The 114,697-nt window shown below is 28.9% G+C and overlaps 2 protein-coding genes across 7 annotated transcripts; one reads left to right on the top strand and one right to left on the bottom strand.

Annotated features, from left to right (window-relative positions):
* The first annotated feature begins 860 nt into the window (after window positions 1–860).
* Window positions 861–91,823, top strand: LOC107443319 (uncharacterized). 6 transcript variants are annotated; one of them, XM_087157157.1, is made up of 7 exons: window positions 861–1,049; window positions 13,378–13,494; window positions 14,227–14,343; window positions 34,343–34,459; window positions 86,016–86,132; window positions 87,451–87,582; window positions 89,592–91,823. In XM_087157157.1, the coding sequence occupies exons 1-7, from the start codon at window positions 1,001–1,003 to the stop codon at window positions 91,154–91,156; spliced, it is 2,214 nt and encodes a 737-aa protein (XP_087013283.1). In that variant the 5' UTR covers window positions 861–1,000; the 3' UTR covers window positions 91,157–91,823. The 6 variants fall into 6 exon arrangements, with proteins under 6 accessions (XP_087013283.1, XP_087013286.1, XP_087013284.1 ...); XM_087157160.1 differs by lacking the exon at window positions 13,378–13,494 and having other exon boundaries at window positions 863–1,049; XM_087157158.1 differs by lacking the exons at window positions 86,016–86,132; window positions 87,451–87,582; window positions 89,592–91,823 and adding exons at window positions 35,789–35,920; window positions 37,924–39,784 and having other exon boundaries at window positions 879–1,049.
* Window positions 91,824–104,668: 12,845 nt separating this feature from the next.
* Window positions 104,669–112,361, bottom strand: ATPsynE (ATP synthase, subunit E). The gene is made up of 4 exons (XM_016057134.4): window positions 112,204–112,361; window positions 109,834–109,888; window positions 107,490–107,591; window positions 104,669–104,820 (listed from the first exon to the last, which is right to left on the bottom strand). Exons 1-4 carry the CDS (start codon window positions 112,258–112,260, stop codon window positions 104,765–104,767), a joined length of 270 nt encoding a protein of 89 aa, XP_015912620.1. The 5' UTR covers window positions 112,261–112,361; the 3' UTR covers window positions 104,669–104,764.
* Between the last annotated feature and the right edge of the window lie 2,336 nt (window positions 112,362–114,697).

The raw sequence follows: 114,697 nt of genomic DNA, 5'->3' as shown, positions 1-114,697 counted from the left end.
TTGCGAGAGCAAATATTCACGTGTACATAACTTCGACAGGACAAAACTTCAAGTAGAAAAATTCTGAAATTAATAGTTAACATTAAATTATAAATGATTCACGCATTAATTTAAATGGAAAAAAATTTCTATTATGTAATATTAATAAATTCAAATTCAATAATTATATTAGAATAATCCCGATAAGTAACTAACATTAAACGTTATTTATCATTTATTATTGAATTTAAACAATGATTATGATATCTCTGTCTTTAATACGGTTAAAATATATTAAATAAAGTAAAATTATTCATTGCATATTTCATCCTGTTCTTTTTCGTTCTTTTCCCTTCCATTCTTGCATTTCTTTATTCGCCTTTTTGCTGACAAATTTGGCTTCTATATAAGTATTACTTGAATTTTTATATGTAATCAAATGCCAAATTATAAGCTGATTAGTTTCATTCTACATATTGCAAATAGTTTTTCAATTAACTAGTTTTGATAGCTATTATTAATTTCTTCTATTTAAGATTAAATAATAAATTACACAGTCAAATACAAATACTTATACTCATTAAATAAAATATATTAAAATCAAATTCAATAGTAAGTAATTAATTTAAATTAAATGAACTTTCACTTTGAAAGGATTTTTAATTTTTTATTCAAAGTTAATTTTTTTGATTTCCATGATTTATTAATTTAATTATTTTACTATTTTTCTCGTGTTTAATTTTCAAAAAGAAAACAGAATGAATGTGATTTTACAAGTAAGCAGGTATTGTTGTTTTGGAATGCAGCAATAGAAAAGGTAGATAAGAAACTATTCGTTTGAGAGTTAGTAAGGTGTGGTTATTCAAGGAAGTGAACAATTCGTTGTCGACATTGATGAATGGGCAACATATGTGCACTTCAGATTGAACTGCTCTGAAATGTACAGGGGTTAACCGTATGAGTGCAAGGCTCTCCTCAAGAAAAGAAATATAGTTTAGTGTATTCAGAGGCGCGTGAGTAAATGTTTAAAACTGAAAGTATGGTAAGTTATACTATTGGAAATAATGATGGTAAGTACTTATACCCATTCTATATGTATTAGAGTTATTATGAAATACTAATAAATAATTTTTAATTTGAAAATTTATTTTCGTTATATTTAATTATTGTCCGGTGTAGCCCAGGTAGGACTAGTAACGCATTCATTCTCTGTTTCACTCTCGGCTACCGCGATTTTTCTAATTTTGTTTTTCACTTTTATTTTCCTTTTTTTTTCTTAAGATACTTTACTATTTTTTTTCAGGTTATTTTTGTTTTCCTTACTCACGTCTGGCGAATCTTGAGAATAGGCCCCTATTTTAGAGGGTAGACGGAAAAAAAGGTCCCGGAAATAAAGGTACGGAAAAAAAGGTCCCGGAAAAAAAGGTACCTGGAAAAAAAGGTACGGAAAAAAGGGTCCCTGGAAAAAAAGGTCCCGGAAAAAAAGGTCCCGGAAAAAAAGGTCCCGGTAAAAAAGGTACCTCCATAGGGAAAATCTGTAGGGATATTTCCCCTCTCGCTTTCTGGGCAACATGAATGCTTCTCGCTGTTTCAATGAATATTCTTTTTATCTGTAATAATTCAGATTAGATCATTGAGGTAACGAGAAGGGTAAGGGGGGGGGGGCACTTATAGGCTGGTTGTATTACGCTTTTTTCTTTAATTTTATTTCACTTATTTATTCTTCTTTGATTATTTTTTAAAGCAGGAAGATACAATTTAAGTTTTTCAATAATATTTTACTTTTTTTAAAAAATTTTTTAAGCAAAAAATGTGTTATTTTCTATTTTAAATTATATTTTGTGAAGAAGTTGCTAATGTGAGGCTTAAAGTAGCCAATCGGGGAAGTTGGGAGGATTTATGTGTTGGATGGTTATTCGTGATTGGAGGTGTAAGTATTGGTGCCTTTTAATTAGAGTAGCGGTATTTCTTTTTTTTATAAGCTGGGTATGTTTAATTTCTCTTTTTGTTTTATTTTTTTAGGGCAAGATTTAATATAAAATATGCTTTTTTTTTTTTCATTTTAAATGATATTTTTTGAAAAGGGTGTTGATATTTATATGAGCCGATTAAGGAAGGTGGGTGGATTTCTGTGTTGGATGTTTATTCTTTAATTGTGGAGAAAGGAAAGTATTGCTCTTTTTTAATTAGAGTCACGGTATTTCTTTTCTTAGAAGCTGGATGTATTTAATTTATTTATTTATTTTATTTTTCTAAGGGGAAGATGCATTTTAATATGTTTAATGTAAAAGATGTTATTTTTTTATTTTAAATGATAAATTGGAAAGAGGGTATAGATATTCATATTAGCCGATTGAGGAAGGTAGGAGGACTTTTGTGTCGGATGCATTTTTTCTTTCTTTTTATAAGATTTTAAATTGTTATAAGAGGTTTCGTCTTTTATTTATTTATTTATAGGTTTTTTTATTTCTTATAAGAGATACGTTTATCTCTATTAACTTATTTTATTGTCGAAAATTCTGATTCGGATGGTTGGTGTCATGGAAATATTTTAAGTTCATATTAATTGATATTTAGTTTTGCTAATTGAGGTAAAGGAGAAAGAACATTTAAGCACAATGTTACTTTTTTCCCCTTCCTTTATATGATAAAAAGACTATTTAAAATTTTTTTGTTGTTTCTGTTACAGAATGTGTGTTATTCTTTATTTAACTAATAGTTTATAGAAGTAGTTGACACGACGCTAACGTTATGAATAGTTTTCTTGCCGTTTCATAATTTTGATTCAGATTCGTTAATTAGTGCAAGTAGGAGGAGGAGGGATTTGATGCAAGAAATTTTTTTCATTTCTAAGAAGGAGTTTCTTAAACTAGATATTTTTTTGTTAAATATATTTCTTTTCTTAATTAAACAAGGATTTTTTTAAAACATATGTCAGTTTTTAAGTAATTAGTGGAGATACAATTCTCTGAAAATTGTTTTCACCCTATTTTAACAGTTATGATTCATTTATTTTGGTAAAATAAGGAGTCTTTTACCAGATAGGTAGTCTTTTAAAGGATTATTTTAATACTGAATTTTATTAAGAATATTTTTTTGTTAATACATTTCATTTTAACACGGTTAAGATTTAATTTAAGATTTCGGCATAAAAAAAAATTTAATTTCAAAGAACTTATTCAAACACGCGTTATTTTGCGCTGATAAATTACATTAAATAGCCTGTAACACATTTCTCAGCTATTTTTAGGAAATATATAAGTAAATTTCGCTTTGTTTAAAATCTATTATTTATTATTATTTCTGTTAAGAAATAATAATAAATAATAGACATTTCTGTTCTGTTATGTCTATTTTTATTCAGTTTTAAATATTTTTTTTTATTTCATTAAAGACGGTTTTTTTTAAAATTCTTTTTAAAAACAGCATTCATGAAACTACATTTTTTAATAAAAAATCACTTTCTCTATGCACTTTCATTATCAGAGAAATGTTTTTAAAAGGACGATTCTGTTATAATGGTCTAAAACAGGGGTTTCCAACTTACATGAGGCCGCGGGCCACAATTAAAAATTCAAATCAAATGGTGGGGCCACAACTTTATTAAAATTTTATGAAGGACTTTTTCATGTTTGAAAGAACATTAAATATTATTGTTAGATTTTTAATAAGTTGTACAAAACAAAAGTATTGAATTGCAAATTAAAATAAGAAGTAGATTTTTAGAAATATTTAATTCTTATTAATAATATTTTTAAAAATATTAAATAAATAATAAAAATTCGGGCTACAATAACTTAGGTTTTTATTAAAACTTACATAGTAGCACACAAAATATTCAATGAGAAAATTGAGATTTGTCTGCTACAACCACCAGAGAATAGATATTTACATTTAAAATTTACAAATGTGTGTGCAAATATTTTCGTCCAAAATGAGTGGTCTCAAAAAGTTAAATCGGATAATTTCTTCGAGAAAAGTTCTGATACGCACATGCTAAATTATATTAACAAAATACAAAAAGAAATGAAATAAAATAGAGCTACATACATGATTATTTTTGCATTTGAATAAATATTTTCCTGGGTGTAAAACCTGAGAAATAAATTTTTTTGCACAATTGGTATGTTAAATTTCACAGATACGAAGAAATTAGGTTTTTATTAACGAGAAAAGCATTTTAAACCCATATTGATTCTTTACGAAAATTGTCCGCAAAAAAATGACAACTAGTAAAGTTTAGTCCGCGGGCCGGATGCGGCCCCCGGGCTGCCAGTTGGAAACCCCTGGTCTAAAACAAATATCATTTTAACAAAGTGAATAATATATATTATAAATCAATGATTATCAAATTCAATAAGGTATGTTACAGATTGAATCATGTTAGATGCACTGAAGTGTGCCTTTACCAAAAAACAAGCATTTGTGGCTATATTAAAATTTTTGCAAACAAAAGGAAATTGGTGTTATAAAAAAGGAAAGATGTTTATGTACTTTTTTGTGAGTCTACTGCTAGAATCAGTGCATTTCATTAATCTTGTAAATTTCTGAAGATAGCAATTACTGTGACGTATGTGTACATTAGTGTACTGCAAATGGATGTCCTTGAGGTTTCTTGAATACACCTACAAGAATAAGAGGGGGTTTCACTCTAACAACCCTTTCAACCTTTTTCTAAGAATGTTTCAGCCATTCTTTGTATTTCAGTTTTTCATTCTTTGTCATTCTTTGTATTTCAGTTTCCAGCAAATCAAAGCTGGAGTGCATATCGCACATAGAAAAAAGAGGAGCTATGAAACTCTTCAAAAAAGGTTGAAAACACTTTGCGTTAAGTTTTTAAACCAAAATCTAGACATCCCAGAATTTTTAAGTTCAATAGCTAATAATCTAAGAAAGAAAAACATGTAAATTTAAAAACAAACTAAATTTAAAACCCCTAAAAACTCAAAATTGTCAACATACAAAATTTTCATTCATTTCCAATTTCATATTAAAATCTGTATTCATTACTTTAGTTTATTAATTTTTTTGAATAGCTAAAAATGATACTACATGGCAGTTTTAAATAAAGCAAATTTTATATTTAAATATTCCTAAATGTAAGTTTTTAATTTTCTTTAACATCTAAAAGACATACCATTTAAAAAATTTATAAGATATTTTAACGATGATATGTAATACCTTTTTTGCAGAGTTTCATAGCAATGAACTATTTATGTTTTTGTATATTGTATATTTGTGAATTTGTATATTTTAAACATCGAAATCGTCATTATTTTACAAAAAAATAAAAAATTTTCCTCTAATGTATTCCAATCAAGTTATTTTTTAATTTTCTTGTGTTTTCAAAAAATAATGTCATAAAAAATGATGTTTATAAATATATTGTTGTAAGCAGAAACAAAGTTCTCCATATACGTCTAAGCTGAAGTTTTTAGAAGAATAGTTAAAAAAGTTGTCAACTACGTCATAAAAGGTTTGTGATATATTTTATTTTAAATTGAAAAAACTGATCTACTTATAAAACACATCTTATTTAAATCAACTTTATAAATATTAAAATAATTTAAATCCAATGAAAATGTAATAAAAATAATTACATATTTCAGGCAATATTACTGTATTATAAATTACTTTCTAGCAAATGCATGATGGATGCACAATTTTTGTTCAAACTAATTGGAAATTGAATATAAATGAATCATAAAAAAATAAAGAAAAATACATGAAAAAAAAAACAAATCTAGCATACTAATTTTTTTTATTTACTTATTAAAAAAGCAATCCTACTTTAATGAATGGTTTCTTTTTTTCTGGAAATTTCATAATTACAAGTTAAAATATGTAAAAGACCAGATATTGTAATACATATATACATTAAATGACTAATATATATTTAAGTATTAAAATAACATTCGATTCATTACGAAACAATGATATTTTTAAAAAAACCAGCTGACTTAAATCATGATTAAATCAATGAAATCCTGCTAAAAATATTCAATAAGGTTTGCTTCTGATAAGTTTCCAGCATTTTGATTCTAATTTGCTCTTAAATATAGTACATTGAATAAATGTTAATTGTGAATGTAAATAAATGTGAAAAAAAATTCATTAATTATAATACTACGTTGTAATGCAACGTTAAATAACCTTTTACGCTTCAATTAGTAAATTAATTACTAAAGATGTAAAGTAATTAAAATGATAGTTGTTACTGTTTAGATAATTTTTTAAGTTGTTCTTATTGCCAATTAAATAAATAACAATTATTATCTATTTAAAGAGAGAAATAAGCGAATAACACCACCAATCAAATGCTCAAGAGCCGCACCGGGTTCGAATGCCAGAGCCGTCGGGTCAATATGAAGATGCACTCAGTTCGCACTGATCACAGTACTAATATAAAATATCCTCTGTGGAAGACAGACTATGGGTTAGAGTTCACTTGCCGTCAGTCTAACCGTGGATGGTTTTCGTGATTTACACTATATTTAACGCGCATGCTTTTAAGTTCCATTGAAAAGTCCCCACGAAGGCAAATTTCTCCCAATGCTTGATCTAGGAGTTCTCTTTGTCTTCTGGGTTGAGTTCACTTTTATAAGACTACGTAATTGAACATTAGTAGCCTCTTAAAAGCAATTAAGACATTACAAATATTTATAATTTTTAACAAATTTTAAAAAATAATCGAAAATAATTTTTAGATTTATTCACTAAAATAATGAAAATAAAAAGTCACTAACAGAGAAAAAATCTTTAAGAGAAATGGCACCGAAAATTGAAGTTTTTAAAACCCAAAATATAAAAAAGAAAAATATGCTCTCGAATTCGATAGCAAATGATATTTAAACATTAACCAGATAGTGGATATAGAATGCTCTGCCTTGTTTATTGCAATATCTTTTTAGATAAATTATAATTTTGTCATATTTTAGGGTTTAAATTATAAATTCAATAGTTAGGGGATATTATGTTTTAATAAATCAAAAACTTTAAAAAAAATTTAAATCAAAAACTTTTTCTAAACTTCATTTTTTTCCCCAATATTGTAAACAAGAGGTGGCAAACAGTGGGTCAAGTAAGACCGTCAATGCATAAACCGATTCCCGAACATGCCATTGGTTAACTGAAACGGTTCTGTGCTATGTTATCAATTGTAACTTATTACAAAATAAAAAAAGCGAAAAAATGAAAGAAAATGACACCTGTCAAAAAATTTCTATTAGAAGCGTTATGAGGGAAACACATTAATTGTACTCCCCCTCCCCTATAAGTTTCATGTAGCCTGATAACACTTTTTCAATAGATAAGAGTCAAGATTCCCGGTAGAATCATGATCTTAGAAAATAAATAAACAATTTTATTGAACATTTTCATATTTAATTAACTTTTTAAGAATAAATGCATAAATAAGAAACAAAAGTTGGATAAAAAGCTCTTTGAACACGCGCGACGCGCAAAAAAACCTGCACGGAACAGCAAAAAGCGCTTCAATCCAATCTTCTCATTTAAAATATTTTTTGCCCTACAGAATTTTCCCTACACAGGTACCTTTTTTACCGGGACCTTTTTTTCCGGGGACCTTTTTTTCCGTACCTTTTTTTCCGGTACCTTTTTTTCCAGGTACCTTTTTTTCCGGGACCTTTTTTTCCGTACCTTTTTTTCCGGTACCTTTTTTTCCTAGAATCATTTTAGAGCGCATGAAATATTTGCTTTAAACAGAGAATGAAAATGGCAATGAAAGTTTACAGTTTTCGAGAACTTAAAAATAAGAGCGCCCATTCTAAAGGCTTGCAAGACATGAATGACTTCGTGTCGTGAATTTTTGAGACCTAGTAACACAGTACAGTCCATGGCTGTATTATTAGACGCACTTATAAGATTCCATGTAAAATAACAATTTTCCGGGGGATACTGTACAGCTGTATTGTTTTTACTCGGATGAAACCGGTTTGCATTTGTTTGCGCATCTGTATCAATTGGTTGACATTATAATGCAATACGTTAAAAATAAATACAGATAGGAAGTATATAAGTATATAAAAAATCTCCTCAATAAAAACAAATTACTTGTGATGTCTAAAGATAAAAGTATTGCATATAAACTCGCGGAAAGCATGTACTTATTAAAGCACTACAGTGCATTTAATAATTCGGTCTAATTATTAAAATATACTAATATAATACCTGTTATAATAAATATTTACATAAAATATTTATATATCGTCTAAAAATATATAAATATTTTATATATCGTCTAATTTGTCCTATCGTCAAAATGATATTATATATCGTTTAATTTAACCAATACTAACGTAACTAACTATACTAACACTAACGTAAACAAGTGCAAGTTACATCCACGTAAAAGCAATAAAGCTGTATAGTATCATGTGATAATTAAGATTTTACATGGAATGTTTTAGTGCCTCTAATAGTTTGGCCAGGGACTATATATTAAAGTAAAATACTGAACGTGATATTTAAATAAGTTATACCGTCATTCGGGGCTACTTTGTGCAGAATTTCGCAGTTTTTGAACTTTGACATGTAAAAAAACTGTGTTAATTCAAACTTTAGTAAAATTTATCGATATTATATTCATAACTGGACTCAGACGAGTGAATTTGATCAATATTGGCATTATTTGTATGTAATATTTACGAATACTAAGTCAAAACATACCTTGCACAAAGTAGCCCCCAAATGGGGCTACTTTGTGCAGCGATAGGAATTCAGTTTAATAATCATGTTTTTAGTAAAATATTGATATAAAATTGTTAAAAAAGTTAATTGTTGACATTTTTAAAGACAAAAACATCAAGATATGTAAGGATATTAGTTTGAAAATAATTTTCAGCGTTAAAAAACCATTTTTTTTGAAGAATTTTTTCTTAAAAAGAATGTTTATTTCAAAACATTTGAGTTTAAACAAAAGGAAACCATATACATTTTTAAACATTGAAATGGATGAAATTTTAAAAATAATAATTATTCATAACCATATTCATTAACATTTATAATATTGTTAAATTTGAACATAACATCCTTGAATGAACATGACAGAACTTGCTCCCCAGTTTCTGTCAAAATCACCTGATGTCCTATAAAATATATTTTTATGTGTTAAATCGTTTGATTAATTCATTAGAAAAATCTTTGTAGAAGAAAAATAATAGTTTACCAGGAAATTTCGCGTGTTTCTTGTGAATTTTATTCGAGATAGTATTTCTGTGGATTTTGTACTTCCGAGAAGCTTCTGCAATCGACATACCACCAGCAACTGCTTGCAAACATTGTTGCAGCTTTTCTAAAGTGTAATCACGGTAGTTTCTTGTTCCAGTTATTTTTTTTATAACGTCTGACCATTTTTCTGTCGAAAGAAAAACCGAATGAAACTTTGCACAAAGTAGCCCCAAAGTGCATTTTTTTTTTCATTTTCCGTTTATTTGTTATTAATTTTCAAAATTTTTTAACGCTAACATGATATAATTGTTTATTAATATATAAATAAAAATTTTTGCAAGCATGCGATAGCTTTGCAATTTCGTATGCATGAATGTTTTGAACAGATATGCAAATGATTAAAATTTGGTGTCCAATGAACGAATAGCTTTATCTCTGGCGCATCGGAACTGCGCATCCAGGAGACGTAATAAGGAGCAGTTCTTCTACGGTTGTTAAAATTTTCGGTTTGATTGTGATTCAGATTACCTTTCAACAACTTAAAAAATGCCTTGCTGCAGGATTCGCGCTCGTTACGAGCAACTTTCAGAGTTTGACAGAGGTCGTATCATTGGATTGAAAGAGGTCGGTTAGACAAATCGGAGAATCGCTCGTCATTTGAGTCGAAGCGATGCGACGATTCAAAGATGCGTGGAGTAGAAAATGGCAGAGTTCAGCATCAGGATGGTAGTGGTCGACCTAGGGCTACAACAGAGCGTGAGGACAAAGTGATTGTCCGAGCAGCTGTCACAGCGCCTTCTTCCCTTAGGAAAATTTGCCATAGGTTTGCCATAAAAAAATGCCATAGGATATTCCTATGGGGTTTTGCCTATGGCAAAAATTTTGCCATATACGTATGGCAGAATTTTGCCATACATGTATGGCAAATTTTTGCCATAGGCAAAACCCCATAGGAATATTCTATGGCATTTTCTTGAATGGCAAAATTTTGCCATAGGCAAAACCCCATAGGAATATCCTATGGCATTTTTTTGTATGGCAAAGTTTTGCCATAAGTGTATGGCAAAATTTTGCCATAAGCAAAACCCCATAGGAATATCCTATGGCATTTTTTATATGGAAAATTTTTGCCATAAAACTAAGAAGTATGCCATAAAACTAGCCATAAAACTAAGAACTTATGAAGAAATATTTTTCCATAGGTTATGGTATACCTTTGCCATACAGCTATGGCAACATTTCTCGTTGATATTTTACCATACGTCAAAAAATAATTACTTACAAGAATCTTTCGCAATGGATATTAAAAATGCAAAACTTAATAATTGTAGAATAAATATATATCCAGAAAGCTTTTTTTTAAATTTCTTTGATAAACTTCTCCTGTTTTACTTGCAGAATTCTTTTTGTATGCGGTTCGTATTCAAATAAATTTCAAACAGTTAGTACTAACCGCTAGAAAATGGGTCCGGTGGACGGAGCGAGTGGGGAAAATATTGGTTATGTTGATTAGGAACAAAATATATTGAGTACAGGCAACTAATATTTGTTAAAGCTGTAAAAACAAGAAAATAGAAAGTGGGTCCGGAGGTCGGAGCGAGTATAAAAAACGTTAATTTGATTGATTGGTATCATAATTAGTTAGATAAGCCTCAGATATTAGAGGAACCTAAAAGAACGCGAAGCAAAATAACGCTCTGATGGTCGGAGCGAGTATGAAAATTCTTTAAATTTTGATATGTGATACTAAACTAAAAATTAAACAGACTACTAAAAACATAAAATACTATTAAAACTCAAAAGATAAAGAGTGGGGCCGGTGGTCGAAGCGAAATTAGTTTAAAATAGATCAAACGGAACAAAAGCTGAATATGTAACGGTGCAACCAGTGGTGGCATGTGAACAAAATTTTATCCATAAAAAAGATGGTATTAGACTATGAAAAGCTAAGAATAGAAAACAGGCTAAATTAGTTGATCTCCTACTAGTGAGGGATAAAAAAACTCAGAAAATTTATGTTGAGTTGTGTTAAGCACATTTAGAAAAGAGAACACAATATAGAAACATTGGTAAATACAAAACATGTTTAAGACATGATTAAAATTGGTGAAATTAATAATTGTTATTGACAAATTTACACTTGGTCAGGGATAGTAAATAAAAATTAATTGGGTATAGGAAATCACTATGACGAAAAAGTTGTAAACTTAAGGAAAGATTAAATTGTTAGAAGCATTTTTGGTTATAGCAGCAGGTGATATGGTTGTTCAGGTGATACTGTTCAGTTGATGATATTGAAGCAAAACAATTGTCAACCAGTAATCCAGCAAATCTAGTTAAGTGATGACCCTAAGCTATGTATAATCATGTAACAGAACATTGTACAAATATATGTGGATACTTAAGAAATATTAGTTGTACAATAGTAAAACACAGAGACATGATAAAAAACAATTTAATGGCAAGCAAAAATTAAACACAAAAAATAAATATAAAGCCCTAACATATGTAAGATAATGTAAAAAAGCATTGCAAGAACCTAAGTGGAATTAAAATAAAAGACTAATGAGAATGTAAACACTGATAAAAGTACCAGACAGCCGGAAATTAAAAAACTTAATAAGTTCAGATAGATAATCGCATAGGCGTTTGCAATAAATTGTTTTTGACCAAGAATGAGATCGAAAAAATATTAAAATAAGTAGCCAAAGTTTGCGAAAGATTCCACTTGTAGTGGATGACACGTTAATATGGCGGTCTGATACTCTAAGCCTAAATCAATGGAACATCTGATTTTAAACACTGAAAAATGGAAAAATTGGCCACCCGGAGGCCGGAAAAGACTCACCATGAATGCCTTGTGGGTTTACATGTTGAATTTAATTAACTTCGGGGTGAAATAATGGATATTTATTTCTTTTAGAAGATGTTTTTGAGGACTCCATAGAAGTTGTTGTTTCGTTGGTGGAGATCTAGATCAACTTTTCTCTATGGTATACTGCCATACAAATCTTTAAGGTTACCATTGGCCTATGGTATACTGCCATACAAATTTCTGTGGTGCCATAGGCCAATGGTGACGTGCCATACAAATCCTTATGGTTACCATTATTCTATGATATACTGCCATACAAATATTTATGGTAGCCATAGGCTTTTGGGGTTTTGCCATACAAATCTCTATGGTAACCATAGGCGTATGGTATCTTGCCATATAAATTTCTATGGTAGCCGTAGGCTTATGGGGTTGTGCCATACAAATCTCTATGGTAGCCATAGGCTTATGGTGTTGTGCCATACAAATCTCTATGGTAACCATAGGCGTATGGTATCTTGCCATACAAATTTCTATGGTAGCCATAGGTTGCCATAGATTACCATAGGCTTCTCTATGGCAAATTTTCTTAAGGGTTATCTCTATCAACCATCAGACGCTCAACCCAAACACCAGCACCCTGGCACCCTGGGCTGGTTTTTCAGCAAGACAATGCCAGACCGCACGTGTCGCTATGAACTGTCTGCAAGCTAGTCAAACTCTTCCTTGGCCTGCCAGATCACCAGATCTCTCTCCCATCGAGCATGTCTGGGAAATGATGGGAAGGCGATTTCATCTGGCACGGAATGTTGATGACCTCGTTCGACAATTGGATCGAATTTGGCAGGAAATACCGCTAGAGACCATCCGGAAGCTTTATCGGTCTATGCCACGCCGTGTGGCAACTTGTATCCAGGCTAGAGGCTGGTCAACACCTTATTGAACTTGTTACTGTAACCCTGCAATAAATTATTCAATTGTTCTGAAATTTTAATCATTTACTATTCTGTAAATTGTCTTCCTATCCACCAATTTTCGTTTCAATTGGAAAACTCCTTCTAGGTGCATCAATTTTTTTGTTATATCTTACATTTTAATACTATGAAACCGGTGATACCTGATTGCGCTAATGGTTTTCTGAAATATGGTGGATTGCGCTGCTAACATCTTATCCCCCTTTAATAAAGGTTGGTGGACTGCGCTTAAGGCACCCCTTATGACCATCCCTCCTACTTTATTCATGCAGTATGTCCCCTATGAAACATTGTGAAGTTTTATTTCAGAGTTTAAAATTTAAATCAGCGAAAATATGTTGTCTTTCAAATATCAGTTTCCTGAAATTGTTTTTAAATAATTCATATTCAGTATAAATTAATAGATTTCTTTATTGTTAGCTCCTGCTGGGGGTCAGCCTGGGCCATCAACCTTTTCTGGACCTTCTACGTTTGCTGGTACTCAACCTACAACTGCCCCTCCCATATATATGACACCTTTTCCCTACATGCCTTTTTGTAAGTGTTAAATTATCACCTTATTTTCCTTTCTTACTTAGTAAATTTTTAAAAAATTAAAAAAAAATTTTATTATTTCTTCAAATAAATGTAATTACATTTCAAAAGAGAATAAACAAGTGTATGTTTTACTGATTGTAATGCCAATTACTTAGTCTTATAAAAGACAATAATTAAAACTTAAGACGTTGTCATTTTGCTAAGTAAAGCATTATTTTTATTCTGTAATAAAAAGGAAATGAAAAATAATAAAAATTAAATTGATTGGTTAAAAATAAGTAAGCATCTTATCAACTAAATATAACACTAAGTTAGTATGATTTTATTCTGAGTTTAATTTTTTTATCAAGTCAATTAAAAACTATTAAAATCTTAAACTAACATTTTTAAAACGTATTATCCATCTTACGTTTTATATCTGACTGTTATTTGATAACGTAAAAGAAGTTTCATTAAATGTAGACTTTATATTTAGCTTCTGAAATATGTAAAGCTAAATTTTTCTTTGTGTCTTTTTGTGTACGTTTATTAACTCTTATTTGCCCGGTAATATATTTAGACTTTAGTTTATGTAAGTTTTTACATTTTAATACTGCGAAACATTGTGAAGTATTATTTGAGAGTTTAAAGTTTATATCCGAGAAAATATGTTGTCTTTTAAATATCAGTTTCCTGAAATTGTTTTTAAATAATTCATATTCAGTATAAATTAATAGATTTCTTTATTGTTAGCTCCTGCTGGGGGTCAGCCTGGGCCATCAACCTTTTCTGGACCTTCCATGTGTGCTGGTACTCTACCTACAAATGCCCCTCCCTTATTTATGCCACCTTTTCCCTACATGCCTTTTTGTAAGTGTTAAATTATCACCTTATTTTCCTTTCTTACTTAGTGAATTAAAAAAAAAAAGTTAAAAAGTTTTTTTATTATTTATTTAAATAAATGTAATTACACTGCAATAGAAAATAAATAAGTGTATGCTTTACTGATTGTAATACCAATTATTTAGTCTTATAAAAGACAATAATTAAAACTTAAGATGCATGTTATTTTGCTAAGTAAAGCATTATTTTTATTCTGTCAGAATACATTACGAAAAAGCTGTCAATAAACAAAGTCAATTGAAAATAATGAAAATAAGTAAGCATTTTGACAAATTTCAAAATATAAGATTGTTGAATATTTTGAATTTATCCATTTACTATGGTGCCAAAATGATAAAGGATATGACTTCTTGCGACATTTTTCTTTTTTAACATCAATAAATTTGATTTGCAATAATTTATAACTAGAAACTTGAATTATTGTGATATCAATGTATAATTAAATTCAGTTGTTTGACAATTGTATATTTAGAATTTATATCTAGTTTTATACTTCTACGTTTATACCTTTATAATATATACCCTTATGTGGGGTTACAATTTATTATAGTTACATTTAAAGTATAGCAAACATGTATATGAATGTAAATTGCCATAATTTTCAGTATGCAAATTAGATTTTTTGAAACCTTTCTGAAGTTAAAAGTAGGAGTATTAGTTAATTTTCAGATTCCTCTAAATTATAAAATATACTGAAATGTAAGAATTATAGAGTACTTTAAATTAACCCTTAAATGTTTCGTTTCAGAATATCATGATGTCTGGTATTACAAGCTAGAGCGATTTCCTTTTTTGTTATCAGATGTTATTTCACTTTATTTATGAAGGGGTCTTAAAACTGTGTGCATGGCTTACTTGCATCACTACAAACAATTTTTTTATCCTTCTTACATATAGGTTTTGAGTTTAATGTAAATTTTTATGGAAAAAACTCTTTCTCCATTTAAGTATATATGTTTTTATTTGGAAATGTATGGTTTATAATTTAGATAATTGCTTGCTCTATAGTGTTAAATGTAAGGTTGATTTTAAATGAAGTCTCAGTAACTTTTTATTTATTTTTTTCTTAAATTTATTAGGATGGAAAACTGTTTTCACCTTTTTATTATTTTTAGAAATTAATTATATTTGTCCTCAATTTTAAATGAGCCAGTTCAAACATTTCAACTATTTAAGTTGCAAGATAAATGTAAAGGCTACAAAGCCAGTATTATGTAGCAAAACATCTACATTAACCAATTCCTTTTCCTTCTTTCTTTTCATTAAAAAAAAATCAGGGCCTGGTTTCTTACCTAATGCTCTTCCTGGAGTTATTCCTTTTATCATGCCACCTGTTCCTCCACAACAACAGCAGCCAGCTCCACAAGTTGCTCATCTAGCGAATGCTCCTCAATCTCAACAAGCCTCCGGTAAAATTAAATATTTAATTTAGAACGTAAAAGAACATTTTACATTTTATAAAAAATATACTTTTTTATTGCTATTTATGTGAGATGCTTATATTTATCTATAAATTTTGTTTGTTAGCTAAAAAGAAAAAGTGATTTTCATTTGAAAAACTAAATTAATATACTGTATACATTTCTTGTGTAGAAAAAGTGCATGTGTGATATTCTTTGAGTTGATGTTTAAGTTTGTGAAAATAAATAATTTTTAAATTAACCTTAATTATATATATATTTTTTTATTTTAGGGAATGATACTTTAAAACTTTATATTCTAAAATTTAACTTTAATTAAGTGACATTTATTTTTCCTGTTCATGATTTTAATATTTAAATTATTCATTTCTGTGTAATTGAAATAAAGTATTTCCAAATCATTTATACATTTAAAATAACAATTGAGCAGGATTCATACGCGCTGAGAGTTTTCTGGAAAACAAGAGTCGAAAAAAATTAGGTAATTACCAGGGCAAAGCGTAAATTTACCTTAAAACCAGTCACTTTTATAAACAATAACTTAGTATTTTTTTTTGTTCTATTCTTAAAAACGTTACTCAGTTAATTAAATTTGATTTAATTTCCATTAAATGCAGATTATTTGTTTAATATTTTTATTAATTTAGTTTTTATTATTTTATATATATATTTTTCTTTTTTGGAAAGACTTAGTTGTTAAAAAGTTGTTCTTTTATTTGATTTTTAAGTTCTCACTTTATTTTTCATTTTCTAACAGCTTTGTTTAAAAGCAAAAAAAAAAAAAAAAAAAAAAAAAACGCGTAAAATAGTAACTGAATCGCATTATACATAGCCTGAGTATTGTAAACAATACTTGATTTCTTCTTAACCAGTAACATGTAGATTAAATATATGACTTGGGTTCGTGATAAATTACGTATGCATTATGTTCTTTGAACTGTTTTCATTCGAATCTTTAATTCAAAACTGAAGTTGAAAATTGTATTTTACAGATGGAGTCTGTAAAGAAAAGAGATCTGAAAGCTGGACTCTCAGAACTTCAAAAACAGAATCGACTGAAAGAGCTGATTTAATAAACAATTTTTCTGAATCTCCTTCCCTGCAGCGCATTGCAGTAGTGTCGATTGCAATTGGGCTATGGACGTTGCCTGATATAAGAAATGAAATGGCGTATTATTTCTTACATGCAGATATCGAAAATGCAGTTAAGTTAAAGAGAAGAATATTAGACAAACTGTCAAATAGCTCTTTGCCCTCATCGCTGAAGACCGAAATCTCATACGTCATTCGACCCATTATGTTGCAGTTGTGGAAAGCGCTTCGTAGTTATGGTAGACTGACAGGATATCAAGAAAATCTCAGGGAGTATTACATAAAACATGGTACAATTTATTGGACAGTTGAGGGGACAGTTGACATAGTGAAATCCTTTACGGAAATATTCGATAATGGAAACTTAGATAGTGGCCAGATAGCCTGCTCTCACTGTTTAGGGGAATATGCTACAAATTTGTGGGAGAAAATTCCAGAAGAATTGAGAAACCAATTTAGAATCGCTTTAGCTATGTACGATTATGATTTGATAATATATTGGACATGTGTCCTCGAGAATAATTTAGGGAGTTTTCTAACTAGACTCATAGATCATGACGAAATATACGATGATAAGCTTAGTATTGATGTAAATATGATTGCTTGTTCGATTCAAATTGGTAACATAGTCGCCCTAAAGTATTTTTGGAAGAAATTGTCGGAGCAGGAGAAAAACGATCATTTGGGTAAGTGGCTTTTACAAGCTACTCAACAATGTATGGAATTTAAAAATGATTCAGCTTATCAGTATTCGTCAGAATTTTTTGATGTTTTATGTTTTTTATTATCTCATGTCAATCGTATAACTCAAATGACCGAATTTTTTCGGAATCATTCTCACGCATTAGTGTTTTTGTTCGAAAGTTGGCCATACCAAAGAATATTCTTGTCCACTATTTTAGAACTATTGGATGATCTTCAAGAACACATTTATTCACGTATAATGCGTAATATAAGTTCTAAGATGAGTAAAAGTGGAAATGAAATGAAATGATTTTTAAAGAAATATGGAGTGCCAGTCCATTAAGACTAAGACGATCATTTCTGAAAAATAAATGTCTTTGCTACGAAGTGTTGTTGCATTTGCTGCAATTAGAAAATCTAAACATGGCTGTTAGAATATTAAATGATGCTTCCGAAGAAGAGATTAAACTATATATATGCTTTATGTTTTTTCGGCCTGAATTTAAGCGTGCTATTTATTCAAACAATCTGAATTCACTCCACATGTTATTATCAAAATCCACCTTGCCACCAGAATGTTATCCCTATAAGAGGAATGTTTTAGAGCAAAAAGAGCTTGATAGACTGATGAAATCGTGGTTTATTGGATATGGAGATTGGCATATTTGTGCTGAGTGGATATACGAGGGTAACATCCAAGCAGCTGCATCTTTCTTTAGATGGGCTTATCAATCTGTGTCAATTGAAACATTAATACATTTCTTAACTTAACATTGAAACTTATTATTTTTGTCCAACTATGAACATGTGGCCGAGTTTATGAATTGTTTTTTTCGAGACGAGAGAGGAAATTCAACAATTTAAAGCAGACTTTTTACGAGAAAGTGACAATAATTTTTTCAAGCAATTAATAGCAATGCCGTTCATTGTATCAAAAAGAGAAGTCGATGAGTTACGAAAATTTATGAACTACAACTTGTCTTCTACTAAAAACATTGCGGAATTTCGACTTATTTGTCGTAGTTGTATAGAGTATGCACTGAGTAAAGGTTTTCTTTTTTAAGTGCCACCTTGCTTTTGAATGCATCTTTTGATAATATCATTGAAGTGAGGCTGTACAAAAACGAAATTATACTATCTGAGAAAAGAATTAAAAAGTTTCTGGTCTTAAATCAATCACTAACATATGTAGACTGGAATCATGCGAAAGAAATTCTAAGGTGGTCGTTACCTCTAACCCTAAATACAGTCACAAAAATAAAGTCACTAATTCTGGAGAAAAAGACTAGTCACTCTTTCCAAAATGAATTGAATCCACAAATTTCATGATTTACAGGAGAATGTTGTTGAGAAAGATAGCAGATGATAGTTGAACATCTTTTTTTTGTGATCAAAAACGAAGGCAAATGAAATCATATTCTCTGTCAATTGACAAATCATGTTCAATGCGCAATCACTGTCAAACGATTAATTGTCTTATAATAAATAGGTGACTCCATTTTTTAGTGTTAGTTGCTTAATGTTAACGAAACAATATTCGTTATATATTATTTATCACAACTTCTTTTAATGTTAATGAAACAATATTCGTAATATATTACTTATCACAACTTCTATAGTTAATTTAACTGTCACAACTTTATTATTTTTATTTTCATTATACCTGAAAAAAAATCAAAAATTTTAAGTGATTTATTTTTCCTCACTATTCCCAAAGAACAGTCCCTAGGAAGATATATATACTGTCCCTGGCCAAATTATAAGATGCACTGAAATATTCTATTTAAAACTTAATTATCAGGTGATATTATACAGCTTTATTGTTTTTACGCTGCTGAAACCGGTTTGCACTAGTTTACGTTCGTGTATCAATGGGTTATATAAATTCGATGATTGGAAAAATTAGATGGTATATAATATAAATATAGAATACTTATTATATCAGGTATTATATTAGTATATTATAATAATTAGACAAAATTATTAGATACAATGTAGTCTTTTAATAATGACATGTTTTGCACGTGTTTATATGCTATACTTTTATATTTAAACATACATGTAAAGGTTTTTTTCCAAGGTCACTTTTTATATACTTCCTACTTGTATTTATTTTTAACGCATTGCATTGCAATGCTAACCAATTGATTCACGAACGTAAACAAGTGCAAGTTACATCCACGTAAATACAATAAGGCTGTGTAGTATCAACTGATAATTAAGATTTTATATAGAATCTTATACTGCGTCTAATAATCTGGCAAGGGACTGTATATATATTACAGACCTGAAAAAAATCTACCGAAGCACTGGAAACAATCGTTTATTTTTCCTTTAATTAGAACAGAAGGAAAAAATGATTTAGCAAAGTGGTTTAGGGATGTTAACTGTAAACTAAATTTTGTTTTTAATAATATTAAAGATAATGTATAATTTAGATTTCAAAAAATGTAGTGTGAGAAAAATAATACATAAGATTGGGCTGGAAATAAAAATCAAATATTTTGAAATAAAATAACTGTGGAAAATTGCGAATTTGGGAAACTAAACTGCTGTAATAAGACGAATTAAATAAAATCGATCAGTGTGGCTCAGAGAATAGAGCACTCATCTCCCAATGAGATGACCCAAGTTCGCGTCCCAGCGACGGCTGGTTGATACGAATTCTGCTCCCGTATTACACCAACCACATTGCTGATATAAAATATACTCAGTGGCAGACGGATCAGAACTCCTTTCTCATCGTGCTATCCTGGCGAGGTTTTCGCAGTTTTCCTCTCCATGTAATTAAAAGTATCATAACCAATTTGTGAACATTAAGGTATTAGAAGCGAAGTATTTAAAGTAGTTTTTCAAACATAATTATATATTTATTTATAGATTAGGCTGCGCTCTTTAGTATATTCCATGCTCCTCTCCATAATACTACAAATTTACAATTATAACGACCGATGCATGAAGTGCCATTTGCTCTTCCAAATGCACATCGAATTATTTTAACAGCCGTTAGAACATCTAAACTGAACCACACATTTAAAAATAATGGCCAAATTTCTTTTCTTTTTTTCGATTCCCAGGAAATCACTAAAAGAAAGGTGTTTAGCTTTTTTGAGTTTTAAAAACTAACATTATTTCTGTAAGAGTGAGTCTATGAATAAAAAAAGCGTGGTGGAAATAATCGAACTACTATTACTTTTGGCTTTACCACTCAATAAACGTGAAAAATCATGAATTCAATAGGAATAAAGAAATAGTGACAGAACAACCTATTGATACTTAGGCTGTCCAGAGTGTGTTTATGGGTATTAAAAAGTGTGAATTGTTGAATATTTTCCATTATTACGAATTGGAAATGTTTGTGGAACCACCTATGACTTTCCTGCATGCATTCGTGATTTTTGCAAATTTCTTTTTAAAGGATTCGATAAATTCATCGATCCTGAGACTCTAATTAGAAAATTGAATTTTTTTTTCTTTTTGTAATATAGCTTATTTTAGAAATTAAACATGTGGAATTCATGTACTTCTCAATTTTTTAACGATCAATTAGAATTAAAATGAAAGTAACATTTATAACGAAATAAATTTTTTAAAAAAATATTATCGTTTGCAGTTTTAAAGTTTTTGTATTCGTAATTTTATATTTTGCATTCAGATTTGTCAGGATCTGACAGAATTTCGGTCCACATAATTTTAATTTCCTTAACGGTCAAGCTCAGTTTTCGAGATAATTCTTCTCCTGAATATATCTGTCAAAACAAATAAAATAATAAGCTTAGATATAAACTGTTCTTTTTGTAGAAAAATAATAATCATGCATAAATATCCTAATAAGTGCAACTAGACCACATAAAGTGAAAAAAAAAACGTAATTAAAAGACAAAAACACGTAACTAACCTCAATACAACTTGTAAAATATTGATTTTAAGAACATAAAACCCGATGTGACTTTGAAGTCCCAAGGCATTATGAACGTTTAATTGAAGTTAAGTATTTGATACTTATTTTGCATCTAGTTCAATATGTTAATGAATCACTTTAAAAAAACAGAAAAGGCTATTTTGCAAAATCCTTCTTGATGGAAAGCTGAAAATTAAAGAGCAAAGCTTGATTTAAAAATGGCGTCCGGAAGCGAAATAACAGCAACTAAATAATTCCATAATTGATGTTCAACTTCAAATAATCGTTTGCTCCAAACAAGCTATGATAATTGGAAATTTATTCTGTAAGAAAAAACAAATCCCGGTGAGATATTTTGTTCCGTTTCAATGTTATAATAATGCTTTAAAATTAAAAAAAAAGAAAAAAGAAGAAAAAAAAAACTGCAATATTTCTTTTGATCGATGGTACTGTAAAATAATTTTAAAAGAAGGTTACAACAGGGTGAAAATATTAATTTCATGATAAAAAATACTATTTATATACTCAGAACATTGCAAAATGATAGGAAAAATAAATAAAACCACAGAACACTTGGCATTAGTTTTAGCTGAATAACACTAAGGTTATGATAAACAGCTTTAAACTGAACTAATTTAATAAAGAAGGAATTGCCGACTCAGGCAGGAATCGGCAAAAGTAGGTAAAGTTGGAGATAAACAGCTAATTTTTATGTTTACTTCTAGTATCAGTTCTAGCTGAGAAAAAGTTTATTAGTAGTATTTTTATTATGAAATTAATATTCACACACATGCACTTTTTTTTAAAATCATGGCATTCTCCAATTGATCACAATAAATGTAAGAGTACGTTCCGGCAAAAAAAGGACCACCTTGAATAATTTTTTGATGCAATGCTCGGGTCTTTACGCTTTATGACTCAATCTTAATGGTTCGATGGGTTAACCTCAAATATGCTAGTTAATTAATGCAGACGATATTTTAAGTTACGAAATCACTCACAAAAACGTACTTTCTTTAATAAATATATCTTTTTTTTATGACTGATTCGGATTTCCTACCCCCCGAATCTGTCTTAAAAAAGGTATATATTCGAAAGAAAAAATACGTTTTTGTGAGTGATTTCGTAACTTAAAATAACGCCTGCACTCATTAGCCAGCATATTTGAGGTTAACCCATCGAACCATTAAGATTGAGTCATAAAGCGTAAAGGTCCGAGCATTACATCAAAAAATTATTCATGATGTCCCGTTTAATTTTTTTTCCATTTATTTATTTACTTTTTATTTATTGCATTATGCAATTTCTGAGCATGTGCAGTACCGCTGAGGAGCGGAAAATAAGGTTAACGTTACCATCAACGTAACGCAAAAAATCTTTTTTATTATTTGTTGCCCTTCTCGATGGATTTACGTAATTAGATTAAACAAAACTCTCATTTAGTAGTTTATATAAAGACTACCGCTATTCAATATCATCTGACACAATGCTGTTGCTCAAGGCGTTTCATGATTATTTAAAAAAAATTTCACAATCAAGCTGCTTTTTCCTAGAGGACGTAAAAAATCTACCATAAAAATGTACAGTATTGGTACAGTAGTAATCGATTCCGTAATGAATAAATACATATTTTGCTTTTTAGTTCATAACTTATTTTTTATTTAAATTAGTACCTATTACTGAAATTAATTAAGCATCATTACATCAATAATAGCTTGCCATTTTTTACGCTCTTTCAATAAATCATTTTTCCAATAATTTTCCTTTTAAGACACATCTTAACATTTTACTTCAATTAGTAACTATTATCAAAATTAATAATCATTGACATCATAAATAATATTGATGTTTCGTTATATTTATTCTCAGCGAATTAGTTCCATTTCTCCGTTAATTTTGCTTTTCAGTGGGAAACTTATTTTCTTTATTTAAATTACCGTCGATTTCAAGCTAATTATTTTATAGTAATGCGTTTTAAAAGCATAACAATAAGCAAAATAAACACGTTATTTCAGATAGATAAGTGTAAGGTTATACTATCAGTCCACTTCAGGGGCTCTAGATAAGTGCAGAAATTCAAATTCGGTGACTTACTCCGCCTATGCTGTCCAGTTCAAGTTGATTTTTCAAATAACCTGGCATAGCGACTGAAAATAATTAAAATTACAAAACGAGCAATAAATAACTTTTTTTAGTCAAATAATCTGTCAAATATCACTGATGCTGTCTTTAAAATATCTGACTAAACTGAATTGCCTATAGTTTAGTTTAAAATCAATTTCGCTAAGCCAATGCGAAAAATTCCAGTTTTTAAATGTCTCAAATTTTAAAAATAGAGTTGAAAAATCAAAAATCGGGTTTCGTAATTCGTTTACAATTCTAATAATTTAGCTTCAAGTTAAAGATCGTATTTTTAGAGCTTACAGTATATCCTCAATCTGGTATGCAGTCAATAAAAAAAATATTGAATGTGTCTGATTTCTCTTTTCAATCTGATATATACAAGCAAATTTATACCGGGCAGTGGCACTGAACCTTAAGAAAATATCTGTGTTAGATATACCGGGCAGTGGCACTTAACTAGACCTAGTATATATTTCGGACGTTTACCAAAGGTCTAGTCGTACTAGGTCAAGTTAAGTGCCACTGCCTGGTATACATTTGCCCCGTATACCCTACACTGATGTTTTTTTAAGGTCAAGTATCATTGCCCGGTATATATTTGCCCGATACTCCAAACACTGATGTTTCTTCTAATCTATCGTCAGTAAGTATTAAATATCGAATAAATGCAATTATATCCGCGAATAAATCAATATCAAATCGGATGTAACAGATATTTCGTACATTCACCAAAGCGATTATGTGATTGTCAACATTCACCGGTGAAAGTCAACAACCACCGATTTCGGTCATTCACAGTAACATGCACATCATTCACATAATAATCTCATCAGGGCGTTTATTTCATACTTTGCCGGTAACACACATACACACACACACATATATATATATATATATATATATATATATATATATATATATATATATATATATATATATATATATATATATATATATATATATATATATATATATATATATATATATATATATATATATATATATATATATATATATATATATATATATATATATATATATATATATATATATATATATATATATATATATATATATATATGGAGGGGGATATTGAGTGGAACTTATTTCTGTTTTAGGAGGTGTTTTATAAAAGCGTTTATTTTCGAGAGAGATTTTTTAAATATATTTTTTATAGAAGGAGCAAAAACGATTTCTGGCATCATGAAACTTTTTCCTGCTTTTTCTTAACAGATACGATTCAGATTTGTGAATTCAGGTAAAAAGGAGAGGATATTGAGTACGACGTATTTCTTAAGGAAGGGTTTAATGTAAAATGTCTTTGTTTATATATAAAATATACGCTATTTTTAATTAATTTTTTGAAAAGGGGCTGAAACTATTTCGTGCATTATAAAAAATTTTCTCCCTATTTTAACACATATGATTCTTATTCTCTAATTGAGGTAAAGGTAATGGGTCAGACTTTCATGGTCAAACCTTCTCCGACAAAACTTCGCGAGGGCAAAGATTCGCGTGAACATAACTTCGACAGGACAAAACTTCAAGTAGAAAGAATCTGAAATTAATAGTAAACATTAAATTATAAATGATTCACGCATTAATTTAAATGGAAAAAAATTTCTATTATGTAATATTAATAAATTCAAATTCATAATTATATTAGATAAGTAACTAACATTAAACGTTATTTATCATTTATTATTGAATTTGAACAATAACTATGATATCTCTGTCTTTAATACGGTTAAAATATAAAATAAAGCGAAATTATTTATTGGATATTTCATCCTGTTCTTTTTCGTCCTTTTCCCTTCCATTCTTGTATTTCTTTATTCCCCTTTTTGCTAACAAATTTGTCTTCTATATAAATATTACTTGAATTTTTATTTGTAATCAAATGTCAAATTATAAGCAGCTTAGTTTTATTCTACATATTGCAAATAGTTTTTCAATTAACTAGTTTTGATAGCTATTATTAATTTCTTTCTATTTAAGATTAAATAATAAATTACGCAGTCAAATACAAATACTTATACTCATTAAATAAAATATATTAAAATCAAACTCAATAGTAAGTAATTAATTTAAATTAAATGAACTTTCACTTTGAAGGGATTCTTAATTTCTTATTCAAAGTTAATTTTCTCGATTTCCACGATTTATTAATTAAATTATTTTACTATTTTTATCGTGTTTAATTTTTAAAAGAAACAGAATGAATGTGATTTTACAAGAAAGCAGGGACCGATCAAGACAAATTCAGGTCCAGGGCCCACAAAATTTTCCGGGCCCCTAATAAATTATTTTAAAATTAAATTTCTGAACAGTAGTCTTAACAATAAAAAGAATCTATTAAACTGCATGATTCAAGAGAAACATTCTAAAAAATTTTGAAAGCAGATAGTTGAAGATTATTTTTTTAAGATAAAGTTTATGCATCTAAATATTAAATCAAAATACAAAATGTTGCGTGAAAATAAAAATGGTTTGGTGACCACAGACAAGTGAAATCAGTGATTTTTGCTAAAAGTCACTAATTAGCTGAATTATTTTGAAGATTGTAACCTTCCATTTACAGCTTTACGTTTGTTAAGAATAAGCTTTTAGTTCTTGTTGACACTAATCATTTATAAGAGACTTTGCGAACATGCATTCTCGTTGCATTTCATTTGCTTAAGCCGTTGGAGTAAAAATGGCACTAATTAAAATTCAGCCAGCCGTACTTTCGAACTTGAAAAGTGCAATGTTTATACGAGTTTGGTTTATCACAATATAAAGAAAATTTGAAATAAAAAATGCCTTTTTTTGTTGATAAAAACCGTTTCTTTTAGTATTTAAAAGAAAAAGTAATATTGTGAACTTTTTACTAATTTTCAAGGCCCCCAGAAAATGTGGGCCCTAGGCCCGTGCCTAGGCGATAATCAGGCCCTGCAAGTATGCAGGTATTGTTGTTTTGGAATGCAGCAATAGAAAAGGTAGATAAGAAACTATTCGTTTGAGAGTTAGTAAGGTGTGGTTATTCAAGGAAGTGAACAATTCGTAGTCGACATTGATGAATGGGCAACATATGTGCACTTCAGATTGAACTGCTCTGAAATGTACGGGGGTTAACACTATGAGTGCAAAACTCTTCTCAAGAAGAGAAATATAGTTTAGTGTGTTCAGAGGCACGTGAGTAAATGTTTAAAACTGTAAGTATGGTAAGTTATGCTAATGGAAATGATGATGGTAAGTACTTATACCCATTCTATATATAGTTGAATTATTATGAAATACTAATAAATAATTTTTAATTTGAAAATTTATTTTCGGTAATAAAATTTACTGAATTGGAATGCGAATTAGATAAGAATTTCCTTGCTAACTTTGGAAGGAAAAAAAAAATTTGTAAATTTTTTTTTTACTTTTCTTTTTTTTTCTTCCTATAAATCGTAAATGTTGTTTCTCACAATGAGGTGACCAAGTTCGAGTCCCAGCTGCTGCTGTTTGACGCGATTCCTGGTCCTTGATCGCACCAACCACAGTGCTGATATAAAATAATCTCAGTGGTAGACGGATCAGAATCCCTTTCTCATCGTGCTATCAAGGCTAGATTTTCACGGTTTTCCTCTCCATGTAACGCACATGTGGATTAGTTACAAAGTTAGAAGGCTATGGAGTTCAGCAATGACAGGCGTAGGCTCAGATTTAAATTGGCTGTTCAACATCGATTATAAAATAAATTCATTATGAATTAGATTAAATCGTCTTATGTTTCCGATCATGTACGTGCCTTTATATATACATACACACTATTTTTAAGATTTTTTTTTGAAAAACATGCTTATTTGGAAAATATTAGAATACATTTCTTATTAAGAGCTACGATTATTACATATTTTAGCACATTTTAAAGCCTTCCAAATGACTTTTTTACATTTGCTGTATAGAGAACTAAATTCCTAAAACAATCTTTCCAATTCTGAAATATCAGTCGTGTGTCGTTTTTTAATAAATCTTTTGTTAAACTTCCGATGCAGTTGTTTTATATTTCCAGTACTTGGGAAGAGAGTTCGACATTTAAATTAAATATTTATTTCAAATTAAATAGCTTATGCTGGTCTGTAAGTATTCAATTGTTTTTTGTTTGTTCTTTTCTCAAAATTTTTGAATCTTTTTACCCACGATTTATATTGGACGAGTAAAAAAGCAGTACACAAATTTTAAAATTAATAGAGAGCGTTCCCCGTTTCAACTGACTACTTTCAATGCAAGTCAAGGAGTCAGCTAATAGAGAAGAATTAGTCTCCTGTTTTTTGCTATCATTTCTTAACATTGTGTTATTCTTATAGTGAACTCTTGGATATAGAGAACGAAATGTTTGCTCCCTTGCCTTGCTATACACATATAATATTATTTTTTGAGGATATAATGAACCAAAAGAAGAGAGGAAATTGGATATTATGAACTGTTTTCTGTCTTCGAATGATTTTTTTTTTCATTTGTTGGCAATTTTGAAATTTCTATATAATATACATATAGGGGAGAGAGGGGCACATATGAACAAATTTTTTTATTTCTACATTTTTCAAAAAATATCATCAATTTCTCACAGTGAAGAAGTCCATATGTTTAAATATTCTTTTCTTTGTCTTATGGAATTTTTTGAGATTTCTCAATAAAATATTTCTTTACTTTATGATATTTTAGAAAAATGACTTTAATTGTTCACATGTGCCCCTATTGGGGGCACATATGAACAAGATTAAATACACAAAGCAATCATCATATTTCAAGGAAAAAAAATCTTCAATATAACAGGTATAGATACGCATTATACTGAAGGGGTTGTAGCTTACTATCTGAATTTAAATTGTACAACAGTACTGTCAATAAGAAAATAATTTTTCAGCTGTACAATAATTTTTCCGCAGTTGGGTTTTTCGCAACTTCATGTTCCTCAGGAGTTGTAATGGACCTTTTTCTTTCTTCTCTAATACTCTGTCATGATTTTATTTTCATTTTTTCTATCTTTTCATTTGTAGCTTTAGCAATTCTATCTTTCTCAGGTGTATCAGTTAATAAGCGTGATGCGCGATCAACCATTTAATTAAAAAAAAATTTTTTTTAAAGAAAAAATTTATAAATTAATTATGGAAAATAAAATAATAATAATTTTAAATACATGCATATTTTTTAAACTTTTAATATTATGAGGATAAAAATTTTAATACTATGTAGGGGCACATGTGAACTGTTCACATCTGCCCCAGATGTTTTGTTCACAAGTGCCCCATCATCCTTCCTAAACCTAACTTGAAAAATAAAGAATTTTTAATTGAGTAAAAAAAAAATAGTTGTCATAAACTTACGTGAATGCTCATATAATGGTCTGCAATAGTTAATTTTAGTTTATTAGTTGATTTATACTATGCTTTCACTTGAAGAAGCGAGTGATTATAATATATACAACACCAGCTGATACAAAGAAATTGTCAGAATAGAAAAACAAAATGTCTCATTGTTCTGAAAGTTTTGCAGAGAGGTAGAACTAGTACTGCCATCAATTGAAAATTTTTCGAGATTTTTTATTTGAAATTATATTGGTAAAACATACCATGTTTACATGTGCCCCCTCTTCACATGTGCCACCCTCTCCCCTACAGATTTTTAAAACCACCTATAGAGTGGAATGCAGCCATAAGCATTTTTTCTTGTTTGCTTCTTCTATCTCAGTTTCCATACCTAAATTTTTTGACGGCGAGACGAAGAGTAATAAGAAATAAAAGTTAGCACATTTTTTGTTACTACATGTTGTTTTTTTAATACTTTTTTCATTTCTTTTTATAAGTCATTTATTTAAGTAATGCGTAATAAAAGGGAGCAGTTCGAAAAAATTAGTTAAAATTGTTTGTAGTATGGATATAGTGGACTCCCGGTTATAGTGAACTGAAATTTCGTTCCCTTGAAGGTTCACTATAGAGGGGTTTGATTGTATATTTATATATTATGTATAACAATATGTCCCATGTATCCTAATAACGGAGATTAATTAGCAGAATGAATTATAATTATACTAATAAGTTTAAAAAACAAATACGTATATTTTGTTAGTGATGTATACCAGGTATTTATTAGAAATATATTTCTTAAAATATAAGTACACTAATACCTATATATAATAAGAAAATGTGGCGTAACTATCACTAATAATATTAAATACCAATTCAGTAGTATGTAAGACTTGTTAACTCGATTCTATCTCGAGGTACCTTTAGTTAGACGAACGTTGACATAGTCGATTGAAACATACCCTACAAAACTTTAACATTATATTAATTTCAACATCTTGAAATCGATGTTGTTATATGTGTTTAAATCCAGCTAGTTACAAAAGCCCTTAATAATTTTTCTATATTACCAATTCCCAGAAAGGTATAGGTTATCTTTTTAATTAATTTCATCAAATGAGTAATTTTCGAATAGTTAAACTAATATCATAAAAAATTTCTTCAGAACTTTACTAAGTTAGGACTTAGAATAACTTTTCTAGACAAATTTGATTTGATTCCGGGTTCAAAATAAGCAGGTGATCAGATAAAAAAGATTTTACTTGCATTAATTTCAATATCATGTAGTTAATTGCAACAACAAGTAAGTTAACAAGAACCGTATTTATCTCATGTATTTGGACAGGCCTGTCCATCCCAGGATTTTCCAACCTGAAGGTGGGGTAGAGGGTCTTAACAATAGATATTATCCATCAATGTGTCAAAGGGGAAAATGTATTGTTATGAATCGATCTTTGAAGTGGGGACTCTTGAATTTTAACAAATGTCCATCGTCAAACATTTGGCGAATGAAACATCTCTTTAGCAACCCCTAAAGATTAAACCACCACGTGTTGTCAATATAGTACTTTTAGCAATCAAAATGGAGATATTTTTTCAAAATTTGGAAAAATAAATCCTGGAACATGAAAAGTACCTCGATTATTTTCATGAGGAATTGAAGAACAAGACAGCTTTGTCTTGTATCAGAAAAGAAAACTGGTGTAGAGTATAAAACAGCGATTTTTTTGTTAATTACTTGAAGATTCATTACACTATCGCTTCGTTTAACAACTCCTATGCATCCATCTCAATCGTTTTATTTTTGTTTCCTCCTAAAAATCGATTAAAAAAATATTTTGTTTTTAAAATTCTCGTTACTCTTTCAAGCACATTTTGTTAAGATTTAATTTTATTTGTTAAAAATTTATAAATATAACTTTCTATCATATAACTGTTAAAATTAAAAAAATGTTTAAATTTCTTTTAAACCGTTTATATTTTTAAAAGTTTCGATAAAGATATTAACTTTTAACAGCATCAAATCAGTGTTTTATTAAAATGTTTCAGTTTTTGTAGCTTTTGACATGAAGTCAAGTATTAGTACTCGCGTCCAAAATTAAAATTGACCTCTATGATTTCATTTACGCGAATATATATATATATATATATATATATATATATATATATATATATATATATATATATATATATATATATATATATATATATATATATATATATATATATATATATATATATATATATATATATATATATATATATATATATATATATATATAGGGTCATGGGTTCTTGCCATCAGACTAACCTTGAGAGGTTCTCGTGGTTTTCTACTCCATATAAAGCTAATGAGAGTAAGTTTGATCAAAAAGTTTTCCAAGATAGCTAGTTTGATCCAGGAGCTCTTTTGTTTTGTGTTGGGCTCTAAATTGTTAAGTTACGAAGTTGAATATTAGTAGGCGTATACCCAAAAGTGCGACGCCTGTTCAACGACGGTTATAAAAAAAATGAAATATGTTTAGATTAAAGTGTAAGCAAAAACATTCTGCTACATTTAACTTACCCATATTGAGACAACCACCTTGATATTTAGAATCACTAAATCTGTTATTTAGATCACCCTAAGAATTTCACTTACCTGGTTCTTCCACTAAGCTCTTCAATAGTGTCAGTATTCACGTTTCAGATTTGTGCACGATTTCGTACTGTTGTTCCGTACTAACTGTTTTTTTATTTATTCAATTCGAACAAGGAAAGGCAATTCTGCATAATTTAAGATACAATTTTCGTTAGTAGTACAATTTTCTAAATTCAGAAAAATGAAATTTTGTGTGATAAATATTTTTTTAAGATGTCAAATGTATCTTACGTATGTACGATGTATCTTACGTATATCAATATACGACTACTCATTTTATGCTTGCCACCTGCAATTTCCAGTTGATCCAACTACACGAAATTACCACAAAGACCTAGTTAATAATTGGTATTCAAAAATGTATTCATTAACCTATTTGTTAAAAATATCTTAAATTTAAAAAAAAGTATACAAATTTGCGTTTCTAATATTTTACGATAATTTTTACATTTATTTTAAGCTAAGGAATAAAGGTTTTTTTTTTCCCTAAAATGTTAAATTTTTATTCTTTATTTATTTTTTTGCTTGTCTGTTGATAAGAAACATTATTTTTTTGAGCTATTTGGTCTATTTGATTTAAATTAATAAATATGGAATAACATTAATTAAATATTAACTTTTTATTATATTTGTTATTTTCTTTTTATGATGATTTGATATTTGTGTTAAAAATATATATTTTTTGAAAACTAGTATTGCTTAATTGAGTTATGCAATCTTTTTGATGCTTATCTTTCATATAATGAATTTTTAATTCACGCTAATATATATATTTTTTATTTTTATTTAAACGACTTAAAACTCCTCATGCACCACAAAGTATAGCATGAGGCTTACAGTTGTAAGTAGAAAACAAAAGGAGAAAAATTTACAAATTTACATTAAAAACAAAATTCCGCAAGGCCGCAAGACTTTCAATACTTTTGACCAGTTCTGATAAGACGCTAATATATTGGGATTTAATTGTTTATGGTGTCTTTGTTTTCTAAAAACTTATGTTGATTAAATATGATTTAGCTTCAATTATACACAGATTATTTATACATTTTAATTTTTTTTTTTTGGCTACAACTTCCTGCTTATAATTATTATAATTTTTTTTTATTTTTTATAATAGTAAATTTCCCCAGTTAATTCCCCACAGTCTTATTTTCCCTTTCAGTTGTGTTTATGATTTTGGCTCTAATGCTTCAAGTCCGTATTAAAGTTGGCATAATTTAAATTACGTGAATTTTTAAATGAAAATATTTTATCAAGTCTTTCTTAGGACGCCCGGTGGCTGAGTGGTAGCACTTCGCGCTCTCATGCCACAGGCCCTGGGTTCGATCCTCGGGCCGGGCAAGGTTGATTCAGCCTTCCATACCTTCAGTGGGTTGATAAATGAGTACCAAACATGCTTGGGAACTAAACATTGGGTGTTCCGCGTTCGGCTGACCATCTAACCAGAACATCTGCTCCTGCACCCCAGCGCCCAAGGTTAAGAAAACTGAGATGGGTACAGCAGGCCCTGGTCCTCTATGGGCTGTTGCGCCACTGTTAGTTTACTTTTAGTCTTTTTTAGATTTGCAATTTTATTTATAATTCTAATTTGCAATTTTATTAAATAAAAATTTTGTTAATTTTTTATATATTTTTTTTTAATTTTACATGAATCTACCTGTAAAAGTCAGGAATATAATTTCATTTTGAGTTCAAACTCTGTTGAAATTTAGAAAAGCTTTTAATGTGCATAAGTATTACAACATTTATTTTTTTAATTTTGTTTGAAGTTTGTGTGCAAGTGTTAAAAAGTGTTTGGAAAATAATTAATGTTTTTTAAGTTAGTTATTTTTTAATCATGATGTAGTTAAGATTTATATTTTAAATGTTATGAAAGTTATGAAAAGTAATTATAAATATTTCATTTACATTTTGTTAAATAATTTAAAATGAAGTTTGATTTACGTACTAATGTGCTATTTTTTGGCACATAGGGCACTCAAAAAGTTTTTTTACTAAATTAACTTAAGATGCATAATATTTTGCTAAGTAAAGCATTATTTTTATTCTGTCAGAATATATTAAAAAAAGCTGATGTTAAAAAGTTTTTTTTTATTATTTATTTAAATAAATGTAATTACATTGCAATAAACAAGGGTATGTTTTAATGATTGTAATACCAATTATTTAGTCTTATAAAAGACAATAATTAAAACTGATGCATGTTATTTTGCTAAGTAAAGCATTATTTTTATTCTGTCAGAATATATTAAAAAAAGCTGTCAATAAACGAAGTCAATTAAAAATAATAAAAATGAAATTGATTGGTTAAAAATATGTAAGCATCTTATCAACTAAATATAACTCTAAGTTAGTATGATTTCATTCTGAGTTTACTTTTTTTATCAAGTCAATTAAGAACTGTTAAAATTTTAAACTAACATTATTAAAACTTATTATCAATCCTACGTTTTATATCTGACTGTTATTTGATAACGTAAAAGAAGTCTCATTCAATGTAGACTTTATATTTAGCTTCTGAAATATGTAAAGCTAAATTTTTCTTTGTGTCGTTTTGTGTATTTTTATTAGCTCTTATTTGCCCGGTAATATATTTAGACTTTAATTTATGTAAGTTTTTACATTTTAAAACTATGAAACATTGTGGAGTATTATTTGAGAGTTTAAAATTTAAATCCGCGAAAATATCCGTCTTTCAAATATCAGTTTCCTGAAATTGTTTTTAAATAATTCATATTCAGTATAAATTAATAGATTTCTTTATTGTTAGCTCCTGCTGGGGGTCAGCCTGGGCCATCAACCTCTTCTGCACCTTCCACGTTTGCTGGTACTCAACCTACAAATGCCCCTCCCTTGTATATGCCACCTTTTCCCTGGATGCCTTTTTGTAAGTGTTAAATTATCACCTTATTTTCCTGTCTTACTTAGTAAATTTAAAAAATGTTAAAAAGTTTTTTTTATTATTTATTTAAATAAATGTAATTACACTGCAATAGAAAATAAATAAGTGTATGCTTTACTGATTTTAATACCAATTATTTAGTCTTATAAAAGACAATAATTAAAACTTAAGATGCATGTTATTTTGCTAAGTAAAGCATTATTTTTATTCTGTCAGAATATAAAGAAAAGCTGTCAATAAACAAAGTCAATTGAAAATAATAAAAATGAAATTGATTGGTTAAAAATAAGTAAGCATTTTGACAAATTTCAAAATATAAGATTGTTGAATATTTTGAATTTATCCATTTACTTTGGTGCAAAAATGATAAGGAATATGACTTCTTGTGACATTTTTCTTTTTTAACAGCAATAAATTTGATTTGGAATAATTTATAACTAGAAACTTGAATTATTGTGATATCAATGTATAATTAAATTCAGTTGGTTGACAATTGTATATTTAGAATTTATATCCAGTTTTATACTTCTGCATTTATACCTTTGTAATATATACCCTTATGTCGGGTTACAATTTATTATAGTTACATTTAGAGTATAGCAAACATGTATATGAATGTAAATTGCCATAATTTTCAGTATGCAAGTTAAGAGTTTTTGAAACTTTTTTGAAGTTAAAAGTAGGAGAGTTAGTTAATTTTCAGATTCATCTAAATTATAAAATATACTGAAATGTACGAATTATAGAATACTTTAAATTAACCCTAAAATGTTTCGTTTCAGAATATCATGATCTCTGGTATTACTAGCTAGAGCGATTTCCATTTTTGTTATCAAATGTTATTTCACTTTATTTATGAAGGGGTCTTAAAACTGCGTGCATGGCTTACTTGCATCACTACAAACAATTTTTTTATCCTTCTTACATATAGGTTTTGAATTTAATGTAAATTTTTATGGAAAAAACTCCTTCTCAATTTAAGTAAATATGAGTTTTTATTTGGAAATGTATAGTTTATAATTTAGATAATTGCTTGTTCTATAGTGTTAAATGTAAGGTTGATTTCAAATGAAGTCTCTGTAACTTTTTATTTATTTTCCTCTTAAATTTATTAGGATGGAAAATTGTTTTCATCTTTTTATTATTTTTAGAAATTAATTATATTTGTCCTCAATTTTAAATGAGCCAGTTCAAACATTTCAACTTTTTAAGTTGCAAGATAAATGTAAAGGCTACAAAGCCAGTATTATGTAGCAAAACATCTACATTAACCAATTCCTTTTTCTTCTTTCTTTTCATTAAAAAAAAAATCAGGGCCTGGTTTCTTACCTAATGCTCTTCCTGGAGTTATTCCTTTTATCATGCCACCTGTTCCTCCACAACAACAGCAGCCAGCTCCACAAGTTGCTCATCTAGCGAATGCTCCTCAATCTCAACAAGCCTCCGGTAAAACTAAATATTTAATTTAGAACGTAAAAGAACATTTTACATTTTATAAAAAATATACTTTTTTATTTCTATTTATGTGAGATGCTTATATTTATCTATAAATTTTGCTTGTTAGCTAAAAAGAAAAAGTGATTTTCATTTGAAAAACTAAATTAATATACTGTATACATTTCTCGTGTAGAAAAAGTGTATGTGTGATATTCTTTGAGTTGATGTTTAAGTTTGTGAAAATAAATAATTTTTAAATTAACCTTAATTATATATATATTTTTTTATTTTAGGGAATGATACTTTAAAACTTTATATTCTAAAATTTAACTTTAATTAAGTGACATTTATTTTTCCTGTTTATGATTTTAATATTTAAATTAATTATAAATATTAAAATTCTGTGCAATTAATTATTCATTTCTGTGTAATTAATTATAAATATTAGTTATTAATATTAGTTATATAATATTCGTCATTTTTAAGGAAGTTGTAAAAACAATCTACAAATTCAAAATAAACTAGTTGAAACTAGATGATTAGCTCTTAAAGAACTTTTTTTTCTGTTTATTTTTGGATCTTCCTTGGTTCAAAAATTCATCACAGAAGTTTTAATGAAGTCAAGTTTTATACAACTGCAAATAATTCTTAGTTTTACGCTCTTTATAATATAATGCTGTTAAATTTATATATTTTTATTTCATGCATGTTCATAATACCCAGAAAAAATTCAAGGCTGTGTTTCTCATAATATGTCTGCATTAGGAAAAAAATTAATATATACTATGAATTCTTCAATTTTCCACTTGTCTGCAGTACAGACTATGTTGATTGTTAATGTTTGAAATCATTAAGCATTTTCAATGAGAAAAACTTTTATGATGCTGTCCATAAGAAAGTTTTAATAAAATATTTCCAAATTATTTATACATTTAAAACAACAATTGAGCAGGATTCATACGCACTGAGAGTTTTCTGGAAAACAAGAGTCAAAAAAAATTAGGTATTTACCAGGGCAAAACGTAAATTTACGTTTAAACCAGTCACTTTTATAAATAGAAACTTAGCATTTTTTTTCTGTTCTATTCTTAAAAACGTTAGTCAGTTAATTAAACTTGATTTAATTTCCATTAAATGCAGATTATTTGTTTAATATTTTTATTAATTTAGTTTTTATTATTTTATATATATATATGTAATACAAAAAGTAAATACTTTTGTATTAATAAAAGAATTAAATCTCTTTCGTTTTCATAAAATGTCTTTATTAAAGAATAAGCGTAGAGAGATTCTATTTTGGGAATTCAAGGCTGAAAACATACCATTGAAATATAAATAGATTTATATTTCAAAGGAAGAGTTATTTTTAGAATTGTTCCCTTTTACAATTCCAAATAAGGAAGCAGAAATGATTTGTCTTAATGCGTAAGGATACAAGGAATGTACGAAATGTGCCTCTTTACTTCAAATCTATGTTGGTATAAAACGTAAGAACGCATAGTTTTGCGTGTCCTTTTCATCTTGATGTGATCCTGATAAGCTGTTCCGGGATTGTCCGGAGTCTTGTCCACTCCCCCTCCTTTGCAGGAGTGGGAACGTGAATTGTTAGCAATACCAGCCTACATTTAATAAACCTGTTTAGGACGTATGATGGCTTAAGACTGCAATTATTTCAAGCTAAAGACAACACTGATAACAGGGTTTGAGCCCTGTTATTACATATATATATATATATTTTAGGATGTTAAAAAGTTGTTCTTTTACTTGATTTTTAAGTTCTCACTTTATTTTTCATTTTCTAACAGTTTTGTTTAAAAGGAAAAAAATCGTAAAAATCGCAATATACATAACCTGAGAATTGTAAACAATACTTGATTTCTTCTTAACCAGTAACATTTAACCAGTAAATATATGACTTAGGTTCGTGATAAATTACGTATGCATTATGTTCTTTGAACTGTTTTCATTGGAATCTTTAATTCAAAACTGAAGTTAAAAATTGTATTTTACAGATGGAGTCTGTAAAGAGAAGAGATCTGAAAGCTGGACACTCCAAACTTCAAAAACAGAATCGACTAAAAGAGCTGATTTAATAAACAATTTTTCTGAACCTCCTTCACTGCAGCGCATTGCAGTAGTGTCGATTGCAATTGGACTATGGACGACGCCTGATATAAGGAATGAAATGGCGTATTATTTCTTACATGCAGATATCGAAAATATAGAAAAGTTACAGAGAAGAATATTAGACAAACTGTCCAATAGCTCTTTGCCCTCATCGCTGAAGACCGAAATCTCATACGTTATTCGACCCATTATGTTGCAGTTGTGGAAAGCGCTTCGTAGTTATGGTAGACTGACAGGATATCAAGAAAATCTCAGGGAGTATTACATAAAACATGGTACAATTTATTGGACAGTTGAGGGGACAGTTGACATAGTGAAATCCCTTACGGAAATATTCGATAATGGAAGTTTAGATAGTGGCCATTTGTATAAGATAGCCTGCTCTCACTGTTTAGAGGAATATGTCAAAAATTTGTGGGAGAAAATTCCAGAAGAAGTGAGAAACCGATTTAGAATCGCTTCAGGTAATGATTGCGAGGATGATTTGATAATATATTGGACATGTGTCCTCGAGAATGATTTAGGGAGTTTTCTAACTAGACTCATTGATCCTGATAAAATATACGATGATAAGCTTAGTATTGATGTAAATATGATTGCTTATTCGATTCAAATTGGTAGCATAGTCGCCATTAAGTTTTTTTGGAAGAAATTGTCGGAGCAGGAGAAAAACGATCATTTGAGTAAGTGGCTTTTGCAAGCTACTCAACAATGTGTGGAATTCAAAAATGATTCAGCTTATCAGTATTCGTCAGAATTTTTTGATGTTTTATGTTTTTTATTATCTCATGTCAATCGTATAACTCAAATGACCGAATTTTTTCGGAATCATTCTCGCGTATTAGTGTTTTTGTTCGAAAGTTGGCCATATCAAAGAATATTCTTGTCCACTATTTTTGAACTATTGGATAATCTTCAAGAAGACATTTATTCACGTATAATGCGTAATATAAGTTCTAACATGAGTAAAAGTGGAAATGAAATGATGATTTTTAAAGAAATATGGAGTGCCAGTCCATTAAGACTAAGACGATCATTTCTGAAAAATAAATGTCTTTGCTACAAAGTGTTATTGCATTTGCTGCAATTAGAAAATCTAAACATGGCTGTTAGGATATTAAATTATGCTTCCGACGAAGAGATTAAACTATATATCTGCTTAATGTTTTTTCGGCCTGAATTTAGACGTGCTATTTATTCAAATAATCTCAATTCACTCCACATGTTATTATCAAAATCCACCTTGCCACCAGAATGTTATCCCTATAAGAGGAATGTTTTAGAGCAAAAAGAGCTTGATAGACTGATGAAATCGTGGTTTATTGGATATGGAGATTGGCATATTTGTGCTGAGTGGATATACGAGGGTAACATCCAAGCAGCTACATCTTTCTTCAGATGGGCTTATCAATCTGTGTCAATTGAAACATTAAAACATTTCTTAACTTAACATTGAAACTTATTATTTTTGTCCAACTATGAGCATGGGGACCAGTTTATGAATTGTTTTTTCCGAGACGAGAGAGGAAATTCAACAATTTAAAGCAGACTTTTTGCGAGAAAATGACAATAATTTTTTCAAGCAATTAATAGCAATGCTGTTCATTGTATCAAAAAGAGAAGGCGATGTGTTACGAAAATTTATAAACTACAACTTGTCTTCTATTAAAAACATTGCAGAATTTCGACTTATTTGCCGTAGTTGTATAGAGTATGCACTGAGTAAAGGTTTTTTTGAAAATGCCACCTTGCTTTTGAATGCATCTTTTGATAATATCATTGAAGTCAGGCCCGGACTGGGATCTAAAATCGGCCCGGGCATTTTGGAGACATCGGCCCTCTAACTCACATAAACACCGCGTGCACGAAGCGTACGCGGCTCCTAATGTATCATTCTTAGTCATTTTTTACTTATAAATTCTCATGAACGTAAGTTAATTTATCGAAGTAAGAAAGTAGATAAAAATTGCTTACTAATCCTTTATAGAATATATTTCAGTTTAAAATACATGGTTCTTATGAGGTAATAGGTTGATAAAATCAAAAAGAAGGTGAAAGATGAAGAGTAAATAAAAATATTTATTATACTACACATACATGAATGATTTATATAAAAAAATTTAAAAATAGATTTGATGCTTCTTCGAAAGTCACTAAATTAAAATTAAATTTAACTTTTGAAGAGGCTCTTTATTTTCTGCCACTTGATCGATTATGTCGTCGCTATCTAATTTCATTAATAGATCTTTTTCTATCTGCCATTACCATGACAGCATTCAAATTATCAGAAGATAAAGTACTCCTCATTCTATTTTTAATTATTTTTAATGATCTTTCACAAACCACCTGACTTTTTGACAATGCTAGTAAAAATTTTAATGCTAGACTAATTAAATTGTAAGAATTGGTCAATCAATTGAATCTCTGTTGTAACATCTTGTGGCAACAAATAACACAATTTTTGAACGCACTGCGTGTCTCACATTTTAGACTTACTTCTTCTGTTTCCAAAGAAAAGTCGTATTTCATTTGAATGATCTTCTGTGATTATTTTATTATCTCCTAAGTCTGAATTTTTCAGTTTTTCCCAATGTAAAGCTAAATTTCTTAGTTCAATCCGAAAACTTTCACCTATAGCTGTTTCGTCAAATTTTAGCAAGAGTTTGCTTAGCTCATTTAGTTCGCCAGATTGAAGCTTGTTAAGACGTTTTTCAGGAAAACGTTTCGGATCTAGATAGGAAAAATCGGCGTACAATTTTCCATTTGCCAGAAATCGGCGTTCCATTGACGCTACAACTGTGCTGAAAATAATGTTATGGACGTTTATCTTAAATGCAGTGGTTTCATCATCAAAAACTGTTTCATTCGACGCTGTCTCACCCGGCATCAATTTTCTTTTCTTCAATCTTTTTTATGGAAACTTTGTTTGAATTTCAGTTTCTTCAAGCTCCTTATTTGAGCAAATAATGAAATCATCTGTAACTTATTGTACAGTCAGCAAAAAAAAAAAGATATCACCCTGAATAACTTTTGTTCTAATGATCGGATTTTCATGATCTAAGTGTCGATCTTAATGGTTCCCGGGGGTGACCTCAAATATGCTAATTAATTAGTGCTAACTATTAATTAAGTTACGAAATCAGACACAAAAACGTACTTTCTCTGAATAAACATGTTTTTTTTTTTACATATTTGGATTTCTAAGCCTCAAAATATAGGGGGTAGCCGCAATCTGGGAAATATGGTCCCCATAGTTTGGTCAGGAGAGCGATCCAAAGTTCGTACCCGTTAATGTTAATTTCACTTTTTACGTTTTTAGTCATATTTTCAGAACTAATAAAGCAATTTGAAGAAAATTGCTCCCACTCATAAAACTCATTTACCCAAAGATAATTTCATGAAAAAAATAATTTTTAATAATTATTAATTATTTTTTATTATTTAATTAAATTGTGGATGAAAAAATTTTGAATTATAAGGTATGAATTTTTTTATACCATAATAATCTACATAGTTTTCAATAGAAAAATCTAAAGTTTCAACTGTTTTTATTGATTAGAAGCTGAAAAAAATTAAAATTAATTATTTTTGAAAAAATAATTTGGCGACACTAAAAAAATGATTAAATGGGGTGATTAATATTAAAATGTGATAAACTTGCGAGGAACTTGACTTCTCGCGCGTAGTGTAAAATTTCATTCATATTTTTTTCGCTAATAATCGTTTGCTAATCTTTTTATTTTTATTTCTTTCAAACTATAAAATACGATGTTTCTTTTTAGTCATTTAATAATTTATTTGTAATTTAGTAAAGAAATTATAAATAAAACATTTTGAATAAAAAACACTTCATTCAACGAATGTCTAGTTTTATAAAGGCGTGCTTCTGATAGAATATGATTATGCACCTGATTGTGCTTACTTAATGTGATTATTTTTTAATTTTCGATTTTCTTTTTCAATAACTGATACAATTTCAATAATATACATACGTATGCATAGATTTGGAATAATATATTTATCAATTTCTTGAATATATATTTTATAATTATTAATACGAATGCGTAGTCAACATTTTTAATCATCTTAAAACTTCGCCCGGTGGCTGAGCGGTAGCGCTTCGCGCTGTCGTTCCTCGGGCCGGGCAAGGCTGACTCAGCCTTTCATCCCTTCAGTGGGTCGATAAATAAGTACCAAGCATGATTGGGAACTAAACACTGGGGGTTCCGCGTTCGGCTGACCACCTGACCGGAACATCTGCTCCTGCACCCCAGAGCCCTAGGTCCAGAAAACTGAGATGGGCACAGTAGGCCTTGGCCCTCCATGGGCTGTCGTGCAGCTGAGTTTAGAGTAGAGTTTTTTAAAACTTCTTTACATCTTATATATCGCCTTAATCTTAAAATAAATTTGTAAATTACCTGTCTGTGCGTGTTTCGCAGAATTATTTTTCTAACTTTTTTATTGAATTTTAATGCAATTTTTTTTAAATTCTATTATGTATATTTTTTCCAATAATATAATAATCAATCGTTTAAGTACTTTAATTTATGTTTTTCTTTAAAATAAAATTACTTTTTAAATTATTGCTAAGTTCTTATTGAAAGAAAACTTAGAATTATTGCCAGCTATCTGAGAATTAAATCTTGTTAAGAAATTAAAAATATTCTACTGATCACACACAATATCATTCGAAGCAGAACAGCTGACTATTTACTAAAAATACTATTGTTTACGAAAAATGAAGATAAATTATTAATTTTTTTTTTTATTGCTTCTTATTTATTCGAGTAATGAAAAGTAAATGCGTATGTGCGCACAGGGGAAAAGTTTAACAGATTGTTTTGTTTTTTAAATGAACAAAAAACTATGGGTATGCAATTTTAATTAAACATTCAAAGAAAATCTTGTGCGCTAACCTTTTTAAGTTACCCTTTTGTCTTAAAAAGTTGAAAATATTTGCTTTAAAAGTTGTTTGTATGATTTCTCAACTTTTGCACAGTTCAAAAAAATATTGCTGTATCAGGAAAATGTTCGATATGCCTTGTTTTGTTAAACAACTACTAAAATAAAAAATTGTAAAAAGATTTGAAAAACGTGCTTTTTTTAGAATCATCATCTCAAAAATTGTTCTTTTACTCCATTTGACTTTCTTCTTCTTAAATAACTTATAATCATAGTTTTAACTCACGTTTTGAAGAAATTATGTATACAAATTTCTCCTAATATTTCGTAATAAAAAAACAAGAATATTAATGATTTATTTATACAGTGAAACCTGCCAAGTTGACCACACTTGTAAGTTTTACATCTGAATAAGTTGACCTCAATTATCAAGAACGGAAATTTTCCTACATAATAAAGAAGCAAAACCTTTGTAACTTGACCACCTGTCTATCTTGTATGTTGACCACTGAAATAAGTTAATTTTGTCTAGGAGTATTATGAAATTCTATTCTAAAACCCTCATAAGTTGACCAGAAAAAAAAAATTCAGAAAATTTTCTGTCATTTTGCAATGTATGTTAATATTTAACTTGTTCAGTGAAATAGTGTAAAAAGCTAATCTAAACCCTTTTGTGAGTTGACCATCTGGGGAAACTGTAGGGAGTCAGCTTTTGACCATTTCGTTCATTCATTCTTTGAAAACAGGTGTGTTAGTTGAAAAGTTGCTCTTCCAGTTGCAATAGTGAGCAAATAGGCTTATATGTGTAGTAATAACAGAATAAATTTTGAAGTGTTAAAATTTTGTTTTGTTAAAGTTTTCAATGTTCTCGTGTTCTGATATTTTAAGAAATTTTTTTTATTAAACACTTCACATGCATAACTAACAAAATAATTTTTTTTAAAAAAGTTAGTTAAATATTAAAATTATTTCTGTGTAACAAATTGAAGTTCGTTTAGGTTTAAACACATTTCTTGAGATATTCATTTGGCCATTTGCTAAATCAAATTTTTAAGTCAAGTAAAAAAAAAATTTAAATGTATAGCAACATGTAGGAAACGAAAAAGTAAACAATGTCCCACCCCTTCTATAAGTTGACCACTTGTCTACGTTGGCCACTAAAACAATGCACATGAAGTGGTCAACTAACACAAATTTTACTGTAATTGTTTCATTGAACCAGAGTAGTTAATTGTTTTCGTAATAATCGGCCTTACAACTATTTAACTTAGATTCTTTGGACTAGGCGTCACTTCATGCATGTCTTTCGAGATTGAAATTTCAAAGATAAAATGTAAAAATTACAAGAATGCGTAAGCTGGTTTCAACTAACAAAAAAAAAGGGACAAAATCGTTGGCAAAAGAAGTTATATCATGAAAAGAGTGTCAGAGTTGAAAAAGTATTGTAAAAACTGTAACAATTGTTACTCTTGTTTAATTAAGGGTATTATAAACCTAATTTTCTTTTAATCATGTTTTTTAAAGAACTAACGAAAGGAGTGTGTAAATAACATCAACTCGTAATTTTCTTCGTGTTTTTCTTGTTTTTATTTATATTTACAACTATTTAATTACTATAAAATTTTGCGATTATGCATCAGAATAGCTATCTTTTTTCAGGTCCACCTTTGCTTGATCACTTTTTTTTTCCTTTCCTGAGAAGCTCTTCATAAATTTATGATAACTTATGAAAATTTGGTTTTAATTCAAAACTGTCATACAAATTACATTAAAACAGCTTTAAAAAAATAAATAATGTCAGGCAAAAAGTCAAAGATTCTATAATCTTGGAGAATCAAAAATAATTTATTAATTTATTTAAATTTCCTTTTTAAAGGAGATTTAAAAAAAAAAAAAAAAAAAAAGCCCAGAAAGCAACGCGAAAAATTATGGTTGCTTAGCAACGAGAAGCACTATCTTTTCCCATCTTGTCATTCATTCAGTTTCTTTATGGTTGTTATAAATTATTTCCCCTTCTATGGCGAGGTAATTTGGCATATTTTTAAACCATCGCCAGATATATAAATCCTTATTGCGACCTAATTTACAACCCATTCTTTTCGAAATTTTGTCTACCCCCCCTATTTTAAGGGTCAGGATTCCAAATATGTAAAAAAAAATGCATGTTTATTCAGAGAAAGTACGTTTTTGTGTCTGATTTCGTAACTTAATTAATAGTTAGCACTAATTAATTAGCATATTTGAGGTCACCCCCAGGAACCATTAAGATTGACACTTAAATCGTGAAAATCCGATCATTAGAACAAAAGTTATTCAGGGTGATATCTTTTTTTTTTTTTGCGGACTGTACACCTTCAAAATCTCTCACTATTTTTTTTATGTTCTGAACACGTTTGTGATACCATTCCAAAAGCCTTTAAGATGTCTAAACCAGAGGTTTGCAAATATTGGGAGAGCGTTGTAGTTAATTCAAATATTCTTGAGAATATTTTGACGGTGATTACTGTTTCATATTTGCAAAATGATTCCAAAAATATTTCTGCCTTTGCACGGATATCTGGCTTGAAATTTGAATTTTGTTGTATAGTTTCTAAACTTGTAATCAATGTGACATATAACGGCTTAATAGTAAAATCTGAGTTTGAAAATTAACCAAACATTTTCTTTAATGCAGAATATTTGGACCACCAACGTGTTTCTTCAATAGTTGCGAGCCTTTTTTTTTATTTCCGTGCTCGTTACTTTGTTCCCAGATGTTCATGCGTTGGTATGATTCACGGAAAAATATTGCGACGCTATTTAGTAGGCTGAAAAACTATGCACTTTCAATTAGTGTCTTCGTGGTATCTCCTAAAATTAAATTTCAGACATGTGCATAACACCACGCATGAATTTGACCAAGGGACTCTTTGGAAAGCCATGAAGAAAATCCTTTATATTCACCTTACATATTTGCAGCCCAGTCAGTTGAATTACCGATGCACTTTGTTATATCTATATTACAAGACTTTAAAACTGAATCCACTAAAGAAAGCACATTCTGTCCAGTTGAAGATTTGCATACACTCTACAACAGCAAGAAGTCTCTCATATACACGATGTTTCATATATTTTTTAAATAGAAACCTATATCTTATTTGGCATCATTGAAGAGAGTTTTTGAAAAGAAATAACTTTTACTTAAAATATTTTTTAATATCTCCTACTATTTTCAAGATAATAGATAAGAAAAAATACATATTAAATAGATTTTGACATATTCACTAAAAAAAAATTTTTTTCGTCATAATGTCTTTTACCTTCATTAAAACACATTTGTGCTTTTCTTCCCATGTTTTATAAAAATTGAAGCGATTTTGATAATTTAAGTGAATTATTTTTCATAAAAATGATAAATTGAAGTAAATAATCAGAATTTTTTCGTATCTATTATCTTGAGAACAGTAAGAGATATAAAAAAAATTTCAAGTAAAAGTTGCTTCTTTTCGAAAACCCTCTCCAATGATGCCAAATAAAATATAGGTTTCCATTTAAAAAATCAAAACTGTGTTCAAATTCCGGTACTTCCGGAAATTAACAATATCACTATTGAATTCCTTGGGGTCGATTTAGTTATTAGATTTTTTTATTTCAAATCGATTATTTGCTCCATTCTCGAAAAAAATGGGTAGCACGCATGATCTGAATCACCCTGTATATTAAAACAATATTATTACCACATATATCATATATATGTTATTTAATATTATTATTATTTGCGCAATATTGTTTGAATTCATGCAATGTATAAAAAAAAATTTGTCGCTGCTGGCTCGGTACAATCGGCCCTCAGGCCAGACCGACCCACCGGGAATTTGCCCGGTCTGCCTACTGGCCAGTCCGGGCCTGATTGAAGTGAGGCTGTACAAAAACGAAATTATACTATCTGAGAAAAGAATTAAAAAGTTTCTGGTCTTAAATCAATCACTAACATATGTAGAGTGGAATCATGCGAAAGAAATTCTAATGTGGTCGTCACCTCTAACCCTAAATACAGTCACAAAAATAAAGTCACTAATTCTGGAGCAAAAGACTAGTCACTCTTTCCAAGATGAATTGAATCCACAGATTTCATCTCTCCTTCCAAACGAATGCAAATCAAATCATATTCTTTGTCAATTGACAAATCATGTTCGATGCGCAATCACTGTCAAACGATTAATTGTCTTATAATAAATAGGTGACTCCATTTTTTAGTGTTAGTTGTTTAATGTAAATGAAACAATATCCGCTATATATTATTTATAACAACTTCTATAATTAATTTAATTGTAACAACTTTATAATTTTTATTTTCATTATACCTGAAGAAATTAAAAATTTTCCGTGGTTTATTTTTCCTCACTATTCCCAAAAAACAGTCACTAGGAAGATATATATACACTGTCCCTGGCCAAATTATAAGATGCACTAAAATATTCTATTTAAAACTTAATTATCAGGTGATATTATACAGCTTTATTGTTTTTAAGCTGCTGAAACCGGTTTGCACTAGTTTACGTTCGTGTATCAATGGGTAATATAAATTCGATGATTGGAAAAATTAGATGGTATATAATATAAATATAGAATACTTATTATATCAGGTATTATATTAGAATATTGTAATAATTAGACAAAATTATTAGATATATTGTAGTTTTTTAATAATGACATGTTTTGCACGTGTTTATATGCTGTACTTTTATATTTGAACATACATGTAAAGGGTTTTTTCCAAGGTCATTTTTTATATACTTCCTACTTGTATTTATTTTTAACGCATAGCATTGCAATGCGTTTTACGTAATTAGATTAAACAAAACTCTTATTTAGTAGTTTTTCCTATCAAAATAAAGACTACCGCTATTCAATATGATCTGACACAATGCTGTTGCTCAAGGCGTTTCGTGATTTTTAAAATTTTGAACAATCAAGCCGCTTTCTCCTAGAGGACGTAAGAAATCTATTACAAAAATGTACAGTCCGCAAAAAAAAAAACGAATCACCCTGAATAACTTTCGTTCTAATGATCGGATTTTCACGAACTAAGTGTCAATCTTAATGGTTCCTGGGGGTGACCTCAAATATGCTAATTAATTAGTGCTAACTATTAATTAAGTTACGAAATCAGACACAAAAACGTACTTTCTCTGAATAAACATGCATTTTTTTTTACATATTTGGATTTCTTATCTTCAAAATATAGGGGGTAGCCGCAATCTGGGAAATGTGGTCCCCATAGTTTGGTCAGGAGAGCGATTCAAAGTTCGTACCCCTTAATGTTAATTTCGCTTTTTGCGTTTTCAGTCATATTTTCAAAACTAATGAAGCAATTCAAAAAAAATTTCACCCACTCATAAAACTCATTTACCCAAAGATAATTTCATGCAAAAAATAATTTTTAATAATTATTTATTATTTTTTATTATTTAATTAAAGTGAGGATGAAAAAATATTGAATTATAAGGTATGAATTTTTTTATACCATATTAATCTACATATTTTTCAATTGAAAAATCTAAAGTTTCAACTGTTTTTATTTATTAGAAGCTGAGAAAAATGAAAATTAATTATTTTTAAAAAAATAATTTGGCGACAATAAAGAAATAACTAATTGGGGCGATTAATATTAAAATGTGATAAACTTGGGAGGAACTTGACTTCGCGCGCGTAGCGTAAAATTTCATTCATATTTTTTTCGCTAATAATCGTTTGCTAATCTTTTTATTTTTATTTCTTTCACACTATAAAATACGATGTTTCTTTTTTAGTCATTTAATAATTTATTTGCAATTTAGTAAAGAATTTTGAATAAAAAACACTTTATTCAACAAATGTCTAGTTTTAAAAAAGCGTGCTTCTGATAGAATACACCAGATTGTGCTTATTTAATGTGATTATTTTTTATTTTTTTTATTTTGTTTTTCAATAACTGATACAATTTCAATAATATACATACGTATGCATAGATTTGGAATAATATATTTATCAATTTCTTGAATATATATTTTATAAATATTAATAAAAATACGTAGTCAACATTTTTAAACATCTCTCACAACATCGCAAATTTCTCAACATCTTATAGGGTAAACTAAACAATGAAGGAACACTTAAGCTTAGCTTGCCTTTAAAAAAAATTCATAAAAATTTAAAAATTTGTAATTTTAGCTAAATGATGGTTTCGACATATTTGTTATTAAATGCAAATTATGTAAAAAAAGTTAGATAACTTACATAATATTGTTTTAAGCTTTTGGTGGTTTAAATAATAAGTAGTAAGATGACCAAGTGAAGGAACAGTTCTTACCAGTGAATAAGCACTAAATTTTCCAGAGAATGAACACTTAATTTTGATAATGTTTGATGCTCGTTAGGAATCCATAGGCCGCACAAATGTCTAAAAACAAGATTTTTCTTGGAATTACGACATATAACCACAGTTAATGTGGAAAATTTTACTTTTTTTTCAGTCATGGAATGGAAAGTAAAATATGTTTTAATACATAATTTTAAAAAAATGTTTTTCATTTTTTTCTCACAGTTTAATAGTCCGTTCTAAATTATGAATGTTTATCATTGTGTAATCTGATGATGTTTTTATTATTATTATAATTCGATCATTTTTTTGTTTAATCTTTTCCTCATATTTTTCAAGCTTTTTTTAAAATCTTTTTAAGTATTTTTTTTCTCTTCGTCATGAGTAATTTATTTCTTTTTCTTTTGATTTAACCTTCCTCTTTTTTCCAAATTTTTGGCCAATGTAAATGTATCTTCGAAATTTCTTTTGATTTTCCAGTTCCATTTCAAGAATTCCTCACTGGATAATAAATGAGAAAAAGGAGTTTCGAAGTTTGAGTAAAACCCATCTCTCATTGACTTATATCTAGTAGTTACTTATGAAACCAATCGTTTTTGCAACTAACAATGCCTCAAGAGGATTTATCTCAAAATCGGTTTTCAAGATACTTTCATTATTAATGTTAGTTGTCTCAGCTTCAGAGCCAAAATTTGATTATACAATTGTTCTTTTTGAAATAAATTCTTCAATATTGAGAAAAGCGGAGGCTATTGGATATTTGGGAGATTAAACTTTTCTGTCAATGTTCCTTTAAAAATTTGCAACATAACTTGTGAGATTTCCTTCTCAAGCTTCTGAAGAAATAGTGCATCGTTACTCTCGAAGCATGTATTTTGTTGATAAGTTGTCTTGCTCATTAACTCTTGGTGTCTGTTTTGCATGCATTTGTTACAGTCAACGTTTCCTACCTCGAATGAAAAAATATCGCATTTCATAAAAGCATTTTAACTTCATCAGTTGATGCCTCAAAATCTTATTTAAAAATGGATGTAAAATTTTCTAGACATATTGTTTTACAATTCTTTTGTTTTCAAGATCTAACGAGATTTCTAAGAATTACGTGGAAAACTAAACCAGAAAATTTGTTTTGAGGAACAAAACTTGCTCAGTTTCAAATTGATATGAGATTCAGACCTATCCAGAAGAAGCAAAATTAGGAATTTGATTGCATTTTTAATTAGCCATGGGTAAAAACATTTGCAATATATTTGTAAAATGTTGCTGCGGTCATCGTTTCATTTCATGAATAGCTTTTTCCAATGAAATATGTAGCAGGGATTGATTCTGTAATATCTCTACGAATTCTTCTGTAAGGAAAAACTACCAATGGAGGTACTTTTTCTTTCCTAGGTACTTTAGAATATAAATCCTTATAATTTTTAAGGCCGCAGATTTTTCCCGTTTAAGGGCAGTATTCAACTCTTGTTTTATTCGCATTGTAAATGCAATCACTTTATAAAAGGATGCCAGGGCTACTTCCCTCCTAAAGATTCTCTGAAGTTCTTAAAACCAGTATTTCGAATATTATTCTCTAAGGGAAGTTTTGCCTTTTGAAATTATCTTTGCATTGCACTGAGTTATCGGTGGATGTCACCTTAAAAAAACTTCACCCATTTTTCACCTAGATAATTGTCTTTAAATGGATTTTTCCTACCAATTCCCGTTAGGACATTAAAGACGGCAATAGGATAATAATTTAGCTAATTATTGGCACAAAATCCTGCAAAGATTCCATTCAAGCTTTTATTATATTCAGTTGTTATATTTAGTTAATAAACATAGTTTATTAAGGAGTCTAAGGTATGATGTAATAACTAATCACTACATTTATAAAGATAAATAATAAATTAATTATTATTATAATTCTTTAAATAAATTTAGCAATTAAATTTGCATATTTAAATGAAATAGTTATAGGAACTATTCATACAACATTTAACTGAATTTTAGGAGTCCTCTATGTCGCTGAACTACTAATTATCCAAGTAATATCATATTTCACACATACTATTCATTCACTGGGAAATCTATTCTCAGTGAAGGAACATGCCTGTTCCTTCACTGGTTAGAAGTTGTTTTTTTTTTATTTTTAACATAATTTTGATTTATAATATGACAAAAGGTACAAGAAAACTAAAATTTTTCTTTTATTTTCATTAACTTGAAAAAATCCCAGTAAAGAAACACTTGTTTATACATTGGTTTTTCATCGTTCTGTAATCCAGTTAATAAACACCCCCTAATCTCAGTACTTGCTTATGTTATGATGCTTAAAATAAATGAAACGTAACTTCAATGACCATATTTTGAATTCTTTTTTTCACAATGAGAAAAAAAAGCATTATTATATGCAATTAATTGTAGTTTAAACGGATAACAACAAACACTGACCTTATAATTTTGTCAAAGAAACAAGGCGTTGAACAGATACTAACAAATTCAGAACTTTTTCCAGAGAAATCTCAAAGACCAGGTAACTAAATGCATTGTTAGATGACTTCCTATTGTTAGGTAGTAAGCTACTGTTACCAATCAATCTAAATTGAAACGTTTAAAATCTTATTTCTAAGAAATATCTATGAAATGCTCCTTCATTTGTTGGTTTACCCTATATCATCCTTATCTTAAAAGAAATTTCCGGAAGTGTATCGCAGAATTATTTTACCAACTATTTAATTAAATTTTAATATTTTAAAAATCTTATTCTTTACCATTTTACGTTTATTATTTCTTCATTAATATATTAATAAATTTTTTTATAACTTTAATTTAGATTTTTTTTAATTTAGGTTTCCTTTTTAAATTATAGTCAAGTTTTTTTTTAAAGAATTATTGTCTGCTAGCTAAGAATAAAACCTTGTTAAGAAATTAAAAACATTCAGCTGTTTAAAATTATTTAATGCAAAACAGCTGATTATTTACTTAGCATACTATTTTTTTTGAAAAAGAATATAAATTATTGATTGTCTTTTTTTTTGTTTCTCGTGACTTCAACTTAGATTATCTATAATAGTGTTGATGTTTTACAAGTCACTACAAAGAGGATAAAGATACCGAACAGCTATGGAATACGTAGCCAATTTTTTTAGTCTCTTAAAATATCTCAGTATCTTAAATGTCGTCCTACTATCTTGGTTGTGAAATTAAATTCTTAATTATCGGACCACGTGTGATTCACTAATTATTTCATTACATCTCTTACTCTTTATGATACCAAGTAGATTTTTTTTCTGATAATATACTAAACTATTTTGTTTAATTTTTTACTTTAGCATGATTTCCAAGATATTATTGTAGTATAATTTATTATCCGGAAAATGCCTTATTTTGTTAAAATACTAAAAATTGAAATTTGTAAGGATTCCCAAGCTGTGCCAATTTTAGAGTCATCTGATTTTTAAAGAAAGTGCTATAAAAAATACACAATTTCCGAACTTATTTTAATAAAAAAATTTTTTAAGAAAAACGTGGCAAGTAGGCTAACATACTTTTTACAGAAACTGTGAAAACTAATTTTTCCTATATTTCGTCAAAAGAGGATAAGAATGATATTGCTCCAAGGGACCTACTCAATAATTTTGCTATTTCCAGAATGAAATCTGTTTGATCGAAACATATTATTCCTTGAAAATTAAAACGAGGGAAAAATTAACTTTTATTATTTATCTAAGCTTACTCCATTTATTTAATGATAGCGGTATTAAGGTTAAGGATATGCGTTGGAAGCTCCGTTTATTATTATACTATAAATGCATTAAATCATGTAGCTTGAATAATTTATTTTAAGTAAATTATTTAATAATTTTAAGCAAATAAGGGTGCAAAATTAAACTCTATCGAAATACTCCGAAAGTATACCCTGAAATATGTGTAGAATAAACTTTGGAATCGATATATAAAAAATACCTTTTCAAACAACTTCGAGTAGGACGGAAACGCTATTTTTTTAAAAAGTTGTCCTTGTAACTATTTAATTTCGATTCCTGGTACTAGGGGACATTCCATTTTCACATTCGACTTTTGAAATTTCAATTGTAAACGGAATTTTTTTATGACCTTAAATTAAAATGTTAAGGCTTGCAGCAAAAAAAAAAAAATTTTTTTTTACTGCATTGATTTTTTTACTAAGTAGTGAATTATTATTTTTTCAATCTAAGAACCTGTGCCTATAACATATGTAAAACTTATTTTAATATCGAGTGAAATAATTTAATATGTTGTGTAACTAAATGGATAATCCCAAGAAACTGAATCGAAAATATAAAAACTTCATTGATTTAAAAAAATAATAGATGATAATAAAAATAGACATGTTTTGAGCGTCCAATAATAAAAGTCACAAGTTATCCAAGCCTGACAAGTCTTGAGAATGGGCGATTATATTTGAAATCTCGAAACATGTCGACTTTTACTTCCCTCTTCATATGTTTTGAAGCCATTTGAGTTTTTATCGTCAATTATACTGCTTTACATTTGGATCTTGATCATTATTTTGATAAGGATTTTACACTCGTTAAAGTAAACATATGCATTTTAATATTTTATCAGGATTCATGTGATCTTTAAAAACGTAAGAACATCAATATTGTAAAAGTTATATTTAACTTAAAAATTAACATTTTGACACCAGATATTTTGAGTTAATGAAATTAAATATTTTATCTTTTAAGTTTTTGTGCCCCCATTTCAGTATCTTAAGGATCTTACGAGCTCTGTTTAAAAAGAGAGCATCAGATATATATAAGAAAACAAAAATAACCATAGTAGCAGTATTTGGTGGTAAATGTAGCTTATCGTAAATGAAGAATATGCTGTGCGACATTTTATGGTGAATTTGCGAACGTATAAGTTTCAGAATGTATCGAAAGATGAGGATGCTATTTGCTAATCATCTTTATCCAAAGAAAACGATGTAACCTAAATATCTAGTAGAATGAGGCGATTTTTTAAACAATGAATCCTACAATATGCAACATATTATTTCAATATCTTATTCTTAAACATAACATATTTCAATCTTTTTAAAATGCCACTAAACATTCAGCAATTCCTTGAGTTATAGAAAAAAGAAATATCGTAAATTATAGAAAACCTTGTGAATGTGCATTAGAATTATTATACAATCTACATTTTATTTTTCAAGCACTTTTTTTTTCTTCAGACTTTCTTGCCTAGAAGACTCGATTAAAGCTGTAAAAATGATTATCCCTAAAATTTTGTATATAGCTATAATAAGTTATGTTCATTTGATTTTAGTTTAAAATCCTCGAATAAATATAGTAAAAACAGTGTAATCTAAATAATATCAGATAAAAAGTTCATGTATTTAAATTCTAAAAACTATCATAAATAATTTATAAATCGATTCAAATTTACTTTTCAAAGCAGATTAAAATAATTTTTTTTTTTTGCTTTTTGGACAGAAATCCCCTAAAAAAATTGTTTATTGCCAAGAAACTTCGAGATATTTTCTATTAACAATAAATTAAACCTCTCCGAGCAATCACTGAGCATTATTTCAATTTTTTTACTATCAAAACTTGGTTGCGTAGCAACCTAGTAAAACTAAGCACTCCTCTTTTGAATTAGTCAATGGGTTATCTTAAAATATTTATTTGCGCAGGCGACTTTTTTTGGCGGTTCTCTGGACTATCGCCAAATATATAAACCTTTATTGCGGCCCAATTTACCACCCAATTTTTTTAAAATTTTGTCTACCCCCCCTAATTCAAGTGTCTAGATTCCAAATATGCAAAAAAAAATATATGTTTATTCAGAGAAAGTACGTTTTTGTGTCTGATTTCGTAACTTAATTAATAGTTAGCACTAATTAATTAACATATTTGAGGTCACCCCCAGAAACCATTAAGATTGACACTTAGTTCGTGAAAATCCGATCATTAGAACGAAAGTTATTCAGGGTGATTCGTTTTTTTTTTTGCGGACTGTACAGTATTGGGATAGTAGTAATCGATTCCAAATTTACTCATAAAATTCTTACTTTTGCAAGAGAATGTTTAGTAGTGTAAACTAACCAGTGAAGGAACACTTAAGCTTCGCTTGCCTTTTAAAAAATCATATTAATTTCAAAATTCGTAATTTCAGTTAAATGACAGTGTCAACATATTTGTTACTAATTGCAAATTATGCAAAAAAATTGCAGAGAACTTACATAATATTGTTTTAAAGTTTTGGAGGTTCAAATAACAAGTAGTAAGAAGACCCAGTGAAGGAACAGCTCTTACCAGTGAAGGAACACAAAATTGCCCAGTGAAGGAACACTTAATTTTGGTTATTTTTTAATGCTCTTTATGAATTTTTTAGCCATACAAATACAGTCGGACATCTATTTAACAAACTTCCATTCTACGAATTTCCCTATTTTACGAATTTTTTCGAGAAACCAAGAGCATTTTGGAAATTTTTTTGTAAAATAACTTCCATATAGCGAAGTGAATTTTCTATTTAACGAACTTTTCATTGAGATCCAATTTCCCTATTTTCCAAAATATTTCTTAACATTTTAAACTTGTTAAAGCAATTTATGGGGGAAATGACATTAAATTAATTTTCGAAGCCACTGCTTTATGAAATGTATTACTGTTTTGTCTAAAAATTATCTTAGAGAAAGCAGTAAATTCCCTTTCCCTTTTTGTTTGCACTTCAAACGAAAAACTCACTTCAAATTAACGGATTTCATCCGTAGCAATTTAACTTAACGCAAGTGGTAATGTATGTTTAAAATTACTTTTATAATAAATGCAACTATATTTTTATACATAAATTTAGACTTTTTTTAGTTGAAAATGTATATAGCATGATAGTGTAACACTGGATAATGTTTTGCTCTATTCTTGCTTTCCATGCAGATTTCTTTTATGGTTGAGATTTATATGATAAATAGTAGATACTAGTTTACAAGATAAAAGTGTATCAATTGCTATTTTAATTATGTCTAGTGTTTAAGAATTTAAAACCTGTTTTGTGTTGTTTAAGTATTTTAAGAGGTGATTTTCTATTTAACGAATTTTCCATATAACGAGCTTATTATTGGTATTAAGTGATTTTGTTAAATAGAGGTCCGACTAAAAACAAGACTATTTGTGAAATTATGAGATACAAGTACTTGTAAAATGCTAACTTTTTTCTGTAATCATGAACTAGAAATTAAAGTGATGTTAAATACAAAATAAATTTAAAAAAATCGTTCTTTCTTATAATTTGACAGTCAAATCTAAATCATTGTGTCATCCGATGCTGTTTATTATCATTATTATTTTATCACCTTTTTGTTTACTCTTTTTCCTCTTATTTCTTGAAGCTTTTTTTCTTTTTTAAGTATTTTTTCTTTCTTTTTCTTTTCCATGTTCTCTTGTTTTAATGTGTTTTAGATCTTTCAGCCTCTTGAAATTTTTGCCATTTCTCTGAAGTTAGTGCAAAAGGTAATTTATTCGCTTTTCTTCTTATTTGACCTTTCTTTTTATCATCAATATTTGGCCAATGTAAATGGCTCTTCCAAACTTCTTCTGATTTTTCAGCAACATTTCTAGAATGCCTTTCTCGAAAATAAACGGGGGAAAGGTGTCTTGAAGTTTGAGGCAAATCCATCTCTTGTTGACTTATATCTAGAGGATCTTTAGAAGTACTGATTTTACTTACAGAATCATTTCTTTTTTCAACTAAGAGAATCAGCATGAGGACTCATTTCAAATTCGATATCTAATATGCATTCATTATCAATACTAGCTTCAGTTCCTAAGTTTGACTTTAGCAAGTGGTCTACTTTTAATACGTGCTTCTTCCATATTGGAAAAAGTACAGGCTCTTGGACATTTTCGATATTAGACTCTTCCGTCAATGCTGTGTTAAAAATTTACAACATATCTTGAGGGATTTCCCTCTCAAGCTTCTGAAGAAATTGAGTATCGTTTCTGTTTAACTTTGTTTTTTGTTGAGGAACTTACTTCTAAATTCTAACATTGTAAAGTAGTTTCTATAAATTATATAATCACGTTGCTATCCTATAATGATAGCTTATTAGGAGTTCTTGGTGCAAAAGCCAGCGAAAAAATGTTCTATTTTTATGATTATATTTAATTAGTTTTCGATTTGTAAACATAGTTTATTAAGTTGCCTAACATTTGATGTAACTACACACCCCGTTAATAAATATAAATTATAATTTTTTCATAAATTAAGCTATTAAATTAACATTTTGAACTGAAATTATTTCAGGAATTATTCATACAATTTTTAACAAAATTTCGGTTGTCCTCTATATAGCAGAATTACTTATCCTAGAATCATGTAAAATCATATATCACACATTACTGTTCATTCACTGGAAGTATTCCCAGTGTAGGAATATGCCTGTTTCTTCACTGGTTAGAAGCTGGTTTTTGTCTTTTAAACAGAATTTTGATGTATAATATGACTAAAAGTACAAGAAAATTACGAAATTTCTTTTATTTTCATTAACTGAGAAATGAACCCAGTTAAGAAACATTTGTTCCTTCACTGGTTTTTCATCGTTTGGTGATCCAGTGAAGGAACATGCCTGTTCCTTCACTGGTTGGAAGTTGTTTTTTGTCTTTTAAACAGAATTTTGATGTATAATATGACTAAAAGTACAAGAAAATTAAAAAATTTCTTTTATTTTCATTAACTAGGTGAAAAACCCAGTAAAGGAACACTTGTTCCTTCACTGGTTTTTCATCGTTTGGTGATCCAGTGAATAAACACCCCCTTATCTCAGTACTTGATTATGCTATGGTGCTTTAAAAAAAATAAAACGTAACTTCAATAACTATATTTTGAATTCTCTTTTTCACAGTAAGAAAAATAAGACTACTACATGCAATTAATTCCACTTCAAACATATAAGTACAAACACTCACCTTATAATTTTTTCAACGAAACAAGGTGTTGCAGAGATAATAACAAATTCAAAAATTTTTTCAGAGAAATCTATTTGACCAGGTAATCCAAAATATTGCTAGATGACTTCCTATTGTTTGGCAGTAAGCTATTGTTACCAATCAATCTAAAGAAAAACTTTCAAATTCTTATTTTTAATGAATATATATGAAATGTTCCTTCACTGGGTAGTGTTCCTTCACTGGTTGGTTTACCCTACCTATTAAAACTGCGCCAATTACCATGATGCCAGTAGTGCCTGTAACCAAATTAAATCATTTTTGTTAATAATAGAATAGCGACTTTTTACTGTTCTCCATAATGAAGAAATACATATTTTCCATTGGTTTTGCTTTTTAGTTTATAATTTATTTTTTATTGCAATTAACACCTATTAAATTAAAATTAATTAAGCATCATTAAGATCAATAATAGCTTACCGTTTTTTTTACGCTCTTTTAAACGAAATAACATCATTTTTCCATTAATTTTCCTTTTAGGACACATCTTATTATTTTACTTCAATTAGTAACTATTACCAAAATTAATAATCATTGACATCATAAATAATATTGATGTTTCTTTATATTCATTCTCAACGAATTAGTAGGACTTTTCAGTAAGAAACTTATTTTTTTTATTTAAATTACTGTTGATTTCAAACTAATCATTTTTATAGTAATGCGTTTCAAAAGCATAACAATAAACAAAATAAACACGTTTTTTTTTAGATAAGTGTAGAAATTCAAATTTGGTGAAGTAGTTCGCCTATGCTGTCAAGTTCACCTTGATCTTTCAAATAACCTGGCATAGAGACTGAAAATAATTAAAATTACAAAACGATCAATAAACAACATTTTTTGTAAAGAACAATAATCTAGCAAACATCACTGATGTCCTTAAAATACCTGACTAAACCGAATTGTCTATCGTTTAAATTGAAATAATTTCCGCTAAGCCAATGCAAAAATTTCATTTTTTTAAATGTCTCTAATTTTAAAAATATAGTTGAAAAATCAAAAATCGGGCTTTGTAATTCGTTTACAATTCTAATAATTTAGCTTCAAGCTAAATATCGCATTTTTAGAGCTTACAGTATCAACAAAACGGTCAATCCGGTCATTGTCAAACAACCATATATGGCAGTACTTTTACTTGGTACAAGTAAAAAGTACGCACTTTTACTTGTACTTCGTTACTTTTTAAATTTAGTACTTTTGCTTGTACTTTCGTTCCTTTTTAATGGAAAAAGTGCAAGTATTTGTAACGGAAATGTCGAATGAAATCGTTACTTTTTTCTAAAACTCGATAAGCCTTCCTAAAAATAAAAAAAATATTAATTAAAAAAAAATGCTTATGTTTTTTTAATTTATAAAATTAATGTGCAATATATATGCATTCACAGCTAACTTCATGTTTAAATACATTCTGTTTCAACTTATACTGCACATTCAATTATTTTTTACTGGCTCAAAAATCACAAAGCTATCTTAAACCCCGCGTGTTGCTTTGTTTATGTTTGTGCTTTTAAAACGCGTTTCTATAGAGTAAAAAAAATTTAAATCAATGGTAATTTAAATAAATAAAAATAATAAACTAAAATAATAAACTTTTTTATGCAAATCCATAAAAAGTTTGATATTAAAATTATATTTGATTTTAAAATTATATTATACGATTATATTATGAAATTATATTATAATATTCTTCCAAATTTAAAAATAAATTAATGTCCATAACTTTCAAAATTAAAAATAATTAAATAAATAACAGCAATTTTGCAAAAACATTAAAGAACACAAGAATATTATTCAATAAAATTTTAGGTTACTTTGAGTTTTCGATTTCCTAGAAATGTACTTTTAAATCGTTACTTTTTTTGTTTAGTACTCGTACTTTTTACTCGTTACTTTTTAAAATAAGAACTTTTTACTGGTTGCTTTTTTAAAAAATACTTGTACTTTTCGTTACTTTTTAAAAGTAACGTTGCCATGTATGCAAACAACTTACAGTCAATAAAAAAAATATTGAATGTGTCTAATTTCTCTTTTCAATCTGATGTATATTTCTGGAGATATATGCATATTTACTGTTTCCAAACTGTCTAAGTGATGTATATATCTCCTAAGTGGACAACCACTCAAGTAATGCGTCGAAAGTGGTCAGCATTATATTGTTTTTCTTATATAAATTATCCCATGAGTGATATGAGATGATTTGATAGTATAAATTATAAATTAACCTATGAGTGCTTTCTTTTAAATTATGTCAAAATTAGTCAAGTGTTGAATTTATAAAATAGAATTAACGTGTTCTTTTTAACTTTTAAGAAGTATTATGCATTAAACATTTCAGTGAAACTCAAATATAAAAGAAAATACAGTTTTCATTGAAAAGGTTTCAAAACAGTCACGACAGCTTTATATATTTTATATTTAAATGGCACAATGGTTGCATTTATTTTTAATTATACCGTCACCGATTCTCCAACAGAAAAGTTTCGAATGAAGAAAAACAAAAGGACTGTCTGGTGTATCTGTCCTTGATTTCAAAGCGATCCGCTAACATAGAAGTGACCTTTACCTTCAGGTCTGGAATTTGTTTTCCTAACATCCTTCATTTGTTTCCTAAAATTTAAATAGTTTGAGAAACACAATTATTAAAGGATGAACTTCAAACAAACAATCGAACATTTAAACTAACTCTATTATTGCATGTAAAAATGTGTCTTAAAAATATCATTTTTTTAATTTAAATTTGTATTTAACAATCGTCAATGGCAAACAGCTCATCTGCTTTTAAAAAAAATCACAGAATTCAAAAAAATATTTGAATTTGAAGAAACTTTTAACTGGAGATAACCAATTTTTCAAAAGATCTTCTGTTATCTTCTAAAAACGCAAATGAAAATTTTTCTAGGATTCTTTTAAATTTTTAAAATATCACAATAAATTTTCTGCAGCATAAATATGATTCAAAGTTCTTTTTAATTTCTCCAAGCACCCCAAACCATTATACTTCCTTCCACGATTTTTTTTTCTTTAATTTATTGGCACCCCACTTTTAAGGCATTCATCTAAGTGACACTTCTTTTCGCAACCCCAAATGATATAAATGAATTTCGATTGAAAAAGCTAACTCAAGTAAAATTATTCATTGATGAATTTTCCTTATTATTATAATGGATTTTGTCAGGTATATATCAGTCCTTTCGACGCCTTCGGTGAAGTATGATACAGTAAAATTTTCATTTTTTCCCTCACTATCATTTGCATTATAAAACTCAAGTTTTTTTAAAAATATCCATAATCATCAATCGTATCGTGAATTGACACATTTGCTTACATGATATTAAGAAACTCTAACAATCGGGGCCCCTCTCATTTTTGTTCATTCGTACTTCGTACTTTTCATTTGCGTCGCACTAGAGCTGCACAATGGGCCATTGGCGATAGTCTAGGAAACATTTCTGAGGATGAACCGGAGACAACATGCATACGTCACATACCGTTTTACAGGTATGACACATTCGCACGTCATCCATCCGCAGATAGTAATTTTGACTTGATCCAGAACACGATCAATCTCCGATCCAGTACCCCCAGAGGTTATACGTTATAGGAACTTGGAGGACTTTGTGACCCTGACAAATTTACTGTCAACCAGTCACCTTTTCGTACACGGGGATTGAACTCACAACCTTTCGAACATGGGCCCCACACCCTACCAACCATGGCTAACCCGCCTTGATTGGCGATTTGTAAATAAATGAATATATATGTAAGTAAACCATAACCAATCTCAAAAAGATAAACAAAAGTTGCTTTAACACGAAGGGGATGTCATTAAAAGCAAAGACCGCTAAGTATATCATGATAACCAGAAAGGCGATTTAGGCACAACTGAACGAAAATTATCGAAAAAATTATAAAAAGATAAGGATTATTTTAGTTTCACTAATTGTGGGTCTGTATATGTCTTTCAGTTTAGTGCATGTTTTCGTAATCGATAATTACCGATTTATTGATTATTTACTTTTTTCCCGTAGGAAGAAAGGACATTCAGCTAATGATTCAATTATATTTATTATTGGAAGTGGAGAACAATCTTAATACACTGATATAATATAATAAATGCTGAAAATGAAAAGTATTACATAAGAACTCAATTAAAGAACAAAACGTAATTGTGTAACACAAATGGGTTTTTACAGACTAAAATCTTTTCAGTAAAAAAAGTTTCGTGTTAAGGCGGGTTCCTTAAAATTTAAAGGTCAGCATAAGCAGAGGTCATAGTTGCTTCGGAAAAGTTTTTGTATTTGTTCACATTTTAACTGTTGTATAACAAGGAGGAAACGAGGTTACTTCTTGAGAATGATGAAACGCTCATTCATATATCACCCATTCAAGCACTTAATTAGTGTGGAAAACCAAATTGAGAATATGTGCTTGATCTCATGAAATGCTAGCACATTTTTTTAAAGATATAACTAGAATTTAATTAACAATGCGACAAAAATTTAAGAAACAGGACTACTCTGAATAACTTTTGATATAATGATCGAAACTTCATTTTCTAGGACTCAATCTTTACGGTTCCAGGGGGTGACCTCAAATATGTTAATTAGTTAGAGTAGACGATATTTTAAGTTACGAAAACAGGCACTAAGATATACTTTCTCAGAATAAACATTCCGTTTTTTTCCGGATAGATTTGAATTTTGATCCCCAAAGTATAGGGGGCAGCCATATTCTGGGAAATATGATCCCAATAACTTGATCAGCAAAGATTCACGTGAACATAACTTCGACAGGACAAAACTTCAAGTAGAAAGAATCTGAAATTAATAGTTAACATTAAATTATAAATGATTCACGCATTAATTTTAATGGAAAAAAATTTCTATTATGTAATATTAATAAATTCAAATTCATAATTATATTAGAATAATCCCGATAAGTAACTAACATTAAACGTTATTTATCATTTATTATTGAATTTGAACAATAACTATGATATCTCTATCTTTAATACGGTTAAAATATAAAATAAAGCGAAATTATTTATTGGATATTTCATCCTGTTCTTTTTCGTCCTTTTCCCTTCCATTCTTGCATTTCTTTATTCCCCTTTTTGCTAACAAATTTGGCTTCTATATAAATATTACTTGAATTTTTATTTGTAATCAAATGACAAATTATAAGCAGCTTAGTTTTATTCTACATATTGCAAATAGTTTTTCAATTAGCTAGTTTTGATAGCTATTATTAATTTTTTTCTATTTAAGATTAAATAATAAATTACGCAGTCAAATACAAATACTTATACTCATTAAATAAAATATATTAAAATCAAACTCAATAGTAAGTAATTAATTTAAATTAAATGAACTTTCACTTTGAAGGGATTCTTAATTTCTTTTTCAAAGTTAATTTTCTCGATTTCCACGACTTATTAATTAAATTATTTTACTATTTTTTTCGTGTTTAATTTTTAAAAGAAACAGAATGAATGTGATTTTACAAGAAAGCAGGGACCGATCAAGACAAATTCAGGTCCAAGGCCCACAAAATTTTCCGGGCCCCTAATAAATTATTTTAAAATTAAATTTCTGAACAGTAGTCTTAACAATAAAAAGAATCTATTAAACTGCATGATTCAAGAGAAACATTCTAAAAAATTTTGAAAGCAGACAGTTGAAGATTATTTTTTTAAGATAAAGTTTATGCATCTAAATATTAAATCAAAATACAAAATGTTTCGTGAAAATAAAAATGGTTTGGTGACCACAAACAAGTGAAATCAGTGATTTTTGCTAAAAGTCACTAATTAGCTGAATTATTTTGCAGATTGTAACCTTCCATTTACAGCTTTACATTTGTTAAGAATAAGCTTTTAGTTCTTGTTGACATTATAAGAGACTTTGCTAACATGCATTCTCGTTGTATTTGCTCAAGCCGTTGGAGTAAAAATGGCACTAATTAAAATTCAGCCAGCCGTACTTTCGAACTTGAAAGGTGCAATGTTTACACGAGTTTGGTTTATCACAATATAAAGAAAATTTGAAATAAAAAATGCCTTTTTTTTGATAAAAACCGTTTCTTTTAGTATTTAAAAGAAAAAGTAATATTGTGAACTTTTTACTAATTTTCAAGGCCCCCAGAAAATGTGGGCCCTAGGCCCGTGCCTAGGCGATAATCAGGCCCTGCAAGTATGCAGGTATTGTTGTTTTGGAATGCAGCAATAGAAAAGGTAGATAAGAAACTATTCGTTTGAGAGTTAGTAAGGTGTGGTTATTCAAGGAAGTGAACAATTCGTAGTCGACATTGATGAATGGGCAACATATGTGCACTTCAGATTGAACTGCTCTGAAATGTACGGGGGTTAACCCTGTGAGTGCAAAGCTCTTCTCAAGAAAAGAAATATAGTTTAGTGTGTTCAGAGGCACGTGAGTAAATGTTTAAAACTGTAAGTATGGTAAGTTATGCTAATGGAAATGATGATGGTAAGTACTTATACCCATTCTATATATAGTTGAATTATTATGAAATACTAATAAATAATTTTTTATTTAAAAATTTATTTTCGGTAATAAAATTTACTGAATTGTAATGCGAATTAGATAAGAATTTCCTTGCTAACTTTGGAAGAAAAAAAAAACATTTTTTGTAAATTTTTTTTTTACTTTTCTTTTTTTTTTTTTCTTCCTATAAATCGGAAATGTTGTTTCTCACAATGAGGTGACCAAGTTCGAGTCCCAGCTGCTGCTGTTTGACACGATTCCTGGTCCTTGATCGCACCAACCACAGTGCTGATATAAAATAATCTCAGTGGTAGACGGATCATAATCTCTTTCTCATCGTGCTATCAAGGCGAGATTCTCACGGTTTTCCTCTCCATGTAACGCACATGTGGGTTAGTTACAAAGTTAGAAGGCTATGGAGTTCAGCAATGATAGGCGTAGGCTCAGAATTAAATTGGCTGTTCAACATCGATTATAAAATAAATTAATTATCAATTAGATTAAATCGTCTTATGTTTCCGATCATGTACAGTCCGCAAAAAAAAAAACGAATCACCCTGAATAACTTTCGTTCTAATGATCGGATTTTCACGAACTAAGTGTCAATCTTAATGGTTCCTGGGGGTGACCTCAAATATGTTAATTAATTAGTGCTAACTATTAATTAAGTTACGAAATCAGACACAAAAACGTACTTTCTCTGAATAAACATATAATTTTTTTTACATATTTGGAATCTAGACCCTTGAATTAGTGGGGGTAGACAAAATTTTAAAAAAATTGGGTGGTAAATTGGGCCGCAATAAAGGTTTATATATTTGGCGATAGTCCAGAAAACCGCCAAAAAAAGTCGCCTGCGCAAATAAATATTTTAAGATAACCCATTGACTAATTCAAAAGAGGATGTTACGAATTAATTCTTTTTGGCGACGTCAATTCGTCGCCAATCAAATTATTTTTTTTTGTTAGTTGTTCTCGATGCACTCATGCCTGAAGGAGCATTTCTTGAAAGCTCCTATTTCTTATATATTTTGTTGTTTTGTTTCAGTCTAATTATTATTTGTTTCATTGTTAAGTTTATTAATAAATATAGAAGCTCATATTAATTGTTTTCTTACTGACCAGGGCATCAAATGGTAGAGATACACGCATATACCGAAACTCGAAATAGATTTTCTATCATTTTTTGGTGCCGAAACCCGGGAATTTTGGATTTTAATTTGTGCTTCATTCTGGATTAATTATTTTCTTGAAATTTTAGAAAACTTGAACTTACAGGTACTGTACTTTTATATATTTACTATCTCGAAAATGGAAACTATTGATAAACTTAAAGCAAAACGAAAGATTGCTAGAACTAATTGTACTAAGTTAATTACGAAAATTGACACATTTGAACAGAATCTCAATTTTGAAGATGAAATTCATCAGAAACAATTATCAGAATATTTACTAGATCTCGAAGAAAAACGAACTGAGCTAAAAAACCTTAATGAATCAATTGAGGAACTAATCACGGATAATGATGTTTTTGAAACAGAAATTAAAAATTCTATGGAATATGATGAGAACATAGGTGACTCCAAAATGAAAATTAAACTGTTGTTAACAAATTTTAAAATAAAAGAATCAGTTGGCACTAATAATGTTAATGTTCCAAATGTTAATGTTTCGAATGTTAATGATAGTAAAAATATTCCGATTTCTATTAATTTGCCTAAACTTAACATTCCAACTTTTAATGGTGATTCAACTACATTTTTAGAATTTTTTAATAGTTTCAGTAGTGCTATAGATTCTAATGAATCATTAAGTAATGTTAACAAATTTATTTATTTAAAATCTTTTCTTTCTGGGGATGCTTATAAAACGGTAGCAGGTTTCGCTTTAACAGAAGAAAATTATAAATCGTGTTTGACCTTGCTAAAAGATAGATATGGAAAATCGGAACATTTAATTAATTGTTTTGTAAATAAACTCTTGGAAATCGAACCAGTTAAATCTTCTTCAAATATTCAGGGACTTAGGCATTTGTATGATGAAAGTGAAATCAGTATAAGAAATTTACAGTCTATGGGTGTAGCATCAGATAATTTTGGTCATTTATTAATTCCGATTTTATTAAAACAATTGCCTCATAACTTAATAGTAGAATATCATCGTAAAAGAGATCATAATAAATCGGGCGATATTAGTGAATTAATGAAATTCATAAAATTTGAAATTGAATCTCGAGAAGCAGCTAATGCAGTTTCTGTAATTTCTATGACAACTCACGAACCAGCTAGATCAAAAAACGAAACTAGATATCCTAAAAACAGAAATATTCCTACATCAGCCGCTTTAAATACAATTGTTAAAAATTCTTGCATTTTTTGTAATTCATACTCGCATACAGGGTTAAAATGCAAAACGTTTACTGATGAGCAGAAACGTTTTAAATTAAAAAAGGAAGGACGCTGTTACAAATGTTTTTATAAAAACCATTTGCTAAATCAGTGTAAAGTTAAAATCAAACCTTGTGAAATATGTCAAAGTTTTCAACATAATTTATTGTTTTGCCCAAAGTTAAAAAGTAACAATTTATTACAAACTTCTCCCCCAGATAACACCGAAACTATTCAAATTCAAGAGAATCAAGCGGTTATGTCTTCTGTTTTCAAACCTAATCAATCATTAAATAATACTACTTTATTGCAAACTGCTAAAGTTCATGTCGAAAATGGATTTAAAAAACTAATAGCTCGAATACTTTTTGATTCTGCTTCTCAAAAATCTTTTATTCGAAAAGATTTGGCTAAAGCATTAAACGCGAAAAGTTTAAGAAAAGAAAAACTTTTTGTTTACACATTTTCAAATCGAAATCCTTCGGAAAAGGAATACGAATGTGTTAATATCACATTACGCAGTAGGTTTCCCCCCTACTCAAGTATAAATATTGAAGCATTAATTACCGAGGAAATATGCGCTGCTCAATTATATTCAGAATTTGATCCCCAATTAATAGAAACTTTACTTTCTCAAGGATTTAAAATCGCTGATTCATGGGATGATAAGAAACCCATTCAAATATTGTTAGGTGCTGATTTCTTATATTCTACTGTAAAGGGTGAGTTATTGAAAATAGGCAATAAATTATTCCTTCAGCCGACGTTGTTTGGAGATTCTTTAGTAGGTCAGGTGCCAGATGGTCCTTTTAAGGGTGCGGCTTCTTGTTTTAACATTTGTTGCACTTTAGCAGATACAACTGTAAATGATTTGTCATGTTTATGGAATATTGAATCATTTCTCACTACTAAAGAGTTAGGAAATAAAATGAACTCGGATCATCTAATTAATTTTGAAAACAAGTTGCGGTTTGAAAATGGAAGATATGAGGCGCCGCTTTTATGGAAATCTGAGACAGCTCGTGAAAATTTATGCGATAATTTTGAGATCGCTGAAAAAAGATTTTGTTTACTAGAAAGAAGATTTAACGCTGACGAATCTTTATTTGAAAGATATAATGAAGTTATGAAACAACAATTAAAAGAAGGGATTATCGAAACTTGTAAGTCTAATTGTTTTGTGGGCTATACAATGCCGCATAGGGATGTTTTTAAAGAAAATGCTTCCAGTACAAAAACAAGAATAGTTTATGATGCCAGTAGTAAACGCGGAAATAATTTAAGTCTTAACGAATGTCTTATATCCGGCGATAATTTATATGCTAATCTTGTAGATATAATTTTAAAATTTAGGGAACATAAAATCGGATTTTGCGGAGATATTGCTCGAGCTTTTTTACAAATACAAGTTTCGGAATTTGATAGAAAATATTTATGTTTTATCTATTATAAGGATTGCGATAAAACTCAACCCCCTACAATGTTTCATTTTAATAGACACTGTTTTGGAGTCACCTGTTCACCTTTTGTTTTGGCAGCAACTATCAAAACTCATATTAAAGCTTATAAAAATTCGCATCCTCTTGCATATGAAATGCTGAATAATTTCCTCTATGTTGATGACCTGTTTTATGGAAGTTCTTCTGTAGAAGAAGCCTTTCAGTTATCAACAGATGCTGTTTCTATTTTAAAGGATGCAAATATGACAATGAGAAAATTTGACACAAACTCGAAAGAACTTAAAAATTTGTGGAAAAACTCTAATTCCGAAATAGGAATTAATGAAGACCCTGATTCTCATTTAAAAGTTTTAGGACTTAAATGGAATAATGAAAGTGATATTCTCGAACTTGATTTAAGGTCTTTATTGTCAAATTTAAATGCAAATAAATGCACTAAACGGAATGTTCTTCATATTACTGCCAAAATATTTGATCCATCTGGATTTATTTCCCCCATTTTGATTCGTGTTAAATGCATTTTACAAGAATTATGGCAACTTGGAATCGATTGGGACGATGAGTTTAGTGGTGAATTAAAGGACAAATGGATAATATGGTGCGATGAGATTAATGAACTTCAGAACTTGAATATTCCTCGATATTATTTTCCCGATTTAAATTTAGTAGACAAAGACGTGCAACTGCACGTGTTTTCCGATGCTTCACTGAAGTCTTTTGGAGCTGTAGCATACTTCAGGTACAAAACATCTAGAAGTACTTTTAATACTAGTTTTGTAATTTCTAAGTCCAGAGTAGCACCCCTTAAGAAATTAACTCTACCCAGATTGGAGTTAATGGGAGCTATCATAGCCGCAAGAATGGTGAAACATCTCAAGGAACTATTTAAAAATCTTGATAAAATATCTTTGTGGTGTGACTCGACGATTGTGCTGCACTGGATTAAAGGCTCAGCGACCAAATGGAAGCAATTTGTGTCCAATAGGGTCACAGAAATCCAAGCAATCACAGATCCTAGTGTTTGGAGACATTGCACAGGCAAGGATAACCCAGCAGATCTCTTAACCAGGGGAATTTCTTGCAAGGACCTGATTTCTTCAAGAAAATGGTTTCATGGCCCCGCATGGTTAAGTAACTCAGAAGACACATGGTCATGTAATCAAGAGTCTGAAATTGAAGCTGACATTGTAGAGTTGGAATCCGAATCCAGAACGAAAGTTTTGGTTTCCTCAACAATTGTTTCTGCCAAGTTAATAGATCCTGATAGATATAGCAGTTTAAGAAAACTATTAAGAGTAACTGCTTGGGTACTCCGTTTCGTCCACCTGTTAAAAACAAAACTTCAACCGAAAGGTCCCCTTACTTCCGATGAACTTAACAGAGCGGAACTATTTTGGATAAAATTTGTTCAAAATGAAGCGTTCCACGAAGATAAAAATAACTTGATTGCAAAGAAACCTCTTTCCAAAGACTCAAAACTGCTTTGCTTAAATCCTTTTCTTGATCAAGAAGGTGTCTTACGTGTCACTGGACGCTTAGGCAAGTCTGATTTATCAATGAATGAAAAACATCCTGTGATACTTCCAGCTAAATTCAAATTAACAGAGCTGTTAATTTGGGATTCCCATGAAAGAGTCTTCCATTCTAGTGTCTCTCACACGTTAGTGCAAGTGAGAGAAAAATACTGGATTTTAAAGGCTAGACAAGCAGTGAAATCGCTACTCAGGAAATGCGTAATTTGTAGAAGATTCAATTCTTCTCCTGGAGACCAAGTTGTAGCACCGCTGCCAGCTGAACGAGTGGAGCAATCTTCTCCGTTTTCCGTCATTGGGGTGGACTTTGCTGGTCCTCTCTTTGTTAAAAACAATGAAAGTAAACAATACATCCTGTTGATTACATGTGCGGTGACAAGAAGTGTTCATCTTGAGCTAGTGGGAAATTTATCAACAGATACTTTTCTCCTAGCCTTTCGCCGTTTCATTGCTCGACGTGGTTTACCATCGATAGTGTTTTCTGATAATGCGCGTACCTTTAAACGTGCTGAATTGGAAATAAAATTGATGTGGTCAATTTTGAATGATACAAAGATTAAAGAATTTTGTGCCTATAATTGTATTAAATGGAAATACATCGTCGAGAGAGCTGCCTGGTGGGGCGGTTTTTACGAACGCATGGTTAGATCTGTAAAAGTTGCTCTTCGGAAAACCCTAGGTAAATCCTCCCTAACTATTGAACAATTGATAACTGTTCTTTTCGAAATTGAGGCAATGATAAATTCTCGCCCAATAACTTATGTTGGAAGAGATGCGGAAGAGCCAAATGCCTTAACACCGGCTCACTTTCTTTTAGGTAAAAGAATAACATCTTTACCCCCGGTAAGACTTCACCTTGATACAAACCTCTCTTCTAGGAAAAACCTAATTAGAGCTTACAATTATAGAGAAAAATTAATGAGAAATTTTTGGTCTCGTTGGAAGAATGAATATCTTCTAAATTTAAGATTGATTAATTCAAATTTAGTTAAGGGTAATATCCCTCCATTTAAGATTAACGATATTGTTTTGATTAAAGAAGATCATTTGCCTAGAAATTTTTGGAAATTAGGTAGAATAATTGAATTATTTCCTGGAAGAGATGGCAAGGTGAGGGCTTGCAAGGTAAAAACTGAATCTTCAGTTCTTAAACGCCCTGTACAATTATTGTACAATTTAGAAATTGCAAACTGAAGTTCAAATTTATTAATATTATTATTTAAAATAATTAATTGGCATATCATAATGTTATTGATGTTTAAAAAAAAAAAATATGTAAATAAATATCTAGAATTGCATTTCAATTTTATAATATTTAGTTAATGCAAATGCTTTAACTAATAATTTCTTGATTTACTGTATTAAATGTTGTTCGTTAAACAATATTTTTCTTGATAACTTTCATTGAATTTTACTGGTTATATTTCTGAACTGAATATGCAGTGAAATTTAGATTTTTGATTACTTTATTATTCTTATATATATTCTTATTCTCGTATTTGTATATGAAAAAAGTGTTTTATAAGTGTTTAATTATCTTGAATGTTTAATATTGTTCTCCAGAATTATTGTATGAAAATTTATTTTACCAAAAAATTTTTTAATTTTTTTTATAATAGTTTTATGTTTTTAATTAGAGCATAAAATAAAATTTGTTTTGTTGTATTTTTGAATTTAGCTCTAAAATTTGAATGTTGATGTTACAAAACTTTTTGAATATTTGTAATTGAAAATTCTTTAATCGAACTTCTCTTTTTTTTTATGGTATATTGTATTTTTAACAATTTTGATGAACCCCCATGGTTCATGGGGGGGCTGTGTGTTACGAATTAATTCTTTTTGGCGACGTCAATTCGTCGCCAATCAAATTATTTTTTTTTGTTAGTTGTTCTCGATGCACTCATGCCTGAAGGAGCATTTCTTGAAAGCTCCTATTTCTTATATATTTTGTTTTGTTTCAGTCTAATTATTATTTGTTTCATTGTTAAGTTTATTAATAAATATAGAAGCTCATATTAATTGTTTTCTTACTGACCAGGGCATCAAATGGTAGAGATACACGCATATACCGAAACTCGAAATAGATTTTCTATCAGAGGAGTGCTTAATTTTACTAGGTTGCTACGCAACCAAACTCTAATAGTAAAAAAATTGAAATAATGTTCAGTGATTGCTCGGAGGGGTTTAATTTATTGTTAATAGAAAATATCTCGAAGTTTCCAGGCCTTAAACAATTTTTTTTAGGGGATTTCTGTCCAAAAATCAAAAAAAATATTATTTTAATCTCCTTTGAAAAGTAAATTTGAATCGATTTATAAATTATTTATGATAGTTTTTAGAATTTAAATACATGAACTTTTTATCTGATATTATTTAGATTACACTGTTTTTACTATATTTATTCGAGGATTTTATACTAAAATAAAATGAGCATAACTTATTATAGCTATATACAAAATTTTAGGGATAATCATTTTTACAGTTTTAATCGAGTCTTCTAAGCAAGAAAGTTTGAGGAAAAAAAAAGTGCTTGAAAAATAAAATGTAGATTGTATAATAATTCTAATGCACATTCACAAGGCTTTCTATAATATACGATATTTCTTTTTTCTATAACTCAAGGAATTGCTGAATGTTTAGTGGCATTTTAAAAAGATTGAAATATGTTATGTTTAAGAATAAGATATTGAAATAATATGTTGCAAATTGTAGGATTCATTGCTTAAGAAATCGCTTCATTCTACTAGATATTTAGGTTACATCGTTTCCTTTGGATAAAGATGATTAGCAAATAGCATCCTCATGTTTCGATACATTCTGAAACTTATACGTTCGCAAATTCACCATAAAATGTCGCACAGCATATTCTTCAATTACGATAAGCTACATTTACCACCAAATACTGCTACTATGGTTATTTTTGCTTTCTTATATATATCTGATGATCTCTTTTTAAACAGAGCTCGTAAGATCCTTAAGATACTGAAATGGGGGCACAAAAACTTAAGAGATAAAATATTTAATTTCATTAACTCAAAATATCTGGTGTCAAAATGTTAATTTTTAAGTTAAATATAACTTTTACAATATTGATGTTCTTACATTTTTAAAGACCATATGAATCCTGATAAAATATTAAAATGCATATGTTTACTTTAACTAGTGTAAAATCCTTATCAAAATAATGATCAAGACCCAAATGTAAAACAGTATAATTGACGATAAAAACTCAACTGGCTTCAAAACATATGAAGAGGGAAGTAAAAGTCGACATGTTTCGAGTTTTCAAATATAATCGCCCATTCTCAAGACTTGTCAGGCTTGGATAACTTGTGACTTTTATTATTGGACGCTCAAAACATGTCTATTTTTATTATCATCTATTATTTTCTTAAATCAATGAAGTTTTTATATTTTCGATTCAGTTTCTTGGGATTATCCATTTAGTTACACAACATATTAAATTATTTCACTCGATATTAAAATAAGTTTTACATATGTTATAGGCACAGGTTCTTAGATTGAAAAAATAATAATTCACTACTTTGTAAAATAATTAATGCAGTAAAAAAAAATTTTTTTTTGTTGCTGCAAGCCTTAACATTTTAGTTTAAGGTCATAAAAAAATTCCGTTTACAATTGAAATTTCAAAAGTCGAATGTGAAAATGGAATGTCCCCTAGTACCAGGAATCGAAATTAAATAGTAACAAGGACAACTTTTTTAAACAAGTTAGCGTTTCCGTCCTACTCGAAGTTGTTTGAAAAGGTAATTTTTATATATCGATTCCAAAGTTTATTCTACATATATTTCAGGGTATAATTTCGGAGTATTTCGATCGAGTTTATTTTTACACCCTTATTTGCTTAAAATTATTAAATAATTTACTTAAAATAAATTATTCAAGCTACATGATTTAATGCATTTATAGTATAATAATAAACGGAGCTTCCGACGCATATCCTTAACCTTAATACCGCTATCATTAAATAAATGGAATAAGCTTAGATAAATAATAAAAGTTAATTTTTCCCTCGTGTAATTTTCAAGGAATAATATGTTTCGATCAAACAGATTTCATTCTGGAAATAGCGAAATTATTGAGTAGGTCTCTTGGAGCAATATCATTCTTATCCTCTTTTGACGAAATATAGGAAAAATTAGTTTTCACAGTTTCTGTAAAAAGTATGTTAGCCTACTTGCCACGTTTTTTATAAAATTTTTTTTTATTAAAATAAGGTCGGAAATTGTGTATTGTGTGCACAGCTTCGGAATCCTTACAAATTTCAATTTTTAGTATTTCCTGATTAACAAAATAAGGCATTTTCCTGATAACAAATTATACTACAATAATATCTTGGAAATCATGCTAAAGTAAAAAATTAAACTAAATAGTTTAGTGTATTATCAGAAAAAAAATCTACTTGGTATTATAAAGAGTAAAAGATATAATGAAATAATTAGTGAATCAGACGTGGTCAGAAAATTAAAAATTTAATTTCACAACTAAGATAGTAGGACGACATTTAAGATACTGAGATATTTTAAGACACTAAAAAAATTGGCTACGTATTCCACAGCTTTTTATGTTCGGTATCTTTATCCTCTTTGTAGTGACTTATAAAACATCAACACTATTTTAGATAATCTAAGTTGAAGTCACAAGAAACAAAAAAAAAAGACAATCAATAATTTATATTCTTTTTTCAAAAAAATAGTATGCTAAGTAAATAATCAGCTGTTTTGCATTAAATAATTTTAAACAGCTGAATGTTTTTAATTTCTTAACAAGGTTTTATTCTTAGCTAGCAGACAATAATTCTTTAAAAAAAACTTGACTATAATTTGAAAAGGAAACCTAAATTAAAGAAAATCTAAATTAAAGTTCTAAAAAATTATTAGTATATTAATGAAGAAATAATAAACGTAAAATGGAAAAGAATAAGAATTTTAAAATGTTAAAATTTTATTAAATAGTTGGTAAAATAGTTCTGCGATACACTTCCGGAAATTTCTTTTAAGATTAGGATGATATAGGGTAAACCAACAAATGAAGGAGCATTTCATAGATATTTCTTAGAAATAAGATTTTAAACGTTTTAATTTAGATTGATTGGTAACAGTAGCTTACTACCTAACAATAGGAAGTCATCTAACAATGAATTTAGTTACCTGGTCTTTGAGTCTTCTCTGGAAAAAGTTTTGAATTTGTTAGTATCTGTTCAACGCCTTGTTTCTTTGACAAAATTATAAGGTCAGTGTTTGTTGTTATCCGTTTAAACTACAATTAATTGCATATAATAATGCTTTTTCTTTTCATTGTGAAAAAAAGAATTCAAAATATGGTCATTGAATTTACGTTTTATTTATTTTAAGCATCATAACATAAGCAAGTACTGAGATTAGGGGGTGTTTATTAACTGGATTACAGAACGATGAAAAACCAATGTATAAACAAGTGTTTCTTTACTGGGATTTTTTCAAGTTAATGAAAATAAAAGAAAAATTTTAGTTTTCTTGTACCTTTTGTCATATTATAAATCAAAATTATGTTAAAAATAAAAAAAAAAACAACTTCTAACCAGTGAAGGAACAGGCATGTTCCTTCACTGAGAATAGATTTCCCAGTGAATGAATAGTATGTGTGAAATATGATATTACTTGGATAATTAGTAGTTCAGCGACATAGAGGACTCCTAAAATTCAGTTAAATGTTGTATGAATAGTTCCTATAACTATTTCATTTAAATATGCAAATTTAATTGCTAAATTTATTTAAAGAATTATAATAATAATTAATTTATTATTTATCTTTATAAATGTAGTGATTAGTTATTACATCATACCTTAGACTCCTTAATAAACTATGTTTATTAACTAAATATAACAACTGAATATAATAAAAGCTTGAATGGAATCTTTGCAGGATTTTGTGCCAATAATTAGCTAAATTATTATCCTATTGCCGTCTTTAATGTCCTAACGGGAATTGGTAGGAAAAATCCATTTAAAGACAATTATCTAGGTGAAAAATGGGTGAAGTTTTTTTAAGGTGACATCCACCGATAACTCAGTGCAATGCAAAGATAATTTCAAAAGGCAAAACTTCCCTTAGAGAATAATATTCGAAATACTGGTTTTAAGAACTTCAGAGAATCTTTAGGAGGGAAGTAGCCCTGGCATCCTTTTATAAAGTGATTGCATTTACAATGCGAATAAAACAAGAGTTGAATACTGCCCTTAAACGGGAAAAATCTGCGGCCTTAAAAATTATAAGGATTTATATTCTAAAGTACCTAGGAAAGAAAAAGTACCTCCATTGGTAGTTTTTCCTTACAGAAGAATTCGTAGAGATATTACAGAATCAATCCCTGCTACATATTTCATTGGAAAAAGCTATTCATGAAATGAAACGATGACCGCAGCAACATTTTACAAATATATTGCAAATGTTTTTACCCATGGCTAATTAAAAATGCAATCAAATTCCTAATTTTGCTTCTTCTGGATAGGTCTGAATCTCATATCAATTTGAAACTGAGCAAGTTTTGTTCCTCAAAACAAATTTTCTGGTTTAGTTTTCCACGTAATTCTTAGAAATCTCGTTAGATCTTGAAAACAAAAGAATTGTAAAACAATATGTCTAAAAAATTTTACATCCATTTTTAAATAAGATTTTGAGGCATCAACTGATGAAGTTAAAATGCTTTTATGAAATGCGATATTTTTTCATTCGAGGTAGGAAACGTTGACTGTAACAAATGCATGCAAAACAGACACCAAGAGTTAATGAGCAAGACAACTTATCAACAAAATACATGCTTCGAGAGTAACGATGCACTATTTCTTCAGAAGCTTGAGAAGGAAATCTCACAAGTTATGTTGCAAATTTTTAAAGGAACATTGACAGAAAAGTTTAATCTCCCAAATATCCAATAGCCTCCGCTTTTCTCAATATTGAAGAATTTATTTCAAAAAGAACAATTGTATAATCAAATTTTGGCTCTGAAGCTGAGACAACTAACATTAATAATGAAAGTATCTTGAAAACCGATTTTGAGATAAATCCTCTTGAGGCATTGTTAGTTGCAAAAACGATTGGTTTCATAAGTAACTACTAGATATAAGTCAATGAGAGATGGGTTTTACTCAAACTTCGAAACTCCTTTTTCTCATTTATTATCCAGTGAGGAATTCTTGAAATGGAACTGGAAAATCAAAAGAAATTTCGAAGATACATTTACATTGGCCAAAAATTTGGAAAAAAGAGGAAGGTTAAATCAAAAGAAAAAGAAATAAATTACTCATGACGAAGAGAAAAAAAATACTTAAAAAGATTTTAAAAAAAGCTTGAAAAATATGAGGAAAAGATTAAACAAAAAAATGATCGAATTATAATAATAATAAAAACATCATCAGATTACACAATGATAAACATTCATAATTTAGAACGGACTATTAAACTGTGAGAAAAAAATGAAAAACATTTTTTTAAAATTATGTATTAAAACATATTTTACTTTCCATTCCATGACTGAAAAAAAAGTAAAATTTTCCACATTAACTGTGGTTATATGTCGTAATTCCAAGAAAAATCTTGTTTTTAGACATTTGTGCGGCCTATGGATTCCTAACGAGCATCAAACATTATCAAAATTAAGTGTTCATTCTCTGGAAAATTTAGTGCTTATTCACTGGTAAGAACTGTTCCTTCACTTGGTCATCTTACTACTTATTATTTAAACCACCAAAAGCTTAAAACAATATTATGTAAGTTATCTAACTTTTTTTACATAATTTGCATTTAATAACAAATATGTCGAAACCATCATTTAGCTAAAATTACAAATTTTTAAATTTTTATGAATTTTTTTTAAAGGCAAGCTAAGCTTAAGTGTTCCTTCATTGTTTAGTTTACCCTATAAGATGTTGAGAAATTTGCGATGTTGTGAGAGATGTTTAAAAATGTTGACTACGTATTTTTATTAATATTTATAAAATATATATTCAAGAAATTGATAAATATATTATTCCAAATCTATGCATACGTATGTATATTATTGAAATTGTATCAGTTATTGAAAAACAAAATAAAAAAAATAAAAAATAATCACATTAAATAAGCACAATCTGGTGTATTCTATCAGAAGCACGCTTTTTTAAAACTAGACATTTGTTGAATAAAGTGTTTTTTATTCAAAATTCTTTACTAAATTGCAAATAAATTATTAAATGACTAAAAAAGAAACATCGTATTTTATAGTGTGAAAGAAATAAAAATAAAAAGATTAGCAAACGATTATTAGCGAAAAAAATATGAATGAAATTTTACGCTACGCGCGCGAAGTCAAGTTCCTCCCAAGTTTATCACATTTTAATATTAATCGCCCCAATTAGTTATTTCTTTATTGTCGCCAAATTATTTTTTTAAAAATAATTAATTTTCATTTTTCTCAGCTTCTAATAAATAAAAACAGTTGAAACTTTAGATTTTTCAATTGAAAAATATGTAGATTAATATGGTATAAAAAAATTCATACCTTATAATTCAATATTTTTTCATCCTCACTTTAATTAAATAATAAAAAATAATAAATAATTATTAAAAATTATTTTTTGCATGAAATTATCTTTGGGTAAATGAGTTTTATGAGTGGGTGAAATTTTTTTTGAATTGCTTCATTAGTTTTGAAAATATGACTGAAAACGCAAAAAGCGAAATTAACATTAAGGGGTACGAACTTTGAATCGCTCTCCTGACCAAACTATGGGGACCACATTTCCCAGATTGCGGCTACCCCCTATATTTTGAAGATAAGAAATCCAAATATGTAAAAAAAAATGCATGTTTATTCAGAGAAAGTACGTTTTTGTGTCTGATTTCGTAACTTAATTAATAGTTAGCACTAATTAATTAGCATATTTGAGGTCACCCCCAGGAACCATTAAGATTGACACTTAGTTCGTGAAAATCCGATCATTAGAACGAAAGTTATTCAGGGTGATTCGTTTTTTTTTTTGCGGACTGTACGTGCCTTTATATATACATACACACTATTTTTAAGATTTTTTTTTGAAAAACATGCTTATTTGGAAAATATTAGAATACATTTCTTATTAAGAGCTACGATTATTACATATTTTAGCACATTTTAAAGCCTTCCAAATGACTTTTTTACATTTGCTGTATAGAGAACTAAATGCCTAAAACAATCTTTCCAATTCTGAAATATCAGTCGTGTGTCGTTTTTTAATAAATCTTTTGTTAAACTTCCGATGCAGTTGTTTTATATTTCCAGTACTTGGGAAGAGAGTTCGACATTTAAATTAAATATTTATTTCAAATGAAATAGCTTATGCTGGTCTGTAAGTATTCAATTGTTTTTTGTTTGTTCTTTTCTCAAAATTTTTGAATCTTTTTACCCACGATTTATATTGGACGAGTAAAAAAGCAGTACACAAATTTTAAAATTAATAGAGAGCGTTCCCCGTTTCAACTGACTACTTTCAATGCAAGTCAAGGAGTCAGCTAATAGAGAAGAATTAGTCTCCTGTTTTTTGCTATCATTTCTTAACATTGTGTTATTCTTATAGTGAACTCTTGGATATAGAGAACGAAATGTTTGCTCCCTTGCCTTGCTATACACATATAATATTATTTTTTGAGGATATAATGAACCAAAAGAAGAGAGGAAATTGGATATTATGAACTGTTTTCTGTCTTCGAATGATTTTTTTTTTCATTTGTTGGCAATTTTGAAATTTCTATATAATATACATATAGGGGAGAGAGGGGCACATATGAACAAATTTTTTTATTTCTACATTTTTCAAAAAATATCATCAATTTCTCACAGTGAAGAAGTCCATATGTTTAAATATTCTTTTCTTTGTCTTATGGAATTTTTTGAGATTTTTCAATAAAATATTTCTTTACTTTATGATATTTTAGAAAAATGACTTTGATTGTTCACATGTGCCCCTATTGGGGGCACATGTGAACATGCTGGGGGCACATATGAACAAGATTAAATACACAAAGCAATCATAATATTTGAAAGAAAAAAAATCTTCAATATAACAGGTATAGATACGCATTATACTGAAGGGGTTGTAGCTTACTATGTGAATTTAAATTGTACAACAGTACTGTCAATGAGAAAATAATTTTTCAGCTGTACAATAATTTTTCCGCAGTTGGGTTTTTCGCAACTTCATGTTCCTCAGGAGTTGTAATGGACCTTTTTCTTTCTTCTCTAATACTCTGTCATGATTTTTTTTTTGTTTCATTTTTTCTATCTTTTCATTTGTAGCTTTAGCAATTCTATCTTTCTCAGGTGTATCAGTTAATAAGCGTGATGCGCGATCAACCATTTAATTAAAAAAAACATTTTTTTTAAAGAAAAAATTTATAAATTAATTATGGAAAATTAAATATTAATAATTTTAAATGCATGCATATTTTTTAAACTTTTAATATTATGAGGATAAAAATTTTAATACTGTGTGGGGGCACATGTGAACTGTTCACATCTGCCCCAGATGTTTTGTTCACAAGTGCCCCATCATCCTTCCTAAACCTAACTTAAAAAATAAAGAATTTTTAATTGAGTAAAAAATAAAAATAGTTGTCATAAACTTACGTGAATGCTCAAATAATGGTCTGCAATAGTTAATTTTAGTTTATTAGTTTATTATACTATGCTTTCACTTGAAGAAGCGAGTGATTATAATACATAAAACACCAGCTGATACAAAGAAATTGTCAGAATAGAAAAACAAAATGTCTCATTGTTCTGAAAGTTTTGCAGAGAGGTAGAACTAGTACTGCCATCAATTGAAAATTTTTCGAGATTTTTTATATGAAATTATATTGGTAAAACATACCATGTTCACATGTGCCCCCTCTTCACGTGTGCCCCCCTCTCCCCTACCGATTTTTAAAACCATCGGAATGCAGCCATAAGCATTTTTTCTTGTTTGCTTCTTCTATCTCAGTTTCCATACCTAAATTTTTTGACGGCGAGACGAAGAGTAATAAGAAATAAAAGTTAGCACATTTTTTGTTACTACATGTTGTTTTTCTAATGCTTTTTTCATTTCTTTTTATAAGTCATTTATTTAAGTAATGTGTAATAAAAGGGAGCAGTTCGAAAAAATTAGTTAAAATTGTTTGTAGTATGGATATAGTGGACTCCCGGTTATAGTGAACTGAAATTTCGTTCCCTTGAAGGCTCACTATATAGGGGTTTGACTGTATATTTATATATTATGTATAACAATATGTCCCATGTATCCCAATAACGGGGATTAATTAACAGAATGAATTATAATTATACTAATAAGTTTAGAAAACAAATACGTATATATTGTTAGTGATGTATACCAGGTATTTATTAGAAATATATTTCTTAAAATATAAGTACACTAATACCTATATATAATAAGAAAATGTGGCGTAACTATCACTAATAATATTAAATACCAATTCAGTAGTATGTAAGACTTGTTAACTCGATTCTATCTCGAAGTACCTTTAGTTAGACGAACGTTGACATAGTCGATTGAAACACACCCTACAAAACTTTAACATTATATTAATTTCAACATCTTGAAATCGATGTTGTTATATGTGTTTAAATCCAGCTAGTTACAAAAGCCCTTAATAATTTTTCTATATTACCAATTCCCAGAAAGGTATAGGTTATCTTTTTAATTAATTTCATCAAATGAGTAATTTTCGAATAGTTAAACTAATATCATAAGAAATTTCTTCAGAACTTCTCTAAGTTAGGACTTAGAATAACTTTTCTAGACAAATTTGATTTAATTCCGGGTTCAAAATAAGCAGGTGATCAGATAAAAAAGATTTTACTTGCATTAATTTCAATATCATGTAGTTAATTGCAACAACAAGTAAGTTAACAAGAACCGTATTTATCTCATGTATTTGGACAGGCCTGTCCATCCCAGGATTTTCCAACCTGAAGGTGGGGTAGAGGGTCATAACAATAGATATTATCCATCAATGTGTCAAAGGGGAAAATGTATTGTTATGAATAGATCATTGAAGTGGGGACTCTTGAATTTTAACAAATGTCCATCGTCAAACATTTGGCGAATGAAACATCTCTTTAGCAACCCCTAAAGATTATACCACCACGTGTTGTCAATATAGTACTTTTAGCAATCAAAATGGAGATATTTTTTCAAAATTTGGAAAAATAAATCCTGGAGCATGAAAAGTACCTCGATTATTTTCATGAGGAATTGAAGAACAAGACAGCTTTGTCTTGTATCAGAAAAGAAAACGGGTGTAGAGTATAAAACAGCGATTTTTTTGTTAATTACTTGAAGATTCATTACACTATCGCTTCGTTTAACAACTCCTATGCATCCATCTCAATTATTTTATTTTTGTTTCCTCCTAAAAATCGACTAAAAAAATATTTTGTTTTTAAAATTCTCGTTACTCTTTCAAGCACATTTTGTTAAGATTTAATTTTATTTGTTAAAAATTTATAAATATAACTTTCTATCATATAACTGTTAAAATTAAAAAATGTTTAAATTTCTTTTAAACCGTTTATATCGTATTTTTAAAAGTTTCGATAAAGATATTAACTTTTAACAGCATCAAATCAGTGTTTTATTAAAATGTTTCAGTTCTTGTTGCTTTTGACATGAAGTCAAGTGTTAGTACTCGCGTCCAAAATTAAAATTTCGAGAAAAAGAAGAAGAAGAAAAAGAATGGTTCAATAGGAATTATTCAACGTAAAAGAAGTTTAAGGAATGGCGAAGAAGTGCAAATAGCAGTAATAACTGTTCGAACAAATTAAAATTGCCCTCTATGATTTCATTTACGCGAATATATATATATATATATATATATATATAGGGTCATGGGTTCTTGCCATCAGACTAACCTAGAGAGGTTCTCGTGGTTTTCTACTCCATATAAAGCTAATGAGCGTAAATTTGATCAAAAAGTTTTCCAAGATAGCTAGTTTGATCCAGGAGCTCTTTTGTTTTGTGTTGGGCTCTAAATTGCTAAGTTACGGAGTTGAAAATTAGTGGGCGTATACCCAAAAGTGCGACGCCTGTTCAACGACGGTTATAAAAAAAAATGAAATATATTTAGATTAAAGTGTAAGCAAAAACATTCTGCTACATTTAACTTACCCATATTGAGACAACCACCTTGATATTTAGAATCACTAAATCTGTTATTTAGATCACCCTAAGAATTTCACTTACCTGGTTCTTCCACTAAGCTCTTCAATAGTGTCAGTATTCACGTTTCAGATTTGTGCATAATTTCGTACTGTTGTTCCGTACTAACTGTTTTTATTTATTCAATTCGAACAAGGAAAGGCAATTCTGCATAATTTAAGATACAATTTTCGTTAGTAGTACAATTTTCTAAATTCAGAAAAATGAAATTTTGTGTGATAAATATTTTTTTAAGATGTCAAATGTATCTTACGTATGTACGATGTATCTTACGTATGAACGATGTATCTTACGTATATCAATATACGACTGCTCATTTTATGCTTGCCACCTGCAATTTCCAGTTGATCCAACTACACGAAATTACCACTGCACTATACCACAAAGACCTAGTTAATAATTGGTATTCAAAAATGTATTCATTAACCTATTTGTTAAAAAATCTTAATCTTAATCTGTTAAAAAATCTTAAATTAAAAAAAAAGTATACAAATTTGCGTTTCTAATATTTTACGATAATTTTTACATTTATTTTAAGCTAAGGAATAAAGGTTGTTTTTTTTTCCCCTAAAATGTTAAATTTTCATCCTTTATTTATTTTTTTGCTTGTCTGTTGATAAGAAACATTATTTTTTTAGTTATTTGGTCTATTTGATTTAAATTAATAAATATGGAATAACATTAATTAAATATTAACTTTTTATTATATTTGTTATTTTCGTTTTATGATGATTTGGTATTTGTGTTAAAAATATATATTTTTTAAAAACTAGTATTGCTTAATTGAGTTATGCAATCTTTTTGATGCTTATCTTTCATATAATGAATTTTTAATTCACGCTAATATATTGGGATTTAATTGTTTATGGTGTCTTTGTTTTCTAAAAACTTATGTTGATTAAATATGATTTAGCTTCAATTATACACAGATTATTTATACATTTTAATTTTTTTTTTTTGGCTACAACTTCCTGCTTATAATTATTATAATTTTTTTTTATTTTTTATAATAGTAAATTTCCCCAGTTAATTCCCCACAGTCTTATTTTCCCTTTCAGTTGTGTTTATGATTTTGGCTCTAATGCTTCAAGTCCGTATTAAAGTTGGCATAACTTAAATTACGTGAATTTTTAAATTAAAATATTTTATCTTAGGACGCCCGGTTGCTGAGTGGTAGCACTTCGCGCTCTCATGCCACAGGCCATGGGTTCGATCCTCGGGCCGGGCATGGTTGATTCAGCCTTCCATACCTTCAGTGGGTTGATAAATGAGTACCAAACATGCTTGGGAACTACACACTGGGTGTTCCGCGTTCGGCTGACCATCTAACCAGAACATCTGCTCCTGCACCCCAGCGCCCAAGGTTAAGAAAACTGAGATGGGCACAGCAGGCCCTGGCCCTCTATGGGCTGTTGCGCCACTGTTAGTTTAGTCTTTTTTAGATTTGCAATTTTATTTATAATTCTAATTTACAATTTTATTAAATAAAAATTTTGTTAATTTTTTATATATTTTTTTTAATTTTACATGAATCTACCTGTAAAAGTCAGGAATATAATTTTATTTTGAGTTCAAACTCTGTTAAAATTTAGAAAAGCTTTTAATGTGCATAAGTATTACAACATTTATTATTTTTTTATTTTGTTCAAGTGTTAAAAAGTGTTCGGAAAATAATTAATGTTTTTTAAGTTAGTTATTTTTTAATCATTATGTAGTTAATATTTATATTTTAAATGTTATGAAAGTTATGATAAGTAATTATAAATATTTCATTTGCATTTTGTTAAATAAGTTAAAATGAAGTTTGATTTACGTACTAATGTGCTATTTTTTGGCACATAGGGCACTCAAAAAGTTTTTTTATTAAATTAACTTAAGATGCATAATATTTTGCTAAGTAAAGCATTATTTTTATTCTGTCAGAATATATTAAAAAAAAGCTGATGTTAAAAAGTTTTTTTTATTATTTATTTAAATAAATGTAATTACATTGCAATAAACAAGTGTATGTTTTAATGATTGTAATACCAATTATTTAATCTTATAAAAGACAATAATTAAAACTTAAGATGCATGTTATTTTGCTAAGTAAAGCATTATTTTTATTCTGTCAGAATATATTAAAAAATGCTGTCAATAAACAAAGTCAATTAAAAATAATAAAAATGAAATTGATTGGTTAAAAATATGTAAGCATCTTATCAACTAGATATAACTCTAAGTTAGTATTATTTCATTCTGAGTTTAGTTTTTTTATCAAGTCAATTAAAAACTGTTAAAATTTTAAACTAACATTATTAAAACTTATTATCATTCCTACGTTTTATATCTGACTGTTATTTGATAACGTAAAAGAAGTTTCATTCAATGTAGACTTCATATTTAGTTTCTGAAATATGTAAAGCTAAATTTTTCTTTGTGTCGTTTTGTGTATTTTTATGAGCTCTTATTTGCCCGGTAATATATTTAGACTTTAATTTATGTAAGTTTTTACATTTTAAAACTATGAAACATTGTGGAGTATTATTTGAGAGTTGAAAATTTAAATCCGCGAAAATATGTTGTCTTTCAAATATCCGTTTCCTGAAATTGTTTTTAAATAACTCATATTCAGTATAAAGTAATAGATATTTTTAATGTTAGCTCCTGCTGGTAGTCAGCCTGGGCCATCAACCTCTTCTGCACCTTCTACGTTTGCTGGTACTCAACCTACAAATGCCCCTCCCATATATATGACACCTTTTCCCTGGATGCCTTTTTGTAAGTGTTAAATTATCACCTTATTTTCCTGTCTTACTTAGTAAATTTAAAAAATGTTAAAAAGTTTTTTTTATTATTTATTTAAATAAATGTAATTACATTGCAATAAGCAAGTGTATGTTTTAATGATTGTAATACCAATTATTTAGTCTTATAAAAGACAATAATTAAAACTTAAGATGCATGTTATTTTGCTAAGTAAAGCATTATTTTTATTCTGTCAGAATATATTAAAGAAAAGCTGTCAATAAACAAAGTCAATTGAAAATAATAAAAATGAAATTGATTGGTTAAAAATAAGTAAGCATTATGACAAATTTCAAAATATAAGATTGTTGAATATTTTGAATTTATCCATTTACTTTGGTGCAAAAATGATAAGGAATATGACTTCTTGTGACATTTTTCTTTTTTAACAGCAATAAATTTGATTTGGAATAATTTATAACTGGAAACTTGAATTATTGTGATATCAATGTAATTCAGTTGGTTGACAATTGTACATTTAGAATTTATATCCAGTTTTATACTTCTGCATTTATACCTTTATAATATATACCCTTATGTGGGGTTACAATTTATTATAGTTACATTTAGAGTATAGCAAACATGTATATGAATGTAAATTGCCATAATTTTCAGTATGCAAGTTAAGAGTTTTTGAAACCTTTTTGAAGTTAAAAGTAGGAGAGTTAGTTAATTTTCAGATTCATCTAAATTATAAAATTTACTGAAATGTAAGAATTATAGAATACTTTAAATTAACCCTAAAATGTTTCGTTTCAGAATATCATGATCTCTGGTATTACTAGCTAGAGCGATTTCCATTTTTGTTATCAGATGTAATTTCACTTTATTTATGATGGGGTCTTAAAACTGCGTGCATGGCTTACTTGCATCACTACAAACAATTTTTTTTATCCTTCTTACATATAGGTTTTGAGTTTAATATAAATTTTTATGGAAAAAACTCCTTCTCAATTTAAGTAAATATGAGTTTTTATTTGGAAATGTATAGTTTATAATTTAGATAATTGCTTATTCTATAGTGTTAAATGTAAGGTTGATTTTAAGTGAAGTCTCTGTAACTTTTTATTTATTTTCCTCTTAAATTTATTTGGATGGAAAATTGTTTTCATCTTTTTATTTTTTTTAGAAATTAATTATATTTGTCCTCAATTTTAAATGAGCCAGTTCAAACATTTCAACTATTTAAGTTGCAAGATAAATGTAAAGGCTACAAAGCCAGTATTATGTAGCAAAACATCTACATTAACCAATTCCTTTTTCTTCTTTCTTTTCATTAAAAAAAAATCAGTGCCTGGTTTCTTACCTAATGCTCTTCCTGGAGTTATTCCTTTTATCATGCCACCTGTTCCTCCACAACAACAGCAGCCAGGTCCACAAGTTGCTCATCTAGCGAATGCTCCTCAATCTCAACAAGCCTCCGGTAAAACTAAATATTTAATTTAGAACGTAAAAGAACATTTTACATTTTATAAAAAATATACTTTTTTATTGCTATTTATGTGAGATGCTTATATTTATCTATAAATTTTGTTTGTTAGCTAAAAAGAAAAAGTGATTTTCATTTGAAAAACTAAATTAATATACTGTATACATTTCTCGTGTAGAAAAAGTGTATGTGTGATATTGAGTTGATGTTTAAGTTTGTGAAAATAAATAATTTTTAAATTAACCTTAATTATATATATATTTTTTTATTTTAGGGAATGATACTTTAAAACTTTATATTCTAAAATTTAACTTTAATTAAGTGACATTTATTTTTCCTGTTTATGATTTTAATATTTAAATTAATTATAAATATTAAAATTGTGTGTAATTAATTATTCATTTCTGTGTAATTAATTATAAATATTAGTTATTAATATTAGTTATATAATATTCGTCATTTTTAAAGAAGTTGTAAAGACAATCTACAAATTCAAAATAAACTAGTTGAAACTAGATGACTAGCTCTTAAAGAACTTTTTTTTCTGTTTATTTTTGGATCTTCCTTGGTTCAAAAATTCATCACAGAAGTTTTAATGAAGTCAAGTTTTATACAACTGCAAATAATTCTTAGTTTTACGCTCTTTATAATATAATGCTGTTAAATTTATATATTTTTATTTCATGCATGTTCATAATACCCAGAAAAAATTCAAGGCTGTGTTTCTCATAATATGTCTGCACTAGGAAAAAAATTAATATATACTATGAATTCTTCAATTTTCCACTTGTCTGCAGTACAGACTATGTTGATTGTTAATGTTTGAAATCATTAAGCATTTTCAATGAGAAAAACTTTTATGATGCTGTCCATAAGAAAGTTTTAATAAAATATTTCCAAATTATTTATACATTTAAAACAACAATTGAGCAGGATTCATACGCACTGAGAGTTTTCTGGAAAACAAGAGTCAAAAAAAATTAGGTATTTACCAGGGCAAAACGTAAATTTACGTTTAAACCAGTCACTTTTATAAATAGAAACTTAGCATTTTTTTTTTGTTCTATTCTTAAAAACGTTAGTCAGTTAATTAAACTTGATTTAATTTCCATTAAATGCAGATTATTTGTTTAATATTTTTATTAATTTAGTTTTTATTATTTTATATATATATATGTAATACAAAAAGTAAATACTTTTGTATTAATAAAAGAATTAAATCTCTTTCGTTTTCATAAAATGTCTTTATTAAAGAATAAGCGTAGAGAGATTCTATTTTGGGAATTCAAGGCAGAAAACATACCATTGAAATATAAATAGATTTATATTTCAAAGGAAGAGTTATTTTTAGAATTGTTCCCTTTTACAATTCCATATAAGGAAGCAGAAATGATTTGCCTTAATGCGTAAGGATACAAGGAATGTACGAAATGTGCCTCTTTACTTCAAATCTATGTTGGTATAAAACGTAAGAACGCATAGTTTTGCGTGTCCTTTTCATCTTGATGTGATCCTGATAAGCTGTTCCGGGATTGTCCGGAGTCTTGTCCACTCCCCCTCCTTTGCAGGAGTGGGAACGTGAATTGTTAGCAATACCAGCCTACATTTAATAAACCTGTTTAGGACGTATGATGGCTTAAGACTGCAATTATTTCAAGCTAAAGACAACACTGATAACAGGGTTTGAGCCCTGTTATTACATATATATATATATATTTTAGGATGTTAAAAAGTTGTTCTTTTACTTGATTTTTAAGTTCTCACTTTATTTTTCATTTTCTAACAGTTTTGTTTAAAAGGAAAAAAATCGTAAAATAGTAACTGAATCGCAATATACATAACCTGAGAATTGTAAACAATACTTGATTTCTTCTTAACCAGTAACATTTAACCAGTAAATATATGACTTAGGTTCGTGATAAATTACGTATGCATTATGTTCTTTGAACTGTTTTCATTGGAATCTTTAATTCAAAACTGAAGTTAAAAATTGTATTTTACAGATGAAGTCTGTAAAGAGAAGAGATCTGAAAGCTGGACACTCCAAACTTCAAAAACAGAATCGACTAAAAGAGCTGATTTAATAAACAATTTTTCTGAACCTCCTTCACTGCAGCGCATTGCAGTAGTGTCGATTGCAATTGGACTATGGACGACGCCTGATATAAGGAATGAAATGGCGTATTATTTCTTACATGCAGATATCGAAAATATAGAAAAGTTACAGAGAAGAATATTAGACAAACTGTCCAATAGCTCTTTGCCCTCATCGCTGAAGACCGAAATCTCATACGTTATTCGACCCATTATGTTGCAGTTGTGGAAAGCGCTTCGTAGTTATGGTAGACTGACAGGATATCAAGAAAATCTCAGGGAGTATTACATAAAACATGGTACAATTTATTGGACAGTTGAGGGGACAGTTGACATAGTGAAATCCCTTACGGAAATATTCGATAATGGAAGTTTAGATAGTGGCCATTTGTATAAGATAGCCTGCTCTCACTGTTTAGAGGAATATGTCAAAAATTTGTGGGAGAAAATTCCAGAAGAAGTGAGAAACCTATTTAGAATCGCTTCAGGTAATGATTGCGAGGATGATTTGATAATATATTGGACATGTGTCCTCGAGAATGATTTAGGGAGTTTTCTAACTAGACTCATTGATCCTGATAAAATATACGATGATAAGCTTAGTATTGATGTAAATATGATTGCTTATTCGATTCAAATTGGTAGCATAGTCGCCATAAAGTTTTTTTGGAAGAAATTGTCGGAGCAGGAGAAAAACGATCATTTGAGTAAGTGGCTTTTACAAGCTACTCAACAATGTATGGAATTTAAAAATGATTCAGCTTATCAGTATTCGTCAGAATTTTTTGATGTTTTATGTTTTTTATTATCTCATGTCAATCGTATAACTCAAATGACCGAATTTTTTCGGAATCATTCTCGCGTATTAGTGTTTTTGTTCGAAAGTTGGCCATATCAAAGAATATTCTTGTCCACTATTTTTGAACTATTGGATAATCTTCAAGAAAACATTTATTCACGTATAATGCGTAATATAAGTTCTAACATGAGTAAAAGTGGAAATGAAATGATGATTTTTAAAGAAATATGGAGTGCCAGTCCATTAAGACTAAGACGATCATTTCTGAAAAATAAATGTCTTTGCTACAAAGTGTTATTGCATTTGCTGCAATTAGAAAATCTAAACATGGCTGTTAGGATATTAAATGATGCTTCCGACGAAGAGATTAAACTATATATCTGCTTAATGTTTTTTCGGCCTGAATTTAGACGTGCTATTTATTCAAACAATCTGAATTCACTCCACATGTTATTATCAAAATCTACCTTGCCACCAGAATGTTATCCCTATAAGAGGAATGTTTTAGAGCAAAAAGAGCTTGATAGACTGATGAAATCGTGGTTTATTGGATATGGAGATTGGCATATTTGTGCTGAGTGGATATGCGAGGGTAACATCCAAGCAGCTGCATCTTTCTTTAGATGGGCTTATCAATCTGTGTCAATTGAAACATTAAAACATTTCTTAACTTAACATTGAAACTTATTATTTTTGTCAAACTATGAACATGGGGACCAGTTTATGAATTGTTTTTTCGAGACGAGAGAGGAAATTCAACAATTTAAAGCAGACTTTTTGCGAGAAAGTGATAATGATTTTTTCAAGCAATTAATAGCAATGCCGTTCATTGTATCAAAAAGAGAAGGCGATGAGTTACGAAAATTTATGAACTACAACTTGTCTTCTATTAAAAACATTGCAGAATTTCGACTTATTTGTCGTACTTGTATAGAGTATGCACTGAGTAAAGGTTGTTTTGAAAATGCCACCTTGCTTTTGAATGCATCTTTTGATAATATCATTGAAGTGAGGCTGTACAAAAACGAATTTATACTATCTGAGAAAAGAATTAAAAAGTTTCTGGTCTTAAATCAATCACTAACATATGTAGACCGGAATTATGCGAAAGAAATTCTAATGTGGTCGTCACCTCTAACCCTTAATGCAGTCACAAAAATAAAGTCACTAATTCTGGAGCAAAAGACTAGTCACTCTTTCCAAGATTAATTGAATCCACCCACAGATTTCATCTCTCCTTCCAAACGAATGCAAATCAAATCATATTCTTTGTCAATTGACAAATCATGTTCAATGCGCAATCACTGTCAAACGATTGTCTTATAATAAATAGTTGACTCCATTTTTTAGTGTTAGTTGTTTAATGTTAATGAAACAATATCCGTTATATATTATTTATCACAACTTCCATAATTAATTTAATTGTAACAACTTTATAATTTTTATTTTCATTATACCTGAAGAAAAATCAAAAATTTTACGTGATTTATTTTTCCTCACTATTCCCAAAGAACAGTCACTAGGAAGATATATATATACTGTCCTTGGCCAAATTATAAGATGCACTGAAATATTCTATTTAAAACTTAATTATCAGGTGATATTATACAGCTTTATTGTTTTTACGCTGCTAAAACCGGTTTGCACTAGTTTACGTTCGTGTATCAATGGGTAATATAAATTCGATGATTGGAAAAATTAGATGGTATATAATATGAATATAGAATACTTATTATATCAGGTATTATATTAGAATATTATAATAATTAGACAAAATTATTAGATATATTGTAGTTTTTTAATAATGACATGTTTTGCACGTGTTTATATGCTGTACTTTTATATTTAAACATACATGTAAAGGGTTTTTTCCAAGGTCATTTTTTATATACTTCCTACTTGTATTTATTTTTAACGCATAGCATTGCAATGCGTTTTACGTAATTAGATTAAACAAAACTCTTATTTAGTAGTTTTTCCTATCAAAATAAAGACTACCGCTATTCAATATCATCTGACACAATGCTGTTGCTCAAGGCGTTTCATGATATTTAAAATTTTGAACAATCAAGCTGCTTTCTCCTAGAGGACGTAAGAAATCTATTACAAAAATGTACAGTATTGGGACAGTAGTAATCGATTCCAAATTTACTCATAAAATTCTTACTTAAGCAAGAGAATGTTTAGTACCTATTAAAACTGCGCCAATTACCATGATGCCAGTAGTGCCTGTAACCAAATTAAATCATTTTTGTTAATAATAGAATAGCGACTTTTTACTGTTCTCCGTAATGAATAAATACATATTTTCCATAATTAATTTTGCTTTTTAGTTTATAATTTATTTTTTATTGCAATTAGCACCTATTACTAAAATTAATTGAACATCATTAAGATCAATAATAGCTTGCCGTTTTTTTACGCTCTTTTAAACGAAATAATATCATTTTTCCATTAATTTTCCTTTTAGAACACATCTTATTATTTTACTTCAATCAGTAACTATTACCAAAATTAATAATCATTAACATCATAAATAATATTGATGTTTCTTTATATTCATTCTCAACGAATTAGTAGGACTTTTCAGTAAGAAGCTTATTTTTTTATTTAAATTACTGTTGATTTCACACTAATTATTTTCATAGTAATGCGTTTCAAAAGCATAACAATAAACAAAATAAACACGTTATTTCAGTTAAGTGTAGAAATTCAAATTTGGTGAAGTAGTTCGCCTATGCTGTCAAGTTCACGTTGATCTTTCAAATAACCTGGCATAGAGACTGAAAATAATTAAAATTACAAAACGATCAATAAACAACATTTTTTGAAAAGAACAATAATCTAGCAAACATCACTGATGTTGTCCTTAAAATACCTGACTAAACTGAATTGCCTATCGTTTAAATTAAAATAATTTCCGCTATATCAATGCAAAAATTTCATTTTTTAAATGTCTCTAGTTTTAAATATATAGTTGAAAAATCGGGCTTCGCAATTTGTTTACAATTCTAATAATTTAGCTTCTAATAAGTTAACTATCGTATTTTCAGAACTTACAGTGTACCCTCAATTCGGTATGCAGTCCATGCAAAAAATATCATTTCTCTTTTCGATCTCATGTATATTTTTCGAGATATATGCAAATTTGACTGCTTCCAAACTGTCTAAGTAATGTATAATATATATATCGCCTTTCTAAGTTGACAACCACTAAAGTAATGAGCCGAAAGAGCTTACGAGGTCTTTATATTGTTTTTCTTTGATATTATAAATTATCTCACGAGTGATATGATAATATAAATTATAAATAAACCTATGAGTACTTTCTTTTAAATTATGTCAAAATTAGTCAAGTGTTGAATTTATAAAATAGAATTAACGTATTCTTTTTAACTTTTAAGAAGTATTATGCATTAAACATTTCAGTGAAACTCAAATATAAAAGAAAATAAAAGGTTTTAAAACAGTCACGACAACTTTATTATTTTATATTTAAATTGCACAATGGTTGCATTTATTTTTAATTATATCGTCACCGATTCTCCAACAGAAAAGTTTCGAATGAAGAAAAACAAAAGGACTGTCTGGTGTATCTGTCCTTGATTTCAAAGCAATCCGCTAACATAAAAGTGACCTTTACCTTCAGGTCTGGAATTTGTTTTCCTAACATCCTTTATTTGTTTCCTAATATTTAAATAGTTTGAGAAACACAATTATTAAAGGATGACTTCAAACTAACAATAGAACATTTAAACTAACTCTATTATTCCATGTAAAAATGTGTCTTAAAAATATCATTTTTTTAAATTTAAATTTGTATTTAACAATCGTCAATGGCAAACAGCTCATCTGCTTTTAAAAAAATCACAGAATTCAAAAAGATATTTGAATTTGAAGAAATTTTTAACTGGAGATAACCAATTATTCAAAAGATCTTCTGTTATCTTCTAAAAACGCAAATGAAAATTTTTCTAGGATTCTCTTAAATTTTTAAAATATTACAATAAATTTTCTGCAGCATAAATATGATTCAAAGTTCTTTTTTATTTCTCCAAGCACCCCAAACCATTATACTTCCTTCCACGATTTTTTTTCTCTTTAATTTATTGGCGTCCCACTTTTAAGGCATTCATCTAAGTGACACTTCCTTTCGCAACCCCAAATGATATAAATGAATTTTGATTGAAAAAGCTAACTCAAGTAAAATTATTCACTGATGATTATTGATGATCCTTATGATTCATTGATGATCCTTATTATTATAATGAATTTTGTCAGGTATATATCAGTCCTTTCGACGCCTTCAGTGAAGTATGATACAGTAAAATTTTCATTTTTTCCCTCACTATCATTTGCATTATAAAACTAAAGTTTTTTTTTAAAATATCCATAATCATCAATCGTATCGTGAATTGACACATTTGCTTACATGATATTAAGAAATTCTAACAATCGGGGCCCCTCTCATTTTTGTTCATTCGTACTTTTCATTTGCGTCGCACTAGAGCTGCACAATGGGCCATTGGCGATAGTCTAGGAAACATTTCTGAGGATGAACCGGAGACAACATGCATACGTCACATACCGTTTTACAGGTATGACACATTCACACGTCATCCATCCGCAGATAGTAATTTTGACTTGATCCAGAACACGATCAATCTCCGATCCAGTACCCCCAGAGGTTATACGTTATAGGAACTTGGAGGACTTTGTGACCCTGACAAATTTACTGTCAACCAGTCACCTTTTCGTACACGGGGATTGAACTCACAACCTTTCGAACATGGGCCCCACACCCTACCAACCATGGCTAACCCGCCTTGATTGGCGATTTGTAAATAAATGAATATATATGTAAGTAAACCATAACCAATCTCAAAAAGATAGACAAAAGTTGCTCTAACAAGAAGGGGATGTCATTATAAGCAAAGACCGCTAATTATATCATGATAACCAGAAAGGGGATTTAGGCACAACTGAACGAAAATTATCGAAAAAATTATAAAAAGATAAGGATTATTTTAGTTTCACTAATTGTGGGTCTGTATATGTCTTTCAGTTTAGTGCATGTTTTCGTAATCGATAATTACTGATTTATTGATTATTTACTTTTTTCCCCAAACGAAGAAAGGGCATTCAGCTAATGATTCAATTATATTTATTATTGGAAGTGGAGAACAATCTTAATTCACTGATATAATATAATAAATGCTGAAAATGAAAAGTATTACATAAGAACTCAATAAAGAACAAAACGTAATTGTGTAACACAAATGGGTTTTTACAGACTAAAATCTTTTCAGTAAAAAAAGTTTCGTGTTAAGGCGGGTTCCTTAAAATTTAAAGGTCAGCATGAGCAGAGGTCATAGTTGCTTCGGAAAAGTTTTTGTATTTGTTCACATTTTAACTGTTGTATAACAAGGAGGAAACGAGGTTACTTCTTGAGAATGATGAAACACTCATTCATATATCACCCATTCAAGCACTTAATTAGTGTGGAAAACCAAATTGAGAATATATGCTTGATCTCATGAAATGCTAGCACATTTTTTTAAAGATATAACTAGAATTTAATTAACAATGCGACAAAAATTTAAGAAAAAGGACTACTCTGAATAACTTTTGATATAATGATCGAAACTTCACGTTCTAGGACTCAATCTTTACGGTTCCAGGGGGTGACCTGAAATATGTTAATTAATTAGAGTAGACGATATTTTAAGTTACGAAAACAGGCACTAAGATATACTTTCTCAGAATAAACATTCCGTTTTTTTCCGGATAGATTTGAATTTTGATCCCCAAAGTATAAGGGGCAGCCATATTCTGGGAAATATGATCCCAATAACTTGATCAGGAAAGGGATACAAAGTTTAGCTAATTTTTCTTTTTGCGTACTTAGCCATATCTCCAGAACTTTTTAAGCGAATTGTAAACTCTTTAAACACAATTATAAAATTCGTGTATCCAAAGCCATCTCAATTTCATGCAAAAAAAAAATTTAGTAAATATTATTTTCATGTTTTTATTTAATAATAGTCGAAATAATTGGAATAGTTAATTAAAAAATTGTTACATTAATTTAAGGAATGTAATCTTACGTAGCAAAATACAAAATTTGAGTAAAATCGAGAATTGTTGCCGAGAAATCCAATTTCAAAAAACTCGAAAAAAGTAAAATTAATATTAATGATTCCAAACTATTCGTTTTTCTGAGACCCATACCCCCCATATATTTGAGGCCAGAAATCCAAATCCGTCTAAAAAAAGGCAAGTTTATTCAGAGACAGTACGTTTTTGTGTCTGATTTCGTAACCTAAAATATAGTCTGAACTAATTAATTAGCATATTTGAGATCACTACCTCGGACCATCATCATCATCATCATAGTTGACCAGACAGCCCAATGTGAGCCAATGCCTTCCTCTGAAGATTTCTCCATGACGACTTCCGATTTATCTTTGATCTCCAATTTTTTTCATTAATTGCGAGAAAATCAGACTCCACTGAGTCAGTCCATCTCAACCGTGGCCTTCCCAGGGCTAAAGAGAATAGAAGGGCTAGTTCACTCCGCTCTTAGAGCTGAAGCTACGATTTCCCTCCTCATGACGTCACTGTGTCTACAGATCTCGGAGATCGCAAGCAAAGATATAACTTTGCATCTTTCTCTTGTAAAAATAAGTTAGACTTTTTCTGGTTATTAGCCTTCAAACTTTACGAAATTAACACATTATTTCCGTTCACAAACATAGTTCAAAAAAAACTTTCTTGGTTATTATATTAAAAAAATACCATTTTAAACTTATAAAAATGTTTTGCTAGTTGGTGAAAATGACACGATAAATACTTTATTTTAAAAAGTTCAGTTTTAACTTTAACTATTAAGAAAAATGGAGGCATATATCGACACTTTTTTTTATCTACATATTCTTTTATAACAATAAGTTAAGTTAAATTTAGAATCCCTGATTTTAAAATATGTCGTTAATAGCAATTTGTTCATACTTAATCATTAGGAAACATCAACCTTAAACGCTAATTACTGAAACAAAATAATAATTTAGGTTCATAATGACATCAGAAATTTTACAATTGCTTATAGAGATTTAAATTTACGATGATATAATATATAGATATTTAAATTGAAGAGAATATAATTTTTAAAAAAAAATCATAAATATTTAGAATAACTACATTAAAAAATATGTTATGAAATTAGGAGAATTTCAACTATATACTATATATTTCATTTATACTTTTTACTTACATTTTAATTTTCTTTGACTTTATCTATTTTTTAATTCTTTTCACCTGCCTTTCTTTATGAAGTAGCGAGGCGGTTTCTATTTAGATAATGAATTTTTATAAAAGTTCTTTACGACAGAATAAACGTATTGCGGTTTTATATTAACTGTGTCATTTCGGAATCCATTCTTTACATAGTTGTTCATTTACTTTAGGGAACACGCGAAAAATTATACTTTTTCCTTTTGTTTTTGTATCAGAATTTTTGCAAGTTGCAATCGCGCAAACTGGCATTTCGATAATAGTTTTAAATTCTTGTAAATTCACTGCAAAAACTGAGGAAAGTCATTATAGAAAATAACAAATGTCTTAGAATATCTCGCAAAAAGAAATGATCCAATATTAGTTAGAGCTAGTAAGACCAAACGCTCCGTTCTTGAAGTAAAAGTGCGAGCTTTGCGCCAAAGTGACGTCACTAGAGTGACGTCGGAGGATCGGCGCGGCAAGAGATACTTCAAAGGAGTGAACCAGCCCTTCTATTCTCTTTAGCCCTGGGCCTTCCCCGCTTTCTTTTCCCAGTGGGTCTAAAAATCACTATCTTTTTTATTGTGTTGTCGTCACTCATTCGAATCACGTGGGCGATCCAAATCATTCTATCTATTTTAATGTATTTAATAATATCAGGTTGTTTATAAATCTTGTACAGTTCAAATAGTCCGTGGGCCGAAGTCTCAAAAGTAGCTCTAAACTAATTTTCGTTCCGACATTTGAGGGGCAATTTTATTCTACCAAAATAGAACACGATCTTGGCTGAGAAACATAAATTCATAAAGTTCTCCAAAATCTGACTGGCCATTAATTGATAGTTATCAAAACAATGAGGAACTATTTTGTTTTCACGAATTCAGTATTTTGCCCAAGAATATCCAAAGAGAAGCGTAATTTGACGTCACTTGGAAATGAATGGACCAATCAGAACAAAAGCAGTTGTCTGCATACTACGATAGCTTCCCGTTCGTTCACGCTTCTTTTGCGCTAAAACACTTAACAGTTTTTTATAAGTATGTACTTCAAAATTTTTATACAATTATAGTTACTTCAAGATCTTTAAATCTTTTTTTTTTCGTTTTAAATCATGATTATTTGATAATTCACTATTAAAAGGTAAAACATAGACTATGACAGTTATAGTTGTAATATGAAGGGTTATAATACTGCATCTGCGATTATTTTTCAGGTTTTTTTTAATTATTTTTGTAAAAATACTTAAAACTTGAATTCTATAGAATATATAAATCTTTCCATGTGAAAATTTAAATTTGCGTCAACTTTTTAAGAACTGCTACCCTACAGAAAATAATCTGATTTTCTTCAAAAATCTTGAGATATTTCTCCCTTATTTTTTAAAACGGTACTTATTTTAGTAAGCTAAAGAACCATTTTATACAAATGAATATTTTGAAATTCAGTTTGACATAAAAATAAAAAATTTCATTTGTGTAAAATTTTCAATAAATTTGAATTGATTTTTCTTTTAATTTGTTGCTTGGTACACTGTCTTTTACTGAAGCTTTAAAACTTTCTTTACTATATAAAAACCGGATATTTTACGCAATGAACTATCTTGATACATAATTTATTTGAACAATTTAACAAAGTTTGTTTTTTCATTATTTAAAATTTTAATGTTTTGGTACAGCATTAATTTTGAAAATAATAATATTGATTTAGAGAAAATATATTTAGAATGTAGAATTCATAGCTTTAATTGAAAAAAAAATGTTTTCAAGTGTTATTTCAAATAGTTTTTGCAAGTGTAGCAAAAGACAAATACAGAGTGTTCCAAAAAACCTTAGACAGGTATTGTTGAATATATTTTTATTTAGCAAGAGAATATAATTCCAGACATTAATATATTTGGAAATTTCATTATGGTTTGATATTCAATAATTTATTTACATTTAAGTGTAGAGACATTCTTTAACTATTTTTCGAAATAGTGCCAGTTGGAAAATTGATTAAACACATTTTTTAAACCAATATCTTAAGTTAAATGTTTAAATCATGTTTTGAATCTACACTATTGTTTTCAAATTCAATTCAAAAAAAAATATTCAATGATTAAAAACAAAATTGTCAAATTACTTGTTGCTGACCCAACAGAGAAGACATGCATAAATTTCCTTAAATTTCATGATTTATTTTTAGTTTAGATTCGTTAACAGTTTTTTTTATAGCTTAAGGGTAGTATTTATTTAAGAGGAGTATTTTTTATAGCTTTTTTGTAAGAGAAAAAAAAAAAAACATGCAAAATTTTGTTTTCTTTTTTCCGAGTAAGCACATCTTAATAAAAAATTTTAAATTTATACTCCATTCAGAGTTTAAAAAGAAGTAATATTTAAGTAAAATTAAAATGCAAGCAATATAAGATGTGCGCTTGACTCTACAAAAATGTTTAATATCACATATATTGGATAAATAAGTCATCAAAACAACCATCTTTTGAAACAATACTTACCATAGCACCTTTGTTAGTGAAACAAAACTAATATTTTTTTAAAGAATAATGGATCATTAACGTTAATATGTGTATTTTTTAAACATTTTGGAACTAATATTTTATCTTCATAAAGTAATGAAAATAGTTTAAAATTTTTTTTTTTAACATTTCATCAACATAACTACAATACTTTAATTTCTTCGGTGGGATCTATATATAAATATCCCCTTTAAATTTGTAACTCAGCAAATATTATTAAAATTAAAATAGGACAAATAATTCCTTCTCATTTTTAAGCTAAGTATATATTTTTGTATCTTAAAATCGGAGACGAATTCTTGATTAGGTCAGAGAGGCATTGCAATTCGACCGCCTGCACAATTCGAATTTCGGAATGAAAAACAAATATTTAACAGCAAAGCGGGAAAATGAAGCGTTATCAATATATAGTTGGCTCTAAAAAAAGACCTTTATTTAAAATTTAAAAAAAATTCAAAGGATTAAAATGAAATCGAGAAAATTATCAACAATGCAACCAACGATTTGCTTACAAACATTGCTGTAAGCGACTGTGAGGAGATAATACGTGATTGGTTAGCTTGGCGGAGGAAAAAATAATTCGACGATTTCACTGGATGAGAGTACGAAAGCATACAGAAAAAGAGTGCGTCATAAAATCGATTGTTATTAAATTATGACCAAATAATATTTGGAGAACTTTATAAAATTAAAAATACTAAAACATTCTGAATCGTTTTGTCAAAAGAAAAAATTGCCCCCAAAGTATCGGAACGAACTTGAACGATAAATGAGTTTGGCCCACGGACTAAAAGTTAAATCTCCTTCTCCAGTTATTGTTTTCATTTACACCACCGAGTCTTTCTCTCAAATATTGCGATACAATTTTCCTCCAATTTTGTCACTGTCCAAGCTTCATAAGCGTATGTCAAGACTGGCCGGACAAGAGTTTTGTAGATTAAGAACTTTGTTTTTCTAAAAAGAAACCTAGATTTAATAAATCTTCTCAGCCCATAGACAGCCCTATTCGCCAAATAGAGTCTGTTTTTTATTTCAGGAGTGATCCTAAGTAAGTAAAACTCCTCACTGTTTCAAATCTATAAGAATTTACTTTCAAATCTATAAGAACTACCTCGGACCATTGAGTCCTAAAACATGAATATCCGGTTAAAAGATAAAAGGCTGTTCAGGCTGGCTCGTTTTCTCTTATGCGTACATACATAAGATGTCCACAAAGTATATAGAGAAAAAAAGTGTCTCGAGAAATAAGTACAGGATTAAAAATATAAAAATACACGAGTGTGCATTATATTACAAAAAATGCATTCTGTTATAAACCCAACTGGATTCTCCCCTTAGGATGAGATTTTTTCCAGAAAAAATACACAAATGTGACTTATAGGTTGTTGCAATTCATTTTCGTTCACAAATGTTCTCAAAATGGAAATAGCTCTGGGGATCTAACAGGTTTAGATGTTCTATACACACACCTTCCTCAATAGTGACAGGTCGGATTCGATATCGTTTTCATTTTACTAGCTTAAAAGTCTGATTTTCGAAAGCTCTATCGTCATATGAAAAAAGATTATAGGAAGTATACATTTTATGATAATTGTTGCATAATGTAAGAAATATTTTACATCAGATTAGTGATTTTTATTTTTTGAGTCATCAAAAAAGAAAAACTGCAATATTCCTAGTTATGATTGACATTATATGTTACGAGTTATGTATACCTATAACTTTGAAACATAAATGGCATTTAATTTATAATAGATAATTAAAAGATGTTTTAGTTAATTTAAAAAGGGAGTTCTGAATAAAAAAAGCTGAACATTTTAGAGCAAAAAAAAATGATTCGATGAATGAGGCACACTTCATTACGTATTAGTAATACTTAGTTAAGCATCCAAGCAATAATCTGTGCAAAAATTCTATTTCACGGACTTTTTTAGACACTCGATTGTTAACTATCGATCATTGTCACCAGTTTTCAAACGTAATCTAAAATTGGCTAAAATACTCTATGAATGGAATACGGTAGTTATCTTTATTATTGGTGCTCAGATTTAAAGACACCCTTAAAGTGTATATGAAAGCTCGATTTGGTGTTAACTTGAAATAAAATATTGATTTACATAATTTTTGGAGTTTTAAAACACCAAATAGGGATAGGTATATTATACAGGGGTATTTGTGACACTAAGTGAAAAAGCCTGAAAATTTTAAGTGAAAAAACTCGATAACAAGATATCAATTTACTTACTATTCATATTTAATATAATTTTTTGAACTAAGATTTATAATTAAATTACTTACCAATAAAGAACATCGGACTTTTATATTAACTAATTTAAGAAAAAACTTAGTTCTAAAAAGAATCGCGATATTGGATTTTAAAATCATGCGACTATGAATTGTGACATTGGATTTTAAGAACGCTAATATACAAACTGCAATATACGAAAATATAAATTACAATATTAGATTTTTATATCACATAAATGAATCATGATGTAAGATTTTCAGATTCCATGAATACGAATAGAGACATTGGATTTTAAATTCCCGTCAATGCGAATTGCAATATTGGTTTCAAAAACCTGTAAATACAAATTGTGATATATTTTTAAATTATGTAAATATGAATCACGATATACGATTTTTAAATAGTGTGAATACGATTTACAATGAGTAGGTTTTCAATCAGGTAAATATGAAAATCCATGTTAGATATTAAAATTGAGTTAATATGAATTGCGATATTAGATTTTAAGAACGCGAAAATACAAATTGCAATATTGGATTTTAAAATCATGTGAATATGAATCCCGATATTAGCAGATTCTAGCGTAGTTTAAAATAATAAAAACTATAAAAATCAGATAAACCAACAAAAAAATTGCAAATTGGTCCCTTATGGAAATGTCACATTTAAGCGAGTTAATGAAGGTTTTAAGATTTAAATTTTAGGCTATAGAATTTATTTCTTACTTTAAATTTTTGAGTGCAGTGAAAATTTTGTTGGATTACAAGTTTTGGTTTCGCGGAAGCGCCCTACTTCTAGTTTCTAGTCCTAGAGGAATGATACGAAAAACCAGGAACACAATCAGCCTTGATTATGCCACAATTTTTAAAGTGTAGTTATAAATAGAATCTGTCACAAGTAATAAACACCATTTCTATTTTTTTTGGCAACATCCAACTTTAATGACATTGTTTGTAACTTTTTTATTGTTTGTAAATTAACTGCAAGGCACGTTTTGTAACAAATTCATGAATCAAAATATTGTACTGATACAAGAGAATTAAATATAAACAAGTCTTTAAAGAAACCTTCAAAAAGGACTCATTTATAAATATATTTAGTTTAAATTAATCTCAGTGTTTCACGCTTTATTTAAATATTATATTAAAAATGTGATTGATGAAAAACAATATTATATTGCATTCAAATTTGTTAAAATTATTATTCAACAATATTTCTTTTTTTTTTTTTTTTCAAATTACACTTTTTTATTATTTTGCAAAAATTAAAGAACACAGTATAATTCCATTATTAAGCAATAAAAAAAAATCATAACAATTTCAGATCATTACATAGAAAATGGGACACAATTATATTGGGACAAAAAGGTAAAAATATTTCTTATTAAAAAAAATTTAAATATCAAGACAACTATTAACTCTACTTTTATAACTGTTCTGATTTTTGAAAGAGAAAAATTTATAGGTGAAGTTCTATCCATCTTTAACTGTAAATAAAATGATAAATACCCTCCCTTTTTTCCTTTAAAAAAAAACATTTCTTTTTCAGATTTTAAAAGTTACTGCTTGACAGTATTGTTTGGACTCAAACTGACAAATTCAAGGTTTTGTTCACCGATTTTAATCCTGGTGGGGAAAAAATTTTCCGAATAAGATTTTAAAAAGATGACAATTTTTTTATGTTTAAAATATTTATAAGTTTTTAATTCCAACTACTATTACTTTATTAAAATAGAGTTCAGTACTATAAAGTTAAAGCTTTATTTTAAATATAAGCCATTCATACTATTTTTTTATTTCTTGGCTAAAGAAAGAACATTTCGACAAGGAAAAATTCAACAAATATAGTTATATTTTTTTAGTAAAGTTAAGAAAGAAAAGAAAAACTCTTAAATGTAACTTTTTTCTTCTCTTACTCCAAAAGCGCAGTTAGCATAGTTTGCTTAAGAACAGCTCATTATAATAAATTATAACAAAATATTCTTTTTTTTAAAAAAAAAAAGTTTATAACTTATGTACAAGCTTATTTTGATTCATTAAAACACACACACAATAAGACAGATTTCAAGACAGCAATCAATATTTTACAATTCCGTAAAAATAATTTCAAAGGAAATATGATGGTATGTGTAGTGAATAAAAAGCAAGAAGAAATGTCACAGAATTTATTTTTCTATTAACACACAACATAAAGGATTGTTTTACGAAGTAATTTGATAACGGAACTAAGATTTATCTTCAAGAGTTCAGAATCCAGGAGGAGGAGTTACATTGCACTGTTCAGCAAGGTAGAGCATTTCCTCTGAAATTCAAAGAAAAATATCAGTGACAACAAAATGTGATACAAGCAATTTACTAAAGCTGTAGGTAAATTTAATTAAAAAAGGAAAAACTACAATTGTTCTAATATGACAGGGATGGCAAGTTTCTTTCAGAATGGTAAAAACTTTCCTAGAAGAGTATTGGTTTGATTCAACCCAAATGGAGAAAATGAAGAAAGTGGAGAGAAAATGGAGAAAAAAAAAACCAATCTAGTATCTAGTTCAAATAATAAAATTACCTACTTTTCAATATATCAATTTTAAAAAAGTAAAATTTGAAAAGCAAAAATTGGGAAGAGAAAAAATAATATGAATTGCTTTTGAAATTAAAATAACTGTTTGTAGTTCAATACTTTTTTTAAATGAGAATAGTATTAACTTATTTTAAAGATTATATAAAGAACTCTTAAAACATCATTAACAATTTACATTAGCAAATAATAGCATACTAATTTTTTCTAATTTGTATTAAGAATGGATGCTTAAAAATATATATTGATCATTTTGAGTTTCTTCCATTGTGCCCAGTTTGTTCCTGTTTTTTCCAGTTTGTTTTAATTCTATGGAAGAAATAAATTTCTTCTGAACAAAACATCAACTCTGTTTTAAGTATTTTATAAAGATGCTTTATTCACACATCCTATTGAAAGTAATTTCAGAGGTTAAACACAAGATATCTACGCGATGGCTATCAATAGTATAGTTGGAGCAACCGAGTTAAAATAAATTTTTTACTAAATCTAATATTTGTGTGAATTGGAGTATGTTTTTCAAGAGGATCCTCTTCAAATAAACAAACTTTTCCATAAAATATTTCAGTTGTAAACAAACATAAAATCCTGAATCTCATAACAATTGAATATATTTTAGGCAACAAGACTCAATCTTAAACGAAATATAAAAAGCGGAAAACAGAGAAAAAGCTCTGGTGACTGATGTTTCAATTTGTACAAGACTGAAGTTACAAAACAAACTATATTAAAATTTTAATAACCTTTTCCGTAGCATTACAAAATACAGTGAACCCACCAGGAAAGACCACCTTTATTTACGACCACTTTTGAGAGGCACAAATTTTTTTCCATAAGCTTTGCATTGAAGAAAACCTTTAGAAGAGACCATTAAAACCTCTCCCAGTGATTGAGTAAATATGTGCACCCAATGCGGAAAAGGTGAAATAAGGAAACAACAAAAATATCAAAACAAAAAATTTTACAAAACAAAACAGTAGATTAAAATATATTCAAAATATTTGTGAGGCTCTTATTCGGAGAGCTCTTTTTGACGATACAGCCTCCTGCAGTCAAAGTGCACTAAAGATATTACTTTTATGGTTGAAAGTTAAATTAGGAAAAAAAAGGCATCTCAAACAAACCTCTTATCAACTTTTAAAGCCGAATTCTAAGATATAAAATTAAATGCAAACTTTAAAAAAAAATAATAATAATATTATTCATTAAAAATAGTTTCATCATTCATTTAATTTGTTTTTACATATAATTATATAAATTGGGATAGTTTTTATAGACGCTAAATTTTATTTCTGGATCCGTCTTTTCACGGTGCCAACGGAAGTGATGCATAAAGAAAACACAACGACTATAATTAAAATCGTTTGCAAAAATCGTGTACCTTTGATAACAATTTTGAAGTCAATGGAGGTAACCCCTACGAACAACCAGCCTGAATCAACAACCATTTTACTGTGGAACGGAGAGTGATCGCTCTTGAGAGATTTCACTGTACTTAAAAACTACAAATTTTTATTTTATGTCAAAATAGTTAAAATAAGAAGCTAAGAAATTTGTTGTTAGAGGAATGATATTAAATGTTTATTTTTTTGTTATGTAATCATTTGTATCATGGAATTGACTAAATAGGTTTCTTCCAAAACAAGTGGAAAAGATATTTTCAAAAAGATATATCAAATATTAAAACAATTTTTTTAACAATTTAGAGTTGGAATCTAATTTAAATAACAGTATATATTTCAAAGCTATACTTAATATATTATGAATACTACAAAGCAACAATTGAGAAGAAAAATAAATGCAATGAATTTCTTAAGAAATTAAAATAACTGCAGTACTTCAATATTTTGCTCAAATGAACATAGTAAAACCTAATTTAATAGAACATCTATTAATAGTTCTCCAGCAGTTATTCTCTTTTCTATTATGCTAAAAACAAAAGGCATAAGAAAAACTTTTCACACTTTTTTTAGGGTACTAAATTCTTTGGTGAAAATTAAAATCATTCTAAGTACCAAATTACAAAGCTGATTTTACTTGAGGAAAAATGGGCATATTAATATAAAGAGGTATCAAAATTATCAACTGTTCAATATCATAGATTCTTTTCTTTTTTCAAAACTTGGAAGTTATCGAAAATTTAGAATGCTTAGAATTATTAATATAATTCTAAATAAAGACCTGTGCTCTTAAGTGAAACTTTAGCAGTCATGGTTCTTTAGAACTCTTAGTTTTTAATATCTAGCAAAATTGTGGTGGCCCATTATATTATTAATAAATAAAATTAAGCCACACTGAACTAGCTGGTTCATGAGAAACATACGTAATATAACATTCTCAAAATTTATATAAACATTAAACAGTGAGTACAGATAAGTTATACAAAGAGAGAAACTCACTCCTCGTGGCAGCTTTATTTTCTTCCTCCAGTTTAGCATTTAGAATTGCTTTTTGTTTCTGGTTATAATCTCTTATCTTTGTTTCTTTCCTTTTCAAATATTCTATAAAATAAAAAAACATGTCATTGTTTAAGATACAAAAACTGTGAATATAATTATAACATTGGTGTAAATAAAGAGGCAAAAATAGAATTATTCGAAGGTTTATTCATAAATTTAAAGAACATTTTTCGTGTGATATTTACATAATATTTACAACTAGTGGGCTGTGCCCCCTGCTCGCTAACGCCCGCCAACCCCCGAAAATTGCTACGCAATCTTATATGATTTGCTTTGCAAACCAAGCTCGCTTCGCTCGCTACTAACTTAGGTGCATTGTAAATGCACAAAATTCTAAAATTTCAAAACAATCATTCAAATTCATATAACAACCTTTTTTTTAAAAAAAAAATTACATATTTATGGTAAATACTAAGTCATTAAAATAAATTTGTATTCAAATGAATGATATGTAATTCGTTAAACCTATTAGAAATGTGCTATAGTATAAAATCTTAAGATAAAATTTCTAAAGCTGATATCTCTTTAAAAAGGTTAAAATTTTGGCTATAATTAAGCCTAATAAAAATTGAAAAAAAAAATGAATTGCTATGGAAAAATCTGCATAAACAAATAAATTCTAGTAAAACAAATAAATTCATGACATAAATAAAAAATTGTCACATAAATTCGTAATATATAAATTTGCAAAGAAAAAAAAAACGCTTTCAACAAAATACTAAAATATAGAGATCTATCGACAAAGAGTACTCACTTCTGCCTAGCTTATGCTCTCCCTGGTTATTTCAGTTTCTGTTTTTAAAAACGCTATATGTTGAGCCACCTGAGCTAGATTTGGCATGTGACATTTTTAGCGGCAATCATTGGTCGATTTTCTAGCGGTGCCATTCGGGGAGTTGTAATGAGGCTTATTTTTTGTCACCGTGTAAGAGAAATATATATGGAGATGATTTTCAATGCAGAAGGATTCTTTAGCTTATTCTATTGATTAGGTTTCTTTTTTACATCTACTAAACATTTAAAGATTGATTTTTGGAGATATTTTTTTTATGCTTGAATTTTAGGTATATCTGATGGTAATCTAAACTTTGGTGTAGCTCGGACATATTTTCAACGCTTGCTTCACACCCGTAGACTTTACCCAAAGCCTCAGTCATAAGTCTGACACATTTTTATGCAGCTTATGTTTGCTTGCAGTCATAATTGATGACTAATCTAATATCACCTTCACTTAAATCTTATAGAATTGGAAGATATACCACACAAGAACTCTAATTAATGATTTCAAAATAATCCAAAGCTTGAAAGCTCATCTTTAATAGTATAAAATTTGATCTATAGCTAATTCTTGTCATCAAACAGTATTCGATTAACGTTTCAAATGCAAGCACCTTGTAACATTGTCTGATAATTCTCAATTCTGTATGCAGATGATACAGTTTGTCCAATAGTCCTCTTTATTTTCCCCATATAAGATTTCTAACTATTGTCAATAGAAAGTTTATACATTAAAATCTTAAAAGCAAAACAAACTATAAAAAAAACGAGCTTAAAAATTTCATACTACCAAAAATAAAGTCAACCTTCCGATTATTTAGGAAACATTACTTGAAACTGTTATGTGGCAATTCCTTCTCTTATGTTACAAGACAAAATGAAGATATTAATTCATCTTTTCTGACACTACAATTCACAATTGAGAAATATTTAAGTTTTCCTTTTATTCTCAGGCTGTGGAAAAGTGGATCAAACTTAAGACAAAGGCTTAAAAAAAAAAAAATATGTGGAAGATTATTACATTTAAGCAAGACTAAAATCTAAATCCAGTTATGTCTCATTTTCAAAACAAATCAGACTTTTTATGAGTAGTAAACATAAAAAATGAATCTTAATACAGTAAGACAAAGAATCCTACTACATTGAAAATTTTTGGAAAAAGTTGTGGATAAAACATAAATACCACACAATAAAATTCTACAGATGCTTGGGTAAGGTGTGGATTGAACTTTACGTGCATTTTGCATCATTCAGATCTAACATAATGAGCAAAGTAAAAAGATACGAAAAATTCTTTAACTTCTGTTTCCTACTTAAACCTTGCAAGCAAAATTACAAAGTAAAAATCACTTCACCACTTTTGTGTGAAGTAATTGCTCCATTTTAATAGTGTTTAGATACACTAAAACTTTTTACAGTGTATATGTTAAAAAAAAATCCAAATAATTATTTTCATTACTACTACTGATTATTTTAACTGACAGAAACTACTAAAATAACATCTTACTGAATCGTAATGTTCCATAAACAACTCCAGTGAATAAGGCACCATATCGGCAAGCCTAAAAAGAGTAAAGGATATAAATGAATTGCCCAAAAAACATTCAATAGATTATTTTTAAAGAGAGAACACATATTTAAGAGAAAGAAGTACAAAATTATCAGCTATATTTTAAAATACAAATTTATTTAACTGCTAATCATTAGGTAAAGGAGAAAATTTATTTTTAAAAAAAAATAAGATTCCATTCCAATTCAAGAATTGATTTTCTATTCTGGACTGAATGACAATTCGCAAAACAATTGATCATTATTCAAAAGATGAGAAACAGTGCAATCTCTTGAATTAGAATTAAATTTACAGTCCACAGCATGCAAATAATACAGTCAATAGTTTTAGATAATTTTAAAAAATGTGACACTTATCTGCATTGGGAGGGTTGTAAAAAATTACCTATTTTTGTTGTCAATGATAATTAATAGTGCCAATAGGGACTATTTGCACTATGGTAATCAGTATGTAACATATAAATATAAGTACTTAATAGGGATGATAATTCTATATTGGACCTACCCATGCTAATTACTATCACTAAGACGTAAAAAGGTTAAATGCTTGAAAAAATTTTTTTAAAGGAAAATGTTGTAGCTTGCATGGGACTGACTTTTAGTTATACCATTCTATCTTCTTCTGTGAAGTATCCCATGTACTTCTCCCCAGTTGTCACCAAAACTTGGCATTTATTTTCATGCATGCATACATTGATATGGAAAACTTCCCTAAGTAATCCATATCACAGAAGCAATAGGTTTTTTGCAATCAAGGCCTTTTTATGAGAAAAATATCTTAAGAAATTGTTTACCTAAAAAACACTTCTTTCAAACATTTAATTACATGAATATTTAGAAGTAAACTTCACCAAATGTGAATGAATCCAAACACATTAAATGCAAAGCTTAAATTTTCTACCAATAACGATTCTTATTTAGATAAATTAATATCTTGTACCTAATAAATACAGGATAAGAGATTAAAAATAAAATAATTAATTATAAAACAGTAAAATAAAACCCACAGTTTGTTCAGGGAACATGCGATTTTATAAACTAAAATATCAACACTAATGAAAAAAAAAAATTTTCAGTTGTACTTGGTAAATACACTAAAAGCCAAATTAATTACAACTTTTAAATTTAATGTTTACTAAATTCAGATTATTACAGAGCATGAGACACATTTTTAAATTTTACGATTAACATATTTGTTTGATGAGATTCAACAAGTTTAAAGTTTTTTAACTATCAATATTTTTTTTTTTGCTTTTAAGTTCATAATAACTTTTCTGACATTTATGAAGACAGATTTACCATAATGACAGTAGTGATTTGATTATAACAATGAATGATGATAGGCACTTAATATTTTTCTTAATTTATAATTCACTTTTTATTTGGATTTCTTTACACTTCCAGTTTCTTAATTTTATAACTCACACACTAAAATTTCTCTAAGAAAAGTAATCCACGCCTGTTAGGTACTTTGTTCATTATGCTCATAGAAAGTAGAATGAAATTTATTATTCACATACTTTCAAAAACTTGAGAAAATAGATGATTCTAATTGTTCAGATATGAGAAAGCAAAGATTTATTTTTTTTAAACATGTGCATAGTTAAAATTTTGATTTTATAAAACGAAGATGATTTTCTCAAACGATGGTTTGTGCATGATTCAGCACTGTGATGATTCCGTTCTTAAAGATATGATTTTAAAAAGTGGCTGATTTCATTATCCAGGGAATAAATTAGTGGTGGTCACTGTAGCAGTTTAACATGGAAGCTTAAAAAAAGCATTTTTTAATTTTATTATACTTACGTTTGTCTACATCGCGGCGTAAAGTACTTATCGATAAATGACTAACCCCTCCAGTAAAGCGGACTACGGAAGCTGGAAAATTATCATATTCTTATTTAACGATATAAAATTACATCATCGGTTATTTCATTTTAGCACAACGGACTGAGAATCAAAAAACGGAAGAAAAAAGAAAATATAACTTGTTGTTTACATCTTGTCATATATAAAAGCATTCTACATACAACGGGCTGAAAAACGGTCAACAAATGGAAATTTTTATTATTTACAGACAGTGTGACATAAAAGGCTTACAGAATAGTATTATTTGATTTTTACAAATCACTTTTAGTCATTTTAAAGTTAGTTATTCACAATATATGTTGAATGACCTCTAAATCGCTGTGCTAAGACAGAGAAGGTAAATTTTACAAAATTGCAATCAACTACTAACTTAATTTTTCCACATAACGTTAAGTAACATATAGTAGAATAAAAAAAAGAAAAAGAATAATTAATATACCCTAATAAAAGGAGATACACGTAGCGGAGGAGCTAATTCAATCGGTGGAACAGCCATCTTTTTTTGCAAACTTTTAGGTAATACGCTTCACTTCAGTTCTGACTTTTGTAAATACTGAAATATGTACCCAGTTTTTGCACAAATGTTTCTTTAAAAAATAAAAAAAATTCCACTCATTTTTTTGTTTCAAAGCAGCGTTTACACTAAATACAATTCACGCACTTTTACCATCAACAATTAAAAAACGAAAGGGCGCTTGATTGGTTTTTGGCAGAATATATTACACTAATCACAATTTTATTCACCGCAGACGGCCATCAGTAGTGCGTGAAAGTGATTCACTGACGCACTCTACAGAATCATTCTCACAGAAGTCCCGCAGTGGACTGATGGTTAAGACACGGTTCCCAGCAGATCACCGAAGTCAAGCATCACTGGCTGTGGTCAGCGTGCGGGTGGGTGACCACTTGGATTGGTCTGCGTAGGGACCGAGGGTATGTGGTATGGGTCCTCTTTAAACGATTCTACCGCAAAGTGCTCGATTTCGGGTGCAGGTCGTTGGGCTTTCGAAGCGGGGGTGCCATCCCCTCTGCAGAGGATCAAAATTGTGATGGCATGTCTTCGGATCATCCTCCGGGATGTTTCCCAGACCGTCTCCAATAGCCCATTGTGCAGGTCTAGAGCGACGTAAATGAACAACAACAACAACATTCTCACAGAAAGCGATTATTCGTATGTAACTGTCAAAAATAATTTTTTTTTTTTTGGAACTATGTTCAATGTAGTTTCTAGTTCCAAATAGTTTCCAACTTAAAAGTTTTTAATCTATTTAAAAATAAGGAGAGAAACTAACTTACTAAACTAACGTAACTTCCTTTTCCTATGACTCTTTACACTAATGGTGAAAGCATGTGAATAAGTCTTGCCATAGGTAGAAGGTTCTGCTCTATGCCAGCTGTAGCCCATTTTTTTTAATAACGGCAGGCACTGAACTTTCGTTCTTCGCCTTAGAAGATGCTGGAAGTGTTGTTCATTTATCGTTACCCAGTGGGCACCTGCGAACCAAAGTCACGGAGGCGAGCAACATTACCCACGCCACACTGCCACAAATACCCGTTCATAGGGTGGGCCACATTCATACATCAGAAGACAACAGAGAGAGAGAGAGAAATATCCATGTCCAGAGCAAGATTCGAACCCGCAGCCATTGGCTTCGCAGTGAGGCACGCTAACCACTCGGCCACCTGGCCGGCCCTGTAGCGCATTTCGATTCCAATGCTCGTAATGCTTAATCTCTTACCTGGGAAATATATTCAATGGAATTGGTTAAAAAGATTCGTAAAGCGGACCCCTCTGCAGTGGATCAAAATTATGAAGGCATATCTTCGTATCATCCTCAGGGATATTTCCCAGACCGTCGCAAATAGTCTATTATGCAGTTCTAGTAAAACAAGTAGCAAAATAAAATAAGTTTTCAAAAGTTCAAGAAAATTTTTTTTTTTTTGTTTGTCTCATTCTGGTACGTAAATAACATGTTTGTTAAGCCTTTTGTTTCCATAAAACACAATAATTTGTTGTATTTTATAAAAATGAAAATAGCGCAGGTTGTTGTTGTTCATTTACGTTGCACTAGAGATGCACAATGGGCTATCGGCGACGGTCTGGGAAACATCCCTGAGGATGATCCGAAGACAAGCCATCACAATTTTGATCCTCTGCAGAGGGGATGGCACCCCTGCTTTTGTAGTCCGACGAACAGCCCGCGAAATCGAACACTTTGGGGTCGAACAGTTTAACGAGAACCAATACCGCACACCCTCGGTCCCTACGAAGACTAATCCAAGTGGTCACCCACCCGCACACTGACCGCAGCAAGTGATGATTGACTTCAGTGATCTGCTGGGATCAGTCAACTGCGGGACGCACAGATTGTATTCCTATTTTAAAATTTTTTTTTTTTGAAATTTAAATATTGGGTTAACATTATTTTTAAATAAGATTGTTGATTCAGCACACTATAGCGTTAATTAAATTATAGAATTATTAAAAATTTCCAGTTTGCTCACTTAAAATTATTTTTACAAAATTAAAAATTATAGACAGTTTCTTTTAATGTTCATTATAGATGATTTCCTAAGTTCCACTAACTAAACCATTTCTACCCTTGCTTTTGGATTTCGTCTCATGGTTTTTCTAATGATGAAGTTATGTAAGTATTTCTCCATTATATTTCGATAAATCAGAAGTAGAAAAAAATATTAAAGTAGGTATATAATTTGGTAACATTTAAATTATTTTCTTTAATATTACAACAATTTTCTTTAATATTATGACAATTTAAAACAGGGTATGTAGCCAAATTAAAAAAAAAAAAAAATTACAATAATAAATAAATAAGCACCTTTTAAGCACTGTAAAAAATTATCATAATTAGGATATGCGGAATAATAAAAAAAAATTTTCTTCCTATTGTTGAAAGTTCCTAGTATTATGC

The sequence above is a fragment of the Parasteatoda tepidariorum genome, chromosome 2, assembly GCF_982258835.1.
Source record: "Parasteatoda tepidariorum strain Cologne lab strain chromosome 2, Ptep-v5.0, whole genome shotgun sequence".
NCBI classification, from domain to species: Eukaryota; Metazoa; Arthropoda; class Arachnida; order Araneae; family Theridiidae; genus Parasteatoda; species Parasteatoda tepidariorum.
This window is presented reverse-complemented; position numbering and strand designations above follow the sequence as displayed.

Bases quoted from the DNA above. Each gene is read 5' to 3' on its own strand.
- LOC107443319 (XM_087157157.1), top strand. From the start codon at position 1,001: ATGTTTAAAACTGAAAGTATGGTAAGTTATACTATTGGAAATAATGAT. The intron at 14,344-34,342 runs GTAAGTGTTAAA...CTTTATTGTTAG, and splicing joins TTTTCCCTACATGCCTTTTT to CTCCTGCTGGGGGTCAGCCT. The intron at 87,583-89,591 runs GTAAAACTAAAT...TGTATTTTACAG, and splicing joins TCAATCTCAACAAGCCTCCG to ATGAAGTCTGTAAAGAGAAG.
- ATPsynE (XM_016057134.4), bottom strand. From the start codon at position 112,260: ATGGCTGTTCCACCGATTGAATTAGCTCCTCCGCTACGTGTATCTCCT. The intron at 109,889-112,203 runs GTATATTAATTA...TACTCTTTTTAG, and splicing joins GTGTATCTCCTTTTATTAGG to GCTTGCCGATATGGTGCCTT. The intron at 104,821-107,489 runs GTGAGTTTCTCT...TTTGAATTTCAG, and splicing joins AAATAAAGCTGCCACGAGGA to AGGAAATGCTCTACCTTGCT.